The sequence below is a fragment of the Hoplias malabaricus genome, chromosome 4 (genome assembly GCF_029633855.1).
Source record: "Hoplias malabaricus isolate fHopMal1 chromosome 4, fHopMal1.hap1, whole genome shotgun sequence".
NCBI lineage: Eukaryota > Metazoa > Chordata > Actinopteri > Characiformes > Erythrinidae > Hoplias > Hoplias malabaricus.
In genome coordinates this window covers 56,952,134-57,074,029 of record NC_089803.1, presented here as the reverse complement: position 1 = coordinate 57,074,029, position 121,896 = coordinate 56,952,134, and the positions used below count along the sequence as shown (strand labels likewise).

Below are 121,896 nucleotides of genomic sequence, written 5' to 3'. Positions count from 1 at the left end.
GTATGGGAGAGTAATGCAGAAGAAGCCTTTTCTGCGCACACGCCACAAACAGAGTCGTTTGAGGTATGCTAATTCATGCAGCTTCATTTTGGAATAAGGTGCTGTGGACTGAAATTAAAATTGAGTTATTTGGACATAACAAGGGGCGGTATGCATGGCGGAATAAGAACACAGCATTTCAAGACAAACACTTGCTACCCACAGTAAAATTTGGTGGTGGTTCCATCATGTTGTGGTGCCTGTGTGGTCAGTGCAGTGGTCAATCTTGTTAAAGCTGAGGGTCGCCTGTCTTCCAGTCAACATCAGCAGATTCTTGAGAACAATGTTTAAGAGTCAGTGACAAAGATGAAGTTGCGCTGGGGCTGGATACTTCAACAAGACAATGACCCTAAAGAATTCATGCAGAGGAACAAGTACGATGTTCTGGAATGGCCATCTCAGTCTACACACCTCAATATTATTGAAAATCTGAGATGTGATTTAAAGCGAGCTGTCCATGCTCAGAAACCATCAAACCTGACTGAACTGGAGATGTTTAGTAAAGAAGAATGGTCCAAAATACCTTCAACCAGAATCCAGACTCTTGTTGGAAGATATAGAAAGAGTTTAGAGGCTGTTATTGCTGTGAAAGGAGGATCTACTAAATATTGATGCAATTTTTCTGTTAGGGTGCGCAAATTTATGCACCTGCCTAACTTTGTTTAATTATTGTACACTTTCTGTAAATCCTATAACCTTCATTTCACTTCTCAGATATCACCGTGTTTGTCTGCTCTATGATATATTTAACTGAAACTGCTGATCCAAAAAAAACAATGATTTATAAAGGAAAATCATGATAAATATCTGGGGTGCCCAAACTTTTTCATACCACTGTACCATGCATCACCTCTTATCATGTGTAACTGATGTATGTGTCTGTTCTACATTTAGCATGAACTGACCAAGGGGACCATCAATCCAAAAGAAAAAAAAAACACATTTCTAAAACTCAGACATGTCAGCTTCAGTGCCAAAATATCTCTTCACAGTTTAAAAGGTCAAATGAGGCCTCATGTTCTGACCATTTTAATATGAAACATACTGGGATCAGTAATACAGCGGTTACAGACAACGAATGAATGAACATACTGGGATCAAATGTTAATAGATATGTCTGATTCTGTTTTCAAAGGAACCCAAGAGAACCACTTAATGAGAACAAAAGAAAAGGGAGGCATTAAAAGAAAAGATTTCTTTACTGTCTATGTGCTACATGTACAGTTAAAAAGTACGGTGGACTGGAGCAACCACTGAGCATTTGAGTGACACAGATTCAGTTGTTGGACTTCCTGGATCACATGGGTTTGCTGCATGTTTACCTCAGCCTGCCACCCATCTTACCCTTGCCACGGCCTTTGGCACTACAAGGCAAAAAAGAACTAATTAATTATGTAATATATTATGAGTGTAATTATCACAGAAAAAGCAAGATTAATTTTTTGAACAAGCAAGAAACATTTCTATTAACAAACAGAAAAAAAAATCAGTGGTTAAATTTTGTGAAGACAAAAAGTATAGGTTTCTGAATTCAAGTTTAAAGACTGTCCCCTGTCCTTCAGCCTGTAATGCAGAAAGGTAGTGAGAGGTAGCGAGAGCAAAGATTCACATGTGTATTATACATAGAATTACACATTTCTCAGCAACACCATTTTATTATATATTTAGACTAATTTTTCAAAGTAATTTACTGCCACCTTCATTGCCACTGCTTGGCTGTTTGGAGGAGTTTTATCTAGATTTTCTTTTACATTTACATCACAAGTGTCTGTGTTTAGGTAGTTAGTAGTAATACTGTTCAGAGAATTGGGGGTCACAGTCTCTAAAATGTAAAGGAAGGGGTTGAGTCTTTGGGATGAGCCCTACATGTATTCAGTAAATTATGCAAATCCAGTTCATCCCCTCTCTCCTCTTCAAGATCTTTATTCATATATCTACATTACCAGTCTAGATATTAGCTACCTAGTACTATGTAAAGAGTATGTGTTCTTTAAATGTAGCACATAAGCTTAAGAAAAAGCAGTATACGTAAATTCATAAACAACTCACAGGACGATGTTAAAATTAGATGACACTACACAACAAACCCCAAAACTAATTCAAATAACAGGCAGAAACAGCAGTTTTAAGCACGAATGCACTTTATTAAAAAAGTTAAAGTGCTAAATGAAATAAAATCATCTACAACCAGATATTAAAAATGAGATTGAGTGAGTACATGTTGCTCAGATTATATCTCTGGATGTAGATGATTTTATTTCACGTAATTGTTTGACCAAAAAAATAAAAAATGAAGTATATTAAAAGTCTTTTTTTTTTCAGTGCTGAAGAAAAACAACCTGTCGATAATGTCCTTAGATCATCTTTCTGAAGACAGATTAGTCATTTACTTTAAACTTACCATTACATGGCTTCCTCGTATCTGGCCAAACAAACCAGCATCTAGAATCCTAATGACTCTAATCTGGGTGTCATGTGAGATTAGAAATAGACTATTGCCTCAACTATTTAAATCTTACAAGCCTAAAAAAGGCTTAGGATATTTTAGAGAGAACAGTAGGGGAGGGAGTGAAGGAACTATAAAACCTGGTTTTATTAGAATAATATTTATAGGATCCTAAAATATCCCCTTTTAATACCAGCTGACTATTAGAGATTGAGCTGAACCACATGCTCCAGGCTCTCTTCCAGAGCATCTAATGGTGTTAAAGAGTCTGGCCCTTTAACCTTTCAGTTCAGAAATCTACTCAATGTTAGGACTGCACAATATAAACAATATCTGTTAGGCACATATTGTGATTGTATTATACCATTTAAAATGATTCCTCTGAATCAGTCCCTGGACCTGGTTAAATTGTGACCTGCATTATTTTGAACAGGAATTTGGGTTACATATTACAGACTTCTGTTATATCAGATCACTGGAAGAATGAATGATGGACAATATATTGTGCAGCACTGTTGTTCATTTTTGTTGTTCATTGTTTAATGTTTATTTTGAACTCTTGTTATTCAGACAAATCAGAACATTATTGCTGAGTAGGTCTAAAAGCCTGCCCAGACCCTTTAACTGGGGGTGGGAGTGACCAGGGTGGTTAGATGTAACTTACCTCTGGTGATCCCTGACGCGAGCCAGAAGCTGAGTGATCTGTAAGATGGAACACATAGGAAGACTTGCTAAGCACCAAAAGACAACACAATTTGGCATAAGCAGCATAGGGGGAACATGAGGAAATCTTAGGACATCCACATGAGAACCAGCACCTGACTGAACCAGTCTGAATTGCAGCCTCAAGCGAGCGAAAGCCCAGACCAGAGATAAATCTGACCACAGTTATGATAGCAGGTCACACAACAGTGATGTCACCATCCTCAAAGTCAGTTACTTACAACTTTTGCTGTTCATTAACTCTGGACTGGAGAAGACTGAGCTGTAAGCAAGTCACAATTTTAGACAGGCAGCACCAGGAATGCCTGTGTGTATAGCTAAATAATGGAAGCTGCTTTTTAGCGATTTGATTGGTAATGAATAGGGAATATTGAGAAGAATGCTTCTAATGCACATTGTTTTTCAACTCTGTACTATGTCTACTTACTGAATGTGTACATTTACTGTCACACCATTATAAATTCATATTAATTTCCACGTGTTTATAAATAATCAGAAAGACCACTGTCTCAAAACCTTCAGAGCAGTTTAATCTTTCAAGTGTTTAAGTAATTGGCAAGTTGTAGCTGAACACAAAAGGGTTAAATTCTCATGCAATCCAAATATTTTTCCTCCATGCTGTCTAGATCTATACAGCTGATCAAACTCTTGCTTTAAGTTAGGCCTTCAGGAACCACTGTCATAATTAAACACTTAATCCGTATCAGTCTGTATCCAGGCAGGATTACATTTCCATGGGGTCCTGTGGTAATTCTCTCTTTTATGGGGGCTCTTCTGTAATTTCATTTCTGTCTGAATCATCCATGTCTGTGTTTTTCCCTCCGAATGTCCTCAGAGGAAATTATAGGCTGGATCACCTACTGTTTTTTTTTTACTGAACTCAGTGTTCCTCTGATAATGTTAATCCTGTCTAGATGTAAATATCTGCATTTTAACAGGCAGATCTCACATTGTGTTGGATAAAGTAGGTGTTTGGTTATTGCTGTGCAATGTATTATAGCCTCTGAGCACACATATCAATAGATACTCCCAGGAAATATCTCCTGAGCAGCAAAACAATATGAAAATGGAAGAGGTACTGAACCAGTTACTTTGTGTAGGTGTTAAAAGTTCTCTAGACTTTACATTGAGATCAAGGTAGATCACACAGACTCATGAAAGGAGTGATTGTAATGGCAGCTGCAGTATAGAGTTACATTTACATTTAGATATGCACATTTTAACAAACTATCTACTACTCGGCTTTGACAAAATTGACACTAGCTAATTATATTTAATAATATGGATGTGAGAGTTTTATCATAGAAGAGGCATGTAAAATTATTACAGACACTCCCCTGAAAAACTAATCCAATCCAAATGGGGCTTTAGAAGCATTTAGCGTCTTTCTGTTCATTTTAAAATATGTTAAAGAAGCAGAAAACAGAGATCAGCTTGAAAGATGCTAGATGTTTTCTTTATCTCTAAATTCACCTAGACATGGCTTCTATACTCTGCAAGGACTCCACTATATTCTCAACCAAGAGATATAATGTCTAAGTTATAAGAGTTATGTAATATTCCAGTAACAAGTGTTCAAATATAATATAATACCCCAGTCTGGTCAATTATTCTTTCAGCTGTAGGCTAAACCACAAGATGCCAGTACACTTACATCATATTTCTGTCTCTTAAGCTTCTCGCTGAGGTCGAACTTCTCTGCTTCCAGCTCCATCAACCACTGCCACATCTCATTGGCTTTCTCCCTGCACAGACAAATCCACCCAGTCACTGGACATTCTCAAAACCACAATCTGATCTAAAAGCTCTCCGCCCCGGTCAGTGAGGAGGGAGATGGGTTTGTATTGTGATGAATGCTGCGGTGTCCTGTGTGTCAGAGGGCAATTGCTCACTTCAGTTTGTCCTCAGACAGATGGTCGATATTGAGTGCCTTTCTCCTCTCAGCCAGAATCTTCCTCTTTTTCTCTCTTTCAGTTTGTTTCTTTGCTCCTTTACGACCCTCCATCTGTCAAGGAGAGACCTCAGAGTTACAGATCTGGATCTGATAACTTTTCAAATAGCAGGGCTCCAAATTCACAGATTCAGGACTTGGATTGAATGACTTAATAAATATTAAAAGTCTAAATCATGAGGATTATATTCTCACTATTTATTATGATTATATTCTCAAAATTCATTAGCATCCAACAATAATCACTTTCTGATAATGCAGTCTTTTAGAATATCTAAAACAATTTATTTTCTAGAAAAACATTTCAGCAAAATTATTTTTGTACATCAGAATATGTAAATGTAATAATTTTTATACTGTTTCACAAACAGGATGTAGTTTCAGGACTAACATTTGGCACACTAAATTCTAAAGTATTAAAAAAAAAACAAAAAAAAACATGGCTGCCTCCATGTGGGGGACACCCCTCTGCAAAGGATAAACTTCCAACGCATGGTACATTCAGAAGGTACAAACAATTTGATTCTGCATCTCATGTCAGGTGTACACTATATAAAAGAATGACAATATAATACAATAAGTCATAACAACTGATTGCTGCTTTAAGAGAAAATAGTTTGCATCTTTCCCTTTGTTATATTTAATGAAAATTAAATATCTGACCTTCTGCTGGATTCCACCATACTGGTGCGTCATGTTGGTGAGGGCTTTCTTCTTCTTGGCATCTTCATCTAGCTTCTTCCTCTGCTCCTCTTGCTCTCTTCTCTCTTTCTCCTCCTGTGGACCATGAAGGCTGTACTCTTGAGCTCATGTATGTCATACACTGGTTATTAATTGGATGTATGTGAATGGCGAGGCAAGGTATTACTGACCGCTAGACGAGCTTGTCTTTCCTTTTCTTTCTCTGTACGAATTCTCTGCTGGTCGGCTCTTTCTGCACGGCGTTTCTCCTGCGCACAGTTCCAGTTGAAAAGGAGTGATCAGTTGCTCACTAGGACTTGCTTACACTAGTACACTAGTGTCCAAAATTAGAGCACCCTTCATTTATTTAATACGATGTTACAACAGGTAATACATGATAGGCCACCAAAACAGTGACCATAAGATAAACAGCACCCAGTTTTATTTTTAAGACAGAGAAAGGTGAATTTCTACTCTCTCTTCTGTGCTATGGGTCCGAAAAAAAAATAAGAACGGTCAAGAAGTCGTTACTGAGAAAAGGAAATAAATCAAAAATAAGAAAGTTTATACCTCAAACAGAGAAACTTCTACAGTTCTCAACTGGAACAGTAACCCCAGAGCCCAGACCTAAACATTACTGAATATGTCTGGGGTGACTTGGTTGGTGAGTAGCGAAAAATGCAACAAAATTCTAAGACTAAACTGTTATGAAATGTGCTGAAAATAACATTAGATTTCTATGAAAAAATGAAAGCAAGTTACTTGAAAAGATCAGAACCTGTAGTAAATGGAAAATGTGGACTATAAAATACTTTGAATGTGTATATTCACTGCCCCTAATCACTAGTGTGAGCATGTATGTGTTCACAGCCACAGATGGGTTAATGCAGAAGTTAAATGTTATTGTACGGTTGTACAACGATCATAAAGCTTGTCAGTAATTCACTAAACAGCACTTACAATCCGGTTGACTAGCGCTATAAGCTCCTCCTCATCCTTCTTCCTCTGGATGAAGTGAGCTTCAATCAAGGACTGTAGTTCAGACAAATCCTTCTCCTGACGTTTCCTGTGGATGTCCTGTAACACACACAATTGCATTTGTTGTATTCGAGAGTATTATCCTTTTCTCTCTATAAGTCCTATTAACCTAACCTTAACCCTAACACATCTTCCCCTTAAATGTAATGATCAGTGTTATGTGGACATATTTGTCTCCATAAGAAGTCATGTCCCTACAATATGATTGTATCTGGACCATAAACAGATCTTAAAATAGCCACCAATTATATTTAAAAATCAAACTGGCACTGAAAAAGAGCAGCTAATACCAATAGTGATAACCAGTGATTCCAAACCACCTTAATAGTGGTGTATGAGACTTCACTCTTCCTCATTAAATGTAGTAAATACAAGTACAGACATATACATGTAGGCATTCAGAATCAAATTTCAATAGGCTTTGTGTTTAAGAATGGAAGGCAAAAACAACTCACGTCAAAATCCACTTTTTCTCCCTCAGGAATCTTTGGAGGGGCAATGTTCTGCATGAACAGCCTGAAAAATAATTTCGCTTCATTATTTTTTAAAATTTATTGATGAGAGTATACTCGTGTGTGAAATGAGAAGAAACTGAAATGCTTACTTTGGTTTTGGCTTCATCTCATCTAAAGCAACAGGTGGGAATTAGCATTAGCATTAAATACACAGATTACAAACTGAAACAGTGATACATATACTGTTTTGTAGTTAGAATTTAACTGGCATTACCTTCAATGGGCTCTGTAGTGAAAAGAAAAATGAAAACAATACTGAACTGTGGCAAAAACCAGGTTTGTTCTTATATTACAGTATTTGTGACCCTGAGAGTCAAAACATGATTAAGGAAGCAAGCAAAAAATTACAACACAAGATGAAACCAGAACAAAACAATACAATAATATATATGTCTCACTATTAGGTCTTCTCCTTCACCTTTATTATGTAAGTACGTGTCTATGAATATGCAATTAGCCAACTCTGTATTCACCCACATTTCCAACACTTGCTGCAGCTTGAAAGCCCCATCTTTAATGTTGTTGTGTTCTGTGGCAATAATGATGTGCTGTTTTGTTTGCTTCCTAAATACTGTTGTGTCTTGACTGGGCCAGTAGAAATAAAATAAGTAGGAAGAAAAAATAAAAAATTACCTGTAGCTTCCTCCTCAGCAGGTTCTGGTGTTTAAAAACATAAGATTCATTTTGACAAAGAGAAGAGAAAGGATTCATTCAGAAATATAACCGGTGCAGACTGATAAATCAACCTAAACCTGAGACAATATTAACACACTTCAGGAGAGAGACCTAATCACGCCCTCTCCCCAGACCATACATCTACTGCCATAATGTGTGCAGTTTTTTTTGTTTGTTTGACCAATGATGACCCAATGTTCTGACTGGTGATGACATTCTCCAACAACTCCGGTGTTGATGATGCTGAGAATTTTAAGATGCAGGAAATACGGCCCAACTTTTAAGGTGCATCTCTGGCCTACATGCAGCAGCTGAGCATGCTTAAAATGCCAGTGAGCTCTGTTTAAACTCTATATTTACTAGTTTTGCTCGAATATATACAACGTTTTCAGGTTAATATCCGCTTTTCATTTTTCTATTTATATTAAAAAAAAGAAAATGCAAAAGAAACCTTATGGTCAATGTAGTGTGAACATTAGAATTTGAAAGATTAGAGTGAGGTTTACCTTCTACATCAACTTCTGTTTCTGATACAGAAATGTGAAAGAATGGAAAAAGAAAAAGACCATAGATAAAATAGGTGAAAATGTATTTTTAAAAAGTGTTCTCCATAAGAAACACAAATGAAAAGGGTGAAAAGGCAGAGCCATGAATAGAGTGGAATTAAAAGGATAGAAATGAGAAAAATAGTGAGGTTACCTTCTTCAGCTTCTGGTTCTATATAAAAAATATATACAGATATTTTTGCTAAATTACTTAGAGTATGGCATAGAGATGACTGTAACATTACAACATAAAAATAAACATACTGAATATATTTGAAAGAAATATTATTATTATTATTATTATTACTATTATTTCAAAATATAGTTCTAAGCGGTTTAGTGTAGGTAAAACATAATAGATGAGTATAAATTAATATAAACATAAGCAGAAGATGGCTAATAACAGAGTGCTATATTAATTACCCAAATTCACTTAATTCGTTAATGAATTAATGAGTGAATGGACTAACTGATGGTTGAATTAGCTGATGAACGGGTTAACAAATGCATAAATTTTGTATTTATTAATAAATGGGAATTAAAAAAATGATTGATTAACGAATAAATAAGTGAATAATGGAATGAATGAATAAATGAATGAATGAATGGATAATACATGCTTTAAAAAACTTAAGTTTTACCTTGCACTTCAGGAGGAGGCACTATCATAAGAAAATAAGATTGATAAATCTATTAATCAGTATAGATGACAGTGAAGAAAAATAGTTTGAGACAATGAAGTGGTTTCCTTAAAGCTAGACTCAGAAAACTCTACAGTAAAAAAAATGTAGAACTAAAAAGAGCTGATTAAATGGATGAGTGTAGAAACTAGAATTGAAACAAGAAACACATTTTAATGGTATGTCTGCCTGTTGTGTATGCATGGAAATAATTATATTACAAATGGACCAAATATTCATTAAGATGGTACGGATCTGTCACAAAAAATGTCACTGTCTTCTAAATGAAAGTAAAGACCAATTTCCTGCATAAATGTTGAGATATTTTACAGTTGCAAATCAGTTTGTAATTGCATCATGTGCAATTCACAGTCATGACATTTGTATTGTGCAACAGTTAGCAAAATTGAACATAGTAGTGATGGAATAATGTGTGGATATTAGTAAACTGCACAATAGCACTCTTATGGCACTTACCAGTGTTTGTGCTAATATATATATATATATATATATATATATATATATATATATATATATATATATATATGAGTGAGGGAACAGAAGGGAAGGGAAGAAGGGTTTTTTTTTTTGATGAGGCTGATGACCAGTTAACATTCTGAATATTAGAACTTAAAGGGCCGGTATCCTACATTATTCTTGTATTTTAAGTTTTCCCTGAGCTCTCCTTAAAAGATTACAATTTATTTTGGCAGTCATAATTCACTTTAAGATGAACATTTCCAACATCCTAACCTTTATCCTATACTGGTACATGCAAATGAGATCTGCTCTAATTGGCTGTCCTGTATGAGCAGGGCTATACATAAATAGTGTTTACAACAACATTGAACTGATTTGTACGATACAGGCACTTTAACATTCAACAGAAGATGAATAAACCATTGCTGTTAAACATGTGGATGTAAGCATGCAGTTCACAGCAGGCCAACACAGAATCCAAGCTTTACCTTCTTCTGTGATTTCCTCCTCAACTGAGTAGACATAATTGTCATTAGTAGATGAATAAAGTCAAAGGCAGAAAAAGAACATGTTCAGACTATGAAAGTAAAACTCTCAAATTAATTTTCTCATGTCAATTTACACACAATATTGCACTGTTACTTTTTACACTGTGACACAAAAAAGTATTAACACCTTCTATGGCCAGGAGAGGTGGGTCCTGACTCACTCTGGTAGCTTGCTTTAATTTACATGTCATTATCGAAACAATAATAAGCTTTAGAATGCAACAAGCTTGGGGAATAAAGGGGTTAAATTAGAGGATTATTTCATATTTTCAGAAGTGTGCATGTTCAGTTAACACCTTTGTCAGAACATTGAGATCCACACAACAGTTGATGACTTTAGATTAGATCATACTAATTTTTATGAATAATTTGGTATGTATTATAAGTTTAAAACTTGAGACTCCTTGACCTGGAGTATACCACTGTACATAGTGAGGCAAGTATTTTCACAGAATATCTAAGAAATATCCAGCCAGCACACCATATGAGGCCTATATTGGCAGCCCTACTAGGTTTCAGCAAGTTTTGACCACAAAATAAATGAGCCCTTGCAGCGAAGGACCATATATCAGCCATTTCATTTTTTTTTCTAGTGCTGCAAGCTTGTTCAGCCTTAGCACTGGAGATAGCATTGGAGGGTTAAACATAGGCATGGAAAAATACAGTATAATAAATAGAATAAATGCCTTAGTGAATACTGTATTTTAAATAAAGGGCATCAACAATGTCATTTCAAGCACAAGATGTATTTACCAAAATAATTTAGTGGCCCCACATTTGAATGCCCTCCAGGGTCACTAAGGAGACTAGCATGGGTTAAACATAGAGTCAATCTGAATCACCCACCTAAAAAACAAAATCTCAGCCCACTATGGGCCCCATGTTTAGAGAGTTACATGGCTGCCCACATTTAAGCAACATAGGTAGCCCAACCTGGGCGCCACTAATAGTCCATGTACCAACCCCCACACCCAGAGCCCATATCAATCCTAAACACAGCTATAGCCTATATTCAACCTATGTGGGCCCCACATATGTGTGCTAGCTGGCTATATATATATATATATATATATATATATATATATATATACAGGGGTTAGACAATGAAACTGAAACACCTGTCATTTTAGTGTGGGAGGTTTCATGGATAAATTGGAGCAGCCTGGTGGACAATCTTCATTAATTGCACATTGCACCAGTAAGATCATGTGCATCCAATGGTTCAAACATTGTATCCTGAAGGCGGTGCTGTGTATCAGGACGACAATGCACCAATACACACAGCAAGACTGGTGAAAGATTGGTTTGATGAACATGAAAGTGAAGTAGAACATCTCCCATGGCCTGCACAGTCACCAGATCTAAATATTATTGAGCCACTTTGGGGTTTGTTGGAGGAGCGAGTCAGGAAACATTTTCCCCCACCAGCATCACGTAGAGACCTGGCCACTATCCTGCAAGAAGAATGGCTTAAAATCCCTCTGACCACTGTGCAGGACTTGTATATGTCATTCCCAAGACGAATTGACGCTGTATTGGCCGCAAAAGGAGGCCCTACACCATACTAATACATTATTGTGGTCTAAAACCAGGTTTCAGTTTCATTGTCCAACCCCTGTATGTATACTGAAATTTTGGGGTTTTCATTAGTTGTCAGTTATAACACAAATGAACTAATTGTCCACTAATCATGAATGGACTAGAATATGAGGCTGTGAAGCTTCAAAAAAAGCCAAACCCACTGTCCACCAACCTTACCTTCTTCTCTATGTGACCACAGTGTGAACAGAGACAGAGAGAGAAGGAAAGGGACACAGAAGGAGAGATTTTTTATTAAAAATAAAAATGATGGAAATCACTATGTAAGGAGTGATACAAAAAAGTGAAATGTGAGTCATACTTACTCCACCTCCTCTTCCACAATTTCCTCTGTATCAGACATGACTTAGCAGTTCCTGACAATGATACAGACAAAAGAGCTGTTTCATATGCATGTGCTCACTACGCATTGATGAGCTTTATTTATGTTACTTGATTATTACATTATTTTACTATTTGACATTATTTGATTTAGATTTGGGCTCCAAAAACACACGTTGGTAGGTGGTAGGTGTAATAAATACATTACGAATGCTCTGAAGAAATAACTTTGTGATTCTGATAGGCCTTAATAAGCAAAGCCCATTTTTCACTGGACATAATGGGCACGTTCAAATAAATATTTAATACGGGAGTACGATAATTAAAATATGTAATCACTCAGAAGTAATTTTACTCAAACGTCCACAGCCATGCCACGTGTCAAAACATCACTGAAATATTTCTCGAGAACCCCTGCACCCCCTCTCATCTGGAGATTCACTGTTTTTATAATTTGATTAACACTCATCAAATGGTTCCAAGATCCACGGACCTTTAAAAAAAAATCCAATCGCTATCTCCAACTTTAATGAGCCTGCAAATGGGAAATCATGCTGGTCTGAAGATTGACTTCCTGGATGACATTGCTGAAGTGATAAATCAGAGAATAAATCTGAGGGTCATAAAAAAGCAGAAGCGAGTTGTGTAGGCAGGGGAGAAGTGGTTATTTTTAAGAATAATAAACTATGGTTGGGAACAGGTGCCACATGCTCTTGCCGACAATGAACTCGGCTGATCTCATGCAGGCCTGCCACTCATTTGCACAGTAAATCAAGAATGCATGTGTCCTTGTAGGCTATTTCTGAAACACACACACACACATACATTGTTTGGCCAGGTCATTGTTCCATGCCTAGCACCTCATTGTCTCTTTGTTTTATTGTTACACTGGCTATTGCATTTTATCTATGTCTATTTATAAGTGTAGTATGGCAGGTGTATTACATTCACATCACTATCACATTAATACATGTTTTAAAAACATTTTAAAAAACATTCTACTGTTCAATCAAACACACGACACCTTATACAGAAGTAATCCATATGTTAAATCACTTTGGACACACTCCCTTTGCTCCGTAATGGAAGATAAACTTGGCTTAAAGGTTTATTCCAACGCCACTAAGCATGTTAGCGGGTGTGATGATGCAGTGGCCAGAAGTCTAATAACGCTGCCTCAGAGCCACTCTGGCCAAATCCACAGCGTCTTTGCAGTAGATTAGCTGTCTCTCAGAGGTATTACCCAAGTTTTACTTTAATAAGTGTGACTACTCTTGCCGCTTCTGGAAAGGCTGGAATAACTTAGCTCTGCCAGTAGCAGGAATGTGGTGGATGATAGTCACTGCATTAAGCAGCATTAAGTGAAAACCCCAAAGCATGCAAACCGCCAGTCCCTTTGGACTGCAGAGCATAGTCCATGTCACCGGTATCGAGGGGTTAAACCTCAGGCCTCTCACCTCACACTTTTTGGGAAAGTTCTTTGAAGGACTACATCACAAACCTTGAACACAATCCAGCGGGCATGCAGCTGAAGTGCTGTTGAAGTGAGTACCTGTTACTGTGAGAGAAACCCACTTCAGAGCACTGAGGGATCCACCCCAAAAACAGTTGAACAGAAGGATGTGCTTTGGCTCCTTACCTGAGACGACTACAAGGAGCGAGATGATCTTATTCTCGAGGGCCCAGGATGCAGACAGTTTCCTGCAAAGTCAACTACAGCTCACCTAATAGAGACCTGTGCTCCCACGTGACCACCGTGTTTCTCTCTGATTGGTTGGTGTCACTGGGTCTATTGATAGAATTGGTGGTGGTGGGGGGCCACATATGATGACAATCTAAAGTTATGGCCTCCATTTCCTGGACACAAACTGAGTCTGAGCTAAAAAGGAGTTTCATGGAGGAGCTCCTGTGACACTGTAGCTGAATTAGTTTAGTGTACTACATTTCAAAATCAGTGAGTAACAATACAAGGCAGAGATAATCTGTTTTTTGAGTTTTTATACAAGCATTCAGAGCACACCAGGTTTTTACATTGATCTCTTTATTGCAGTTGCTGAGTCAATGCTGTAACATTTAAACAGTTGTTCCATATGACAATACAGGCTACAATAAACATGGTCAAAGTTTTGTAGTAGTGTGACTTGCATAGAGTTAGCCTGATACTAAACAGAACTGTTTATATTCAATGTGGAGAAAAACAGAGGATACAACAGGTAACTTTGCCACATGAACGATTGTCAAACCTAAGACCAGAACACGGAACTGTTCACATTTTAAACATCAATCACCATCACATCATCAATGATGTTGGGAAAACAGATCGTATTTCCACAGAAAAAATCTAAAATTACACATGCTCAGTCACGCAACCTGTGTAAACTGCTAATCTCACAGGCCACTGACTATCAGCCCACCATGTCCAACTCTGTAGTTGCCAAACTTGAATAGTGTTCTACTCTAAATGAACTGGTGCAGAGTAAACAAAAACAAAAACAAAACAAACAAGCAAACAACAGAAACAATATTGGTCCTCAGTAATGGCTCTGTGCTTTTTTAATAATAATTATGGCAAACAAAGCCTAACTTGTAATAGAGTAAGCATTATATGCAAAGAAATGCTTGAGAAAGTCACAGGTCTTTTTTTTTTCCTTTTCAGTTTTTCATTTTGGTCAAGAAGTGTATGTTCCCTTTATTCAGTGCAGAGCGAAGCTTTTGCATCCATTAGAAATCAGATATATGATGGTGACTATACTGACAGAGAGTCAGTGAATGAAAGAAAAATGGAATAATAATCATGGAATGTCTATAATGAGTTTGAAATGGATTTGACATAGTATATCAGGAGCAAAAGCTAGGACATCCTCTCATATAAAGCGGCGACATATAAAATATATAGTTAATTACAAAACATACATTATGTGCTATAACATATATTATTAAGACCATAGTTTCACTATTAAAAATGTGTCATTATGACAAATGTAAAAAATACACTACTCTATGGGTGCTCAAATTCTGCCCTGGACTGGTGAACATGAATAAAATACCAATGTGTGAAGCTTTGCTTGAATTATAAATTAAAAGGTGTGAGGGGTGACTATGGGAGAAGAGCTTTAAACAAAACAACAGCAACATGTTTAACATGACATGAAATACCATGAGACGTTTAAATAGGCTGCATCTATCCTTAAAAAAAAAACCAAAACAAATATAAAAAAAAAATCCTTTGGGTTGTATGGGTCACTTTCTGTGTATGCACGTCTATCTCAGACTACTTTCTAGAATAAAAAAGGCTTTATGCTAAGCACTACACTGTAATTAGGACTATGCAACATGCAGGGGTAAAAATAAAACCCTGCTCTTTCTCTCCTCTGAGATGTGTGGGCAGTAGGAAATGCAGAAGATTATTTTTTGGTATGAGTAAATGCATATAAAAAAGGAAGACGGTGCTTTCTCTTGGTCCCTGGTGCTGTGGCTCCTTAAAAAATTAGTGGCCCATTCCTGTAAACATAAAAGAACAAATATGTTAGAAAGCAAGGATAGTATACATCACACACACTTATGATGCTGGAGTCTGAGCATGTTTCCTCAGTTGTTTCAGTTGTAGATTTTCTTTTTTTGTATATTTCTTCCCCTTCACAAAACTGTGCTCTTTTATGAGTTGTCTTTTCACAGGGGACGAATGTGGACAAAACATGCATTTATTACTGTCTCAAAGTTGAAAGCCTTAAATGATGACCGGTTTGATGCTCTACTGTGTCTGGCATGATTACAAAGAGTCACATTTTGTCCTTGTGTTTTAATGATGTTTATGAAAAAATTTGAGCAGCAGTTTAAAAAAGAGTGATTTTTTGTTAAAATGCGATAAATCTGAAAAATCTATCTCTGTTTTCTTCTGGAAAGGCCAATGTTGATTGGGTGTTAATTCTTGGTAAATCAGACAGAAGACTGGTGCTAAGTAGGCCTCTCAACCAGCGTGCTTATATATGTGTGTTAGGCAGCACTGACTGAAGAAACATGGAGTAGCTGTAGAGTGTTGAATGCTCAGCAGGTTTTGGCCTTTGCACTCCTTTAAATGACTAATGTTTGGCAGGTTTTTGTTTGCCCTTCACTCTATAAAGAACTGACCTATCCATGCTCTGCACGCAAATGTGATCTACTACTACTGTAACTACTACTGCAAGACTGAACATATGCTACAGAGCCTTGGTAAATATGTTATCTAATATAAAGGCAAACCATATCAATCCTAAAATGGTCACCTTTCACACGCAAACAAAATGAATATCGTCTGAATTATGCTCCTTAAACTATTCATATTTTGACAAACAGTCATTTGAGCAATACACATTTTCATTATTTTTTTTTGGTTCAGTGAAGCTTGACATATCTCAATGAATATTTCACAAAATAATATTTATGCGGCTGAATGACGGATAGATCATTTATAAGCTTACAATAAAATAATATTTTGTTATAAGCTTAAAATGCTAAAAATCTTACTGTGTTTGTCAGACAGCATTGGTGCATTTTATTTTATCTCACAGAGAGTCAACAGACATTACATTATATGATGCTGCATTGCTTTTAAACTCCCTGAATCTTTTTCTCATCGATCTTATCCAGAGGCAGCAGGGGCAATTGAATTCCTCCCTCAGCTGTTCCCCTATACTTGCCTATGTGACGTATTAGCATGCTAATCTTTTGCCACCTTGCTCAGTAATGTGTCAAACAGGCAGCTGCTGCCTCGGACTGAGCCTAGAATGCAGTGGGAGGAGGTGAGGAGGCAGGGCAATGTGTGTCTGTGAATGTACCAGGAATGTTTTGCGATGTGGGGACAAAAACCTCTTTATACACTCGCACTGTGGGGAATTCCCCTCCTTGTGATTACTATCAAGCAGTTCCCACAATACAGCCAGGTTAGTAGTAGGTATGGTTAAGGTTAGGGTAAGTCTTCACATTATTAATGAAAATCTATGTAATGTCCCCACAATTTACAAGAACGTGTGTGTGTACGTATGTGTGTGTTGAGAAAGGGTTTATAAGAACCCACAGCCCATTATACAACCATGTCCGGCATGCCTGAAGGCCACAGCGTCCGCTTCAAGTGGAACAAAAGGTGTGCTTTTGAAATAGAACACTATGCCACAAAGGCATGTTAAAACGCTGCGACTGATGAACGAAGCAGTGATGATTTACGACTGGCCGGGCCCCAGCAGCCAAGGTGCGGCAATGGAATTGTGGGATATGGGAGCCACAAAATGCAAAAATGTACATGGCACTAAAATTACACTGCTGCATGGCATTGTAAGAACATATACAACACAGAATAGTGTGCAACAATCAGAGATCACACTTAATTTATTCAGGCAGCTCAAGCATTTAAATAAATAATAATTATTAGATAGAGAGGGAACATGATTCCTAATAACCAAGCAAGACCAAGGAGACCACCACAGCTGTCAACATAAAACTTAAAGCTTTTGCTGTGAGACAGGAGAAAATCAAGCTCCACCCTTATATCAGATCTGAGAAAACATCTACAGGTGTTTCTGTCAACCCTTCCACTGTAAGAAGACCTCGTAATTAGTTTTCTCTGGCTGAAACATGAATCACTTGTAGTTAATGAGCTTTTTTGGCTTTTGCACATGGCTATCCATGGTTCATACCTTGAACTCTGAGGACACACAATGTTGCATGGATGTGTTCTGCATTCTGACTTACCGTTGGCAAAAGATTTACTCTCTCCTCTGCTTGTTACCTGGATGAAAAAATAGAGTAAATAAGATGAGCACAAATAGGTTAGAAAGACCCAGGGGACAGCAATGGTCCTGTAGTAAGGTGTCCTATTAGGGGTGAGAATCTGCAGTTTCTAAATGTAAAAACAACACTGTTTATGCTGCTCTAAAACTCTCTGTTACTCCCACGGTAACATTTATTTATTATTTACACTTATGTTCACGAATGCAGACACAAGTGTAAAAATAAAAGTGAGGTGGACTGGTGGCTTTGAGAAATTTTATTAAGCAAGACCACAGAGCGGGGTTCATGTACAATCTTATTTTCCATTCTCACACACTGTCCTGACTGCTTACCCCCCCCCCCATATCCATAGATGGTCTTGTTGTTTTCTACCTTAAGTGTGGCCATAACCATGGCTTTCCCTTCATTAGCCCCTCATTACATAAGCATTAACCACAGCTCAAATGGCTCTGGCCATGAGTGCAGCGTGTGGCTAACCACGGCCTTGGCCTGGCCTTAACATGGCTGCGGCATGCCAGGGCTGCTTCTCTCCAGCCTGCCAAAGATAGAGCTGTCCAGATAAATATCGCTGCTGTCTTGCACTATCCGAGCAACAGCATCCCTGAACAAACATATGGCTTCACACTGGAGACCGTGGGCTTTGGGGCTTGCCTTTTAGCTTCAGCAAAGTGGATAAAGCTTGATGATAGCTGCTGAACTGACTGCTGTTATATGTGTGAAAGTGACTGTGTGTGGTTCTGAGCACATAGACATAGATAAAATAGACTTTTAAAGAACATCCTGCAACTAATGTTGTGTGGGAAGAGAACAGCAGAAAATGTAAGAGGGCAAGAATCTCAAGTGCTTGTGATGCTTGTCTAATACCCATGATATAAATCCTACATGGCCAGTGCTGGGCGCTATTGATTTTAGAACATCCTGCAACATCCTCTTGTTTTGGTTTTAAAGAATAATGAAAATCTAAAGCAAATAAACATCAAATATATATATATATATATATATATATATATATATATATATATATATATGGATACAATAATAGATGTGTACATATTCAGTCAAAGGAGATTTACCACTGATTTCCCCAAGTACAGAGGAGCATGTCATGCATCTTAATGGTAGCTTAATGTTAGTTATTTTGTAGCATAGCCTACAGACTATATACAGGTTATGAACACCTAGCTTGCTAATTTTCCAAGTCTGTCATAACTATAAATGAGTTGTATTATCAGCTAAAATATTATCCATCTGAGGTCACATGACACAGTTGCCTGGATATTTTTGTTTGGTGAACTATTCACAACCAGGCAGTGAACATTTTAAAAACTCCAGCAGCACTGCTGTGTCGGATCCACTCATACCGGCACAACACATTAACATGCCACCACCACAGCCACAGCCAAACAGTATCTAATTCTGGTTATGACTAGTGGATTCTATATATTACACACAGAGCTTTTGAGTGTGATTGTACTGCACTCCCATCTCTGTCATTTACACAGAAATTTCTTATCCCTTGCGAATCAGATTATAAATTTACACGCAACCAGTGATAAAATGATATTACACGTCCCCATCACTAATCCTGTCTGAATAGGGCTAATAAGCCCTGAACAAACCATAACAATGGAGACAACTTCACACAAGTGTACACAAAAGAGTTGTTCCCCTTCCTTGAAAAATATTCTGCTTGACTCCTGTTGTTTTAGGGTCATTCATCATAAATTTAACAATTTTATATGAATGTAAACAAGGATTAATCATAGCTTGATTATCAAAACGCAGGTAAATGGGGGAAAATTTTTCACTTTTTTTCAATCATTTAGATGAAAACAACTACACTTAAGGAGCTTGTATAAATAATTTAACATCAAAATACATTAAATGACTTGAAAAATAAATGATACTGACTCTTAGTTTAACACAATTCATGAGACAAACTCCTTGTGTGAAATGTATATAAGGTCTCATTTGATGTTCTTGATGATCAATAAAACGATCTATAATGCAAACCTAGATATCATCTGATACAGATCTGTTGTTTATAAATAGAATTTACCAGGACATTATGCTTTATTAATACCGCCCAGCACTACACATGTTGCATTAAACAAGCAGGAGGCTTTGGAAAGTGCTTGCAGCTCCTTTCAGTGACTATCAAACAGCCAGCATCCCATAAACCTTTCTTTTCCAAGGCTGTGAGAGCAAGAGAAACACAACAAGACAAAACAGGGAAAAGTCAAAGCAATTACAGCACATAGAGAGTGAAGCTGTCTTGTGATAAGTGCATGAAGTTGACAATCATTGTGCACCCTTTTTGTGACAAAGCAACATTTACCTCCTCATGGAGCCCAAATCTGAAGACAACTAGCAGGGAGAGGGCTTTAAACAGAAACACACAGTGTTAAGTGCTCAGCTCACTGGCACTGCTCACTTGCTTATCTCTCTTTATCTTGGAATACTGCAGACATATCGACTGACATGATGGCTTTAACAAAGCGGGTAATGTCCCTTCACGGCATACCATGAGTGTTACAAAAAAGCTAGCTGTTTTCAGGATAAAGAAACACTTTAGAATATTCTGGGGGGTGAATGCATGTTCTGAGTACAAGAAAACATCTCTATGAGTGGCAACGAATGCTACTGACTTGTGGCTTGTTACCTTGGCAGCGGAGGAGCCTTTGTTTTCCCATAGACTGCGTTTGCTGGTCACGTCGCCAGGTTTCAGGTCCTGGGGAAGAGAGAAAAGGCAGAATATCAAAAGAAAATGGGGGCAAGCACTAAGCATGCACACACTGATATGCACATACATATATATGGTACACACAGTCAGAGCTACAGGAAGCATGCGGAAAGAGTGAGAGTACCATGCAGATGTTTACTCCTACCTGCCTCTCAGCACAGACAAAGAAGAAGAGACAGAAGAACAGTAGCCCAGATGAAAGCAAGGCTAAGGTGTTGCTCTACGCAACAGGAGGGAGAATTAGCTAGCACAGGAAAGAGGATAGAGAGATAGAACTCAGAACATTGTGCATTCAAGTTTATTACATCCAGTGCCTTCCTTTGAAGTTAAAGTCCTATACAGAACCTCAAAGTATAGCACATGCCTGATAGTCAGATTAAGTTACATTATGATAGCTATACACCGATCAGCCGAAACATTATAGCCACCTCCTTGATTCTAAAATCACGGTCCATTTTCACAGCATTGCTGTACCTGATCCACTCAACACAACCAACACAACACTAACACTATGTCAGTGTCACTGCAGCACTGAGAATAATCCAGCACCTGCTCTGTGGTGGTCCTGTGGGGATCCTGACTATTGGAGAGCAGTGAGAAAGGGGGCTAAAAATGTATGCAGAGCTGTAGAGGGACTGCAGTTTGTGTGGAGATGAGAGAATGGACAGTGAATTGATTGGAATATACACTCTGAGCATAAGAATTCAAAAGATGTCAATACTTTTCAAACTAACAGCCTTTACATGTAATACTCAATGCGGAAAATACCATTGCAAATAGTTCCTAAAATCTGACCATTCATTCATTCATTATCTGTAACCCTTATCTGGTTCAGGGTCGCAGTGGGTTCAGAGCCTACCTGGAATCATTGGGCGCAAGGCAGGGAAATACACCCTGGAGGGGGCGCCAATCCTTCACAGGGCAACACACACACACACACACACACACACACACACATTCACACCGACAGACACTTTGGAGTCACCAATCCACCTACCAACGTGTGTTTTTGGACCTTGGGAGGAAACTGGAGCACCCGGAGGAAACCCACATGGACACGGGGAGAAAACACCAACTCCTCACAGACAGTCACCCGGAGCGGGAATCGAACCCACAACCTCCAGGCGCTGTGTGACTGCGACACTACCTGCTGCACCACCGTGCTGCCTAAAATATCTTAATTGATTTTAATAATTTTTTCCCAAAGACCTTCAGGGTCGAAGCGAGAAAGGGTTGAATATTCTAAACTAACACAGAGAATCACGTCTTTTGGGCATTGTCTTAAAAAGTGTCTCCCGTTGCCATGCCAGCAAATTTCAAACTGTCCACTAGGGGTTGCCACTGCACCATTTTTTTTTGTATTGCAAGGTTTAGGTGTTGCATACGAATATCATAAACTGATTTTTAGTTAAAAGGCAAATTAAAAAGCCATAATATACAGCACCCACAACACTGCAACTTAACAATTACTGATCAAAGTCATATCCACTCAAGGTTTTGATTTGGCTGAACAAAGCTAAAAAGAGGGAGTTATGTATGTAAGTCAGCTCTGACACATCCAGGTACAAAAGACATTTAATCATCTTTTTTTGTGCTTTCTTCCATTTTGGCTCTAAAATGACTGCTTTTAACGATCAAACTACACCATAAGTCTACTGTGTTCTATGGCTACTGGATATGTGCTTGAACTTCAGAAGCCTCTTTGTGTCATGTGGCCCTCCTGTGGTTCTCCTGATGGAACTCAAGGGTCAGAGGTTTAAAAAAGCAGAACATTAGATATAGGGGTTTTGAGAGAGAGAGAGAGAGAGAGAGAGAGAGAGAGAGAGAGAGAGAGAGAGAGAGAGAGAGAGAGAGAGAGAGAGAGAGAAATAAGTGTACTCTTAAAGCTCTGGTCTATAAAAAGTCATTTGAAATCACTCACATTATCTATATAAAGTGTAGAAATGTACAAAATGGTGTGTCTGGAGAATGGCACATTTTGTACCAGTGCATAAGTTATTATGAAAAATATTAAGTCTCTTAAAAACGTCAGTACAGTGTGGCATCACTATACTAGCAAGGCATGGAAGACCTCCATATAATGTTGGTCAGTCTTCCCAAATGCACATGTAACTTAAATATCTGTTTTAAAAACCATCTCCCTCTCTTTGACAAACCAATGCCACTAGATGGCACCAATTCTACAGTCTGTTATAATTGTGACTGTATATAACTCTGGCCCTAATTTAACAAACAGTGTCCTGGGGCCTTGAAATGCTGAGTCATTTTGTAGTAGGTGGGGTTTGACAGTGCTTTGCGCTTACCGCAGGTCTCCCTCCTGACATTTTGCCTGGCTCTGGAGTTTTATTCAGCCAATCGTTTATACGGCCGGCCACGCCCACCTTTATCCCAGCTGCATCCTGTACAGAGGAGAAAAGAAAACTGTGTGGGTCAAAAGTCAAAGTACCAAACTGAGCAGGACATTGGTGTGAGAGGAAAAAGGGTCCATCTGTCCAGATGTGTGAATGAGTGTCACTGACCTTGTTGCTGGACGGTGTGCCGGTGCCAGAGCTGAAGACATTGCCCTTCTCCCACATGCTCTTAATGTTCCGAACACCATCAGATACCATGGGCAGGTCTAAAGCAGCCGCCCGGGGTGAGCGTGCATCCTTATTAGTCTGGAAATACGGAGAGAGAAACTATGAATGGCCAGAATTACAGCCATTAATTGTCAATATATTCAACAGACAAAGTTTTACTCTTTTATCCTAATGTAGCTCACCTCCCAAGACATGTTTGCTTTCTGAAATGAGCTCTACACAAACTGCATAGCTAAAGCATCAAAAGCTTACCTCTAGTAGCACCCTGTAACAGAACGACACTTGATGATACTCTATTATCAATATAGTTTTTCATCTGTTGCTCTTTTACAGAGAGAGAACATTAATACATTTAAATGACTCATACAGTGGTAAAAAAAATTACTTTAAAAATTTAAAAAGGACATTTATCCATTATTTTTCTTGCATTTTATATTTTCTCCTGAATTTCTCTTTTACCATGCATTGGTGTGTGTATCTAAAAAGAGCCATGATTCATTTTCACATTACCATTTAACGACTTCTCAAAGTCCCTTAAATATAATCAGGTTGTTTTATTACTGTCCCTTTTAAGAAAAAAAAAAACCCCAGAAACTTTGGTTGTAATGGGTGGGGCAAAACTGTTGTCAGCTGAATACATTCAATGATTACATCCTGTTGTATTACTGTACTTGTATCATACTGCTGTTTTCCTACTGTTTTGTCCTTCCCTGAGCCTGAAGAATGACACTTTATTCCAATGAGTATGAGCTATTGAGCAACAAAATCACAGTCCACTTAACATTAAAAAATCAGTTCCACTTGATATAGACCTTTTAAAAAGACCTTTTTCTCATTTTATTCAGCCTCCTGTAGCTCTGTATATTTTCTGAAAGGCTGTCAGTGTAGTGCTGGGTAGAACTCACCTGCACAGCAGTGGTGTACTGCTCCAATCTGTTATCAATCTTTGACACGACAGGAGAGTGAGATGCCTTCACAGCACTGACACCACAGGAAAGCAGACACACATACACGTAGATTACACCATACTGTGAATCTTTATCAGGATGTAAGTATGAACCTACCATACACCACATTATTTTAATAATAAAATAATCACACAGTAATATTATTTGAATGGAAATGTGTAATCGTTTTTCAATGCATGTGGTTTCAGTCAGAATGGACAAAAAGAACATAATGTACCTTTTCTGGGCTGACTTGTTGAGAAATTCTGCCCTTTCACCAATCTGGTAAACAGATCAGACAATACAGTCATATGTTATAGGCCTCCATGAAATTTAAAAATGTTTTGTTGAAAATGAGTGAATACATCCATGCACAAAACTATCTTATGCACATTCTAATGACAATTAAAGCTTATTTCCTGAATTTAACATTGGAGAGTAAATGCGTAAAAGCGTAAGCAAATGTTATGTCATATTTTATGTCACATTTTTTACAAAATGTTAAATCAGCAAATAAACAGAGTAGGAAAAACTAAAGGAAAAAGACAACCAACAAACAAACAAAAAACCCTAACAAACATGTAATTTGACCAAGAGTGTCCAAAGGCAGGTCACCGCACTGGTCATATGGAAAGACACACAGACACACTAGCTCGCTGTTGGATTTGGCTACTCTAAAAGACCAAGAGACTAGTCTGGTCTTTTCAAGCTGAAGTTGTCAGTGGGCCAGGAAAAGCAGGGCCCTTTTCAGGCCGAGTTCTCTGTGGGAACGCGGCCTGTGTTTATGATATACGACAACAGGGCTAAGAGGGGGGCAAGTGTTCCTGGGACGCCCAAAAAAAAAACAAAAAAAAAAAACACACACACACACACACACACAAAACTGTTCACCCACTCTTCCCCAGCCACTCTCTGTCTCTATCACCCTCTCTATCCCCCAAAGTTACTGAATGTGGGAGTTCCTAAAATACTCTCTTCAGGAAATTCCCCATTCTCTGGTATGTTTAAAACAGCTCGGTTTGAATGTGGTTACAGTAATCCTATTAGTCTAATGACCTTCCTGCATTCCCTCCGAGCCCACATTCTAAAGCAGGCAACTCCATTTTATTCCATTCTGTTGTTTTAGAATGATGGGGTCAACAAAACAGGACACAAGCAAACCATGGGCATCTTAGTCTTAACACAAGGGCAAAGTCAGAGGTCACTCGTCATTTATTATTTATTTTTTTTTTTTGTGAAAGTTCCAGTTGTGATTATGTCATAAATTACAACATGTAAATTTTTCAGGAGATATTTCTGAGTAGAATAATCATAAGAAATCTACTTCATTAAGAAAATAATGGTAATAAAATAAGGAATTAAGATTGTTTTGGCTAATGAATCTACATATATAATTAGGGAGACATTTGGAGGTGTCTAAAAATAAATTGATTGACAGATTTTAAGGTACAATTGCAAGCAAGTCTACTGACAAGAGACAAAGATGTAATGAAAGCAAAAGATGGAAAAATAAATACTGAAATAATAATACATTTAGTTGTTGAGGATATTTTTGCAATTTTCTTTTAAACATTTGCTTTCTTCTTTACTCCTGACATTGAAAAATCTAAATAACTTATACCTGTTTTGTTTTTTTCCAATGAAATAAAATGAAGAATGGTCTCTGACTTTTACATATTTTGACTCAAAATATTTTGGATCACTGGATGCCACTGATCCAAAACCAACTCATCTAAATCAAACGAAATGATATACATTTCTGAAAGGAATTGTATAAAGGTCAGGAATGGGATGAATTAGTATTATGACAGGAAATCAAATCGCACACAAGGTTCAAACAGCATGCATTACATACAGTGAACATGATGACAAAGTAAAGCTGTGGGCAGAACAGACACACGGTTAGCATTTACTGAAAACACAAACTCTCTCAGACAAAACGTGCAAGTGTCACGCCATCGAGAGTGTGGCAGATTGGAGAGGAGATGTAGTTCACTAAACACACGCTAACTGTAATTGAATTGCTCTCAGTTTGTGGAAAACCAGCACAGACTCTGACCACAACATAGACCATAACAAGATTACCACACTGGAGCAAAATGCATGTACTACAAATGGCTTCAAACAGAACACGCAAACACACACACAAACACACACACACACACAAAACACACACACACACACAAACACATACACAAACACAAACAAACACACACACACACACACAAACACACACACACACACAAACACACACACACACACACACACACACACACAAAACACACATTTTTCTTGGGAACATTATGCTAGTATGTTGACCTTCACTTCAGGAGTTCATAGACCGCAACCCAATTGATGAAGCACAGTTCAGAGGCTGTTGAAAACTTGATAGGACACCTAGCCTTCTTTCGAAATCTTGGGTATGTTTTGCTTGGTCGAGTTTGCCTGACTATAAATGTGAAAAATAAGATTGTACCATTAAGTCTGATACAAACAGTGACTTCTTTACACTTCTCTTTATTTAATGCTTTGAGCTGATATGCAAACTACGTGTTGAATGATTAGACGACGTACATCAGTTGTGTTAATTCATAATTTTGAATAACCAGTGCTCTGAATGAACCGAATAACTGCTTGGAAAAATATTACATCTAAGAATAAAGGAAGCATCTTGTGCATCTTTTAAACTATAGCAGATGTATCACACTGAAGGGTGTATCTCACGCTGTAGCAGATTTAAACAAGTGACCAGCAACAAATTCTCTGAATGGATCTCCAACTAAATTCTTGGCTTGATTAATTTAAACTAAGCAAAAGTTTGAATAAGTCTGAATAAGAGCTGATAACAAAAGGAGATAAACTGAGTATGCAGTCATTCCCAACATAGTGCTTTTGTTAATTGTATCTACATGTCTACAAAGAAATATAGCACAATGTGCACAGCTTTCATTATAATTATATTATGTTATAATTCTACGCCCAGGAGCTGACGGATTGTCCCTGAAGCCGGTCTGGTGAACTGGGAACTGACCTTCAGGGAGGATCCTCTGGGGCTCACACACACAAAGGGCTTCCTGCCGTCTCCATCCACTTCTTCCCCAACCTTCTGCCTCCGCTCTGCTGCCTCGGCTCTCCTCCTCTCTATCTCCTCCTTCATCCTCCTCTTCTCCTCCTGCAAAAACAGCAATACATACATCACCACTCACGTAAAGCTCCTTTACTGACTACTGAGTTTTGAATAAACATTCAACATTTTGGATTTCAAAAACATAAACCAGAAACGGGTATAATGCTTCTAATAAAAATGGCACTCAATAACCACATAGTTTTAAAGTAATTAGTGTGAAACTGTTATCTGTGTCTTAAATGATAGACAGAGTTGAATATAATTGCCTCATAATTCAAAAACGTGAAGAAAATCTGGAACAAACACTGAACAAATATTCAGAATGGCTCATATTTTTAAAAAAAGTAGATGATCAAAATTATTTACAAGTAGATACTTACAGAACATTACCTATATTTGAATAAATTTTTGTTAGAAATGGCATGATATCACTGTTTGTTTAGTAAAGAAGGTAATGTCAGTCAATACCAGCACTATCTATTTAAGAATGGCAAAGATGATCATTTAAACAAATCATGCAAAATCTACTGTAATAAAATGGATAGTTCTGCTCCTAAAATCTGTTTGGCTGAGCCATGTTTGAAGCCATTGTAAAATACACAATATACGCACAGATATGAACACCTCGCAACATCTGAATTCCATGTTAATGTGCTAGTGTATTAGACATAGCCAGTTTTATTCAGTTCTCCCAGAACAGTGTGTAATTGTAAATAAACATATCTATGAGCTGAACATTGATATACTTTGCAATATTTTATATTGATTACTGTTTTATGAAAGCAGTAAGACACTCAAGGCTATGTTTTACAGGTATTTTGTCTTGGTGAAGGAAGTTTTAGGCATTCTGCTTGACGTCATGCCAAAAACAACCTTCCCTCTGATATAATGGCATTAACACATGGCCTCTCGTTGGCTATTTGTAATAAAACACTCTAAATTTGGCCTGTATCTGATTCTGCACTGTCTGCAGATATTGGTAATGTACTGATACAAACCACTGATGCAAACAATACTGAAGCCATCTCTGCTCTTTCATGTTATGAGATTCCAAACTATTGAACAGTAAAAACTGGCTTGAAATCATGCGGCAGTGAATTCCATCTCAGCTGGGGAATCACAAAAATGCCTTTTCAAGCCCACAACCGCTCTTGGCAAGCCTCTCTGCCATCAGAACGAGGCCTTGTACCGTCTAATTACTCATTTTTTATTTATTTATGTCGTCTTTTAATTAGGAACAAGGAAGGAATTAACATTACAATGGTTAAACAGGACTGGACGAGGTGAGCTGACCATTGTGCATGGCCCAGGCTCAGGGAAGGCCTGCTCAGTGCTGATAGCCCGTGTACAGCAAAGGGAAATTTGCATAATGCCGCTGAGGAATACGGCCAAGCTATCGCATATGAGGCGGACATTTAAACGATGTCATTCTGTAATCTGAAGCACACACAATGAAGGCATTTGTTTGAATTTGGGCCTGGGTTCATGCAGCAGCCTACTGACAGTGACAGAATGCAATATAGCGGATTTATGACCCTGCTGTGCACAGTCATCACAGTCAGAGGACACATCCAAAAAGGAACATGTTCTCATATGCTGTCATGTTCTGCGTAAGACAGAGTCTCCTGACAAATGGAATCTTATCTACACGGTTAGGAAAACAGAGAACTTAATGACACTGAAGCTTGAGGTAATAAAATATGCAGGGAATGTCTTCCTGTCTGACAGAGGTTAAATTCTCAAACAAATATAGAAGAGTGTTTTTGATGAAAGGCCAAGAAAATAAGATACACAAATAGCGATACGCTCTAGAAAAACATTCAGGATGACTAAAGCAATAGGTCACCAGAAAATTCCCTTTACCCCAGATGTAGTCGTTCAGCCAAGATATGTTCAAGGTCCAGGCCTCAAGATGGATGCTGTTACTATTTTTAGCTGTGCAATGTCATTTTCTCCATTTATAGATAACAGCACATTGTAAAAGGCAAGCAATTATTTGCTGTAAGTGTGAGAAAAACATGACTTCGACCTTCCTCTATTTATTTGTTTCATAACAATAATTCAATATCAATATATATTGCGATATAAAATGTTTAAATAACAATGATATGATTTTTAAACCGCTTTTCAATATTTCAGTATACATTGTTGACATCTGTCACTGACCGATATTCATTACGGGGCATTGATGTCATTTCAGCACACTCAATTTAAAATATAGTATAAAAATATTAACATTTACAAAGCCGATAGGTTTATGTTTGGTGGTGGTGTCACTTTCCATTTTGTTCTTAGATGTTTTTCAGGATTTTATAATGCTCATATCGATATCGGAATTATACTGTATCAACATAAATTATATTGAAATATATTGTGATATAAATTTTGGCCAAATCGTCCTGCCTTAAGAGGCATCAAAGGTGCCCCTTTAATTAGTCAATCTGGAATCTCTAAATGTTATTCCATAATATTAAAAAAATAAGACTGTATAAATGATACTGAGTGCTTCTTTCACTGATTTTGCTGAGCTTGTGTTCACTGATGCCATCTAAAAATGTATTACTTTTTTTAGTAGTTTTAACATGTTACTAATGTACAAAATGTACATACTAAATTTTAAGTGTGCCCAACGAACCAGATATCTTATGGGGTCCACATAGTCAAGTACGATCACCAAGGACAGAAAACTTCCAGTTAAAGTACATCCAGGAAGTGAAATTTTGATATTAGGCTTAACATACCTCCTCCCTAGCCTTCCTCTCAGCCTCCTCTTGCTTCTTCTGCTTCTCCTCTTCCTCCAGCACCTTCCTTCTCTCCTCCCTCTTCCTCTTTAGCTCCTCCAACTCTACCTCAGCCTCTTGCTGCTTCTGCCTCATCCTCTCAAACTCCTCACTCTCTGTCTCGTCTCTCCTCCTTTTCAGCTCCTCCAGTTTCCTTTCCGCCTCTAGACGAGCTCCCTCTGCATCCAGATCCTCCATCGCAGGAGCCTCGGGAGAGCGCATGCTACCACGGCTGAGGTAAATACGTGCATGTACACACACGCGTACACACACACACACACAAAACATGCATATGTTAACCAAGTATATAGGGCACACAATCACGATACCCTCCATGCATGCAAGAAACATACACACATGTGAATATCACAGTTGTAAACACAGACACAGACGCTCACACATACACATGCGCACAAATACACACACACACACACACACACACACACGGAAGCAGCTCACTCTTGTCTAAGGTGACAGTCTCTAGTTACAGCTGTGCCCAGGACTCCATAGAGCTAGGTTTAAATGACTGGGGTCATGAATATCTTCATAATAGAAAAAATAACCATTGACCCACATTGTAAACTGCAGGGCCTATACATCAGGGCTTCATTATATAAAACACACATATTGGTTCTAAGTTAGTTACAAAAAATAAGATAAATAAAATAAACAATACTGATGCTTAATAAAAAAAATGAATACAAAATCATCTGTATGTATCCAAGTATCATATCCTCAGACAGATGCTGTTTACGTTCGCATTAATAAAGCTAATTAACCATCTGATCTAGTTCTAATGCTGTACTAGACCAGATTTCCAAATAAATTGTTCAAAGTAATAAAAACATTTCTGAAAAATGTTTAATATTTATTTGTTTTAATCTAGTACAAATATAATGGTCTGAAATTTTCTGACAGCTTTTGGGAAATCTGAAAATTAGTAAAGATGGGAATTTTTTATTTAGCACATGAAGAAAAAACAGGAGAAAACTGGTGAATTTGATTAAATTCAGTAACAAATCTACCTTGAAACAGCATCTTATTTGATATGATATTTTAAACTGTATTCCACTGGGAGTTGTTAGTGTTTAAGCAGTTTGAGTATTAAAGTTTAGTTTAGATGTTTACACTTTAAGTAAAGTTTTCAGTGAAAACTATTGGATTGAGACTGTTATCAGCGTCCTAATCCAGATCATAATCCATACTCCCTTCTGAAATGTGGGAAAATTACACATACATATAATTGTAACAGTATGAATCAGCTAGTTCAAATCCCTTTCTCATCATAGATCCTCCTCTATCAAATATTATTCAGTTCAAATAGCACTTAAGTCTACAGCTTAAAGGGTTAAATCACTGAGATTAAGATTTACAATGAAAAGTCATGCCTCCTCTTGTCTATTAGCTAACTGCAGGACTTATACTTAAGCTATTCCCCTTGAATGGCTTGTGATTAATTAATGGCATGTTTATAAAAATCACGAGTAGAGTTATAATTGTGCGGTGAGTGGATTATGTCACACACCTCTGGGTTCTCTCCACTTTCTTGTGCTTACTGTCCTCATACACTCCTCCATTCTGCTGCTTGCTCTTCCTTCCCATTTCCTCCTCCATCTGACAGTGGAGAGCAATTGCAATTAAAAGTAAAGAACTCTAACATTACATTCAGGAGGCACACGCAAACCACTCAAGGAGAAAATGAAGGAAAATATGTGAAACAGTGGGTAGAACTGCCCTCAGAGAGAAAGGACAGGTGAGAACATAGCCACTCCTGTCATGCAACAAACAGTGTGCGATTTCACATTTCACTGGTGAGATAACATGACCATAAGGAGAGATCATGACCTTTACTTAACATGTGGGAAATGAACAAAATTATATTTGTGGACACTTCAGTGGGGTCACTGCACTCACACTGTGCTCACACTGGTGTCAGGATAATCTTCAGGTTTGGGGACAAAGTCTTTAGCTACCATAAACATTGTATTCTCCATTACAAATATTTCTTGTAGGGCTGTACAATACATCATTATTAAAAACATTGGCCTTGGGCACTGTGCTACAGGCAGAGACCACCCCTTCATTTGTTTATTCATTTCTAGTCAAGATGTCCAACCCAAATAATTTATTTATTTTTACTTAATTTACAAAATGCGTTCTTTGTGCAGAGTGTCCCCACCATGTCCCTTATGAGATTTTGTGGGTGCTTTGATGAATCAACTCATCTACATCATCCAGTACTTGTAAATAATTTTGGTCAAATATAATGCAAGCCAGTCTTTACCCATGGCATATTAATGTCATTTAATATGTTTTTAATACGTTTTAATTTCAAGTCATGTCACACTTCCAATACGATTATGATATACTGTGCAGTCCCCCTCATATTTTAATGGTTTCTTATTCACACTGGTTTCCAAGAATTAAAATGATTTATAGCTTATTTTGAATTAAATTTGAAGTCTGAGAATTTTACCCCTAAATATTCAAGTGTGATCAGATGTTCTAAGACTAAGCCCCCAAAGCTTTAATCATCCATGAGCAGCTGGATGCTTACCAAACCTAAATCACTGTTTGCAAACGCTCTCTCTTGTTTCTCTGAGTCAGCTGTCTCCTGCATTTCATCAGCTGTATTTTGTGTGAATGCCTCTAACTCATTCCCCTCTACATCCTCTATGACATCTGTTGTGTTTTCCTCCACTTCTTGCTTTGAAATGACAGTGTCTTCATTTAAAGTGTCACATTTTTCACTCAAAGGGTCCCACTTATTATTGCCCTATGAAAGGAATTGGAAACCACATGGTTTATGATGAAAAGAATTAAACTGATGATCAAATGACACAAATTTCCCTCAAACCAAGTGTATCAGTCAATCAGTTGAAACATTTAGAGTCTAATGAATAAATTATAAACGGCGATGCTATCATGTATTTTAAGATTGTGTATACCAGTTAGCATTATGCAACTTGCAAGCCTTGCCACAAATTTACAAAATTACTGCAGACTTGCCGCAAACTGTGTGAAGCTGTTAAAGGTAAACTAGGTAGTATTTATACCTGAAGGTTACAGCTTCAAAATCATTGTGAATCTTCACTGACCTGTAGTAGGCAGAATAAACCCTCTGTTGTTGCTACTCCAGGCTCAGCACTGCAGAAACTGCACTATGTAACTTTTGGAGGAGGGTAAAGAACCACCCCCTCCCTCCTTCTCCCCCTTGATTTCAGGACATTGCTGTAAAATGAATCACACTTTGCAAATGTAGGGGGAGTCCAGGAGTGAAAATACTGAATGTTACTTAGCGTTCCTTTAGGCAATTTGATCTATTCATGTTTCTTACATTGAATTATATACAGTTATTGCTGACAAAATATGTATAGGTCATAAGACCCCAGCATTTTTAAAATGCCCACATTACTTTATGATAATATAGTCTATTTAAAATCCTTTATATATCCAAAATCATGATAAAACCATAGAGAAAAATGCCTTCAGCCACTGATAATGTTCAGTGCTGATTATTGAAACTAAATATGAATATTTGTATGTTGTTTGTGCTGAGATACAAAATCTTTAGATGAGTTCTACCTAACAGCAAGTAAATGACACAAATGTATCAATTCAGCATGATGTGGGATAAGTAATTAATAAATATGTTGTTAACCTGCTAGCTACAGTCAGTTATAGTGCCATATTTTGTCATAAGGTCTTTAAGAACAGGTTTAAGCCCAAAGAAGCAACCCCCCAACAGGCTTACAAGAGAAACCTCTTTTCTTTCCCCGAACCATTGCATTAAACAAGAAAGTTAGAGGATGTCATGGTAGCCATACCTCTTCTTCTATTTGAGGTTTTTCCTCTGTGGATTCCTAAAAGTGAATAATGTTCATCAAAACCAAAACGAACCTGTTGCATCATCACACTGCATTATACCACACAGTAGAACCCCTGACAGAATATATTATAAACAAACAAACAATAATAAATCATGCACCTGCTCCCTCAGGTAAGACCTTCGTGGCTTCTCCTCCTCCTCCTCCTCCTCCTCCTTCTGCTCTTCTTCCTCCTCTGGGGCAGCCTCCTCTTCCTCCTTTGCTTCTTCCTTCTCCTCCTCCTTACTGTTGAACGCTGGCTCCTCTTCCTGTTTGTGGAGGAGGGAGCGGCCGCTGTTAGAAGACACTTCTGACCTGTAGTCAGAGGTGTCGGTCTCCAGATCCTTCTGTCTGTCCAGAGCCTCCTTCATCCTCCTCTGTCTTCTTTCCTCGCGCTTGGCCAGACGCTCCAGCAAGGCCTGCTCCTCATCGTCTCCTTCACCAGGCTGGCTTGAGATGACCACTGAGCTGGACACTGTCTCTGTGACTGTCACACTAACAACGAGAGAGAAACGTGTCTAATATTAAAGTGGAAAATTCTAATTTCCACAAGTCACTCTTGATCAGGGAAGGCATGTTTGTGGTTTAATATTTCCTTCTGCAGTCTCCCACCGGAGGTGACACAGCTAACAATTATTACAACCTTATTTGCATGAACTAACATTGACAAAACTATGTCTAATTCACAACAAACTTGCCTCATGCTGTGTCAAGCTGTTAAGCATTTCCAGACAGACTTGACTATGGTCTTTCCATTGTAGAAAAACTTCTAGTCTGAATTACAGCACTGAAGCGCTACACAGAGTAAATGTGCTGTTTAAAATTTAGAGGCCAAACAACAAAACTGCTTAATTAGTTTGTGTTATATTACAGCAAATATGCATGCGGACACGTAACAGTAAGTTTTAAAGCACTAGATGACAAGTACCCATCTCTTCTGTCGTTTTATGCTATGTGATGCACACACACACACACACACACAGTGCAAATTCACCAGCACTATGTGTATTCAACTAACATTGTAAGTATTAGAGTTTAATACTCTACAATTCTCAGTGTTAATTTAACATTAATAGTGTTGATAATAGTGTAATAGGTGTAATAGAATAATAGTGAAATTTCTTGTTTATTTATTATTCAGTGTTAAATTATAATCAAACATTTATGTTTAACTAAAATTTTAAACTAAGGCCATTATGTGATGAAGTGTGGTTTTCAGAATATTTAATTAAATTCTATTTTATTTTTATTTATGGAGCACTTTTTGTAACCAGCTTTGTCATAAAGCAGCTTTACAGATTTCTGGGTCCTAACCCAGTGAGCAAGCTTTAGTTTCAGTGTTACAGAGTTATTATGTGTACAGTGGTCTATTATGCCATGTTCTGATTGTGTTAATAGCTGTGTTTATATAAAACAGTCTGAAGCGGGTGAAGAACAAACAGTTCTAACGGAAGCTAACTGCTCACCAGGGGCATAACTAGCAACTCCATTTGGGGTAAAGTGGAAAAAGTACTTCTGATTTTTCTGATTTCTGATTCAAACATTACATCTAATTGCTCATATATAATGGCAGAATGAACTCCCAGTACCAGGTCATTTATTCAGTGTGCTGCTGCCTACTCCACACACACAATAGCCCATTGAGTCCCTTTCTTCAGTGAAGTGTCGCTACCGATTTGGAACATGTCTGCTCTTTCCCATTACCCCTTACATATGTTAGGCTGCCTAACTGGCTTGCACTGGGCTGTCGTGGACCCAGCCTGGCTGCCACATGCATGCCCCTGTAGGTTAATGTAGTCTGAGCGCACCACTTGGCACAGGATTTTATCTGCATCAGCACAATTCACAATAGAGGCAGCTACAGCCACACACACGCAGGCGACTCTTGCAGGCTGCTGCCATAGATGGTCTTGTGTGCAAAAGCATTTGGGACTACAATGGCACAGTGTCACTGTACGTCAGCACGACCCACTGCTTCCACATCACTGACCTGCTACAGGAAGTTATTTATTACATACATGGTGCAGGGTTGTGGGTTAAACTAAGCGATGGACGAAGAGATTTTCACAGACACTTTCCAGACCTCCTGAAAATCTAATAACTTAATAGCCGATTTAAATAAATGCCTTTTGCACTATAGTTGGTGTGTGTGCGCATGTGTTTGTACTGAGTCTAATAAAGGTAACGTTTCACACATGAATTATTAAGAGTTATTCTGAAATATGCATTAGGTCCAGATTGCACCTGTTTTAGGGTAATTTCTCTCTCTCTATCTCACACACACTCTCACACAAAGCTTTAAATAATGTTTTTAAAGAAATAACTGTTTTATTTTTTATTTGTTTTAATCGTGATTCACTCTGACCCCCTAATGTTTGGAACTGCACAGTAAATTTGCCATTGGTAAATCAACAAAATTAGTGTTAAATTAACACACAGAGAACAGAGAGAACCTTAGATCCAGGTTCAAGGGTGGGATTTTAAAATGGCTGGCTGGTATGACACTAGTTGCAAAGGCTAATGCACCTGACTGGCCCTGTAAAGTGTCACACCGGCCAACCACTGTGAAATCCCGGCCTGGAACCTGGATCAAAGATCCGGACATAATGACCTCTGCCTTAGAACACACAGCACATTAAAAGGTACTAATGTTGGTGTATAACTAAAATTTGCCATCTGATGTACAGGATTTAACGGTTTCAGAGACAGAAAATCGTCAAGCTCTAAATTCAGAACTGAAATAATCCATCCATGTGGTTAAAAAAATACAAACACACCTGAAAACAAGTATCCTTAAGAGAATGGAAGATGACAAAGAGCGGCAAAGCTTGGGTGTAATAATATGATAGAACTAATGCTATATTTAGTTACTCTGTGCAGGGGAGTAGCCACCCAAACTGGACCAGGTCAAACTGCACTGTGGCCAGTCAGCCACAGCTAATTCCTAGTGTGCAAGTGCACACGCAGACCCTCTCTCTGTTCTGTGCACATTTCCACGAGTCAAATTCAGAGCTAGAGCATGAGGGGAAGCAAGGGGAGTGCAAGGCACATGACATGCTGCCACTGCTTTGTGAATTTTGTATAAATGTATTTATAAGTAAAGGCTTCTAACCTTTTGATGCAACTTTTGCACGTGATTGTGTGTGTGTGTGTGTGTGTATGATACCTGTGGCTATTGTTTAGCTCCACACTCTCGGGCGGGTTTTGTCCCTCTTCACTCTCTTTGTTACGCAGACGTTCTTGACGTGCTCTTCGTCTGCGCTCACGAGCTGCCTCTTCCTCATCCTCTTCACTGCGCCGATAAGCCATCCTGGACACAAACACACACACATACACTCAGTGACAGTGATATTACATTAGTGAGAGAGGGCAAGAGCCAGGGCTGATATCTTCCTGGCAGTGAGTGTGTTTCTCACAGCCATCACTGTTATTACTGCTGTCGCTGCTGCTGTTGGGGGTGAGTGGTTGCTGGATATCAACTTTGTGTGCCTGTTTTCTGTGTGTGTGGGTGTGTGTGCGTGTGTGTGTGTGTGTGTCGGCGAAGCTTGGCAGCTGATGAGAGGAGCTGGATACCAGTGGCTGAGAGCCCATACAACTTAGGCAGAACACATTCAGAGCATAAGGATGAAGGATTTTCTTGAGTAACCTTACAAGCATCTCTCTCTCTCTCTCTCTAATAGTTCTACATACAGTTGTCATGTTGAACATTTAACATTATCTACACAATACTAGCTAATTGTGTGTAATGTTTGTGCCTTTACCAATCACTGCTGATTTATAAGCTCTGTATGCTTAGTGAAAAAGTTCATTTCATTATTGTCAAATACATAAGGCAAACATTCAAAATGTAAGAGGAAATTAATTTGCACATTGTAAATATATCCATCGATGACCTTATTTCTTCCTTTCTGAATGTGCTGAGTCCTTTCTTACTTCAAACCGATTCATTTAGCCCATGTAACACCTGCTGCTTTGCGAAGGCTGTGTGTGCTTTGAGAGCAGAAGGCCAAATCAGGAATTCTGCTGTAACTGAACACAGCATTGTGTTAACGCCCAAGGAAGACCAGAGGGAGAGTGACATCATTAGAGAACTTGCTTCTCCCTTTGTAAAAGTATTTGTCCTACTTCCTATTCTCTCTCCTAACAGCATGTACAGTACAAGTCAAAGTGAATACAAATACAAATACTATTATCTTAAATAAATGTTAACTTAAAGACTTAGGCTTAAATGCTTAAGTTATAAATGGGGTAAACATTAAATATATAGTGGTATTTTTATGAAAAATAGTAATGAGAGGAAATTGTTGTCCTTCCAGATGGTCTTTATTAATCCTCTGAATTACAAAGGTCCTGACGATTTTAAGAAAGAAAAAAAAAATAGTGCTGTTTGGCCTTTGATATTTAGGCTATGTACTGTGTTAATAAGGCAAAAAACTTAACTGGTTTAACCGTTTCCAGTTAGATATAAATCACAGCAAGCCCATAAGAGCAAAGTATATTTCTCTAAACAACTCTGAAAGAGACTTGTGTTTGCTCATTGACGTGATTTCATTTGTGATGCAACTGGACTTGGACCAATGATTTAACAATGGAATAAACAATTGGCTCCATTCAGTAAACCAGCTAAACTAGCCATGAAAACACATCACTAAACAAGGATGTTTAAAGATTTTTACCTTAAATGCCTGTATCATTGCTGTAATCTGGGTAAACAAACCTGTCAGACACATCTATATCCACACATTTAACAACTGTCTCACAGCATAAATGAACCATCGTTCTAACTATTTGTTGCCTACAACTGGGATATTTTGTTTGAAATATAAACAATTAAACAATATGGTAATGAGAAGTACCTCCTTGGAAAAACACCATTGAATATTCCAAGCCTGTAAACGCAGTTCAAACCTAGTTATTTCAAAATTCTGTCAAACACAAAGATCATATCAGAAGGGACCAGAGCTATTCAAAGGGAACATTCCTGGCTATCACTCCACAGAGCTCCACCAAGCCCAATCTAATATCCTCTCCCCAGCACTCTGCCTGTCTCCAGGTGTCCAGCAGTGTTCGGCTCCCTCCGCTTCATGACCACAATAATAAATCTCCACCAGACAGAAACAACATCGCTTGGACGCTACAATAGCTTTCAGGTGGGTCTCTGCATTTTTCAAAGGCTGCAACATGTTCGATAGTTTGTCTAAGCCGGGTGGCCGACGCCTGTTTGGAGCTTCGCACTTCCCTGCATGTCTTCAGCACACATAGTTATTTAGGTTAGCCAAGTATGTATTCCATATGGAACAGATCATGTGGTTGAGTATAACATTAATTGTTAAGTAGCTACTGTGGTGAACGCCAAGCCATCAGAGGCTCCTTTTATTGAATTCATAAAATCTGTGACAGGAGAAATGGCTCTGGTGTGGGAGATGATGCTGATATAAAGCTGATTTTTGCTATTAAGCAACAGCATGGGGACATGAACAGAACACATATACACTTCCATACAGCCAATACATTAGTGTTCCCAAATGTTTTCCTTTCATCCAAACATTTCAGAAATGCCACTAAAAACACTTTTGGGAAAAGCTCCAGAGAATGGGGTCAGAGAGAGAAAGAGAGAGAGAGAGAGAATGCCAAAAGGCTGCCCTATTCCCACACTCACCCACCCTCCCCCATCCTTTCCTTCCTACACACCCACTGAGGTCTGTGTAACATTTCTCAGTTCAATTTTCTGTCTGTTTGAGGCTAAATCAGAACATAGAATATTGGGTGGGTTATATTTGTTTTTCCAATGTTCTAATGTTCTTTATATCACTGCTCCTAACAATTAAAAAGAATAATAATAAAAAAAACAAAAAAAAAAAAACAAAACAAAACAGGAAAACAAACAATCAAACAAACAGGACTACACAATCAGATTGGTATCAGGACGCCTGATTCTCCTTTCATCTTTAACCAGCAGTTCTCAGTGTTCCTGTCATTATTTTCCTGCCACAAACCCACCCAAATGTGATGACAAAAACATCTCATCTTCCATCTCTTCTGAGTCTTGAATTATAGAAACAATTAATGTCTTGTGCTGCACAGAACTCATAAACTGATGAAGAACTGGACCATTTTAGGGTCTATAGTACATTCTGTACCTCTCTGCACTTAACACCCGACAATCCACTAAACAAGGAAAAACGTCTTTCTACTTGTTATGAGCCAATATTAGACATGGACACAGAGCAGCAATGTCAACATGGGTGACGGAGGCCAGAGGGGCAGGGGGGGGGGGGGTTTAGGATTATATTTTATTATATAATATTATTTAATTCTCCTTGCAACGACTCACCATATCACTGGCCAATCACAGACATGCCACCTGTTGGGATAGTTGTACCACAATCTGATGTTATAGACGTACCACTTTCTTTAGAAGATGCAAAGATTAAAAAATCTGAAAATCAATTATCATATATTTTCTATTTTACAGTTAAGTGTTTGAACCAAATTTTCTACTTTTGTATTTTTAAGTGTGATTAAATATGGTGTAAACAAGAATCACAGAGCAAAGAGACCAAGGGAAAACATCTATAAACTAGAGCTTCTGCACATTTCTACCCACTAGCTCATTCTCATATAAAGGAATAGTTCCCTTTAAGGTTCTTTTAAAAAGATCCAAAATGAAACATTCAGAAAGAAAGGGCAGATTCTAAACATTACATACATCTAAATGTGATATATGGTGTCTATTCTCTGACTCTTCTCTTGTCCCTAATGACCTCTTTCCCTAACTCTCTTTCTCTCTCTCTCTCGCTTCCTGTACTCTCTCTCTCTCTGTCTTTCTCTCTCTCTCTCCATCTATAGCATGGAGAGTGCAGAGTTGGTTTGGTACGGCCCATTCGCTGAGGATGGGTGTTATTTCCTGAGCTCTTCCTGACCTCTCATGGGAACACAGCACAGATGTGTGGTGCCAAAATGGCTGCAGAATGAGAGATGGAGTTACACATGTACTACTGCAAACCTATCATCTTCACACATTGAAACCTGGTAATAGTGAGGTGATTAGTGGTAAATCCATAAAGCAATAAAATGCTCCGAACTGAAACACGTTTTCTTTTGGATGCTTTAAAATCATCCAGAACATTCCATTAGAGAAGTCAGCGGAGACGCAGAAACAGCAGTCAAAACATTCCAGAGTGTGTGTATGTGGAGTGTCGCTGACCCGAGTCCTTTCTGGAGCACAATGCTTCATCAAGAGAAAGACCACGATTCTCACAAAGCAGGGGAATGAGGGAAAGAAGGAGAAACAGAGAGGCAAAGAGAGAGGTTGGAGAGCAAAATACAGCAAAGAAGCAAATGATAGCGAGAAAAACAGGGTGAAAGGAGTGAGGAAAAGAAAGTGGAAGTAAAAGAGAGGGGGCAAGACAAAAATAAATAGATAAATAAAGAACAGAATAAGTAAAATGTGATACGAGTACCAGTATATAAAAAAGTGATGTTAGCATTTATAGTCATTCAAGTAATCAGTACATTCAGACTGCAATAAACATTCCTCGGTATCAAATCTACATTCTCAGTACTGTTATACAGTTACCCAGTCAGACTGACAGAAGACAGAGCCCAGGATCAGTCTCAGTTTCTCTCTCAGTTTCTCTCTCTCTCTCTCAAGTGAAGTTAATCTTGGCTGGCTGAGACGGAGGAGTGAAATGGCACTCGTCAAGCCTTCATCGCCTGATGGAGCTCCAGCCAGACTCGGGTGCCAAGTCTGTCCTGCAAGCACAGGCCTTATCTTTCCTCTCTCACTACCTTCTCTGCACCACTGACCAGAGCTACGCCAACATCTGCCCTCCTGCTGTTTCAGACGAAGCAGCAGTGCCAGCAAGCACTAGTAATGTAGAAGCACTTGGCCAGAACACAACACTTATTACATGCACTAAAACAAAGGTTTGAGCACCACTTTCTTTCCTCCACCGCATGTTGAACAATAGATAGACAGGGATTGAGAAGAGACATGCAGTTAGAATAGTTTGAACATGAACAACATCAGGTGAAACTGTGTCTGGGTGAAAGAAACAATTTAATATGGTTATATAAGTTTTTTTTTAAAATCAAGGAATGAAAACAGGACCAATGCAGAGTAGAATTTTCAATTTTGCTAGACAATATTTTTTTGCAAAACCATTAAATTTGGTACAAATAAAAGAAGTCCAAAATTCCTGCTAAATGTTCCTCTCTTAACAACAAGCAGTGAAGCAATATTAGGATTACGCTACATTAGCAAAATTAAATAGTGCCTGCTCTGAACACCATCCGCTCTCATCAACCATGGGCCCAGAATTACGGTAAGCGATATCATGTACTGTAAACCGACTTCTTTTCTGCATGGCACTGCTCTTTCAGGAAAAAAAGAAAATACATACCGGGCAGGAACCTGACACGCAAACCTAACAATGCACACAATTAGCCAAGGTCCAGTATTCTGGCCAATGATAACATGGGTGTTAGCTATTGAAAAGAATACGCAGCACTTATAGCAGTGAATGTGCTGGGAACAGCAGCGAGTTGGGCCTGCTTGTTCATTACCCATGATGCTTTGTGACAGCCGCATAAATCACTCCTCAGCAGCTGCCGTCCATGTTTGTGAAATGGCTTAAAAAATGCACCATTCGACAGGAATGCTGATGCATAATCGCTATTTGAGTTCCTGCCATCAGTGTTTATGGGAGTGCCTCTTTTCCTTAAATGGGCACGATGCTGAAGAAAGAGCTGGAGTTCAGAGCGCTTCCCACACACTGCCGTCTCTGAGCAGAGTAAGCTATCCCGCTGACAGACTCAATGGGATCTAAAGCCTGTCAAGAACGAGCTGAGAACAGGAGCAAAAGCAGCTGTCAACAGCAGAAGGCCACATGCTCATAAAGGCCCCTCAATATTGCACTCATATTCAAAGTGGAGCTGAAAAACCGGCTCTTAACTGTCTCTTGCTGATCAGTATGACAATATATGGTGGAGTCAGTAAGGGAGCAGAACCGTAAGGGGTGGCAAATCAAGCAGAACCGTATGGGTGGCAGTTTATGCCAATTGCAACACATTTACACAGTTTGTGTGCGAAGTTACTTTGTGAGGTAACACTACTAAAGCAGTGCATGTAAGGTGACTAATGACATCATAAGTCTTTCAAGACACCTGACAAAATATGTACCTATATAAACATAAACCTGACATAACCCCCTTTTTGTTATTCCTATAAGTGTACCTTATCCTAACACTTAATGAAGTAGAAGTGTTGGAAAGTATCCTTTATGACAACTTGTTGAAATGTGCTCTTAGAAAATGTGACTTTAAGCTAAATTTACTTGCAATTGCCTATTCAACCTACAGTAGATTAGCTCCAGCTTTTCACTCTGAAGTAATACAAAGTGTTTTTTTTTGTTAAGGTTTTACCCAAAACCATTATAATAAAATCAATTTAAATTACGTATTTAAAACTCAATCCAAATAGGCAGCATAAAGGCAAACAAGCACTTATGATTCCTCCACTTCACTGATACAACCATTTTATCAGTCTGTAATAAGAAATGAGTGCAAATGCACTTATAGGCTAAACCTATAATGAAGTATTTGTATAAGCTGATGGACAAGCAGCAAGACAATACCGCACACACTCAAGTATAACAAGCATGAAATTACTTCATAACACACAAAACATGTGCTGCATAAAGCAGAACTCACAGGGGGTGTTTTCAGTGTTTTAAGAATGGGGCTGGGTTGTAAAGGCCACCAGATGTACAGTAATTGTTATAGCTAAGGAGGCTAACATCTGTACCACTGGCCCACCCAACAAAAGAAGCCATGTAAAGATTATGTATGTGCACACAGAATTTAAATACCCTCATAACTTAAAGAAATGAGAAAATGGGGCTATTGTATAAAACATATGTTAGATCAAAGCGCTAACATGCACAGTACAAATCAAACATAAGCGTTAGCTTCCATGCCACGGACATCAATTTAAATGTCTCATCTGGCATATGGTAAAGGAGAGCTTAAAATATGTACAGGCTTCCATAGTGTGGTCTGTCAAAAGTTTGGGCACATCTTCAGCACAGAGCAGAAGTCAGGAACCATACTTTATTAAATGAACTTTAAGTCTAACTGGTCATTAAGTGAGAGTTGTTCAATCTTTTTCTTAGTTTTTTTATGGACAACTACACTTTCAGCAGACACATAGCGCTAAGCTGTCTTCTCACAGTGGAAGGATGAAGAGAAAGACACAGACTTTTTTCAGAATTGTTTTATAATAAATTAGCATTATTCTTTTTTGGTTTGCAATATCTGTCACAGTTCTCCCTTGAGAATACATCCACATACTGCATTCATTTTTTTCCTTCTTTTTATGCCATCATCCACCAGCACTCCAAACTTCCAGGTGATAAAACCAACTTAAGAGCATCCTCATGGGCTTTTAATAATAGTCTGGAGAAGAAAACTGTCAAAGCAATGTTTAGGCAAAACCTACTCTTCAAACCAAGAAAGACACTTCACTGGATGCTGTAAAATACACTCAGAGAAGTGCAGTTTCTTGCTGTATGCAGAATAAGGAGCTGCTTAGGGTCCCTGAGCTACAAGCAAGTATTTATTTTGTATGTATTTACATTGTTTGTGCCATTTTCATGAGCCATACACACCTTCCGCTTTTAATCACCCATTTTAACGGCTTTTATCACTTGTTTTATCCTACTTCATGGTACTACGTGTAGACATTTCCACTAGTTTCTCAGTGTAGGTTGCTGTACAGGCTCCCGCGTGTTCTTGACATCAAAGTACACGTCCTGTAACTGTCAGTAACGGCAAATTAACTTACTTCTACTTCTGCTGGTTAATTCAAAGCTGCACAACTCACAAGCTTTTCCAAAACTGCTCTTTCTGGTTCTAATATTGTCTAGTTTCTAGTGTGTTGACCTGGGTGAACATGACGTTACCTTTCCGCCTCCATTCGCATCTCCTCTCGTTTCTGCCTCCTCAGTTCCCTGCGCCGCTCAAAGTCATCATCCATGGTTTAGTCCTCAAGGTGCGGCCCTGTGAAAACAGCAACAGTCTGTCAGCTTATCATAGATAATAATGTAAACACGACCATGCTGTATTATGTCAAAACCACATATTATGCCATATGGTTCTGAAGAAGGCTTCTGCATTCCACTGCCTGTCTTCCAGTATACGTGTTTGCTTAACCCCTCTGACAAAGTCACACATTCGCATATGCTAGGCATTTGCAGCTGCTTTTTCTTGCTGGCTCCACATCAAACAGATCACAGAGTTTATTTTCACACCAGTACTTTAAAATGGAAAATTGGGCAGGAGGGGGAATAAAGAAGGAGAGAAAAGCAAGGGAGACAGAGCATGTGAGAGAGTGTGTGTGTGTGTGATAGAAAGAGAGACAAAGAGAGAGAGAGAGAGAGAGAGAGAGAGAGAGAGAGAGAGCAAAAGGGGATGAGGAGAGGATGTTAACACAGGATGTTCACTCAGCCAGGCAGAAAGACTCTCACTAAATATACTTCTGGGTACGTGACCAAAGGCGCCAGACCACCCAGGAGCTCCTAGAGTAGGCTTTCAGTCCTGAGGGGCTGCAGAGGGTGTACACAGAAGCTGCCATACCTTAGCAACAGCGATGAAAAAGCCTTGGAGCTGTCCGGTTTGCCTCTTTCTCACACCATTCCCCTTTCCTTTGCTTTGCCTCTGGACTATGCTTTCTGTCTCAGCACCACTCCAACACAAAGAGTTCCTCTGGCTCTGCCTTTCTCTCCAGCTGCAGCTCCACCAGAAAAGGCAAAAAAAAAAAAAAAAAAAGCCAGCCTCTTCCGTTCCCCTCTTGCTCACCCTCCCTCTCTTCCTCTCCCTCTCTCTCTTTCTATCCCTCCCTCACTGGGTGCAGACAGTACAGGCCTCCCTTCAACCCTCCCTTTCCTTCTTTTCTCGCACTCTAATTCTCAGTTCACTCCTCCCTTCCCTTCTTTTTCTCTTTCTTTTCTTTTGCTATGGCCTCTGGTTCCCTCGATTCTCCTTCCCTATGCAAACAAAGCATTATATGTTGTCAGTACATTCAAAGATATGAATAGAATAATAATAAAATGTATGTAATCCAATATTGTTTTAAATAGAACTGTAATATGTTTCTTGTATGGCTTTCTGTGTCTATGATTTTTCTATCTCTTTTTGTCTTCTCTCTTGCAATGGTTAATACTAATTTTCTTTTTCTCCCACTGTCCAAATGTTCCTTTCACTTTCTGTCTTTTCTCCCCTTACTCTTTTCTTTCCTTCTATGACCTTCTCCCACATTTCTCCCTCTCTCTATATATTTCTCTATTCTTTTCTTTCTCTCTACCAATATATTTGTTGGTGTCTCCCCCACTCTCTCTCCGTCTCTCTCTTGTTTACAGAGCTGTCTCTGGTTAGACAGGCCTCAGCCTGGAAGTTATGTATGTATGTGGGGTTCCTGTTCAACATTGTGAAGACCTGTCTGGACTGCTCTTTGTTTCAGCAGAATGTGAGTAAGGGAAAGAGAGAGAGAGAGAGAGAGAGAGAGAGAGAGAGAAACTTTCAGTTGCTTCTCCATATCGCTATGAAACTCTGGCTCATCTGCACCAGCATTCACACACCGCAGGAATTCTTGCCTATCTTTGGCCAGACTGGCTGTTTTGCAGCATGACTGCGCTTCAAACTTGGACCTTTACTGTCGCTGCTGCACAAACACTACTTACTCAGACCTATAAAATTGTCACGTTCCATAAACAGTCTAATCAAATCACTCTGTTGATGCAGGCAACAGTCATTAAATCAATACCAGAATATTGCCATGCACTGTTTAACACATTTAGTTAGTCATTTGTTATTCTGTGTCTATGGATGTCAGTGTTATAAATTATTAAATGGGCTGTTAGATGTAGGTTTGTCACACAAAACCATTTGGCTTTATTAGTGATAACATGGGTGCTATCATAACCTTTAATTCAAATGACAAAAAAACACATTTTTTATTAGATTGAAGTGCTTGAGCACTGTAAGTGTATGTAAACATATTTTCTTAAGCTTATTACATTTTTAGCTACATTGTCCTGTATGAATTTATCACTGACTGCGAACTAATGCTGGGCGGTATACTGGTTGGCATCGAAAAACATTTTTTATTTTTGTTATGATATGAATTTTTCATATACAGGCCACACCGGTTTAAAAAGCCTAACCATGACCGGAACGCAGCACAGTGGTAAATTGTTTCACAAGGGAGGTTTTTCAATGCTGCACCGCTAAACACGAATGGAACGGAGCGCAAATATTAATGTAGTTGTTGAGCACGGTGAAAATGGACAGGGGAAGTTCTGAACCAGAAGTTGTACCAGACATTAGAGTAGAAGATGATGACGCATAAGAACTTTTAACGAAAAAAGAGCCGTGTCTGTTGTCTGGAGGTACTTCCGAGTTTAAAATTTCGGATGTGGACCAAATAAACACTTACTGCAAATGTTGTCAATTTAAAGTATAAATAGTTTTTATTATTGCTGGGAGTTGCACATTGTTGTAATCTATGATTACTGTTTTTATTTATTTGTTTAAATATTGTTATTTAATGAAGATATTTGGGACTTCTTTAGTGAAATACAAGCACTGACAAGCAGCACTGGCTACTTAATATCTAAATACCTCTTATGTTTTTAAGATTGAGTGAGAGATTGATAACATTAACAGAGTGTAGCTGATTTACATAAGTTGTGAAAATTAGCCTATAGTTTTGAAGTTGTCTGAAAAATGTGTTAAATAAAATGTTCTATATTTTCACTGCAACTGTCACACCATATGATTCCTTCACTAATTTAGTGCCACCCTTTGAAAACTGATAATGACTGTGGGGCCACACAAACCTGTATTACATGTAATACTAATGTGGACATTTTTTTTGTACAATTTACAATTCTCATGACAGTGGAGGAGGCTGTTCTTAACCACTCTACTGCAGAAATTTTTCTCGCAATTATCACCTCATGCATGGGAGAAAAAAAGTCAAATACATTGAAAATGATATAATTTTGAGAAATACCGTGATTTCGAATTTTGGTCATATCGCAATACCAGCAATACTCCCAACTTTAAAAAATAAAGGTCATTTTAAACAAGAGATTTTTGTTCATTTGTTTCTCCTCACTTGCAATTAAGTTGAATGGGAATAAAATATACTGACAGTAAGTGATTCCTCAAATTAATCTTTTGTCAGTGCCTCCCAACCACAGTCCCGCCCCACGGAGCTCTATATAACCTTATTAAGAAATAACCCAGGACTGTTAGAAAATCATATTTGAAAATATGGACAAAATGTGGAAGCCATCTAGATTCAATAATAAACAAACTAAATAAATGCAAATACTGTGTGAATGCCTTTCCAAAATCCTATATATTGTTAGCTGCTAGGAGTAAATGGTAAGCATTTTCAGTGTAATCTCACAGATAGTCAGAGTCCAACATTTGCCAGATTTTGACCACTTTTAAGAAAAAAATCTTAAACTTAGTATGTGGTGCAAATGTATTGGTCTTGGAGTGTGTTGATGCATGAGAGGGTCTTGGTTTATGTGTCACTGTGTTCTCTGTATGGGGCCATGCTCTCTGTAAGAGGCCCGTCCCATTCCTCTGAGCCCAAACATTCCTTCTTCAGCCTTCAATCACAAGAGAGAGAGAGAGAGAGAGAGGAAAAAGAAAGTAGAAATAGAACTGTTGTGACTCTTCCTTTACTGGACCACCCATACAGGACTAGAGCTAGCATACATAATGCAGGATAATGGAAGGGCCTGGAATTTCCTAGAATTACGTCCCTAAGCAGTGCTCTTGAAGGGTGTTTCATAACGGGGCTCTGGGCACCTCCTACTGCTGGCCATGATGAGCCGACAGCCACCGTTCCTCCAGAGAGCGAGGATTAGAGTGGCCGTAATCACACATTTACCTAGCAAATTACTACCTCTGTCAGGAGCACCCCGTTCAACCAACCCTTAAGCCCTTTACCGCATGACTCACGGCAAGGCTATCATAAAGAATGTTTGCATTTGTCTGTGCTATTCTCTGTTGCAAATTTACACTGCAGTGGTGTGCTGTTAACCTCAGAGAACTGCACTTAACCACTACACCCTAGTTCTATTGCTAAAAATCATAAACGGTGCATCAAGGAGAAAGAAAATGGTGTGTTTGTCAAGAGTGCCTTTGAACAGCAAGGCAGTCCAAGTCTAGACAGGATTAAACTGATGGCTGTTTTAAGCTACACTTATAGTCGGGGCACTTCCTGAGCTGCAGTTTTGTCCAACACATCCAAACAAAGTATGTTCCCATAACAGTAGGCCTGCACAATAGATCATTTACTAATCATTATTGCAGTATTTTTCTGCAATGTTAATATTTCAGCTACAAATCACAATGATGGAGTTCTCCTTCCAGACCTTCACAGATTCAAAACACATTTACAAGAGACTGATAAAAGAAATAATAACATCGGTGTTTCCTTCAACTACCACTGTACACAAATTCCTGAAGAACACATCATATAACTAAAACTTTATGGAATATAATGCCTCTTATTCACCATGTGTAGAGGGACTTGTTTGGTTCACATGTATAATGTATGACTGCAGCCCTAACCCCTCAGAGATGTTAACCTTATTTTCATATTTCTGACTTCGGATCCGTTTTTAATGCATTTTCAAAAAGTAGATAAAATTGTTGCTGTCTGAAGAAAAAAACATGTATCTCTATTTTTTCTGGATTTTTAGTTTACAACATCATTTGAACACAGCAGTTGTCCTTCACATTGTGCAATAATTTCCTGATAAATGAACAAATAGAAATGTTCCAGACTTACTTCGAATAAAACATTTTTACTTCCACTGAAAGTCAGTTACTTAGTTACTATTTTGGAGATATATGTTTTCTGTGGACAGTGACTAAATTTGTATTTGTGTGTGTGTGTGTGTGTGTGTGTGTGTGTGTTATTCAAGCATGTCGGCCTATCACAGTTCCAAATATGGGTATTTTAAGAAATCAATATGCTCATGAAATCTAACAAAAGTAGGAAAATGATTAGAACAATGCACACCCTGATATAACAAAGTCATTATTCACTTCCAATATTTTACATTTTTATTTACAAATGTGCAAGTCACTCTGTAAATAATCAGCAAATATATCACTATACTAGTATTTTGTCCACATCGAGCAGCTCTACCACACTGTTAGGAAAACACATTTATCTCTAGGGCAAGCATCCACAACTATGTAGAGAATGCAGCTTCAGCCATGGTCGCAGCGCAGAGACACAGAGTGTGAGATTTCCCCGCTTCCCTGCAGAACAAAAAGCGGCCTTCGTGCGGGGAACATTTCCTCATACCCATTAGATAATTGGAAACGTTAATGTCAACAAACTCTGTCTGTGCAATTAGCCATTAGCAATTTGTCTGCAGCCTGCTGGGATAGCGAGCAAGGCAGAAGTAGTCTCCACAGACACAGCCAAGTCTGATGTGATCCACAACCCCTACCGCCAAACAGATTAAATAACTAAATGTTTGGATATACCACCCACTGCTTTCTGGAGCACGGACATTCTGGACTACTCGAGGAAGGCTAAATTTACTCCCCCTCCTCAAAAAGAAACCGCACTGCCAACACAAACCACTGCCCCTATTTGCATGTCTGTCAATAAAGGTCCATTAACACCAAGTGGCTTTACTATCAAAGTCGTGGCTAATGCTCTCTCGCAGAAGCTGCAGGATGTCTGGCATCAAGCGCATGGTTTATCTCTCGCCAAGGAGTTCATGAATGTCCATGAAACAGGGGGGTGTCGTATTTAAAAGCATTTTGCTCTAATGTGAATTTCATGGCCCTGTTACTGTGTCTTATTGAAAATTACTCAGTCTAAATGAAATGTTCACGAAAGCAGACATAAAAGAAAGTCATACATGCTACTGGGTTTATTTGACATTTAAACATTTTCACACTACCTGTCACCTCATCACAAGTGTACGATATTGTCCAGGTCAGCTGTCTACATATTTTTAGAGCTGATGCTTGTTGTGTTTGTTTTTGTTCAAAAAATCCTCATCTGCTTGAAAATCACAATCTTGAATTTGTGTAGAGTGGAGCACTGCCTTTATTGTTAGCCTAAATGTAGCCAAAAATATTATATTGGAATCTCCAAAATAAATACATACCCAATTAACAAATATCCAAATATTTGAGACCAGCCCTAATACAAATGCTAAAATCTTAAGTGAAAATTCTAAACTATTTGATAATAGTCTAATTTATCTGTAGCATTGGGTTCTGAATAAGCCAATGAGCAGAGGCTGAAGTAAGTGTCCACTGGGTTCAAATACAAGGGTGTTTTCAGTCAAGATGTTCTATTACTAAGTACAGGAAATACCTCAAAACTACTGTTTGTGTTGATGGGCCATATATCACAGATGCAACAGATATTACAACTTCATTTAGGAGTATTTGATAAATATTTAGTCTACACTGCACCATTATATAGTTATGAATGTGTGATAATGGATGGGAGCAGGGGCGGTTTGTTCCCTAGGGTGATGAGGCGACGCAATACCAAAAGTGAGAGAGGAAATTTTTATTTTTTCATTCTACTATGGTAAAAACCCATGGCTCTGTATTGACCAAGCTCTGCCAGACTGTTTGTCCCACCTCCTATTACAGTCCAATCAGTGTCAGGTCAGCGTTTTGTTCCGTACAGTGCTGCCTCTTTTTGGGCAATTTCATGATGGTGGAAAATTGCTCCAGACTCCTCTCATAAACTCTCATGTTAAGGCTATTTTTTGGAGCAGCAGAGCCTTCAGTACATTCTCAGTGGGTTCCAGAAAGGCCTCGCTCCTTTCATCCTATACATGCAATGTGGCAGTTGTCTAGAAATTTGTCCAGTGAACAAGTCACCTTAGCAGTTATCGCAACAATTGTCCCCCTGAGAGATTTGTCACAAACCCCCACTGCATGGGAGGTATAGCAAAATACATCTCGATACTCGACATGCATCCAAGTGTTATGTTTCTGAGTTTTGTGTAGTTGGTACTTCAGTACAGAAGGATTTCCTTTTTCATGTGGACCAGCTCTTGAAGTGACTGGAATTGGATTTAATCACCATGTGCATCAGAGTGAACAGATCAGGGTCTGTAGAGTGGTGTTTAATCACATTATGTTCGCAGGCAAAACTTTGCTAGCCATTTTGGGTTTTCCACACTTCTTAGCCAATAAAAACAAAGGAGATGTTTCTGTCCTACTATGAGGCAATACAGGAGTTTTACGAGGGACAAATATATGAGGTTTCTGAAGGAGGACTTAATGAGAGACAATATATTTTTTATGATAAATAAATATTCAAATTGTGTAATCTGTGTTCTGGGACATGTTCTGTACCTGAGCAAATACTCTAGTTTCTTACGGACTGCATGAGCAGGTGTGCTGCCTGCCAGGTGCGGAGAGCATCCCAACAATGTGCAGTGTCAGCGACTTAACAAGGTCTCATACATAGACATCTTACGTTGAATTTCCACTAGCAGCTATGCCAGCTATGCATTCTCTGGCTTTTCTCTGAATTTCAATCTCTCATCTTCTCCCATCTCTCAATAAGGCTGTCAGTCAAAGCTTTCATTAACCCTTAACAGGTGAAAAAGTTTCCTTTCTCCACTTCCACCAAGCAACACGCACATCCATCATGCACAAGCTCTGGAGGTGGTTACAGTAGCCTTTGCAGCTGCCCACGGTGCGAGTAGTGTATCAGTGTTCATGAATCAAGCCAATGCTGACACAGGGCCATATGGGGATGAGGAGCCAAGCCCTGAGGGAAGGAAGCGGAGGCTCGGCCTCACCTGCAGAGCAAGTCAGAGAGCACCGCAGCCTGTCAATCACCAGCAGAGCGAAGAGCATCTCAGACACGAGCTTTGCCCCCCCGAGTGCTATTCGCCCAATGAATGGCAATGAAATAAAGAGATCAAAGACTTGACGCTGGGAGTGGGGCTCCCTCAGGGCCGAGCCTGAGCCAAGCCAGTGAAATCCACTCTGCCGCACAGTCTAGTGCAGCCACCAGGTCAAAGAACCTCACAGTGTACATCACAGCCTGCTTTGGAGCAGAGACTTAGCCAGGCCCGAATATAGCCTGAGAATGTTCTCTTCCCATGTCTGACCCAGCCCACAGTACCAAATTTAGAACCAACCCCCAACTCTAGCCTGACAAAACTGTTCTGGAACCCAACATAAACTCACAGTTTTTCTCATATTTATTCTTGCACATGCTTTGGACTCAGTGCTGACAAATCCAAAAGTAACAGAATGAAAAACGTAGGTTGAAACCAAAATTTTATAAAATGACAATACATAAAATAAACTTACTAATGTTCTAACAGTAAAGCTACAGAACATAACATGACATCATATGTACTCTGTGACAGAGAACATCTGGATTTCCAATGAAAACCATTATTATTTCAGTAATAATTTACACTTTGCTGCGACAACTTGCTTTCACCATCATTTTAAAAGTTGTGGCTTCAGCTTTTTGGGTTTTGTTTTTTAAATCACTATTTGTCATCTTCATAAAATAATTACTAACATCTGGCCGGTATGGTGGCACTACAGGCACTGAAACTTCCACACAGCTCAAGGATCTTAAGGTCCTAGAAATGATCCTCACCTTAGGTCATTGTCCGTGAGGAGTTTGGTGTGTTCTAACCTGTGTTTGGGTGGGTTTCCTGACTGTGTGAATATGTAATACCTTGTGATGCACCGGCCCCTTGTTCTGGGTGACTTCCTGTCTAGCCTCAATGACTTTGCTCCGGACCCACCGTGGCCTTGATCAGTATGTAGCAGTTACAGATTAATGAATGAATGACTATAGTAACATCTACTTTCGACAAAAATATTTAGTGCTGGAAAGTGATGGTGCATCCCTAACGCTTTTAAGGGCTTAAGACTTTACTCTTAGAACAACACAACTTCCACTATTCAGTTACTGAATATTAGGTTTTAAGATAATTATTAAAAATAATATGGTCTACTAGACTAGTTTTCAATTTGTTAAAATAAAAATTGAAGGCAGAATAAATAACTTAATAGGGAGACAAGCTGAAGCAGAAACACACACAGACCAAAGGTATGAAACTGGACTATGTCCAATGAAACTGGAACCCATCCCAAGTCTGACAAATATCTGCAAAATGATGTCAGGCAAATATTTCAAGCTGTACTTCAGAGCATTGTCCCTGCTTATGTCTTATCCTGATAGGCCCCATTCACATTACAGGGACTGCACTGGCATCAATCCAGTTCTTATCCTAAACGAGACACTGATTACATTTTTTTTCCAAGCTACGTGAACACAATGACCTGACCTTTTCATATCAAGTCACTTTCGTATGTGGATCTAGATCAGACATAAAACCTTTTGACAGTAATACGAGTGGTCAAGTTCTTCCAGGGCAGCAATCGATACAAAAACATGAGTCATTTTCAATCATGTGAACACTGGGAACAGGCAGAAAGATTTGAGCAAAAAATCGGAATCAAGGCGTAAGGTTTACAACGTGCATATATCCATATGGACATAAGTGAGATGCTTTGTAAGTCATTTAGCACTCCGCTGAGGCTGAACTCAGAACAGCTGCCTTGCCGTATTTTATTTATTTTTTATTTTTTATCAGCTTGGATGAAAGATTTAAGAGGGGCAGTTACGCAGATTTCAGGCCAGTGGCGTCTCAGCAGTGGCAGTGGCTGAGCTCCAGAGCAAAAGCCTGGTCCATGCGCAGTAAAACTACACAGCGTGTGACAGGCCTACAGCCATCATTATCTCCCAGCTGTGTTTATATGCAGGACCTAATGAGACCTGCTGAGTCTCAAAGGCTTATTTGAGCCGCAGAGACATAAAAAAGTGGAGACGCTCTGCATCCACCAACACCAATGCACATTACAGCTGCTTGACTGTTTGCTGGTTAGATGGCACTAGAGTCCTTATAGTCATTATGGTAACACCCCCAGACACACTGTTTTAATCATTCCAAACCAGACTCTAGCCTACTTCCTTGAGAAGATACCTCAAACTGATAGGCAGTTAATTTTTGAGTGAGCACTGAAATCACTGCGAAACAAATATTTAGTTGTTCAAGCAAACACAAATGAATAAGCTAAATCTTCACAGGAAGTATATTTTCACATAATTAAATGACAGAATATCACAGGATTTCAGAATCTACAAATTGATAATTGATAGGATTTGCTTTTTCTTGGCTCTTTACTAACATGGAAATAGACTAAATAAGTGCAAGAGATTCATGTGATATTTTATTAAATTTCTTAAAAATTGCAAGCTTTGTCATCCATATTTCAGCAAAGTCTTGTCACATTTCAGATAATGTCGCTGATGGCTCCCCTTTATCAGGTCACCATCAAGCCTGTTGATAACATAGGGAGGGCTCCACCATCTGCTAGTCAGGAAGGAGATTTCTTTTGGGTGGTGGTCGTTGGGCTGGTGACTCCACATAAGAAGTGGCACACGTTACTCCCTCTGAAGATGCATCAGCACTTTTACAGCCCTGCGCCATCTGAGCAAAGCAAGCGAGTGAGTGAGAGAGCAAAAAAGAGAGAGAGAGAGAGAGAGAGAGAGAGAGAGAGAGAGAGAGAAACAGAGCATGATGTACAGCCATAAATCCTGTGGAGTTCTTGGCATGCAGAATGATGACTGCTTTCCACTGGTGTCACTGAGCAAATTGGCTCCACAAAGCAGCAACACTGGAGAGGAGAGATGTGCAGAGCAGAATAAAAAAAGAAGAGAAAAGTCATGGAGCAAAAAGCAGAAAAGAATTAATGAAGATAAGTGAAGGAACTGCTAAATATCATTGCTTTGTTTTCCTAACCACTAAATCTGACTGGCCACTCTACTAATTTACATTAGTTTATTTGATTGCGAAACTTCGTTAACTGAAATGTGAAACACTTATGAAAGAAGAAATCTGCACAATAGATAACTTTCGGATAGCAACGTATGATCAATCAGTCACCTTTCCTGAGACCTAAAATGACTCCAGCTGTCCAGCTTTACTTTCCAAGTATATCCACATGGAAACAAATCTCTATTTCACCATGACAGGTCTTCCGGCTCGCTGAGTGTTTTGTTATGTTATAATTGCACAATCTCTGGACAAGCACTTTTGCTTGAAATGAAAACATATAGATGCTAACGCCATCATTCATTGATGCTATTAAACTGTCTTAGGATGAGCATATCTCTCAACACAATGCTAAATCAATAGCATTAATCCGTTCACTGCCCTAATCGAAAACAGAGGTTTAATGAATGGAGGAAATTCAAAGTCGTAGCCATTGAGTTTCCATTCGAGAGGGAAAATTGAGACTCCCACATTCCCAGACAATGGATCACATTCCTCGCCACACAGGCTCGTCCAGTGAATCACTTTCGGACTCTTACCTGCTTACACATCAAATAAGACTCAGATGTTTCAACAGGCCAAATGTCCTGCAACAAAGTGGACACTGTAATAAGTAAGGAAACAGTGACTTTGCAGACCTCTGACATTCCAGAATATACACTGAACTTCAAGATGTAAAGAAGAGTAATAGCTGTAAGTTTCAATATAATTCCTTAGTAAGATTTAGGGCTGCACAAACGATCATACTTCAGCTCTTATCACAATACTGCCGTTATAATGCTGATAATGCTTCAGGCTTTAATAATTCACTATGTATTAATTCATAAAATAATGTTTGCTGTTGTGCTACACTCTTAAAAATAAAAGTGCTACAAAAGGTTCTTTGAGCGTTGCCATAGAACAACCACGTTTGCCTGGGTAATGTGGTTCTTCTATGGCATCACTCAATGAACCTTTTGTAACACATTTATTTTTAATAGTGTATGAATATCGCTGGCTATAATTTTGATACTTTTAGTATTGTTGCCAATACCAATTTTGTGATTTTAGTATCAATTCCTAAATAATGTATTTGATTGTTTTTTTTCAATAGCAAATTGACAGTGGGTGTGGGTTTGATGTGCTAAAAATTGAAGCAACTCCTCACTGACTTTGTATAAAAAATAAAGACATTGAAAGCCATATATCTAGTAATGTAATTAACAGTGATTATAAATAAAACAAGTTTTTGTGATAACTAACATCTGTACAAAATAACCGCTGTCAGTTTAAACAACTGGGATCAGATCAAATTACTAAGTGTGATTGGTCTAAAAATGATAAAATTCAGAACAATATTTACTATAACAACAAAATATACTGCAAAGCATAAAGCCCCCAGTAGCAGCAGTACACTCATAGGCTAGTTCTTTATTCATATTATCCAGCCCTAGTAAGATCTGAGGGCTGCTAATCTGGGAACCAGCACTCTAACACATCTTATTCTGAAAATCTAAGCATCTGATCTAAGCAACTGAATCTGTCACACAACAGAAAAAAAAATGATCTGAAATGACATAATTCCCTGAAGTAGCATATCGGTGAAAAAGTCACTTTTTGTGTGTCTCATATTTCCCTTCTACGTGACAAAAATAGATAAATAAGGCAGGATCTGTGAATTCCTACTGTTAATGTAAGTGCTCAGAATGCAATGAGCCTTACACTATGTGCTTTAAAAAAATAGCTTATTCTAAATGGTCCTCTCATGCGCTTCCAGAGATTGCACCTCTATCAGCCAGTACTGGCATGCAAGATCCTCAGAAAAAAAAAAAAAGAATGAGGAGAAAAAAAAAATGATGCGAGTACGGCATCAAACGTCTGCTGCCTATTGGCGTCGCTCCACATGTCCAAATATGGTAAGAAAAAAGCTCCCTTTCCCGTAAGTTCAGAAAAAAAGAGAGGGTTTATAGCATGCTGTGCAGAAAGATAGAGCCCTCACACTCAAACACTGACCACAGCAAGGGGGAGAGGGAAAGCTCGATCTGCAGCCCAATGGGCAAACGACAGCACTGTCACAGCACAATCTGTCCTAGTTGTGTAAAACTGACCAAAAATCCTTCAGCTCTTTAGCAGATAGAATATGCTCTCCACACTCAGAAATATGAGATCTAGAGGAAAAACAGAAAAAGCCACTTTCCTCCCCTCTCTACATTTTTGTTCAAGATTGAGTGGTTTTAGCTTTCAGCTACTTCTGTCCATTATGTAACTGAAAAACTCTCAAGGAAAAGAGACACTTGTCCAAATATTCAACCTGTCAAGCAGCGTGGCCTCGAGGGGTAACTAACAACTGCGCAACCTTGCAAGCACCATCTACAAGTTTCTGATCAATTGCTCCACTCAGCATGCTTTCTGGTGACATATGAGGCGAGAAGCACTGAAGCAGTAGGCTAATCATGACACAAAAACACATGTACTCACCTTTCCTGATATATTCTCTCTCATTTTAGCATTTACTGACATCTACACAAAGGAACCTAGTGCACAATGTCAGAATTGAGGTGCTGTGGTCCTGTGATCAGCAAATTCTCTATACAAGATGAATAATTCATTCATTCATTGTCTGTAACCTCTTATCCAGTTTGGGGTTGGGGTGGGTCCAGAACCTACCCGAAATCACTAGGGTGCAAGGCGGGATTACACCCTGCAGGGAGCGCCAATCCTTCGCACGGCGACACACACTCACATACTCTACAAGATGAATCATAGCCTTAAATTACAGTCACACAGCTCCAGGGGCCTGGAGGTTGTGGGTTCGATTCCCCCTCCGGGTGACTGTCTGTGAGGAGTTGGTGTGTTCTCCCCGTGTCCGCGTGGGTTTCCTTCGGGTGCTCCGGTTTCCTCCCACAGTCCAAAAACACACGTTGGTAGGTGGATTGGCGACTCGAAAGTGTCCGTAGGTGTGAGTGAATGTGTGTGTGTCTGTGTTGCCCTGTGAAGGACTGGCGTCCCCTCCAGGGTGTATTCCCGCCTTGCGCCCAATGATTCCAGCTAGGCTCTGGACCCCCCGCGACCCTAAATTGGATAAGCGGTTACAGATAATAATGGATGAAGTTAGACTAAATAATATGTAGAAAACTTTTACACTTTTATGACTATAAAACTTTTATTGCCAGGATAGGAATATACAAAAAGTGTTAATGAGAATAATGTATGCTAACCAGAATAATTATAACTTTAGCTATATTTGAGCAATAGGCAAGATGCATCTAAAAAATATTCAATTTAGACTCAGGACCTTTCTCCCAGTGTTCTCCCAGTCAGTATTCAGGACATCATTTAGGAGATGTAAATGTGGGGGAATAAAATTTAAAAGGGGACATATTATGAAAAACTCACTTTTTGCTTGCTTTTAAATTTCCACTTGGGTTTCTACTGCTCCTATAAACACTCACAAGCGTGAAAAAAAAACATCCATCTGTTTTCTGTGAGTCAGTTGATAGATTTTTGTGTCAGGAATCATATGCTCCTACGAGCCGTTTGGATCGCTCCCTTATTGTAATGTCACACTAGGGAAATGTGCATAGAACCACCCTGGCATTCGAGAAGACGTTAGAGCCAGACCTTCCTATACGCTCACTATGCATGTTGCATAGGGCCCCACAAATTAATAAAGGCCTCCTCATTTCAAGTTAGGAAGAGTTTGTGTATAATCAGAAGATGAAGAGAAACTATCCTTCAGGAAATGAAAAGAGGAAACAAAGACTCCATGAGACTGAGCTGCAGAAACGGCAGTGAGGTAAACCTGTGACTGTTCTTCTCAAGGTTGAATTGTTAATAAATAATAGTCTACGTATATAGCAGTGAGAATAAATTTAGAGGTGGCGTGTACTGTGCAGCTTCTCTCCACGACTTTAAAAGCCTCGCAGTGCTACAGTGTCATGAACCAAACTTTGAAGCTGAACATATACTGATGTTTTTATACTGTCTAGTTATTTCCAAGTGCTAAGTTGAGTTCTTGAAAATTTCGGTTCTGCCTTAAATGCTGCCGCCATATCACACTAACACTGGCATATTTGAAGTTTTCTTTAAACACCTTAAACAGTGAAGCAGTTACAGGCACATGGACAAACCTACTGCACATTTTAAGTTGACACAAAGCTGCAGGGGCACCTTTAAAAAATTGTCACATTTTGGCTGAGTTTTTACGGCATATGAAAGCAGAAAGAAAGACCATAGCTACATGATAATTCTAGCTCATTATCTTGATGACATGTGGAATCATATGAATGAGATTTTAAATATTAATAATTTCAGCTTGAAATTTTAACTGTACGTAAACATTCATTCATTCATTATCTGTAACCCTTATCCAGTTCAGGGTCACGGTGGGTCCAGAGCCTACCTGGAATCATTGGGCGCAAGGCGGGAATACACCCTGGAGGGGACGCCAGTCCTTCACAGGGCAACACAGACACACACATTCACTCACACACTCACACCTACGGAAACTTTTTGAGTCACCAATCCACCTACCAACGTGTGTTTTTGGACTGTGGGAGGAAATTTAAAGTTCATTGAAGGTTAAGTAAGTTGTTTTTATTTCAATCCAAAGGCAATGCATGCAAACACAGATACACCACAGGTGCTGCTGTAGGCAGGAGGTCAGGTGTACAGCTGCAGTGCTAAGCAAAGAAAAGAAAAATGCAGAGAAAGCTTCTAACAAAAAGACACTGGATTACCAGAGGGTAGGGCTGGGGAATTAATTGAAAATTAATTAAAATTCAGAACTTCTAATTGACATAATCTTATATATCGATTATATATATGATTTTTATTCGGTTATGTCCCCACTGTGTGTTAATGTACTGTCCCTTTAAAACCATGCTACCAAGCTGTAGCCTATCTGCCTCATGGAAGCAACCTAAACACTAAGGCTGAACGAGCGACTTGAGAAACAAGAGAGGAACAAGCTCCCAGCTTTAACAATGGAGCATATTACAGTAAAAGCCTCATCACTGAAATATGAGGGTCAAAAATACAAAGACAAAATAATCGTTCATTAATCGTTATCATGGTAAAATGTACAATTAATCGTGATATTGATTTGTGCTCATATCGCCCAGCACTACCAGAGGGCTAACTAAAGGGAACACAGACATAGCTGTTAGGTGTTTTCTTACAATTGTTACAAAAAACAATTGTACAAAAAACATCTACTCCAGGTTTAACCAAATAATAGTCAACATATTAATCAATTATAGAAACAAAAGTCATACAGTTTCAGAAACCTAGCAGTACTCTAGGACTTTTATGTGATGACATGCGTCTTAAAGACTAGCATCTGAACAGAGTCTCATTCAGGTCAGACGGAGTAAGCTCAGCAGTTGCTCATTTAGTCGCTCAATTTCCCTCTCTCATAATTAACATTAGCCAGAAGCACACACCGTATTTGACATGTCCAGCTGGAACACTTAATGGCACATAAAAATGTATTCAACATCAACCTGAAAAGATCCTGATGCCTTGTAAAATCTGCCTGTCGAATAGGCATACCTCTGACTGGCATCTTTTAGCTACACTATACATACATGGTCTCCAAGCAGCAATAATGGAGTGGAGAAAGATGGAACTAAAATCAGCAGAGTGATTTAAGATTCTGCTCAGGATCACAGCAGGGTGCGCTTTTCCCGTTATGCCTTACATGGCAACACACGAGTCAGAAACATGCATGCCACATCGTGGTGTATATGGGCAGAACATGTGTGGAACATGTGCTCCGAAGCCCTAGCCCAAGGCACACGCTTCTATCACATCTTACGTTTTACGCCTCACAAAAACCCTGAGCTGTGAGAAAACATTTGCTCCCCGAAGAGAATTAATGCCATAGTTCTTGGGTGACACCTCCCCTCCCCCTTCCCTCCCAGCATGGGTATTAATCATAATCAGCATATCTATTTAACGGAGTGGAGCTGTGTAAATCAGACAATGGAATGTGTTTTTTGTTAAAGCATGTGAGATGATTTCAAGAGTATTACGTGACAAGAGATCTTTAAGAAGAGGGGGAGCACATTCCCCAGGAGAGACAGGCAAGAGGAGATTAGGCCTCAGGCTTGATGACCTCAGTGCGTGGACTTTGTAAAGGGTGGAGAGGAATGGACCAAAGCTTGGCGACCGAATTTTAGAACTCTTCAGAGAACAAGCCGTGTCATTATTGTCAAAGCAAACACAAAGACCACAGTCAGTAAGAAATGAGGGGCATGTATCTAGCTTCCATTAGAACATTTTTCATGGCCAAGTCCCATTGATAACTTGAGGATAATTCATTCAGTTTGCATTTTAGTCAGTGTAATTGATACAAAAAGATTACTGGTTGATGTTGCTGCACCCTTAAACATTATATTTTGTATTATTATTTATTATACCTTAATAACCAGCTCCTGGCTTTCATTCACACTTGCATTTTTAAAGGAACACTAGGTAAGATTTAGTATTATAAACTCCTGGGCGTCCCCTACTGTTGCAGAGTGCAATCCACTGTCCTAAAATCAAGGGCGAGAGGGTATCCTACATTCAAAAGTTACATAGTTCAGTTTCTGCAGTGGTGATCCCAGAGTAGCAATGACAGTCTCTATTCACTTCTTTGCAGGTCTGTGGAGTGTCACAATGATTCTGAAGTAATTATAAGGTAAAAATTCGACCTAGTGTTCATATAACAATGCTTATACCGCTAATGAAAATTAAAAAGATGCTAGCTCTAAAGCTTTGCGTCTTGTTTAAGGGAGACCACCACGTGTTTTTTATTGATTGACAGTGGGAAAAGTGTATACAGGAATGCAGAAAATGTACAGAGCTTCAGTCAGGGATGAGCTGGAACAACGCAAACGTATACGGCTAATGACAGCACTAGGGAGTGTGACCAGAAAGAGGCTTTTAAGAGCCCCATCCTCCTACGAGCCCACTTCCTACCATTATTTCTTCCACTTCCAGCATGAAGTGGACAAAGCACAGCTATGGAGGACCACAAAAGAAGCACTCCAGTTTTCTGTCCTCTAGTCTAAAACAAACACCGCTAACATGCCTCACATTAATCATGTCTCCGAGGCATGTACACAATGTAGGTAGACCCTCACAAGTTCAGGAATGCTTGCGTGAAACCTCTGCAAGAAATGTGTGTGTGCAGCCGCAGAGGATATGCAGCACTGCTGTGTTGTGTGGCCCTTCAGACCACACATTCCTGTGTGAGTGGAGAACCCTTTCTCGTGCCTCTCTCTGCAGTCCTCCCGGTACGCTACCATAGCCCTGCTTTTTGCACATATTCATGCTGACATTATTATTAGCAAGGCGGAAGGCCGGTGTTTATGAGCACTGTTCACAGTGCGACCCCCCTCTGACACACAAAGGGAACTGCTGTCATGCCATAAATCCATTTTAAGTGTGTTTATCACAAGCAAATGTACATAATACAGTTTCGATAACTGGTGAGAAATCATCACAGAGGTTTTAGATTAGCATCTGACTGATATTCAGCATGTTGAATTGTATGTCATTGTTCTGAACCTCAGGCTATGAACACATCGCCTTCTTCAAGCAGTGATTAAACTTCAGAAAAGATAAACTACAAAGTGATTCTGATGTTTATTTTCACAGGGAAACTGTTGAGTGATCTGTTATCAGCCACCTATTACGTCTAAATGGAATAAACTCTCTTACCAAACACAGTTCCAGTTTTAAGATCTGTTTGGCTGACTGTTTGAAGCTGCTGTATAATCCTCCATGTAAATACATTCATATATATGTGTGTGTGTGTGTGTGTGTGTGTGTGTGTTTGTATTACACTACGTATATTGCTGTCTGTGTCTGTTGGGTTGGTTGTTGACTATAGCATAATGGTAATGAGTAGTGATGCCCCGATCAAGTATGTTTGCCCCACTCCCAATCCGAGTATTTTAATATTAAGTATCTCGATTTGATACTTATTGTACTGTTACACAGTGCACACTTCAAGCATATTACAGTTATTAAAATCAGCCCATTGTATCTGCTTGAGACTGAATTTCTTGCATTAAGAAAAAAATAGCCTGCACCCAAGATGCTGCTTAATTTTTATTTTATATCATAACAACGTAAACCAAAGATGTCTTCACAAACAGCTAAATATTAATTGCACTTAGTGCAGCATTGTCGCAGTAAAAATAGAACATTCCACAATGAGTAATATAATTTCAATACCACGTTTAAGCACCCGAGTAGCTTAATATTCACAGTCACAACAAATAAAAACCGAATCACTGCTGCTGCTTCAGACTTTTATAAAAACTCTGCAGAGGACTTTTAATGTGAAATGGCGGCCAGCTAGAGGAAATGGAGGAGCTCCATAAAGCAGATATAGATCTGTAAAATAATGCCATGATTGGCCCCGATACGATCCTTGAGATTAGATCAGGACATCCCTGTTAATTAGCCATATGTATATTATTTGCCTTTTTGTTGTGCTATAATAACTAATAAACATAACTAGAGCGGCCAGAAAAATGTATGTAATACTTCAGGACAATCAGTTTTTGATCAGAACTGACCTGAACAAAAATACATCTAAATTTAAATAATTAAATATTCAATAAAAGTAATAATAATAATGATACATTTTATTAATAGAGCACTTTTTATGTACAAACATCTCTTACAATTGAGGAATAATATTAAGACATAAAAGCATATAGATATGAATTAGAATCAATGTATTACTTAAACCTGCACATTACATCAGGAACATTACAATAAGGTAAATTCAGTGGCCAACATATATTAAGAACAGTGTCTGCATGTGTTATCAGCTCCATTATAGCAGCCACTAAAATAAACATGTACAGAACACAGAACATTGTGTCCTTTTTTTTTTTTTGAGAGGAACTAGATTTTTCCATTTAGCTACTGCCTTTATTATTTTTCTGGATGGTGAATGATCTATAGTTCTCTTGTGTTTGAGATATGTTAATTTCAACAGCACTAATCATTAGTAATGGTCAATAAATGGTAAATATTTAAAGGTCTTAATGCCTTAAATATCCCTGGATGAAACTGAATTATTTAAAAGGGGACAGACAGAAGGGGAAAAAAATGACATTCCTAGTGCATCTGCACATTAATTTGCAGATCTGGAGTCCCAACCAACCCACGCTCTTTGAAATAAAACAACACTTCTTTGTGATATGCTTGCAAATACGGACTAAAACAAGTCATTCTGATTTTGTGATGTGTCTTATGTAGAAGGGACTTCTGAATAGTACCCCCTCCTCATGTGAGTCTGCCCTGGAGTTTATGTGAGAGTGTTACCTGGAGCAAAGAAAATAACACAAGTGCAGAGAAATAAGTGTATTTATTATATAAAGCTCAAACAAAAACAGGGAAACACAAAAAAATCTAAAGTTTTGCTCCATGCCCCTCACTGCTGGGCGGCTCAGGTTTGGTTTAAACAGAGGCTCATTCTCAACAGCGGCTGACACTGGTCCTTCTGAACTGTGCTGTTTAGTAAGGTAAGGTAAGAAAAGTGCTGTGTTTTTTGGTCCTTTTGATATTTTGACTAAAGCATGTCCTTGATATTTCAATAAGACCCCAGGAGCTGTGTTAACTGGAAAAAGGGAAATAATTATAGCCTTTTTGTGGAAGAAAGCATATCATTTGTGCTGTGTCTCTTAGCTTTTGGCTTTTCACATTCCTTATTTGTTACATACTGATATACGAAATAGTCCGGATGTTTTATATCAGGGAATTCCTATCCGTTGACAGTGACTGACAGGTAACAAGGTTACTCAATAAACCTTGTTGTCCTTCTTGGAATTGAGCTGTGACTGCCTGCGGTTCCTTAAAAAAATTGTGTCCTTCTCTCCATCTCCCTCCCTCTCACACACACACACACACACACACTCTTATTACTCACAGAATGTGGATCCTATGACAGATTCATTATTGGCCTAATGCTATTCACTTGAACAGTTTTTCTATGCAATTCTTTAAATCTAGTCATTCCACGTTCATTCAAGCAATACAATCTCATATGACAAACATAAGAGCCTAATATCATATAAGGGCCTAAAATTGTGTAATCTTTACATTTACTATAATAACATAATCCTTCAACAGGCATGACATTGTAAATTAATTCAATATTACTCCAGTTTCAGACTGCTGAGTGTGTGCATTTCTCTAGTTATAGCTAATGGCAAAACTGGAACAGAAAAAAGTATTAAACCCACTGCCAGGGGAGCACCATGAAAACCATACTGCTTTCTGCTGCCTGCCATCTTCGTTCCAGTTTTACACCTGTGCCACACACACACACAACACACACAACACACACACAACACACACACGCACTCACAATCAGCCATTTAAAGTGCTGTGTGTGGCTATGTTGACAGAGAGCTTGACTGACTGACTATTGCATTTCAGGCAGGTCTGGGCGGCTGGGACGCTATTACTGATCATTAAGTTGAACCTGAACTAATGGAGGGCTATTATTATCCAAGGTGGTCTCGCAGACATGTGTCATAGAATTGAGTGGCACCGCATGTAGTCTCTCTCTCTCTCTCTAAAGCGCACACACACACACACACACAGAGCAGATAGCAGATGTTACTGTAACAAAAGTCCATTGTTCTCTATGGCGCTGCTATATTCATTAAATCAGACTTTAATGAGGCCAGCCAGCTTGCGCGACATAGCCCCCTTTCTCTCTCTCTCTCTCTCTCTCTCTCTCTCTCTCTCTCTCTCTCTCTCTCTCTCTCTCTGTTTCAGGACTTAATACAATAATACACATGTCCCATATGTTTTATGTACTTTATATGTGAGTACTTAAAAAGAGCAGCAGCAGCAACAACAACAACAAAAATATAATAAGTCCCATGTAGATAAAAATACAGAATAATGGCCAAACCTTTGTTTACACAACACACACACAACTTTATAAAAGGCAGGAGGTAAGATTCTGGTCAAACCTAATGTCTACCCAGGTCAACTATGGGCACTCCGATATATACACATAATATATGCATAAAATATGAGTAAATTAAAATGTATGGCAGTAAATGTCATTCGTATTCTCAACTCCAATTGTAAGTGCAATAAAGAGGTGTATCATGTAGTATTATGAATGTAATCTGAGGACTCTAACTGAATGTGGAGAGCTTGCCTAGGCAGGGAATTAAAATTAAACATTTACTTTGTTTATCTCTGGTTCTCCAAGAAAAATCTCCTTAAAATGAATGAAAATTCCCACACACACACACACACACACATTCACACCACTTCCAGCACCCTTGTTCCTCATAAAGTTACAAATTCTACTCATCTGGGGCATCTGTCATCTCTCAATGGCATGCGAGTGTTTCTGTCGTTAATAAGAACATGGCTCCAATAAGAGTGAACTCCTCCTCCATTAGCCAAATTGCTGTTTTACAGCGCCAAGCCCAGGATAAACAAACAAGAGGCCATGATGACCTCTCTATTGTTTTGATCCATGCCTCGCCAAAACGGCTTCTGCTCAGCCGTTGACACAGTTCCAGTGCCTGCATGTTTGTGATATAATCTTGTATCTGGCTGAAAAGGCTGAAAATCTGCTGTCTGATTATCCTCATTCTGTCAGCTTAAGAATGACTGAGGAGCTCATTCAGTTTAGCACATGAATGTCTGCACTGACTGATGGCACCAGTAGCAAATAAATACCCTGAATTGCTGCTTGTGAGCTCCTGTGCCTGGGATGTGCAGTGAGCAGCCTGTGTTTGAACTGCAGCTGAAGGCCAATAAAATCCCCTTTAGGAAAGCCAGACCTGAGCTGTTTAATAACAGCCTGAGTGATTGTAACAGAGTCATTTCTAGCGCGTTTCTTATGAGGTAAGAGGCTCTCAAATGCCAGTCTGTCTCCCAGCAGAGCACTCCTGATTACACAGTGCTCTCAGAGAATTCTACCACTGATTCTCTGCCAGCTGCCTGGTATTTTGCACAGGGAAACAAGTCTGATGAGTTACAGTAGCTTCACATACAAATGGACAACTGTGCCTAGAGTGGATAATTGACCTATTCATGTTCTGTAGAAAAACTCAACCAAACTGAGGTATTCACTACATAATGCTGAGGTGAGTGTAGGCGTGGGTGATATGGCCCTAAAATAATATCACACTAATTCTGGTTATTTTTTGATAACGATATACTTGGCAATATGACAAATGATTGAAAAATATTGTAGTAATTTCAAGAGCATACTACTGTTGCAACATAATAAACGTCAAACGTTTCAAACATTCAGTACAAACAACAACTACAAAAAATGTCTGTAAATACTGGTGATATTTTGTAGTAACTTACCAAGATTCTAATTTTGTATAATATAAATAATTTAAAAATACATCTACCACAAAAGTTGAATGCATGCACATAAACAACCAAAATTAACCTTTTACCCAATCCAAACTTTCCTAATAATTAACTATATATATATTGGAGAATTATATAATAAGGTACAGCCCTGGTTTCCAATTTAAGATTCCATGATATCTATATATCAAGGAGGCACTACCATAGCGCTATAGTTTGTGTCATAAACATCACAGACCTTCACAGTGTGGTAAAATGAAATTACACCACCTCCCTATGTACAATTAATCCCATCTCGAAGTGCCTTATACTTAACTTTACGCTTTCTGTCACGCTGTTTGTATGCAGCTTCTTGTGGGGCAATAAATTACGTTGTATCCTCTGCCAATAACACTAGCATGACACACATATGAAGTGCCAGATTTACTATGTTTACAGATCACAAACTATAAAAGCAATGTCAAATGTCAGTTATATAAGGGTGTCAAGACATATTTCACACATAACAGACACAGGTTACAGAGGGAATCCTGTGTGACATGCCATGTTAGACTTTCATCTTCAGCTTTGATCAAATTTAATTGCCTTATTCCGAATGGAGCAATGACATGTGAAGTGGAATGAGAATGTTGGGCAAGGGGAGTGGGGGGGCATGGGTGCACGTGTGTTCTGCCTACAGCACATTTCTGAGGAGTCCTCCGAGGCTCATATATTAATGCTTAAATATGCTTCTGATTAAGAGGAGCGAGTTCACTCCATAAAGTCACTCCTAAACAATTACTACTGCTCCCCATTAGCAGACGGCAGGCAGCCTGAGCCAGCCTGGCTCTATTAAAGCAATTGCACACACACAGCAGAAGAGCTAGAGTTACATGCCAAACAATGTGGCATAATAACACTTCAAATTAAAACACTCACCAGACTCACATATACACAGAAACACACACTTAGCTAAATGGTCCCTGCACTGCGGCTCCATCAAAATTAGGCCTTATTTCTCCTATTTGTGTCTTGCTTCTTCTCATGTCTTTATCTAGCGTGAACAATATGAATATTCATTCATTCATTATCTGTAACCACTTATCCAATCCAGGGTCCAGAGCCTACCTGGAATCATTGGGCGCAAGGCGGGAATACACACTGGAGGGGGCGCCAGTCCTTCACAGGGCAACACAGACACACACACACACATTCACGAGTCGCCAGGAAACCGGAGCACCCGGAGGAAACCCACGCGGACACGGGGAGAACACACCAACTCTTCACCCGGAGCAGGAATCGAACCCACAACCTCCAGGTCCCTGGAGCAGTGTGACTGCGACACTACCTGCTGCGCCACCGTGCCGCCCCAATATGAATATGTTTTTTTTAATTATGAGAAATTACACCACAGAATTTTAAATGTATTATTTCTGTGTCACTACACAAGCTCTTTTTATTTCCTCTGTTCCAACAACCCACAGAAAAATATAATATTGTCATTTATGTCCAAAAGATCTCTAAGTTTACTCTTAATACATCCTGTATTCTTACTTTATATTTTTTATCTGATCAAAAATCACTGTAATGCTTCACTGACTTCTAATAGGGAGAATAGTACTGCAGAAACTGCACTATGGAACTTCAGAAAGAGGGTAGGAAACCAGACCCCTTCACCCCCTCCCCATTTTAGTACAATACAGTGAAATTGAAGTAGGGAGAGCTCCAGGAGCTAAAAGAAAATAAAAACAACTAGTGTCCCTTTAAATGGTTTGGCTATACATTTCTAGGTAAAAGCTTTAATGGTCACAGAACCTCTATATAATGTGGCACTTCTTTAAACATTTAACAGATATTTTGCAAAAGAAACCCATAGACTGAAATGTCCACAAAAGACTTGAAAGAGGGTCTTCCATAGGACTGCTCCAAGAACATGTTTGGCACCTTCATTTTTAAGATTATATGCTAGGAGGTTTGGCCACACAATTGTACAAATCTTCTCTGTGACATTACCTTTTGTAAAAAGAGCTCTATAAAAAGAACACAGCTCTGTGTCCTGGGATTTTGGGTTCAATCCCCACCTTGGGTCACTGAGGAGTGTGTGTTCTCCCTGTGTCTGCATGGATTTCCTCTCACAGTCCAAAACACATGTTGGTAGGTGAATTGGCTGTGCAAAAATTATTCACAAGTGAGTGTGTGATGCTCTGTTATGGACTGGAACTACATGCAAGGTGTGTTCCTGCCTTGTGCTAATGATTCTGAGAAGGCTCCGGAACAAGTGGGACCCTGATCAAGATAAAAAGGTTACAGAAAATGAAAAATATTGATGAATTAAAGGAAATGCAATGACCTCAAACAGGAGTTTATTATGTCTTTCATACATTTTATTCGTCTTGCATCAGAACACATACATGTCCCTTAATTCCTCAAAATGCGCTCCTAAAATGTGATATTTTAATGTGATTTTCACTGGGCAGGCAAATTGTACATGTTGGCCATGCCTTGATTAGGTGTGTTTGTTTACTTTGGGCTTGGAGAGGGCTGGTGTGTGAAGTAGAGAGCCTTTGGGCTGAGCATGTGATCCCTAAGGGGAATAAGCTGGGAGACCAAGGAATTGGACTCAACTCAGATATTTCCTGTGCTTGTTTTATCAGATGAGAAGAAGCCAAAGGAGTGGAAAAAAGGCCCATTCGTCAGTGGTATGTTCAGTTATTGGTCCGTCATTTTGGGAACCTGACATGAAGCATCTCTTGGTAGTGACATATTTTAAGTTTCTGCACCTAGAAATCTTAGAAAGGCATCCATTATACCGGCTTATAAAAGTTAACACAATGGTCAAAAAAAAAAAAGAATTGTGTCAGGTTCAGCTGTATGAGTCTCTGGGGAAAGAGGGGAATCCATCAAAGTAATCCAACTATATTTTTTTTAACTAACATTCTGAGGCTATGAACCATGCCAGTGCACAGATGACCAGGATGGCCATATAAGTTAAAACTTGAGCCTCGATGATTCATCCTCTGCGGAGAGGATTTATTTCAGTAGTTGATCTAACATGCCTGTGCCCTTGGGCAATGGAGCGAGGAGAACGCATCCGTCAGCGTTATCCATCACCCCAGAGAAATCCTCACACATCAGCAGCCCCGGCCTTCTGCAAGCATCTCCACATAGGAGCTATGCACATGGTTCCAACTCTGGCTTTGCTGTTCCAGAATCCAACTTTCCACTGAAATCTGCCACCACGATGAAGAACAACAAACAGACCGCAACATCAAATTTCGGAAAAAAAAGAAGAGAGAGAGAGAGAGAGAGAGAGAGAGAGAAAGAGAGAGAGAGAGAGAGAGAGAGAGAGAAAGAGAAAGAGAGAGAGAGAGAGAGAGAGAGAGAGAGAAAGAGAAAGAGAGAAAGAGAGAGAAAGAGAAAGAGAGAGAGAAAGAGAAAGAGAGAGAGAGAGAGAGAGAGAGAGAGAGAAGAGAAAGAGAGAGAGAGAGAGAGAGAGAAAGAGAAAGAGAGAGAGAGAGAGAGAGAGAGAGAGAAAGAGAAAGAGAGAGAGAGAGAGAGAGAGAGAGAGAGAGAGAGAGAGAGAAAGAGAAAGAGAAAGAGAGGCCTGCCTCTGTGAAGAACGAAATGGGGAGAGTAGGAAGATTTTCAGATTTATATATTACTACCAAAACATCTGCACAGCACTTATTGCACATTTTCAGGGACCTAAATAAACAGTTGCTAAAGTTACAGCCGGCTCTGACCTCACAAGCGAAGAATGTCTGCGTTTTGACGCTTTTTCCTCTAATCGTCACAACTACTTAGCATTTAAACGTATCTCAAAGTATTATAAGTGGCCGAAAATTCACCAGGTTACACAACCGGCCATGTGGTTCTGGACCTAGTGCATTCAAATTACATGCTATCAGATTCAAAGCAGAGGAGGGCTGGTTTGGAACATGATGTGGTTCTGAGTCGCAGGGACACATCTCTTGAGGTTTCTCCCCTCTGTCAATCATCGTAACTGAAAGTTAATTGAACATTTTGCAACAGTTGTCCAAAGTAAACATTTTTTCAGTCTTATTTTACAAGGATATATCTGAAACTGCTGTCTTAGGCTAAGGCAATTTAAGCCAATAATATGCAGAAGTAGCTCTGTTTGTGCATTCGGGCTTTTCTCATATGCATACATCTGCATCTCCCTTTCAAGGGCATTTCAAAGATAACCATGCAGACAGTTTCCAGTTCTGTGCAAGAGCCTGAAATTAGGAAAAGTGTTTTGCACATTTAATAAGAACCTATCTAATACGAACTCGCTTATTACACTGTCATTGACCGACACTGTAATTACATGTTTGTGAGATATTTACAGAATCAAAATGGAGTTGTGGCAAACATAACACTCCAGTAGATGCTGCACAATTGGAAAGATTTGTTACAGCATACCAAACCAGATCAGGGAAAAAGGCTGGATCTGGGACTGGCTCAGCTGTCAGGCGAACAATCTATCCATCAGCGTGGTGCAGTCCACCCCTCTGCTCTGCTCCTAGGTCAACCTCAATGTTGCAATCATGTTTTCCAGCCTGGGCACAGGGGCCAACGCACTCCGGAAACACAGGGCAGTGTTCTCTACATCCTGCTCTGGTCAGGCCCATGCCAAAGCCTTGTTATCACTGTACAGAATTACCTCCAGATTCCTCTGGGCTCCACTCGCCCTCACATTACAGCAAGTGACCGAGGAAGAGCAGGAGAGAGAGGGGGGGGTCAAAGAGAAAGAAAATGGTGCTGTTATGCATTCCAGAGGCTATTCCAATCGTCTATCACCAAGTTCAATCTGTTCCTTATAAGGCGAGGGCATTCCCCTCATATTTTCCAAACACCACACTGTTATCAGATCCAGTTTCGTGGCCAATTACCGGCCTGCCTCGCTGCTCAAAGCTCCAAAGCCTGTACAGCTACCTCCATACTACATCAACATGTTCGGAGGCCAGCTGAGACTGGCCAGGCCAGGGGCAAAATCCATGGGAGAAAAAAGCAAAACAACTCTTAAGATCAAAAACTGAAGACTATCATAAACATTATAATGATCTGAATGATTTGATGAATGTGTTTACATTTATTTAAACTGATGTATTTAAATTGATTTGTTTGAAATTGATAAATGTGTTTGGGTACAAGCCGATATTCTGGGTATTTCTGTCGAGTTTCTGGGATGGCAGTTTTTCCCACAAACAGGGGATAATTGGTTGTTACCCACAAAGGGTATTAATGGCCAGCAACATACATTTTGACTCATATTAACAATCAACATCCATTTTGTCCCTTTTTAAAAAGAGAATATTTTCAGGAATAAACAATGGCACACGGTTTCACTGATACAGTATGACAAAGCTTCCCTCGTTTTATTTCTGACATGATTTCAATAACAAAGACCATTGCTTCACATCTATAAAAGTTTAACATTCAAATATTTGATGTCTGATTCAAATACCAGAAAACAAATGCTCTGAATTCAGACTTGTGGTTCATCATCTTGAAATCCAATGGCTCCTCAAACCCACACTGTTCAGAAGGGAGAATTCACTTAGCAAAGCAAACCCCTCTGTCCTCCACCCCTTGCTTATCCACAAACCCACAACAGAAACAGATGAAACAATGCAACAATGCTAATGACGGGCAATAGAACACCACAAATATTTTGGGAAGAGTAAGTGGAGAGACAGCCAGGCAGAAAAAAAATACACAGTGATACTGGGAATCTCAGCGAGTGTTAAGGCAACTTTGGGGATACGGGTAGAGCATGGAGAAAAACAAAGGCTATTTATATCCTACACAACATGGCATTTTAGCTAGATTGTCTATAACACAGAAGGGAACTGACATGAGGGCAATGGGGCTGAGTATTCATTGAACATACTGCATTTCAATTGGTGTTTATTGTATTAATGAAATAGGGCACATAGACTTATGCGCTGGGACAAAAATCCAATTTACTGCAACTTTGAGAGGGTTTTAAAAAGCTTCATTTTCATATATGCTAATATGCTAAGAGGTGAAATTCATAACAGGTCTATTCACTAACTGGGAACTTCAGAGTGCCTAGGGTGAAAGATGGAAAGAAAGGAAAGATATTTTGAATCAAACGCAATACAAAATCAGTAGCTAGTCTTGCTGAAAACTCCCCACTTGGGAATTAAAAAAGAAGGAGGGATTGGCTCTGATTACAAAATACATTTAAGCACATTGTCAAGCCAGTTGTCAGTGAGTTTATAAAAGAACCATTAAAGGCTATGTTTTGGGCCACCTTTTCAGATAATGTCATCTCAGATGATTTTGAGATGTTTAAATTTCAAACATGACTTTTTGTCTTAAAAAGAACAAAAAGGAATAAAGAAAACAATTACAAGAAAGGGTTTTTGGAAAAGGGGGTTTTGAAAGGGGGATTTTGCTCAAAACAAACCCAAAAATACAAAAAGCAACACAGCTACCCACTCCAGCATCAGAAACACAGGACAGGCTTTTGATCTGAATAAAGGACATTTGAAATGATTTTATGTATGCAAATGAGCCCGTTTTGGGCTGGAATGGAAGTCATGTTTAGATGAGCTTCTTCTGGAAGCCTCTCGTTCATAAACAGGCCAGCAGCTCAACAGAAATCTGCTCATTCAGCTCTCAAAAACACAGCAGCACCTCAAGCCCATAAAACTCACCGTAACGTAAACACTCTCATTAACAGCCTGCGACATAAGGAGCCGTTCAGAAAGGCGGAGGAGGAAAGTTCAGCAAACTAAACGAAGGCAGGTCTGCACGCCGAGGCGAAACCTGTAAAGCTGCTCACACGTTAGGATGTACACTTACCTGCACTGTGTGTGGAAGTGTGGACGGGCTGAAAATCGCCAGACTTTCCTAGTCACACTTGGACTTAGACTGGACCCTTCGCGGGCGAGGAGTCTCCACTCTTCAGTCTTCAACACAAACTCCTCCCACTCTCCTGCTCCTTCATCGCTAGGGTTTACAGCGCTGCTGCCTTCACAACAAAGATACGGTGCTCTCGCCTTTTTCTTGCACATAATTAAAAACAGGCCACGATTTTTTTTTGAGCAGATGAAGTACCTGTCTATTTGGCACTGAAATGTTCAAATACCAATAGCGAAAGCTCAGCCAGGGTTCACTTGCCCACTGCCCTTTTTTGGTTATCCTTCATGAGGCCTCTGAAATAGTAAGCCACTGTCAGTAGTGATCATAGAAATTGTTAGTTTTGGAGAGAACAGCTGTATGGGGTCTGGTTAAGCTCTTTAAACAAAATCTTCTGGGAAATTAATGAAACTCTGCACCTCTTTTTCATGATGGATTTAGAAATCACACAAGGTGCCCCCAAAATACCCTGGCACTGGAAGCCACAATATTCAAAGTTGGGAACCCAACAGCAGGATTTCTCAACCTCTTGGCTGCAGACCATGAGTTGGCCACAAAGTACACTGTGGTGGTCCTTGAGGGACCTCTGAGGGGAGCAAGTGTCTTGTATTAGGTTGTCGATTGAACATTTGTATTGAAAATCAAGGACTAGGACTTAAATAGAAAATATTTTCAAAAGCTGTAAACAAAAATAAATGATGTCCAGTTGTGAGTGACTGTTATAAAATATATAATGTAAAGTTAGCGTGTGTGTATCTGTACATTAAACTTCTACATAAAACAGCAACTTAAAATGTCTGATGATATGTGTATACCGCCACAATGCAGTATGTTTTATGCTAGAAAGCAAGCTAAGTTTAGCCCATATGTCTATCTATTTATATCTCGTGTTTAGTAGTAATTCTCGTTGCATACTTCACAGGTTATCCCACAACCATTTCTGTGTTAAAACTTAGTTAGAAATGACATTTCTAAGCAGCAGTATTGAGTTTTGGAGTTCCTTTATGATTTTAAGTGATAATCACATGGGTCCTGAAGTCCCAGTCCCAAACTGCATCCTAATTTTTGTGTTCCTAAAATTCCAAAAGGTGATATCATCAGATCTATAGGTGGAGAGATCTTGAGGGTGCTTGCTTAAAACTTGTGCATTTGGCTCTGCAAATGTATTAGTTGTGTGTGTTTTTGCATATAAGGAAATCAATTTATTTGCTTATACATAGTGTCTCAATTCAGATTAAAGGTGTGATGCAAGTCAACATAAAAGTGCACTCATTCTCAGACAGCTGTAATCTAAAGAGGTAGTTGGTCCTCATCTGTATCTTGAGGAATTTTGAACACCACTATATTGTAGACTTTGGTGACATGCAGTTATCAAGCATGAGACACTTTAAATATTCACACTGAGCCTGGGTTTTGAAGTAACCCATTAAATTTAATCACCAGTTTATCTTAAAAGCAGCTCTTCCTCAGAGACCAACGTGGTTATGTAATTATAAACTGAAAATACATGCTCATTATTTGCCTTTTCCTGATTCTGGCATGCTGCTGGTTTGGCTTGACAATAGTTACATGAATGCTCAAGGTTTTAAAGCTTGAACAATTTAAAATAATGATTAGTGGCATTTAGCTACTTGGCACAATAACTCCTGGTCCCATATGTTAAGAGGTCTGCAGTGACCAGGGCCCCTAAATTCTTTTCCTGAATTTGATACTGATTGACACAGTTGTGCACACAGAAACATCCCATTTTAACACATTACACTATTTAGCCTTTATTCTTTCAGCACTTCAGACAACTCTGATATGTATTTCTTAATTTCTTCCCATCCAAACTAAATAGATAATAAAAAGCTTAAAGTTATGTGTGGATGGCACGGTGGTGCAGCAGGTGGAATCGCAGTCACACAGCGCCCGGGACCTGGAGGTTATGTGTTCAAGGCCCGCTCCGGGTGGCTGTCTGTGAGGAGTTTGTTGTGTTCTTCCTGTGTCTGTGTGGGTTTCCTCCGGGTGCTCTGGTTTCCTCCCACAGTCCAAACACCTACCAACACATGTTGGTAGGTGGATTGGCGAATCAAAAGTGTCCGTAAGTGTGAGTGTGTGTCACCCTGTGAAGGACTGGTGCCCCTTCCAGGGTGTGTTCCTGCCTTGCGCCCAGTGATTCTGGGTAGGCTCCGGCCCCACTGCGACCCTGAACTGGATAAGCGCTTACAGACAATGATTGAATGAATGAAAAGTTATGTGCTTGTGAGTGGATGGTCCTGCCTTGTGATCAACAACCTGTTTGAGACATAATAGCAAATTACAAGTACGTTTTGTTTAACTGGACCCCCTAGGAAACCAATTGATAAAGATCATGTCAGCAAAGGTTTTGAACAAACCACATATTTTAAAGAATTCAATCTCTCCATCTTCACTGACCAAAATATCCAGCATACTTTTGTCAAGAGATAAGGGCATGTTCAGGGGTTAGTGGGGTTGAAACCACCCTAGCATGCATGGATATTTGAGCGTTAATAATATGGACTTGTCCTCTCACACTGTGTGTGTGTGTTAGTGTGGGAATGTGTGTGTCTTGGCAGCATGAGAAAGAATGGAGAAACACCCAATATTCAAACTATTGCAAATAAATCAAGTGAACGCCACAGAAGGGAAATCATAATTTATTTGCTTTGCACAAACGCCTTTGATGAAATAGGAGCCATGCAACTGTTTATCAGAAAGTACAGATTAAAATGGAAATTTTCCCACACTTTGGAAGCAGAAAACTGTTAAATGTCGGTCTGCTTATACATAATTTTGTAACAATTGAAAGGCTGCCTAGTTTTTTACAGTGCCTTGAACTAAGAGCTTTGGCCTACTCTGTCATGACTTCACGTGTTTACCTCAGCAATAAGCAGGTGTTTATTGCAGCAACACTATTTAGCTATTACCTCATCTGTGTTCAGTGATCAATACGGGCTTTTGGACATATTTGGCCATTGGCTGTGCCTCAAAGGTTGTTATTCTTGCGTGCTCTGCACGCTTACGAGAATGCTTCTATCCATGTCTGTATATGAGCTTGTACTTAATATACACCATTTGAACCATGAGCAGTTCAACTTTGACGAGATTAACAGCAAAGGCTGTGGTACGTGTGCCAGCATCTCTCTTTGCCCTAAGCACAAGGCCTTATTTTATTTCTTGCCAGTCGAGTTTTCACATGATAGTCAATCACGAATGGCTTTGTGATGGCAGGCATTTTTAAACAATGCCATGCTGAACACATAATACACAAAAGCTGTAAACTGAGCCCAATTACTTTGTTGGAACTGTTCAATTCCCTGCATCCATCTATGTTTCTTGACAGGCTGGAGTGTTCGAGAGAAATGGAAAATAACACCTGTCACCATTCTCTATTTGTAAAAGCTTCGTTTATGTATCAACTGGAAGAACCCATTAAAAGCTGTCTTTTATTAATGCCACATATTTCCTTTGAATCGGAGTAAACCTATCACTATGAGCTTGTTTACTTTAATAAAAAGTACTTTGCAAAACCAGAGGCCACCTTCTATTTCTTTCTTTTTTTTAGTTAAAATGGACATTGAATCCAAGTTATTCACTTTGTAGCTGAACACACATCTAACAGAAAAGTATACAAAGTCAATACAATCAATAAACATCATTTATGTTTTCAGAGTGTGTCTAGGTGTGGCACACTGTGTGGAGTTTGGCATGTTCTCCCTATGTCTGTGTGTATTCTGTGTGTGAATATGTGAGTGTGTGAAGCCTTGTGATGGACTGGTGCACCGTCCAGTGTGTGTTCCTGCCTGTCACTGGCCATGGACCCTTTGTGATGCTGAACATGATAAAGCATTTAAAAAATACTTTCTGCTGCTGATTTCTATGTAATGCGATGAGGTTGAGGTCAGTGAGGTGTCCATTGTGCAAGATGGGCTGAAACAATTTTGTTCAGATTTGTAGCATAGCTTGGTCTCCTTGCCTGTGCTATTCACCTAATGGGGAGGGTTTTAGTGGTCTACCAGGTCATGCCTGGCTGTTATTTTTCCCATTTTTCAGTTTTGAAATACTGTCAAGAAAATTGTACATGTAGTGATTGTTTTGCCTGATTAATATTTTATGTAATCAATGTATTTGCCCTTCTTTGATTTGTTTTTGAGTTCCTAATACCAGGGGCTTCTCCTGCTTTTGGTCAGATTGAGCTGCTTGTTGGCCCTTTCTCCAACACACTGAAGCACACAGTAGCAATACTGAGCCCCAGCCAGAAGGAAAGCAGTTCCTCCAGTTAGCACCGAACATCAAAGGGCTCTCCTTTCTCATTGTAGCATGTAGGGGTCACAGAGCCAGCTGTAAGCCCCGTTCAGGCCAGCAGCCCAGCTGCCTGGACATGGTCCACTCAACACTGACCTCAAACTTGTGGACACTAAAAGATTACAGCAGGCACTGTTTCAAAGACCTGTCTTTTTCCAGCTTAACACCAGCAGGAGTGTAGTAAAATCACAACAGGATTTAGCTGAGGTGGAACCAAGTGGTATTACTATAAATCACTGAGGTTCACTCTCAAAGTTGGCTAAACACAGTGATATAAATAAAATCATCATTACTACAGATGATTCAAACATTTAAAAGAAAATGTTTTATCATACTTGCTCAGACGCACTTTATTTTAACCTAGAATTCAAATGTTTTTGCAGAAAAACATTCATTCATTCATTGTAACTTCACATCCAGTTCCAGGTTGCTGGGGGTCTGGAGCCTACCCAGAATCTTTGGGTGAAACATGCCCTGGAGGGGGTGCCAGTCGCTCACAAGGCAACACACACACATTCACTCACACACTCACACCTATGGACATTTTTGAGTAGCCAGTCCACCTACCAATGTGTGTTTTCGGACCGTGGGAGGAAACCACAGAACCTAGAGGAAACCCACGCAGACACAGGGAAAACACCAGAGAATCATTATTTCAAATAATAAATCTGATGTTTAAAAACAGAATTCCTTAACTTTTTGAAGTACAGCTACACTCCTGTTCAATCATTAATTGAATGAATGATTTAATTCATTGTCTATAACAGCTTATCCAGGGTTGTGGAGGCTACCCAGAATTCACTGGGCGCAAGGCGGAAACACACCCTGGAGGGGGCGATACACACTCACACATTAACTCACACCTAGGGACACTTTTGAGTAGCCAATCCACCTGCCATGGTGAGAACACACCAAACTCCTCACAGACAGTCACCAGGAGTGGGACTTCAACCCACAACCTACAGGTCCCTGGAGCTGTGTGACAGCAACTATACAATAGCCTATGAATTGTTAATACACTTGAACGTTAATTAAACCTGTCTGACAAACAGTTCAGTACAGTCAGGAAAAGTGCTTAATGTACCTGAATGCTGTGAAGCTGGAACATATTCTGTCATTTAAGGATATGGAAAATTACTGTTATAATTCATTTTACTTGAGACTTTGTCAGCTGACCTTATTTCTCTTGCAGCTGGTCCAAAAAGCAGTGGCTAACCTTATGACCGATATCAGGAAATAAGAAAATGTTTCTCCTGTTCTAGCCTCTTTGTCATCCATGAGGTACCAAATAAATTAAAGGTTTTATTTATTGTATTTAAATCTCTTCATGGCAAGATGGAAAATTTCAGACATCCTTTGCTAACTCTCCATCCTAGACTGATGTCATCATCAAATCAGCTTCTTTTAACTATTCCATGCTCAATGGGCTGGACTTAAAAAGTGATCAGCTCTTTTCTGTTGCAGACTCCATATTATAGATAGCTTATTTTTTAAATATTATTTTTGAATAAGATCATCACCTTTGCAGATTGTTGTGATGTCATAGTTTATTTGTTTGTTTGTCATTTCCTGGAAATCATATTTTATTATACAGCACTTTGATTAACACTTGTGGTGTATAAATGTGCTATATAAATTAAGGCCACTTTACTCGGCAAAGAAAACAATGTTTTCACTCATCACTTTGATTCATTCATTCATTCATTGTCTGTAACTGCTTATCCAGTTCAGGTTCGCTGTTGATCCGGAGCCTACCCGGAATTTACTGGGCGCAAGTCGGGAACACTTCCTGGAGGGTTGCCACTCCTTTGCAGAGCGACATACACTCACACATATGGACAATTTTGTGTTGCCAATCCACCTACCAACATTTGTTTTTGGACTATGGGAGGAAACCAGAGCACCTGGAAGAATCCAAACAGACACGAGGAGAACACACAAAACTCCTCACAGACAGTCACCTGGAGCGGTGCTCAAACCCACAACACCAGGACCCTGAAGCTGCATGAATGCGACACTACCGGTTGCCCAATTTTGCTTTGTACAAGACTTGGTGGATGTTGTCTGATTCTTCTCATCATGATGCGATATAGGAGACAGATCTGGCCTACAGACAGGCCTGTCTATTCACACACACACACAAACACACACACACACACACACACACACACACGCACACACACACACACACACACAGTATGTCTACAAAGCCATGTAGTAGAAGACATACATTTTACAAGATTTCTTTATTACCTTAATCTTTATTTAATAAGACTTTGGAAGTGGAAATAAAATAATTACTGCACTGATCCATGAGTAAGCTACACAATGAATTACATTTACATTTCATTTATGTATCATTTATGAGTCAGGACTTGTAAATGTAAATGTTTTTTTCAAATTTTAAATTACATTTTTTCTCCTTAACAGCATAGCTGCGATATTGAAGCTTTAATTTTCATGCTCCAAAGATTTAGGAGAAATAAATCATATCAAATCACACCCTGCACTTCATATCACCGCTGATAACCTCAGCTTCTAAGGGTTAAAGTGCCGATCACAGTCATGCTGTAGACAAAAATACCATTAACACTGAGGATGTGAGTTCATGCTCAGCTGAGGGAATAAATTCAGCTGTATTTGAACACTGTGTGAATGAGCTGCGATGCTAATATTGGGGAGCATGTCACAGTCTGACTCGATGATAAAGCAAACAGAGCAGATGCTCATGTCTATGGGCTACCAGCGAGCTCTCTGTTGTAAGACAGAGGCCAGAATGGGAGCTGGCAGTAAAAGGGAGCACCATGCCATGTGGTTATTTCATTTCTGCATGGCCTGCCTTAGAGGCTGGAATAAATCTTGCCGTGCTGAAACACTACACTCTTGTGTGGAAACTTGGGTTTTGAAGCTCCATGAGAGATGACTACGTACCTGAACTTTCCCCAGCGCTTGTCACTTACCAGTCTCTCCATGCCTAATTTCCTTCAGCCATTATGGAACATGATTTATAATGATCAGTCATATAATGCACTACGAAGGCCACTGCCAGAGCCCAGCAGGGTTGAGTTTTGTCATTTTATGTGTCATGGGACACTGAGGCCTATACTCTAGGGATTTTATCATTACTAAGCACAGGTCTGACACCAAAAACGCAGTCACCAAGCTGCACTAGATAAATGCAAGCTCCTGCCAATAATCAAAAGGTAGCTATTACAGCGTCTGTTGTGAACATGCCTATTCATCTCCTAAAAGTGCACCACAGGAATGTCTAGAATTTGAATGGCCAATTTAAATATTTGGAAACACTGCTTCTGATGATATGTCTTGAGCACAAATGGAAGATATCATTACTGCTAGGAAGCCAAATATCAGATCTAAATTTATAAGCTTAGCAGGTACTATATCGTAACAGGCTTATTCCCAGTGGTCAACTGATATATTGGTCAATACACAGTGGTTATTGTTGAGAGAGAATACTGCAGGAGACATTTTTGTGATAAATGCACTATGGTAGTTGTTCCCATCCCAAGCTAAATACAAAAGTTCACTTTCTTATTGAACAAAACAAAATAAAGTCACAAATCGTGACAAGTGATATTCATCAATTATCGCACACATTTTTCCTTGCTGCCCCACCCCTCCCTGCTTGCCATTGCTACCCTGACATTGGTAACCACTTCACTATGGCATACTGCTAATAAGACAAAGGATCTGATTTAATTCAGGACAGCATATTGTCACTTTGCTATTGTAGTTTTATTATCAGGCTTCCTGTCTGTGAGGTGTTTGGGATTTTTTCCCCATGTTTCATGCTTTCCTCCAGATGCTCTGGTTTCCTCCCACAATCCAAAACTGTGTGAGTGTGTGATGCCTTGTGATGAAATGGTACCTTTTTACCTATATATATATATATATATATATATATATATATATTAATTAATATATATATATAATAATTAATTAATGAATATAGAATTAATAATAATAATAACAACAATAATAATAATATGCACTGTGGCGCAGCAGGTAGTGTCACAGTCACACAGCTCCAGGGACCAGGAGGTTGTGGGTTCAATTCGCGCTCTGGGTGACTGCCTGTGAGGAGTTTGGTGTGTTCTCCTCGTGTCCATGCGGGTTTCCTCCGGGTGACTGTCTGTGAGGAGTGTGGTGAGTTCTCCCTGTTTCTGCGTGGGTTTCCTCCAGGTGCTCCGGTTTCCTCCTACAGTCCAAAAACACATGTTGGTAGGTGGATTGGCGACTCAAAAGTGTCCATAGGTGTGAATGCGTGAGTGAATGAGTGAGTGTGTGCCACTCTGCGAAGGACTGGCGCCACCTCCAGGGTGTGCTGTTCGTTTAACAAATCCAAATGATCAAGGAGAATATCTGGAAACAAACATTGTTCTTCACACTCCCTCACAACACATCTACAAATTTTTAGGGAATTTTTTTTATGTTTTTGTATTAATTGTAATAATATATACATTTGTAGAAGCACCACACTAATTGAGAATATAAATAATTTTAAATAATAATAATAATCTTGCACAGTACTTCATGGGATATTAATATAATTGATTATATTTGATTCCAACAATCATCTCCTTCAGATCAATTCATTGTGTTGTATACTTTTTTACTCATATTTACTCAAAATCCTAAATGCTAAATCTTGAAGGGGCCCATGGAGGACAAGAGGAGATTGGTCATTTAACTGTGGGAAACAGGCAGATATAATTCAAGAAAGAACCCTAAGTAAGTTTTAGGACATAACTGAAACACCTACTGAGCTTCCGCAATTATCCACTGTGATTTTGCAGACTCAGCAGAATAGTGAATGCCATGTTGAAGCTCCACGGCTGTTCCCACTGAACATAGAAATGCAACAGCAATACCGTACGAACCTTATTGTCTCTGAGAGTTCCTGCTGACCGTGAGGCAGTCTGCTTATAATTTGAGATCCCCACTTTGTTTCATGAACCCCCTTCATCTAAACTGCTCTGACATGCAGAACAGTTCAGCAAGAGACAATAAACCTTTGGAAGCAATTTCTCAGCAAAGGTCACCCAGAACAATGTGTGGGATGTTTAACATTAGCACAGAGACTGCATCTGCGTCCAATCAAAACCTGACCATCTGCTCATCATAAAAATGCAAAAGCTGGATTAAAAGGACAGTCTTTGAGAGAAAAAAAAGAGGGCCACAATAAGATGCGCCACATGTAGGAGACCAAATACCAGGATAATGAGGACTTATCCGGTAATACTGGCCATGACTGGTCAAGGTAATAACAGGCACAAGCCAAATGTGGGTCATATGTATGTAATCATGTACATATTTCTTGATGTAGGCCCTGCTCTGTTGATTTGCCCAGACTGTGTGCTTGGTTGCTATGTTAAATTCACCTTTCTGATCCACCCAGGCCTTGGCACATGTCTGTGATGATGATACCCATCTGTGGGTTCACAGGGTCATTTGTAGGCGTATTTTCACAGACCATACAACACTACTTAGATAGACCCTGTCACTTCAGTACACCTTGTCACCTCATGGGACTAGCATCTGGATTGTACCCTGATAAGATTTAAACCCATGCATTTATCCTTGGTCGTCAATGTGTCTCCAGTTAAATCTGATTGATGTGTCGGATGAAATATGCAAATATGGCTGTCATGCAGCAATTGGTTGTTTATACATTCAGCCACTCACTGTGCTGTGATAAAAATGTTTGCTGCCATTTAATTCATAGTAGTGTCTGCCTATATTGGTATTAAACATTTTGTTTTGTTTGGTTTCTAACCACGGGTGTCCCCCATGATTGTCATCCCCACAGATACGGTCCTAAACGTGTCCTAAACGACCTGAATGCCCTTTACAAAGGCAGTATTCTGAGGGAGGAAGGTGCCAATTTGTGTCTAAAATGAATGCTTGTATAAATGTTGCCTCTTTTCTGCTACAATATTTTCAAAGTTGTAATTATTTTGGTGAGCACTGTAGGTGTACCAGTGTTGAAATATTTCTGATTTTAAAGGGAACATCTGCGATTGTGGGGAAAACACTGTTCTCTGGTTTGTTTACATTCAGAAGCTCTGCTGAAGTTTTATTTGTCTGTAAGTTTTTATTCACTGCTTGAATTACCACATAAACTCATTTATAACTCGAGCTGTTAGTTGTTTTGTTAGTATTTCAGGTCTGTGATTACTTTTGTGCAGTTAGTGCTCTCGGGAATAGAGTCAGTTCCATCCACAGCAAACATAAGTCAATATTACCCACCCATGGAGCAGGAATAGAGCAATATTCTTATCTCAGATAATGGTTTTGAACTTTAGGTGGTCTAAGTTAAAAATCCTCCAAAATTCCGGTTTTCTGCCATGAACAGGAAGAGAAAGCCTAGCATACCAGAAAAAGACATTTTGTTTTTAAAAACATTTACAGACACTTTTTTTTTACATTTATTTATTTGTTTATTTATTTATTTATAAAATCATGAATATCACATTTAAAGACTCTTTAGTCTCTAATGCGACATCAATTACAAATTTCAAAATATTGGCTTCTAAGGCACTGACATGTGAGGCAGCAGTTTGGTTAGAATTATTATTCTTTCTCCATATATTTAATTAATGTTTTAAATTCCAGTTTTAGAAACTCCCAAAAAAGAAAGGAAGCTTTACTAAGGGCAACGTGTGGGCAACTAAATACTGAGAAAGTAGTTTATGCTTCTTAGTAATATTCAGTTACTGCTGTTACTTGATGAAGTCACAGGTTTTAATCCAGCTAAGCATGGTTACATCACACATAACTAACACAGAGACCAAAGAGTAGAAACAAACCTGCATTGGCTTAAATGCACTGAAATCATACGGACACACTGGGACATAACTGGTTACCTTGCTTTAGGAAAACTACCTGCAACCTTTTCATGTAAAACAGTGGATAGACGAGAACAGTGATGTAACAGAAGTATCTACAGGATACTCTCTTTAGATTTCTTTTCTTTTCTTTTCTTGTAATATGGAGTTGAGCACAGGGCATGACTTGAGAGAAAGCAAAGCATTGTCGCCTCCTACTGGCAAAGAACAACAACACAGGCACAGCTAGAGCACCATCTGCAGATGAATAAAAAACCTGAATCAAACTATTACTTAAAAGTCTTTTATACCAACTATAAAATGACATTGTTATATATATATATATATATATATGCTAAAAATATACAATAAAAAATATATTTGCATCATACTAAAGACAAAAACGTGGGTTCAGTGGGTTTATGCCATGTCACTGGGGTCAAGTACATTTTGAAATGTTTTGGAATGTGTTTGACAGTGCTATAATGCAATCATCAGAAGAGGTTACGCTGCCCCTGAACTTTTAAAAAATATTTGTCCCTGGGAAGTTTTGATGAGCCTTTTTATTGGAAGCAGAGAAGTGCTGATTTATTCCATTTTCTTTAGTGCTTTTTGGCACTTGGGAGTCGGTTGTACTCAATTAAATGGGTGAAGAACTCCAAATTATGCAAATAAGCTGATGAACTGAGGTGTGATTGTGACTGTGAGCATCAGAAGAGATTTGCACCACAAAAACGATTAAATATATTATGTGAGAAATATTATCCTGGAGGCTTCTTTTTGTTGAGACTGTTAAAGCATCAGCTATATTTGGGGATGCTTTTAGTAGTAGTGCAGTACTATATAGAATTGAAGCTGCAATAGGGTACATTTATACAGTTCTTTATCATGGAACAAAAACAGGTTCCATAAACAACTATAGTTATAACAATAATAATATGCCTGGCCAAAAGTAGTGGTAAATTCTTATATTCTACAATCAATTTGCATTTTGCCAGTTCCAAAAATTACACAGGGGGACATTTTTAGACTAAAATTACAGACTGTAGTCCACCCGTTGCTCTGCATACTTTGTTAACCCTGTTTGTCAGTGGTAAAGGCCCCCATATTACCAACACAGAGCAGGCATGATATGGTGGATCATTCTCAGAGCTGCAGTGACAGACGTGGTAGCGGTGGTTTGATAGTGTGTGTTGCTCTGGTCCAAGTGGATCAGACACAGCAGTGCTACTAGAGTTTTTAAACACTGTGCTAACTCTTTGGCCTTTGTATTATATGCACTGATATTATTGGTTCACCCTGATGCAAAGTCACAGACAGTAGCTTATCTGTAGCTGCACAGTCTGTGTTAGTCATCTAGTCCTTCATCAGTGGACACAGGATGCTGCCCACAGGATGCTGTTGGATGGATATTTTTGTTTCATGCAGCTATGAAACTGATGTCTGGTGTTTAACAATTCTAGAAGCACTGCTGTCTCTGGTCCATTAGTAACAGCTCAACATATTGTCATTGTTGAAACAAAACCTTTACTCTCCAGAAACGTATGGAAAACCGTTCTTAACTTTATTGTAATGTATACTAGATCTATTTTTACTGGTATGACTGTCATGAAATTCTGACATGAAGCACACTACAGCCAACACTTTCAACTCAAATAAAAAGCGACAAATTTAGCAATATAATGTTTTGCTCAAAGTGATGATATACTCATAGGCAGAAGCAAATTAACTTGCTGAATTTGCCTCAGGCATAAATGAACACTGCAGAGTAATGAGTTTTGTTGTATTCACCCCTGAATAAATCCTTGGAGACTGCAGGGAAATGTAGAAGGAACCTGAAGTGGGGTCAACTTGACTCCAACGGTGGAAATTTGAGCTGGAGCTATAAATTAGATATGTCCTCTACAGCTATTCAGTAATTTTTTTTGAATAAGGGAGTAATCTTGCTTGGAATGTCATATCTGAAAGGAAGATGATACTGCTACGAAATTGGCTAAATATAGAGGCTACAGGGTCAGGGTGACCTCAGTTCAACATCAGAGAGTTGAATCAAGCTTTAAATGCTGAAGAACTCAGGTTTCTCTGCATTATTTTTTAATAAAGTAACCATGTTTGAAAAGATGCAGGTGGATGATCATATCAGCCCCCGTTTGGTGTCAGAATACAGAGCAAATTTATTCATCTTAATCACACAGAATATGATTTAAATATTTACACAGTTGGCATGATAGGAATATTAGGCTGTTCCGCTGTCTAATCCCTCTCTCCTGACAGAACAGGCACATATTTTAGCAGCAAAATCATGAGTCAATATTCCATGGCAGTTAGAGTTGTGTTGGAAAATATGAACAGCTGATCTGTTAAAAAACCCTCTCCAGTGAAAATCAAATTTTGAAACTTGCTTACATATATTTGTGGGGATTGTTTTATACCCTAGACCATATATCATGTGTAAAATAAGCAGAGTACCAAAAAATCTCGAAAAAATCTCGGGTTTCATAGGCCACAAACCTAAGGATGCAATCCTGTCAACTTCTAGGTTGGAACTTTCCATATATGTTCAAGCTGCAACTGAGCGAGGGAGGAGAGAGGTGGGGATTAACCAAAAACGGCTCCTCTATTATTACAACTTGACATTTACTAAAAATTTAGAAATAGAGCTACGGAACATTCCACATTAATCTGAATTAATCACTTTCATGATGTAAAGAACCCTTTAATCATGCTAAAGTTTCTTCAAATATTCAGGGTTCTTTATACACCCATTTCCTTTAATAAAGAACCCTTATAGAACCATCATTTTGAAGTGAGTACTGAAAGAAGGCGAAGGTGTAGAGTTACATCTAAACTGCTTTTAAAGTACAAAGGAATTTTGTTCTAGGAATTTACTAGCAAAAATGTGTGATTCTGTTGAACACACATTTTTTTTAAGGATTGAATTCATGGCTGGAATTGTGCTTATTGTTACTGTAAAGTTCAAACAAACACACAACAAAAATAAACTCAAACACAAACCAAAACAAACCCAAAATCCTTTTAATTAGCACAATAGGCTAATTTAAGGTGCTTCAACTACTGACACAGATGTTTAATTGTGCTCTCAGTGCTTGTATAAGCTGTATAGGAAAGTTTGAAATGAGTTTGGGTTATCTGGAGCAGCTGCACATGGTCACCATGGTCAAGAACTAAGGTCACCATGCTCAAAGCCAAATGTAGAGGAGAATAAAACCCTAAGCATTGGGTTGCGGTTCACTGGCGCTCCATTCAATACAAATATTCACCTAGCAATCAAATCCTCACAGAAGCTTTCCAAAATCTAGTCTAAAGTTTTCTTTGAATTGTAGGTGCTTGCTATTGCAGAAAATGGGGAAAATGACTTATTAATATTTTGATTTCATAAAACAATAGTCTAAAAAACACCCATATACGGTACCCCAGTTTTGACCTTTATTAGTCCTCTCTACAGAAAGAACTAAGCAGTCAAATCATTTTTGCAAAGCATTTTTTTTGTCTTATGATTCTTCGATAAAAGCCTGCAAATTGCTGTGACTGTGCTTCATTGGCCAGCGTTAAATATCTTCTTTCTGCCCTCCATTCCAGACATGGCTTCCACGTTCTTCCTCCAGTCTGTCACCTCCTCTTTCTGAAGACAGACAGACAGACAGACAGACCCACTTTCAGTGAGACTAAAAGAGACTGTGGGAGAGCAGTAATAATAGAGCGATAGACTGAGTATACAATTATCCCTAATGGCAGTGGATTGTTTGTGTGAATATGTCACAGATGGACAGCATGGAAACCAACTTTCAAGAGTTTACATTTTGAAATTCTCTGCTACAAAGCTGAACTACACTATAATCCATACAAATTATTGACTTGGACATACAGAACTGTGTATGCATTTTCTCAATATATTATTCTATTGTTTTAAAAATACAAACAAAACAAACAAACCCCAACCCCCACAACCCCCAACCCCCACAAAACTATAGACCACCTCTGGGGTGGTCTATAGTTTTGAATATACCAGAACCTTCTTTTAAATTGTGCTTAATTTGATCTTCTTAATAGTGTAATTACAGTCATATCTTGATAAAGAATTTATTCCCCAACAAATGGAATAATAAAAATGAGTAAAAATGTGCGTTAAAATGTTTTTTGTATGTGTAAGAAGATTAACAATGGTCTGCTTGCACTATTAAAAATCCAAACACCCATCAGAAAAAACCTGGTGAGGGGGAACACTCGTACTCTGTGGAACGAGAACAAACAATCTCTAGAGGAATCTATTAAGTTGTCAGAGGTGGTATATAAACTGTATTTGCCTGCCATTAGGAGCCAGTGCTCTACCAGCTGAACAGACTTGTTTCAAAATCAACTCACCAGAGGTGGTACACGAGTTTGCTCAGTTGGTAGAGTACTGGTTCAAAATACTGAGTAAATTTTGTTTTTACTGATGGTTGGTTTGTGTTAATGAATATTAGATTGCTTAAGTTCTGATGCTACCTGCTGACCTGACCCAAATGTAACTTAGGGACATAGTAGTTTTCTTAGTCAACACTTCATCTCTCAGTGACAGGTTGGTCATCATGACTTAAACTTGTTCAAATTTAGTTGCTATGAAAATTTGTGGCAGATAAGGGCAGGTCAAAGTGGTTTAGAACTATTATATAATGTGATATAGAGATTTTTAAAACTTTAACAATGTTCTTCCCACTTGCTGACTTATTCCTTAAAGAGAGCTGTCCATTAAATGGTTCATTATACAATCAAAAGATATTTTTTTTGCATTACTCCAAACTCCTTTTGGCACCTCTTTTTTTGAGAGTGCACTTATGAACAAAAACAACCCATTCTACAGTGGTGTTAATAAAGTAACTACAGGTTTGATAAGAGACTCCACAGGAGCCAATAAAGCTTCAGAAGCAAAGAGATGAAGCAGTGCTTTGCAGGCATTAGCGTCACCTTTTCTTCTTCCTTTTTGACAGTCTTGAGGTTGGCTTTGAAGTCAGCCTTCATGAGTTTGTTGTCCGTCAGAGCTCCTAACACATCGTCCGCCGACTTCTTCACTCTCTTTAATTTGGGTCTCTTCATTTTTCCTTTCAACTCATAGATTTTCTGTTGCAGTGACTGAATCTAAAGAAAAAAATGTGCTCAGCTTTAGACCATATGCTCCCGTATGCGTGAAACAAATCTAACAATTATGAGGCAATTATAGACTGTTATAGTTGGATGCAACATGACAAGATTCCTCAAGATTTATGCGACAGAAACACTATCAAATTTGTTGCATTTGTTTGAATTTACTTTGAGAGTCAGCACATTATGTTTAATGGGATATTCTGGGAGCTGCAGAAATGTGCATAAATAAAACTAGACACAAGTGTGTTCAGTTATTTTAAGGTGCACCCATATTGAACACATATATTCAGTTTTGTGCATATAGATTGTATAATTTACAAAGAAATGTATGCAATGACATGCAATGTTCTGAGAGCAGTTGCATATGCAGCTAAGGTTACAGTACACAATGGCAGGAATCAGTTAGACAGGTATTAGGCCCAATCAAGAAATCAATACCTCTGTCTCATTTCTGGCCACTTTTATTGAAAGGTCATAACGGGCCTCGTCCACTACGTCAATCTTGTGATGCAAATCTTTACAAAGTTCCTGCGACAGACATGTAAAACATTTGCGTTACATGTAAGCATATTATGTGCACTACACACTGATCAGCTAAAACGACAAAAACAAAAAACACTATTACAGACTGTAGTCCACATGCTGCGCTGCATACTTTGTTAACCCAGTAAGAGACAACACTGCCACCGCAGCGATAGGAATGATATATTATCCAAATTATACCTGGTCTGTGGTGGTCCTGTGCAGTTCATTGTCATGTGTTGCTCTGCATTTCCTGTTAGTCCCCCTTTACCTTGTTCTTCTGTGGTTCTGTGGGATTCCTGACTACTGAAGGACAGGGTGAAAGGGTGGCTAACAAGATATGCAGAGCAATACATGGACTACAGTCTATAACTATAACTAGAATGTGCACAACTAAGGTAGGTGGAGTTGAAAAAGGACAATGATTGTTTTAAAACAAGCATATTACATCTAAGCAAAGGCTTGCACTTCTCTGATATCCAGAATAATATAGAAACTCATACTGATAATGCAAGTTATAATGGAGGAATATACCATTCTGCAATTTTGTGTACACCATGTTATATAATAAAATGTGAAAATGGCACTGTGCTAAAAAGATGCTAACAAAAATGCTAATCAGCAATACCTGTAGCTCCTGTGTTGAGAGGCCTGAGAGCTTCAGAGGAGGAGCTCTCTCATTTAAAACGCTGTCTCGTTCTATTCTCTTCTGCTCTTTCTCTTTCTCCAGCAAGTTTTCTGCTTTCCTTAGAAGTTTGGTCTGTGAAAGCAATTGTGGATGACACTGCTAACTATAATATTTCATAGTGACGTAGCTTCTCTGGGATTTGGAAACAGGTTGGAATGGATGAACTGCCCCAGTAACAAAAAAAAAAAAACACAACTATAAAAATATTTTACAGATGAGCTAGGTTTAAATTAATTTTCTTAGCTAGTTTTAGTTTTTCAGTTAGTGCTAATTTTAGCTCATCTGCAGCTATTTGCTCAAATCCCTTAGTTTTTATCTGTTAACATGAAAGGTTTCAGTGTTTTGCTCGATGTAAACATGGTTTCCTGAAACTGTGATTGTCCTTGAAACAAACCTATGTTTATAGTTTTCATGTTTCTGTTCCCTAACCTAATATCTGCACTAAATGTCTTAGACAGTATTCATTTATTAGCTCAATACTCAATACAATACAATACTCAATACAAATGCTGGGTTTCCTGAGATGTACATTTCATATGGTAATGATATTGTATATAAACATATATGGAATAGTTGAAATACACAAAATGCACAAAAAAAAAAAATCATGATAATATATTGCCACATTGCCCACAACTATGTGACAGAAGCTAGACCACAGAGACTCTCACAGCACATCAATAACACTGTACCTTTAGGAAATGATACATGCGCTATAAAACTGATAAAAGGCCTAAATAGCCCAACTAATCAAAGCTATAAGTATTACAGAATGATAGGATAACGGATATATGTGGTGATCTGTCTGCTGAAGATATTGACTCAGTGTTCCTACCTACCTTCAGCATCAGCCTGCGTGTTGCAGAGTAATTGGACTTGGGCTTAGACCTGGATCTGGATTTTCTCTGTGAGAAAAGAGTCAAGTCATTCTCAGTCCAATCTGCAGTCACATTAGGACATGAACGCCGCCTAATCTGCAAACGCCACGAAGCATGCATTAACTGCCTGAGCTGATTAGTGCCACAATTTCCAGCATGAAGACTCAACACTGGTCTACGTGAAGCACAGCAAACCTACAGTGGAGACTTCTTTACAGCATGCTGCTCCACAGCCCCACACCAAATGCTCAAAGACAAGACCATTTACTGCTGGATTAGGCCCAGTGATTCAATTCAGCTCACTGGGTTCTCATGACATTCTTGCTAATTGCTCACTGTCAAATATGAGAGCCCACTAAATGTCAGCCAAATTCCAATCAATGGGTTTTGCATGCAAACAATTTATAGCATCATTACAGAGTGGAAAAGCTTCTTTGAAGGAGTATATTATACATTACTGCTTTAGGTCAATATAAAATGAATTTTTGTAGACAAAGTGTTATCCCTGCTCTAACAGTGTATAGAATAAAAAGAAATGCTCATAAGGCCCATATCCTATGCAGTTTATCTACTTTTATCTTCAGTGCCCACATGATATTTTGTGAAATTATTAACCAAAACTTTTGGATGATTATATGTGGGCTACCTGGAGTTGTGCATCTTTTAGGAAGCAGTCAAGGCTGAAACATTCCTTTAGGCTGAACTCAGTTATTGCATTCTGAATCCTCTGCTATAAGTAAATAGTTTGTATTTTATGTAATTTAATGAATTTTAAATGGGCTTAGTTTCCAAATATGACTAAGTCACCAAGAGAAGTAAAAATATGTCACCATAAAACACTAAGGGCAGAAATAAAGATTTATTTCTTTGCTGTTATATAGCCATTGGAGTTAGGAGGCTCGGTTATGACAGCAGTGTAAGACTTACCGGGCTGTTGACGGATGAGGTCACATGTAAAAATGGTGATGAACATAATGAACAAACATGTTATTGCACCATTCATCATGACTGGCTGTAAATCATATGTGTTGAGTGAATGTGGTGTTGATAGAGTCTGATGCCAGGTGAGATGACACTTACCCCTCAGACATGGTCACTCTGTGCTACGTGTCCTGAAAAAAGCCAGAGAATTTGAGGTCAGGTTTCAGCAGTGTACAAGGTGGTGCATTCATTTCATGCAACATCACCATGCCAGCCTTTTCTGCTATGGATTATCTGAAGACGCCATGGAAAGAGACATCATGCCGATGAAAGCACCACAATACATTAAACAAAGCTCTGCCTCATAAAGGATCAAAAGAAAACACATGCTAATACAGGTCCAATAAACGTGAGACAGGTGTGCTCTGCTGGACCCAGAGGACAGAAGGCATGTGTCCCTTTTAGACTAGGCCTCGCCATGACTCAGTCACAGACCTTTAAAAATAAAATTAGTAATGCTGCCTGGCCTGGACACATAGTTCTAAGAAAACCTTTAGGTGACCCATTCGTGCACTAGTGATAAATGCGTTCATTTTGTAACAATTGTTGAAGGGTTATACAATCTTTTTACTTTTTTACGGTAAACAAAAAAAAAATCTGAGATCAGACTTCATTTGTTTAGGCTGCAGAAAAAACAGCCATTGGGTTACTATGTAAATTACATTAGTTTTAATGGCGTTATGAAATAACTAAAGTTTGGGAGAAGGACCATGCCCAGACTCGTCCCCTTCACCATTATGCACCTTATAAAACTACTCTTCTTCCCTTGTGTTCTCATAATAAAATTCACATATAAACAGTTTGGCCAAGTAAGTAGGATATGTAAATTAATGTGTAGCTGAAATGGATCAGTCCATCACTGGCCACCACACACCAGCTTTCATAGACATTTTTACATAGCCAGTCAACCTACCAGCATGTGCTTTTGGATATCAACTGGAGGAAACCCAAACAGACACGGGGAGAACACACCACACTCCTCACAGACAGTGACCAAATGCATGGTTAGAACCCAGAACCCTCTAGAAACTGCATGGGCCTTATTGCTATGCTGAATTTTCTTTGCTGAAACACACCTTATAAATTCAGCATGAATGAGTGGGGTATAAGTGCTGTAAACTGAAAAGGTGGATAGGCAGATGTTGTTTTCCATGACTTTACAAAACAGATCAATTCAAATGGACTTAATTTGCATTGAATACATAATAATCTTATGTATCTATGTGTGTAAATGACCATTTGTTTGTTAAAAAAATATATACATTACAATAAATATATAATGTAATTCCATATACAAATATGGTAGGGAAAGGGGGAAGCCATGGCATAACATGCTTTGACCTTTGCTGTCTTCATGGGTGTTTTCTTGCTTTTCTATTTCCTTACTTTAGAGACCCTCTATGTGTCTATATATTTAAAATATGGGAAGAGAACTGGAAATATTGAAACAATTCAAGAATCACATTACTCAATGTAAAATAAAAACAAAACAAAACTGAAGATTCCTTCAACTACAGTAGAGTATATTATTTAAAGCTTCAGAGAATCCAGAGAATGCTCTCCAAGCAAGGAACAAGGCCTAAAACCAATATTTGCTGCCTGGATCTTTGGGCCCTCAGGTGGCACAGAATTAAAATCAGACAGTTCTATAGTGGGAATCACTGCATGGGACCAGAGACACATCCAAAACTTTTCATCAAAGGCATATATCACATTTGCAAAAGCGATTCCATAAGAAATCCATTGTGAGGTTCTTCAGTGCATCAAAAACAGTTTATCTGTGGCGATCCTTGAAAAGAAGAAGAGTGTGGCCTTCAGTTTTAAGAGTATAGATGAGCATTGACATCTCTTCTGTCTGCATCACACACACCCTGCTGTGTTCTCTTGGAATCCAAAAGATATGATCCATTACATTGAGTGGTGTAGAGGTCACAGTTTTGGCACTGTGGCCCAGACAGCAAGAACTGACCCCTTCTTCTCTTCAGAGCAGAGGGGACTTCTGTCTCACAGCAGGGGTTAATGGGGTCTTTGGCTGAAATGAGGCGAAGAAATACAAGAGGACAGAGAAATCGAGAGAAAAAGTGCCCATGCAACTCAGGGCGTCACAGTGTGAGGTCAATCGTGCAGTGGGAGTTAGTGAGATAGGCCACTGTCACATTGGGTTATATGAAAGAACTGGCGTCCAAGCTGCTGGAGTGTTTTGGTGAAAGGCTGGTAAAGTCAACGCCACCCAGTTCTCTCTGTGTGAAAATGGTCTATACGTTTTAAAATCCCATCCATAAATTTACCTCAGCTTTCTTCCTGAATTTCAGCTCATGACATAAATATTATTTGCTAATGCCAAACAAAAATGTGTGGAGATATTTTCAAAAGCAGCAGGTTCTATAAGCCACTCAATTTACTAAGTTTTAAGCAACTCACTGTGGATTTGCCAGCTGGATATCTAGTCACCCAAGTCTTATATAACAATTAGCTGTTTTTAATATATCCTATACTTATCACTGTCATTAGCTAGGCAGTTTACAGCTGAACACTAAAATTCCAAAGTAAACTAAAACCAAGGGGAACATTTCCACAGTAATAAAACATTTCCACACAATAAGTAAGAGCAAACTGAGGGTAAAAATCCAAAACTAGCCCAACATTTCATGAAGGCCATGTGCAAAGTACAGGTGCACCTGAAGTATAAGTCTTTTGTTCATTCATAAATGTAACCTATGTATCAGCATACCTGAAAACTCCTTTAAAATGTCCATTTAAGTTTATAGAGATGTGTCATGGTTTTAGAGAACACATTGCATTGAGTTTTTAAAATGCCGTTACCTATAGCAAGGGCAAACGTTTCAGTTAGCTAACCCTTCGCAAGGCTAGCTTTTTTATTTGTGTCATGTGTTAGCCTAGATTTTAAACGAGGTGTACCATTTAACAGGTTGTCCCCAGACATGTTTTCTTGTTATGAGGTCATATCAGCACACATGAGACTGGTCCCCAGTAATCTAATGAGTTTCACTGAATGCAGTACTGCAGGATTGAATTCTTTTCTGCAGTTTGACATCTAAGTCCCCTTTGGAGGGAAAAATAACTTGCATCAATATGTGTTCAGAGTCACATGAACACTTGTCTATCATGCCTTTTCACATATCTTTTTTAGTCCTCTTCTCTCATTCTCATTGCCTCTCTCTGTCTCTCTACCTCCTCTCTCTCCCTCCCTCACCCTTTCTCTCTTGCCAGGAAACACCAGTGAGTGAAGGCCAAGTGCTGCCCTGCTTTATGACACAGTTCAACAACAGCAATAAAACACCCAGTGCCTTTTATTGCAGGGAATCCACTTTGTAAATAAGCACGATACAGAATGTGCTTAGCATTAAACAACAGGGTCTTTCAAGATGGAGACAGAATGATGAACTGCCTTCACTGGAAATATCCTACCACTGTTGTCCTATTAAGTCCTTGTAATTTTGCAGCAAAAGAACCAATAGAATGTATTACCAATTGAAAAACTTGGAAAAAAAAATGGCATTACATTAACTGCTCATTAAAAATGACCAACATATTTGTCCAGGAATATCAGGTTCTGTTACAATAGCCACAGTATGTTTTCTGAGAAGAATTTCATTCCTTTCATGTCATTAAAAAAAGATCTTCCCTTAAAAATACCACAGTTCAGGTTTTACCTGACCTTTTGTCCTTAATACCATTACAGATTGGGTAACACATTCTAATGTGAAGTAAATTAAAAAGACCCTTTAATAATATATAAGGGGAAAAAATAATCCATCTACTCCAGACACACTCAAGAGAAGATTCCACACATAATCCACACCTCTAGATTAGCTAGATTAAAGAGGCATTGATATAGTGCTCTTACCTGTACAGATAAGTAGGAGACTGATCAGGCAAAGTATAGGGTAAAAGACAGTGTAGTGGATTTTTGATGACCGATTTATGGACTCTCCTCCTACTTGTGAATGGCTCACTAAAATAGCTCCCATGCTACGCCTCCTGCTGTGCAGTCCAGCACCTAGCTGACCTCCTTTGTCCTCAACCTGCTACACACACACACACACACACACACACACACACTACCCCAGGGGACAGTCACAAGTTATTTCCCCACACTAGTGCATGTCTGACAATCACACACGACTCTATATTCCATTTCGTTTGTATTACATGAGTTGTTTCCATTCACATGTATTAAACAAATAGCCAAATCTGTGCTAATATGGCTAACAGTCAATGGAAGATTAGTAGCCAGTGCCCCTATAGGATTATGTAGCCATTTGCAAACTTCTAATCACATTTCAAAAAATTTATTCAGATTATTTTTAATTTTAACTTCCTGCAAAAAACTGCACTGATTATTTTACCTTTACATTACTTTCTAATATTAGCATACAGATGGACATTACAAAGGAAAACCTAATAGACCATTTCAGCACTTTATTTAGGAGGAAGTCAGTCACAGTCAACAGCAGTAATAATAAAAAAAAACCTGTCAGTACCACTTGCTTTTAACTTGACACAAGCGAATGCTGTTTAAAATCTGAGAAAATATTCTATAGAAATAGCCCATAATATGCTGCTTCAAATAAAATATTCAAGTAGTGAATGTAAAGTTTATGAACACAGAGACCTTTACCCTCAGTTCCATATCCACATGATTTGAAGTGTTGACACATTTTTCGCACTGTTTAAGGCATTTCCCACCGTAGCACTTCTCACATTTAGTCACACTGTCAGGAGATGCAGGTAGCACCTTCATGCACAAAATACATACAAGGACACATATAATTTACACAGAGTAAATCATGATTTACACTGATTACCATAACATTAAACTGACCTCCTTGACATACATTTTCCATTATATAAGCTCCACTAGTATGTGCTGAGGTGATATGAAGGGAAAAGTGTGTTTGAACACGTTAGCTACTCACTGGCCAACATATTAAAATCACCTGTCTTGTTTGTGTACCTTGTAGATGTAAAGTCAGAGATAGTATAGCTCACCTATAAAATAATGAAATAAAATTCCTTTGATGCTAATGCTTTATTTTTCTTAACATATCCAAATTCCTGTGTTTTTTCTTTTTATATATAAAGCAAACCCTTTTATCGGAATTATCCAGCAAGAAATGTGTGAGGGGGCGTATATTTAGGCTATGTCTAGAATTATGGCCGCCATCTTGAAAGCTGCCATATTGGATCAAGGGCAATTATTCTAATGGGAAGGTGGTCATATAGCATATCAAAGAAGTGAAAGTGTGTCCTTCAGTCAGAAAAGTATTCTTGGGTGTAACGGATGTAAGATGCAATTAATTTCAACTTATATTCATGCCTTATATTTCCCATAGCCATGTCAAATTTTCAATAAAGCATCAGACTCAATGGCAGCTAGGAGCTGCAGACCTATACCCATGCACATAATTGTTTAATAGGGCATTTTATAGCGCAGTGTGACATCATAATTCAGCAGCACTCAGGAGCCTGCTTTCAAAAGGAGAACCTAGAATTCCCCTGAGCAAGGCTTTAATTACAGGTGAATATCAGCCACGCTGCTCTTAGCTACATTTCATGTTGAAGTGGGGGCAGCTTGGAGAACATGTGTCTCCATTTTACCTTGACATAGAAATTTATCCTAGAACTAACAAATATTTTACCCACAGAGAAGAGTTACAGTAAAAGGATGGCTCTGTTTCACTAAATCCCAGAAAAGTCGTTTTTGTTTGCTGAATTAACAAGCAGCTTATCCAGCAAACAGAAGTAGGCTACAATGAGGCTAGCTCAGTAATCTGTTCCACAGTCTTATGTACCAAATACTTTTAGTTCTTTTGGCTGCCTGAATACTGGAACATTTTACTTTGGGCTCAATATAGTGTTAGATATATTGTCCATTCACAAACATCCGTTATATCTGATCTATACACAAACAAGTAGTAAGCTTGGAGTAGGCTTGCCCCACAATCTCTGCCATAGGCTCACACATGATCCCAGTTCTTTTTGGATGTCAGGACACTGGAAAATTTTGCTTTGGAATGAACATGTGATATCTGATTGAAGTTAACTGCTTTCATCAAACCACTGGGGTGAGCGAGCTTAGCAGTCCTCATAAACCTAAGTAAGCAATTCAAATGCATATTTCTTGATGATGATAGTTAATAAAATTTGATTTCAAGGCTATCAATTTTGAAGTCTGTCAGATTAATAAAGCTGACTCAATAAAAACCCCACCCAGTCTTTACAGTTGTCCATAAATAAGCCCATTAACATGCTACCTAAGCAGTTAACAGACACAACCGAATGAAAGCAGTAATTCTAATATATTTTGTAATTATGTTAGGTATTAAAATACTACTTTATAACTGACCCTTTCAAAGCAAGTCTAATTGAATAGCCTCTGCCTTTTTTGGCTGCTGATTGCCAAACTAGCTGTAATGACAAAAGCTTGATCTATTAGGCATGGCCCATCCTGTGGTGGTGTCAGGACCATTCCGTGAACACACAAATGCCTGCCTCTTTTAGCACTATGCGACTGTGATGTACTACAAGAAAATGACTGATGTCCTTAAAGAATAAAAAAATATTGCACAAACCTGGATCTACTCTGCTGATATAATCCAGTTGCCTGGTAAAAACACACTATATGTCCAAATGAGTGAATTTTTTTTGTAATTTTGCTATATGCAGTAGTGCTGGAAGAAAAGGAAATAGCTGAAATTAGGGCTCAGTCTGGGATATGGAAACCAGCTCATGCCATTACTCTGCCTCCACCAAACTTTAAAACTGGCACTATGCATTTGGGTAGACATGCATTTGTTTTCCTGGCATCTGCCAAATCCGCATTACTGTCACTTGGTAAAGTTTGGCAACCCACTCCATAAAGTTGCTGAAAAAAGTTCTTACTTCTTCTAGAGAAGCTTTAATTGTTTTACGTTTTTCTAGTGGTGAGAGATAAAAAGTAATAGAAAGACAGAAGAACTTTAGCTAATCTGGTTTTCACACCTAGATGTTGATAGCAGAAACAAATATTCATAACACATATTTCATCATTCATTCATTTAGGATGCGTTTATCTTACTGAGAAACTGGTGGACTGGCAGGTTTACATTAGCAAGTGTTCTTCCTGGAGTGTACCTTAGCGTGTACTGTGCAAGTATGCCTGTCAGAACACTGCCATTGTATGGAGTGGAATTCAAGGCTCTCTCTCCGGCACAAACGGAGATTCAGCCCCACGCAGAGCACCAAAATGAACGCGGCAGCTGTCAGCAGCTCCAGTGATGTAGAGTAATTGAAGCCACCCCAGGATGCATTCTCACTGAGTTCAGCAGGCATCCGGGTGAAGGTGGAAACCTCTGTGTGTGCCCTGGATCACATGCCTCTTTCTAGAGGTCACTCTCTATTAATGGCGGAGCAAGCTGTCATAGCCTCCAGTGTTATTAGTGTAAACTCACACTGAGCACTGCAGGTACACCATACGGCCGACACTTTTCAGACGGGACAGAAACGGTGACCCCATCTTTCTTGAGGGCCTTTCTGTATGGTTAAAGGTCATTAATTAAACCCTTGAATTTCATTACCTGATATTCTCATGCTTTTTCACACTCTTCCAGCTTGAGAAGAATGGCTTCTTAGGGTCTTCTGGATTCATTAAAAACAAGAATGTTTAGTAAATAATATACATTAAATCCTCTAAACCTAATAATCACAATATAGACTTGTTTGCAATATAGTTGGCTAACAGTAATCTATGTTTACTGAACAATAGTGGTGTCACAATATACATTGTAAAATGTCTTTTTACGATACGAATCGAATACATTAACATTTTATTTTAAAAACCATTCTGAGCCGTTTGTTAACCCACGTTAATGAGTTGCAGCCATCTGCAGAACATGACATAGTTATGAGGCGTGCTGTAGTTTCATGTGACCTCTAGTGGCACAGTGTGTAATAGGAATGCTGTGTTACTATGACGACGACGGAGAAGAGCTATTGGGGAAACAACGGCATGCTATAGTTTTGGTTAGCCTGTTGGACGATTAGCTGGATGCGAAATGGCTAGCAGAGAGAGCAAGGCTGGGCTGGAACTAGTGTTGCCATGTATCCCGTAAAATATAGAATAGTCCCGCATTTGAACGCCAAAAATGCGTTCGGTTTTGAACCGCTAACCGTCTGGGCACGTTTTGTTCCATATTCTTGACCGTCATCTTTATTTAGCCAATCAGCAGCCAATGGAGTCACAGTCCCTCCTATAGGGGGTTGTTTTGCTGCGGCGCTGAGAGCAGAAGGGCAGTGCTGAAAAACTGGGAATTTAAAGCTCTGCATTTAGATAGAACTTATGTAAGCACCATGTCCCTATTTTTTAAATATATTTTTATTTTCCTATATCAAATATACTGTTTGTTTGTATTGGCCTCTCTAATCTCTACATCATACAAAAAATAAAAGAAAAATTAAAATCATGTTCTTTCTCCATGTTGTATCAAAAATGTATCATATAGTGGAGCAAAAACAGCAATATATATTGTATTGTGAAGTTTGTGTATCGTTGCACCCCTACTGAACAATATAACATTCAGTCCATTTTTTTTTTACTGTTTTTGCATTTCATTGTATTTCTAATAATGATTGTGCAGGTTAATATTTCATTTTTCAAATTCAATCAAGCTTTTATAAATGAACAGGCTGCCAACGTGATGGTTTCTTGCTCCCAAAGGGAGTTGGTTTATGCAGCTTTAGCGCCCTCCTGCCTCTACCCCCTTGATAGTGATTCTTAGTTGTAGCTGTTCAAAGACTCCTTATCTTGGCTTCATTATTCCCTGTGTTTGTAAACACCTTTCTTTGTACCTTACAATAGTTCTGACTGTTGTTTTTCCTGATATTTCTATTGCTTACTTTCCATTGTTTCAGAGTTTTTGCGATTAAGATTTGTCCTAATTGTCAGGCCTATCCCGAATATGATTTGAAGCTTAACCCCAGTAAATCACAGTCAAATGTGCACATGCACCTCCTTCATTGCATAATGTTGTGTGATGCTGGTAAATGACCTTGCCTCTGATTGGGTGTCTTGTATTCTGTCAGGATTTCTGACTCCATATATTCGGTTTAATTAACATATTTGGACAGTATGGATAATTGAATGAACGATACATTCTTATACTATAGTAGACATTATTTTATACTCTTCAAAATTAACTCTTGCTTTTTTAATATAAATATTTATTTACAGTTGATGCATATTGTCATATATGTTTGTCAACTGATTATAATTTATAATAGCTTTAGGACGATTAACTTTTAGAATGCTTCTTTAAAATATCACAGTGAACAAAGCCATGCTCCAGAGTCCCTTTGTACAACACTCCAAGGCAATTTAATATGCTTTTACAACACGATGACAATAATGGTCCTGCTGTTTTAAGCAGTTTAGGGAATGCCACTAATGATGTGCCAGGGCCATGTGTGGATAGTTAAACACAAGCCAAACTACTGAGCACTGAAACTTCTCTCCTAAATGTATTGGAATTTTCATTGCTTTTCTCCAGCCCCTTATTTCACGTAATACAACACTAAAACACTAATCAACTGCTAATAATAGCCACTGCTAATTTGCAGACCTAATGATGTACATTAACACACCCAGATCCAGGCACACATACCCGGGATTGGAGTTGTTTGGCTCTAATTCTAATTACGCTGGATTTGCATAACGATTTCCCATTAAGTGGGTCCCAGAAGTCACCGACCAGATAGAGGGAATTGGTCTCCTATGCCCAGCTCATTAGTGATGGGCTTGACGTCACTTTCTGTAAAGTACAACATAGCCGTGGGCAACACAGCCACACACTGAGCCAAGGCTCTCTGAGAATGACACAGGGCCCATGAGTACTGCAAACTTTAATCACTAGCATTTTGGATTAGATTAGCAACTGTGGGGACCTGGGAGCTGTTTTAAAAGCTAGAACTTCTAAGTAAGCTGGATAACTTAGGGACAAATTCCAGTCTGTCCAATAGAAAAAGAGATGAGATACAATATACAGCGCTCCTTTTTGCCTCAACGCTTTTTCCAACTGAAAACCTGCTGCATCTATATGTAACAGATAACAATCATTTTCACATTCATACATAATAAACAAAATACCTCTTTAAGGCTCTGTACAATCAAACAAAATGTATTTTTCAGCATTAAAATGTTATCATATATATATGATATTATCACCCGGGTGGCTGTCTGTGAGGAGTTGGTGTATTCTCCCCGTGTCCGCGTGGGTTTCCTCCCACAGTCCAAAAACTCATGTTGGTAGGTGGATTGGTGACTCAAAATTGTCCGTAGGTGTGAGTGTGTGAGTGAATGTGTGTGTGTGTGTGTCTGTGTTGCCCTGTGAGGGACTGGTGTATTCCCGCCTTGCGCCCAATGATTCTGGACCCACCGCGACCCTGAACTGGATAAGCGGTTACAGATAATATATATATATATATATTTATATATATAGCAAAGCACACTTAGCTCAGCTCATGTTGTGTGAGTGAGTGAATTCTCCATCTGTGTGATGTGTATAGCTGGCAGGTAATGGTTCTTAGTCCTTTTCTCTGTTCCCTATGTTCCCTATGCCTTGTTAAGGCATAATAAAGAGCTTCTTTGAGCTGCAATGGATTTGCTCCCAGTCTCTCTTCTTAGACGCTTGCTACAGTATATGTTTGACACTGTGTTCAGTGTCAGAGTCTATCCTTCATCCTTTAGTACAGTTTCTGAAATGTTGCAGCTTTCTGCTTTCTTTTTCTTTTTCTCAGTAATGGTTAATCGACAGCTTCTGACCCTCCATCCAAAAACTTAATGTACTTGCCTTGTATTTAATTGCTGATTTGCCTGAAAATTTTGTAAATAAAAAATGTTCTCTGATTTTGGCACAGTACATTATACTTGCATACATTAATCAGCCACAAGATTAAAGCCACTGACAGGTGAAGTGAACAAAATGATCTCATCCCAATGGCACCTGTCAAGGGGTGGGACACTGTAGGGTCTTGTGTGGCATTCAGTAGTTTGTATGTAATAAAAAATGGTCCAAGGAATCTAATGTACTATTAAAAGCTAAAAATGTTAATAGAAGCTATGACAGATGTCAGAACACACAATGTATCCCAGCTAGCTATGTATGAAACTGCATAGTCCTAGACTAGTAGGAAAGCTTATGCTGACCCCTGTCCACTGCTAGAAGCACATACAATGGGCTTATGCATAGTAAGCAACATTAAAAAATCAAATTTAAAATAATCTCAAGTAGGAAAAAACATTCTAGTAATATATTACTTGAAATGAAAGTAAAATCTTTGGTCTAATTAATCATTTTCTTTATATCATGTGGATGGCAGCGTGTGTGTGAGGGAGAGAGAGGCACTTACCTGGAGAGGAGATGGCACCAGAATGCACTGTGGGCATTCATTTGAATGTTACTTTGACAGGTAAAAAGTATTCCTAATGTCAGTGGCTTTTCTCCCCAGGAAAAATACGCCCTGCCACACTGCAGACATTGTTGACAGGGTTTGAGGAAGATGATAAAGAGTTCCAGGTGTTGACTTATCCTCCAAAATCCCCAGGTCTCGATCTATAAGGTGCTTGTAGAAAAACAAATCCGATCCAAGGCCCCAACTCACAATCTACAGGACTTCTACAGGAATCTCCTGCTTACCATTTTGATGCAGTGCACCACAGGAGACCTTCAGAGGCCTAGAGGAGCCCACGCCTTGAGTGATCAGAGCTATTTAGGCAGCAGGTGAAGGACTTCCACAAAATTAAGCAGGTGGTTTTAATGTTATGGCGGAACAGTTTATAATAGATGTCAAGGGGCAGTTGCTGCAGCAGAGCAGATTAAGGTGACAAATGCTGAGTTCAAATAGAAAAATGGTAAGTTATCCACAGAAATCCTGCAAAAGCCCCCGGCTGTATGGGCTACATTATTTTGATTCCCAGAATTGCTCTGCAGAATAATAGAGGTTCTCTGCTGAAACCCAGAGGAATTAACAAGTAAAATATGTGTTGTGACAAATCACCGCAATGTCATGAATAGCTCATAAGTCATGCAAGGTGAGATGCTCCGTCAGCTATGATTCAGTCAGCAGCCTTGCATATCAAGCCCCCTGACTGGGCGCAGAGCCAAGGAGGTGCCACCCTGCACTATCGTTCAAAAAACTGGACTGTTTACTCTGCACAGCACTGAGCAGGGCTCTGTTGTGAATGTTGTAAATACGCTACACTTTTAGATGATACACTGTGGATATGTAAGCTACAGTTCAGAAGCGTAGAATCACTTGTCACGGCAACAAGTTAATCATGGCTGCTCCCCACAGATTGCTAATACTTGGATAATAATATATATTTTAGCAAGCCTTAAATTAATGTTGTTTTCCTGGTTGTTACTAAATAATTATTCTATAAATGCACTTGTAATTTATTTATGTTAATAGGGTTATTATCCCACAAACAGTGCAGTACTTCTGCTAAATTGATGTGGTAATGATGTAAAATACTCATTCTACTTTACAGCAAAACTATAGGGTGTTACAGTTCAGAATAATGTGGGTGGTTGCTCTGTGAGTGTAGTGGATGTAGTGGGTTACAGCCATTGCCTTACACAGAAAGGTTCAAATCCTGGTTCAGATGAACACGGATCAGTAAGATTTCAATCAATAGGGTTAGATGCCTGGCTTGGGAAGAGCACAGATCAGAACTGATAAAAAGATTCCAATTCCCTTCTCGAGCAAAGCACAGATCAGTAAGAACTTACGAGAAAGGTTCTACACCCTGCTTGGGTAAAGCACCTATCAGAACTGATGATTCCATTAGTCTCACACTGCCAGACAGTCTAGGATAAGTGGCCACTTAATGTGGCCAGGAACCGCCTACCACTTCATGGAAAATTTATTTGAATGACACACACAAGGGCCCATCACAAGTCTGCTATTGTTGAATGAAGCGTAGAAGGCAGTTTTGAGGAGCAGTACCAGAGCCAGTACAAAACTATACACGTACATCAGTATGCAACTGGCAAAATTCTGAGAGTGAAGCCAGATTAATGCACTGTAAGTATCATCCATCCATCCATTATCTGTAACCGCTTATCCAATTTAGGGTTGCGGGGGGGGTCCTACCTGGAATCACTGGGCGCAAGGCGGGAATACACCCTGGAGGGGACGCCAGTCTTTTACAGGGCAACACAGACACACACACATTCACTCACAACTACAGACACTTTTGAGTCGCCAATCCACCTGCAACGTGTGTTTTTGGACTGTGGGAGGAAACCGGAGCACCCGGAGGAAACCCACGCGGACACGGGGAGAACACACCAACTCCTCACAGACAGTCACCCGGAGCGGGAATCGAACCAACAACCTCCAGGTTCCTGGAGCTGTGTGACTGCGACACTACCTGCTGTCTATTTGTGGGTAGAGCATCTGTGGCTAGGGTTCCATCCCCAGCTCAGGTAACGCACAGGTCAGTAAGAACTGAGGAGGTTTCAATTCACTGCTTGGGTAAAGCACAGATTACTACGAGCTAATGACAACGGTTCTAACACTTATACTACATCATTTCTGTACTGTGTTTTTAGGGTTAAAACACAAATATTACCAAATTAGCTACAAGTACAATAATGCATTATTTGTAAACTGTTATATTTAAAGGAACTGATATTTAATAAAAGGGTAATCAATTATTTGATTTATATATGAAATAAATCATAGTTTAGATGTTCAGCATCTGAAGCACTTTTCATTTTTAGAAGTTTAAACATCATATACTCATTGGGTTTTCACCCTTAATGACATGAGGCATCTAGGTTATTAATATTATTATACTTGGTGCTACAAGATATTAGGGGTGCAACGATACACAAACTTAACAATATATATTGCTGTTTTTGCTCCACAATTTGATACATTTTCATTACAACATGGAGAGACATGATTATAATATTTCTTTTATTTTTTGATCTAGAGATCAAAGAGGCCAATACAAACAAACAGTATTTTGGTATAGGAAAATAAAATACATATATAAAATGGGGACATGGTATTTACATAAGTTCTATCTAAAAGCAGAGCTTTAAATTCCCAGTTTTTCAGCACTGTACCAACCAGCTGTAGGAGGGACTGTGACTCCATTGGCTGGTGATTGGCTAAATAAAGGTGACAACCAATGAGAAGTGCGTTCTCTGTTTAGGAGCCATGGAGTATCTGCCCTTCGGTCCGCTAGCTATTTCACATCCATCTAATCGTCCAACAGGCTAACCAAAACAATAGGATGGCGTTGTTTCCCCAGTAGCTCTAAACACTTCTCCAGCATCGTCATAGTAACACAGCATTCCTATTACACCCCGTGCCACTGTCTCATGAAACTACAGCACGCCTCAGAACTATGTCCTGCTCTGCAGATGGCTGCAACTCATTAACGCGGGTTGACGAACGGCTCAGAATAGTTTCTAAAATAAAATATTAATGTATTCGATTGCCCTGTGAAGGACTGGCGCCCCCTCCAGGGTGTATTCCCACCTTGCACCCAATAATTCCAGGTAGGCTCTGGACCCACTGTGACCCTGAACTGGATAAGCAGTTACAGATAATGAATGAATGAATGTCTTCGATTCACAGCTTGTATCATATCAAAAACCCCGTATCGAAAAAAAGAATATTACTATGTGCATTGTGACACCCCTAAAAGATATGCTCTATTTTGTTGTCCACATATTAATCTTTGGGGACATTGTTACAGAAATATATTTTTTTAAAGAATTGTCCGTCAAATATTATGTGGAACTCAAGGCTAGTGATTTTTCTCTATCATCGCTCCAGAGAACCTCCTATGGCACCTTGATGTTTTGGAGTGCAGCCTCACTGCTCACAGCCACTGTGTGACAGGGGCACTGGGCTGTGTGTCTTGTGTGGTACAGTTGGTACAGCGTACTGTACTTTTTAGAGTGTGGTGTGTACAAAGCCGTCAGCCCGTAGGATGCATTTTCTCTCTCTCTGTCCACTGCACACCCAGGAGGAGGCCCACTGTTTAACACGGATGAGAGAGCAGAATAGAGATAGAGGCAAAGGGCTTGTTATGCTTTTATTTTTTTCACATGCTTTTTTTTATGTCCTTCTCCCTCCTTGGCTTACAGACAGTGTTCCTCTGATCTAGGGCAATTTCAAGCAATCTCATAACCTATCATGTCTGCCACTGAACGATGTTTTTACAAACAGCATTGTTTTTTTTTTCTTTCCCCTTTGGAACAGGAGCAGTCTCCGTCTGACCTAAAAAAACAACTTCACTACAGGATGACAAACACATCAAATCTACACACATGTGCATGTAGGCATGCATTCAAAAGGTCTGGCTATCAAATATTTAACAAAAAATGCACTTCATCATTACACTAAGGGAATGTTTGGCAGAAAAGAAGAAGGCAGAACGGAACGGTATCCAGAAAGCCATCTGTGGTCCATCCACGGCAGTCCTTAGGAAACTCTGATGGGAGAAAATGGCATCCTCTCATTGACACCAGTGTGTATTTGAAAACTTCTGAAAGACATAGAAAGCCTTGGCTTACTCTTACAGAAATAATGAAATCCCTCTGACACCCCAGTTGCTGTCTGCCCACACACCTAGGAGCGAAGAGCACAGGAGGAGTGGGTGGTTAAAAAGAAAGAAATAAAACAAATAAGCCCACACCCTGAGCAGCCACAGCACGAGACATTCCTCCAATGAGAGCACACTGAGTGAACAGAAAACACTGCATAAAAAAGGGAATTGTATACAAACAATATAAAATGCACCCTCAGCGGTACAACAGATGTCTTATGATTAATTTCCTTATCTTAAATTAGTTTTAAATGGTCACTCTTCTCACTAACCCCAGGAAAATTAGGGCATATTCATCAGTTAACAAAAAGACTAGGGGCCACATTTACAAAGTCTACCTGAATTTCATCCTAACTTTGTGCTGGAAATCCTCAGCATTTGCATGCAAATGATTAATAAAAATTCAGTGCTGGTTAATTGTGCTCTGTAAAGCCCATCGCACACTCTGCAGCTGTGTCTGTGTCAGACTGAAAACTTGTTTCCACCTTCCTAGAATTTTCATCCAATTCACATAAGCCCCTATTTAACCCTGGGTATAAATATATTGCATTTTATGATGCATTAAAGAACAAAGCTGTGTCTACCAATGTCAAGACAGAAAAATGTAGTCGATGCAACTTAAACATATATTTTTAAATATTGTATTCCCTAACTAAAAGTACCTGAGATGTAAAAGGGTAGCATTCCAGTAACAGTAAACTGCTATGGTCTGAAAGAAAAGGCCAGAAAGCTCTATCGTAGAGATAAATCGACACACTATTGTCCTGAGTGCAGCCACAGATGTTGTACTGGTTGACCCTCATGACCTTATCTCATGTACAGATATGAATGTGTTTCTCTGGCCACTATTTATTTTCTTCTGGAGACGGAAAGAACACTTTGGCTTTTGTCCACTAGGGGGCAGAGCCTAATATATTTACCCAGTAGTTTGGACAGCAGCAAATATGGGATACGTCACTGGTGCAATGATTAGCGCTGAGTGTTGTGCCTGTAAAACATTTCTAGGTAGGCCCAGAAAGATGACACAAATGTTCAAGATGTCCCTGCTACATTTGCAAAGAGATCACAGAAAAAAAACAGATTTGGACAGTGATAGGTGGCAGCTGACTCGCACGTCCTGTTAAAAATAGTTTCACGGACTGAAAAGGATTTTTTTTAATCCCTAGTGCTGTTTGGCCCTCCAATGTATCCAGTCTGTTAGCATGAATTTCTATGGCAACAGAAAGAGCTCGTTGCCTTGTCACAGTGCCACTTTTCACAGGCTTAAGCCAGACACTGTGGGTGGATTGACACCTGTTTTCTGCAGCACTAAGCGGGTGAGGGAGGTTTTACTGACATGAATGGTGGGGGCTGACACTTGCACAATTCTGATGGGATGCCTCTTTCTCAGCCCCAATGTTTAAAATAAACAATGAGTGTCACAGGAAATACCTGAGTTTTACAAAGCATTTTGTGGGCTATATGCTAAGAGCTAATCTGCATGTACCATGGCACACAAACTCCTAACACCCATGCAAGACCTGGACTTGGTAGCTCACAAAAACCATCCATCCATCCATCCATTATCTGTAACCACTTATCCAATTCAGGGTCACGGTGGGTCCAGAGCCTACCTGGAATCATTGGGCGCAAGGCAGGATTACACCCTGGAGGGGGCGCCAGTTCTTCACAGGGCAACACACACTCTCACACATACATTCACACCTACGGTTACTTTTAGGTCGCCAATCAACCTACCAAGATGTGTTTTTGGACTGTGGGAGGAAACCGGAGCACCCGGAGGAAACCCACGCAGACACAGGGAGAACACACCAACTCCTCACAGACAGTCACCCGGAGCAGGAATCGAACTCACAACCTCCAGGTCCATGGAGCTGTGTGACTGCGACACTGGTCACAAAAACCATCACATTGAAATAAAGAAATAGCTTTTTAGGACAGTTTAAGATACAGGACAAAAATCAAGGTCCACTCTTGCTTCATATCTGAAAAATATACACAGGTGTTTGTCCATCTTTTCACTGTGAAAATACAGCTATGGATCTAAAAAGAGAAGTGGAAATAGACTGAATGAATGAATAAATAAATAAATAAATAAATAAAAATAGTAATTGCAACTCAAATAACAACGCGCCTGTTGATATTGTTACAGTGGAGTGTCCATCCCAGAGCCCAGACCTCAGTATCAAGGCACATGTTTGGGTTTATTTAGATTGTAAAAAGCAGGAAATGCAACCAGTTTCTAAGCCTGGAATTTTGAGGTGTGGAAAAATACCCCTTTAAATTTCTTTGGAAAACTTGTATGTCTCAAAAAAGGAATGGAATCTGCAAAACAGGGTTGGCACTAGACCGCTAATTTTGTCTGTGTGGGTTTTCTCCAGTTGCTACAGTTTCGTCCTATAATCTAAAAACCCATGTTGTGGAATATATAATTCATTTTTGCACTCAAACATATTCATTAATTCATTGTCTGTTATTGCTTATCCTGTTTAGGGTCATGGTGGGTCCGGACCCAGAATAACTGGTGCAAGGCATGAACACACCCTGGACGGGTTGCCAGTCCTTCACAGGGTGACACACACACTCCTGCCTATGGGTACATTGTTTTAGTTTTTTTTTGCCAATCCACCTTCCAATGTGTGTTTGGATTGTGGGAGGAAACAGGAGCATCTGGAGGAAACCCACACAGACATGGGGAGAACACATCACTCCCCACAGTCACCCAGAGCAGGGACCCTGGAGCTCTGTGACAGTGACACTACTTGCTGCGCCACTGTGCCGCCCCTCAATGTATTTATCCTTTGTAAATATGTTGTTTTACAATTTTAAACACACCCCTGAAATAAGCAATTTCGAGCAGCAAGAAAATGGGAATTGAGAAAACAGTTTTCTGTTGTTTTCCTTTTTCACAGTTTTGATCTCTTCCCCTTGTCTTTTTAGGTTTTCATCTTTAAACTTTTTCAGGTCCTATAGAGACCCCAGAAGCGAGACTCTGGCTCTGTGTGATCTTTGTCCTGACCCTGAAGTGACTCCTTGGAGGTGAGTTCATCCAGATAAACTGACCCAGAGCTGCCCCCTGGGACCTAGAGCTCCTGCTGTACCCCTGTGTCCTGTCATTGGGACTGATGGAGCGTGAGACGGACTGGAGATGCTCTGCTGAGCTGCAGACGCCTCGGCGTGGAAGAGGTCAGCAAGGGGCAGCCACTCTTCAGACGGCCCATCACATTCCACCTGACTTCCAAAACACACACACCACCTCCCACATAACACACACTGCATGCCACACCAACCAAAAAGCAGCAGAAGGAATCTATTTTTGCTGTCCAATGAAAAATATAAATCTCCAAATAGTAACCTTGTTAAATTTCAATAGAAGTCCATGTAAAAATATTGTATTAAGTAATTTTGAAATGTTTGTATTGGTCCATTCGTTATGAAATTTTCATACAATGTGAAGGACAGCTGCTGTGTTCAAATGATGTAGGAAACAAAAAATTTACAAAAATAAAGTTACATGTTTTTCTACTGGAGAGCAATGATATGCTGAATGTGGTTGAGGCTGAGGAGAGGAGTTGTTACAAATATATACATCTAAACCCTTTGCACATAAATAAAGTATATTACTTCAGTGATTTTCTCTTTAAGCTACTTGAGACAATTTTATATCTAATGATAAATAAATTATATTTATAATTTTATATTTAAACCACAGTTACGTTATTGCAGGTTGCATTTGCATGACTGCACTTGAACGAAAAAATAAATTAATAAAACTAAATAAATAAATAAACAGTGAAAGAATCTATGTCATTCATTTTTTTAATGTGTGGAGCTATAAGCTGAAGCAAAGCCTCCAACTCCTTCACACAGCACAGATACAGCTTGCTGTTGGTGGCAGAATGTGCTTTTATTCAGAGTCTGTGTCTTAGCATCACATAAGCTTAAGTACCACCTCTGACCTGCTTTTGAACAAATCCACATTGGACTGTGGAAGGAAACCGCAGCACCTGGAGAAAACCCACGCGGACACGGGGAGAACACAGCAACTTCTCACAGACAGTCACCTGGAGTGGGAATCAAACCCACAATCTCCAGGTCCCTGGAGCTGTGTGACTGCGACACTACCTGCTGTCCCACCGTACAACTTGAGCAATTTTGACCATGAATGCCAGTCAGACAGTTTGTGTCTCTTTATGAACAGAAAACTAACACTGAAATCATATCAAATGTAAATATTAATTTTATTCTCACAACAATAATAACAATAATAGTAATGATGAAAATGATATGCACGATTATAATTATTATTAATAATAATAATTATAAAAGGTGTAATTATACTGACATATGAACATCAAGAATGTTAATATCTTGTTTTTAAAAAATAACCTAATTATTTTTTAAGCAATAATTAATTGTTATTAATTAATTGTTAAAAAAACTACTATTAACAGGACCAAATCTAATTATGGCATTTGACTACTATTATAATAACTATTATTGATGGTGTTGTTTATTGTGATGCAATTTTATACTTTTTAAAAGTACATAACTGGGATATGAGTAATTTCCTGTACACTCATTTCCATGAAGAAACTGACACTCTACCGTGTCTCTGGCTCATGTCCAGCTTTTAAAAGGAATGTGAGGAGTTAATATGACTGAATATTGCAGAGGCATGCCTAACCATGGCCGTTGTAGTTGAAGTATTCAGTCTAAACCAACCTCTTAATTGCACCACTCTGTGCCAGACGGGTGCCTTTGTGCCTGTTATGAAAATAGCAAACAAAACCTATGTGGTCCAATGGTGTCCACAAATACTGTAAAATGCTTACAATGTGTTTAAAAATCTTTTTTTTTCTTTTAAATGTTATGACAAAACATGTATCATTAAGATAAAACTAAGCATAAAAAATGCTGTATCTGCCAATTTTAGATAATGAATCAGAGCGCAGGATAGGCATGCATTCAAAATGGAAAAAGTCGCTAAATTGCACTAGCGTTATCTTGACCTACTGATACTCATCCATTTGCTCTTATATATTTTTACATCATTTCAAATTCTCTTTTACATTGTATGAAAGTTTAAAAAAGTCAATACTTTGAAATAAATCTTCATTACATTAAATACTTTCTCATTCTTCTATAATTATAGCCTTTCAGAAATAAGAGGTTTGTTATGGTATATTTCTTGTGTGGAAATAATATACTTAGAAGCAAGTAAATGCGTTTTTTCAGTGTGTGATTCAGCAAATTTATCTCATCCTGAAGCTCTAACTCTTAATATTTTATGTCTGAGCTTGGGCTTACCTAAAGGTAGTTTATGCTTAATTCAGCCAATATGGATATGAAGTGAAATGAAGCAGTACATTGCTCTAAAAAAGGTTTATTGTTATTAAATGAGATTATGTTTTGAGGGTATGTCATGACAAGATTCATTATTCAAACTCACAGTGTATAAGACCTTGTATACAAATGCTAAAAATTACAATGCCAAAATTATTTCCATAAGAGAGGGAACAAAATGCATGGGGTAATTAACTTTTAACCCAGAACAAATTGCCTTTGTCCACACTGATCAGGCGGATAACACGAAAAGCCAAATGCATTTAGTATAAAGATGGTAAAATGCAACATGGCACAACAACAGCTAGCAGGGAGCTTATAAGGCCAAAGGCAAAGTGGCGTTTGCCAGAAATGGGGCTGTTCGAAGGTTATTCTGCATAATGCCAGGTATATTGAGCAAGTATATTTGCAGTCATGTGCAGAAGTTTGGGCACACCCCGTCAAATAACATGCTTTGTTTATCTTCCAGGTGAAAATAGATATATAGACAGATGGCTTATAGACACTATAGCACAGGCTCAGTCTGGAGCAGTGGGCTTTTCTCTGTGGGCTCCAGCTCATGATGATATACTAATAAAGAGCTTGGTGGCAGATGCCAGTCATGGAGGAGTGTGATCATTAGCAGGAGGCTTCAGTGCTAGCCTGCCTACTTAGCTGACACCCTCCTGGGCTTCAGTAGAGTCAGGAGACTCCTCATTTGTCAGCCTGAAAGTGTCAGAGCATATGCTTCAAACTCAGCTTTATTACAGAGTAAGGAGGCCTCATGTACCCACCATTCAAAGCAAAGCATTGACATCACACTGGACACAAGGTGCTGGCTTTTCCTTTACCCGGAGTATAAAATTCTCAGAAAGGTTAGATTATTGTAGATAATAGGCTGTTTCTTATAATTGGTGTGACAACCCAGGGTCTAACACAAGGCTGAAGCCCTACTTTTTTTGCTTGATGCACTGATAAGAGATGGCAGTGTAAAGTTTATATTGGACCTGCTTTCTCTTCTCGAGAGGCTTAGTGAGATGAACAGACCACTCTGGCAAATCTGGAAACTTGATGGTTCATGGCTTGTTTTGGGCAAAAACAAAGATGAATAAGCCTCTTTATCCTGAAATGTACACAGTCAGACTAAAAATCTGCTGCACACTAATATTCTACACAAACAGTCCATTTAATAATCTCCACTTCCCATTTTGGTGTGCTTTGCATTTTTACAATTACAGAACGTAGTTTATCTGATTCTCTGCAAATGTTTTTAACCTCTTTCACCCTATTCATCAATGGTCAGGATCACAACAGGACTTCAAATATAGGTATGATTTGGTTGTTGGGTCCTTCTCAGTGCTGCAGTGACACCCCTACCTTGTTGGTCCACCTTGTAGATGTAGTCAGAGACAGTAGTACTCTTTGCTGGATATTTCTGGCTGCAGACAACTCTCAGTCCAGCAGTGAAAATGAGGAGTTTTAAATTCCAGCAGCACTGCGGTGTCTGGTCCACTTTGACCAGCACAACACACAATAACCTGCCACTGCCGCATCAGTGTTGCTGTAGTATTTCTTATGATCCACCACCCATATAGTACTGACTCTGACCATCTTTGCCTACTGTAATAATCTTAATTCTATTTTTAACATTTTGAACAACTGTCAACTTATTGGTCTTATTAATGGGAGAGTTTGATCCCACAGGAGTACACAAGCACAGGGGACATCCAATGGCATATTTCTACTCCATGGGACCTACTCAACTTAGCTCAGATATTTTGCTTTTCCACTAACCAAATCTGGTATCTGTTCCCTGGAACTGGGTACATTTTTTAGTCCCTGCTCAAGCTTGGTATGAAGCAAGCCAAGTAGGTACTAAATGTGAGGTGTCAACCTTGCAGAGAACTAACTGGCCAGAGAGACCGGTCAATCACCATGGAAGGCAAACCTCCAGCACAGACTAGCTGCTTGTGGTCACATTTGTTTTTATTTGGAATAAGCAAATTTATTTGGAGTGAAAAACTGTGGACAACCCAAAAAAAAATTCCATCATGAGATAAATGTACCTTTATTTCCACAGCAATTCTGAAAACGTTGATACAATTTTAGCGCAATCTGAAAACTAGAAGCTAAAATACGAATGAGACTGACTTACAAATAAAAATAAAAACTGCAGTCCTAGCTAGTCTATCTCAGTTGGGAATTTGCTGTGGCTAAAATGGTCTAACACATGGTTCAAACAGAAAAATCCTTTTCCATCTCCATTGATGCTGCTTTTAAGCTATTTTCTATACATGGAACCATTAAAGGGAGAGTATCCAGCTACTGAAAAGGTAAAAGCACTGTTTCTAATGCGTCATCAAATCAACATGTTCTCAGAGCAAATTGGTAAGTAGGAAAAACATCTTTAGCTGAGTGCTTCATCGTGGGGGCCATCTTGAGGCTCATAAAGCAGCTTTGAGTATCAGTGCTCAATAATACTGAGCTTTGGAAATGTGAATCCATCTGGTTTAAACAAATCTAAAGTCTGTTCTCAAACACATAAGGACGTTTACTTTTATAGAGCAAAAAAGCTGTGTAATTGCTCTCTCTCATACCCTTGTTGTCTTATAATAAAATATGTACAAGTTCATCTTGACTCAGTTTTATTTATTTATTTATTTATTACAACTTTATGCAGACAAGTCGTCCCCTCTAGTGGCACGTTGCTAGTAATAAAATGTATTACTTGATAGCATTAAAAGGTTTTATCATACAGTGTTCAGCACCAACTATGTTTCAGTAAATCGATATCCAACTGTTCACTCAACCATTCTCAAGAATAAAAGAGCACAAAGAGTACACCCTGCTCGGTACTGATTGTTTACCATTTAGGTAACCAGGACACCATTTAAAACTCGACCTATTAAACCATAAGAAATATTCAATATCACATCAGATTTTGGCTTTAAAATCACTTAATGTTACAGGAAATTTGCTGTACCTGTGAAAAGCTTCTGAAACTATAATAAAACTCAATCCGTTGCTGACCACACCACAGTAAACGTACCTAAAATCTCGAAATAATTCTGAGAAAAAAAATCTCGGAATAATTCTGAGAAAAAATCTTGGAATAATTGAGTAAAAAAGGTCTGTATAATTTTGAGAATATAATCAGAATATGTAGAGAAACACTGTTTTGGTTATTATTTATTATATGTAGACAGGATAGGTGTTCCACTCGCTCTGGATCTATCATTTTCATGATCATTAGTTGTATCCTGTGAAACTACATGCCATGGGTTCGTGCACCGATTCAGGGTTTAAACACTAATCACACTGTGGTCCTGATGTGGAAGAGAACTGAGTGTTTATTCATGAAAACTATACCATAGCATGACTTAAGCAACACACTGCATTGAGATTTTTTCCTCTGAATTATTCCAAGATTTTTGTCTCAGAATTATTCTGAGAATATTCTCAGAATTCTGACTTTAAACTCTAAATCTTGTTCTTTTTTCAACACCGCGGCCCTAAAACTCTGTTGTATAAAACTCTGTCGTAGTGGGCGGATCTTCAGCCAAGCACCCAAACAGAGTGAAGTCATATTTATTACTTAACCACCTGGTATATGCAACATTCTGATGAGCACCCAAATGCAGATTTACTGTCTACTTTCATTCTCATTTGATTGCCAGTCATGGAGCTGCATCTCTTTTTAAAAATGTTCCCAAAACTTCATGGTGATGTGGTCACTATCTGTTTTTTTTTTTTTACCCAGTTTCCTCATCTTTCATCTTTCAGTTATTGTCAGTTCCACCCACTAGCTACCAACAACACAATACTATCAAGCTGAGAGAGTTGAGCCAGGAACCTATTTTCAAACTGCAGTTAAAACAATGACAACGGACCGCTGAGCATACAGAGATCAAGAAATGCCCGATTATTCTATGCTTGGAAACAGACATTTTTGTTGGATTGCATCATGCTCAATTAGGGGAGAGAGGGAGGGTCTTTGAACCCAAACAGAGAAAGTTAGAATCCTGGCTATAGATGAGGCATTACCTGGGTTCAAATGCTTAGAGAGTTGTACCACTTGGGAGCTTCTTATTTTTTTATTTAAAAAAAATTTGAAAAAAGAAGTCTTCTATGCACTTCTTTTAGCTCAGAAGTAATACGCCTCAGCAGAGACAGAGTGTGACATACTAGCACCTACCAGCAGGTCCTATAAAGACATAGCGCTGAGTCGGGACAATTTTTCATCCAGAATGACTGGGTTGGCTCCACATCTGAGGCCACGGTGCCAAAAGAAACGTGTCTGAGGAACATAAGCTTTAACTTTTTTATCACACAGATGTTTATCTTTATCAGTCCTTTCATCTGGTTTTGGTCTCTCTTCATCAGATGCCCACCACATCTGTTCTCAGAGGAGAGCAAACGAGTGCCAAGATTCCAGGTTCATTCTTCGTTCTTCATTAGAATAATGATTAAGATTCTACTCAAGTCTCATAAAATTGCAACTACACCTCAAAACCTTTTTCTTTAACAGCAACTTTGTATTGTTTTCTATTAATAAAATATACTTTACTTTGTGCAGTCCTAAAATTAAAATAATATTTGAAACTTAAAATTTGAAAATGTAGAGTATTTCCAGATTGTTGTGGTCAGTGCTAACTCTGAGGTGATCCTCTGTTTCAACTTTGCTATAGTTGCACCTCACATTGCTCTGTACCAAAGCACAAGGCATAGTCACAACATGCAAAATAGTGAGCTAATGATCATTGGACGTCACTGTAAAAAGCTTTAATTCAAAGTAATTTTGGATTATCTCTGTTGGTCCATTCATCATCACATTTTCACACAATGTGAAGAACAGTTGCTATGTTCAAATGCTAAACTAAAAAATCAACAAAAATGGAAATCAGTGTTTTTCTTTTGACAGAGATGATCATGCTGTTATTGAAGCAAAACACACAATGCAACAGAGCCCTAGCCCAATCTCCTCACTACAACCCATCCCACTACATTGTTTACTTAAAGTCCAACTAGACATAGGATAATCTGAGGTTAAGAGGTGTATTTACACTTTAACAGTATCACTGAAACAGGTTATTGTGCCAAGAATATGGCATTTTAATGACTTCTTCATGGAGCATGGACATTAAATAAGCTGAATTATATTTATAATACACTAAATATATCACTTATTTAAAAAAGAAAAGGCTGCACATTAATTTGCCATTCACAGCTCCTTCAAGAATTAGAAAGCATTAACCAATACATCAGTCCATATAACCTTGTCCTGTCAGAGTGTAGCAAGACTTTATAACAATTTTGTTGTGAAAAGCTCTACTGTGAATTAAGCTGAGCATAGAATCCAGCTAAAAGATGTTAAGAAAAGCCCACTTGCTATTTATTTTTTATATCTTCCATAAAGAAACAGAGGCTTTAATCTTACAGTTCTTCTAAATGTTTAATGGAAGTGATGTTTGCTTGCAGTGTTGGTGTAGTCTTCAAAAATTCATCTATTACAAATAACTAATTCCTCTCCACTCTCCTTCAACTGTAATGGGATTACTTTACTTATTGCATCCTGGAAAAAAGTAATCCCATTACTAATTAACTTTCCTTCAATTTCCTCTCTAAAACCCTGTACAAATTGTATTTCTATACCAACAGTATAGAGCAAAGGAAAATCCAATTGTGGGTCCTGGGTCTTGCCGCTGTGGGTTCAAATCCCACCTCAGGTTACTGTCTTTGAAAAGTGGGTGAATTTTCCCTGTGTCTGTGTAGGTTTCCTCTGGATGCTACAGAGTGTTTCCCAATACCAAGAATACAAAGAATGTCAAGTCATGAACCGGGCAGAGTGAGAACAACATGCAGGTACCATTTTGGGCTTTGTGTTTTTGAGAATTGGAAGGAAATTCTGCTGTGGAACATGACGTCAAGCAAGAACAGGAGGATGTAAGAACACATGCTGAGAAACAGTCCAGCTTTCCTCCCCTAATCTAAAAAACCATGTTGGTCAATAAAGTGTTAATACTGTAGGTGTGAGTTTATGAGTTCCTTGTGATGCCCCGTCCTTGCGGCCAGCGATTCTGGGTAGGTTACAGACACACCATGATCCTAAATAGAATGAAGCTTTCATTCATTCATTCATTCATTCATTTTTTTGTATGTAATCGTTTTTCCTGTTAAGAGTTGAGGTCAGAATTCAGCAGTTTGAATGAAGCAAATGAATGAATGGATGAATGAAAATATAGTAGTGCTAAATAATTAAGGGCTTTCATTAATTAAAAAATTAAAAATAGCCAGTTATAGTAAATATAATTTCAAAGTCCTAACCCTATCCCGGCCTCAGAAGGTAGTGTCACATT

At 39.0% G+C, this 121,896-nt stretch overlaps 3 protein-coding genes across 6 annotated transcripts; all 3 read right to left on the bottom strand.

The window, feature by feature from the left end:
• Positions 1-1,144: 1,144 nt before the first annotated feature.
• tnnt2e (troponin T2e, cardiac) lies at positions 1,145-13,950 on the bottom strand. The gene is made up of 18 exons (XM_066669489.1): positions 13,881-13,950; positions 13,743-13,799; positions 12,226-12,276; positions 12,080-12,087; positions 10,262-10,285; positions 9,255-9,275; positions 8,768-8,785; positions 8,575-8,595; positions 8,027-8,050; positions 7,483-7,504; positions 7,334-7,394; positions 6,801-6,917; positions 6,032-6,109; positions 5,823-5,936; positions 5,101-5,213; positions 4,863-4,953; positions 3,150-3,187; positions 1,145-1,403 (listed from the first exon to the last, which is right to left on the bottom strand). Exons 3-18 carry the CDS (start codon positions 12,261-12,263, stop codon positions 1,358-1,360), a joined length of 834 nt encoding a protein of 277 aa, XP_066525586.1. The 5' UTR covers positions 12,264-12,276; positions 13,743-13,799; positions 13,881-13,950; the 3' UTR covers positions 1,145-1,357.
• Positions 13,951-14,566: 616 nt separating this feature from the next.
• Positions 14,567-75,303, bottom strand: cald1a (caldesmon 1a). 4 transcript variants are annotated; one of them, XR_010802202.1, is made up of 16 exons: positions 75,164-75,303; positions 45,011-45,107; positions 37,213-37,356; positions 34,169-34,541; positions 34,008-34,043; positions 31,706-31,794; positions 30,142-30,412; positions 27,305-27,445; positions 24,512-24,555; positions 24,232-24,307; positions 23,267-23,404; positions 23,051-23,146; positions 20,667-20,735; positions 20,343-20,386; positions 17,966-18,002; positions 14,567-15,742 (listed from the first exon to the last, which is right to left on the bottom strand). XR_010802202.1 is itself a non-coding variant. In XM_066667971.1 (15 exons), exons 2-15 carry the CDS (start codon positions 45,082-45,084, stop codon positions 15,729-15,731), a joined length of 1,602 nt encoding a protein of 533 aa, XP_066524068.1. In that variant the 5' UTR covers positions 45,085-45,107; positions 75,164-75,303; the 3' UTR covers positions 14,567-15,728. The 4 variants fall into 4 exon arrangements, 3 of the variants coding, with proteins under 3 accessions (XP_066524068.1, XP_066524069.1, XP_066524070.1); XM_066667971.1 differs by lacking the exon at positions 20,343-20,386; XM_066667972.1 differs by lacking the exons at positions 20,343-20,386; positions 75,164-75,303 and adding an exon at positions 45,684-45,817.
• Positions 75,304-89,247: 13,944 nt separating this feature from the next.
• Positions 89,248-98,498, bottom strand: tnni4a (troponin I4a). Its single transcript, XM_066668695.1, has 7 exons — positions 98,456-98,498; positions 94,687-94,718; positions 93,568-93,633; positions 92,669-92,800; positions 91,957-92,046; positions 91,342-91,512; positions 89,248-90,019 (listed from the first exon to the last, which is right to left on the bottom strand). Exons 3-7 carry the CDS (start codon positions 93,574-93,576, stop codon positions 89,933-89,935), a joined length of 489 nt encoding a protein of 162 aa, XP_066524792.1. The 5' UTR covers positions 93,577-93,633; positions 94,687-94,718; positions 98,456-98,498; the 3' UTR covers positions 89,248-89,932.
• Positions 98,499-121,896: the final 23,398 nt, after the last annotated feature.

What these genes read in the sequence shown, in the direction of transcription:
- tnni4a (XM_066668695.1), bottom strand. An exon ending in TCTCAACACAGGAGCTACAG is followed by an intron (nt 92,047 to 92,668) that starts GTATTGCTGATT and finishes TGTCTGTCGCAG; the next exon opens with GAACTTTGTAAAGATTTGCA. An exon ending in TGGCCAGAAATGAGACAGAG is followed by an intron (nt 91,513 to 91,956) that starts GTATTGATTTCT and finishes TTTTTTCTTTAG; the next exon opens with ATTCAGTCACTGCAACAGAA.
- tnnt2e (XM_066669489.1), bottom strand. Translation starts at nt 12,263, where the DNA reads ATGTCTGATACAGAGGAAATTGTGGAAGAGGAGGTGGA. An exon ending in TGCTGAGGAGGAAGCTACAG is followed by an intron (nt 7,505 to 8,026) that starts GTAATTTTTTAT and finishes CTGTTGCTTTAG; the next exon opens with ATGAGATGAAGCCAAAACCA. An exon ending in GAGATGAAGCCAAAACCAAA is followed by an intron (nt 7,395 to 7,482) that starts GTAAGCATTTCA and finishes ATTATTTTTCAG; the next exon opens with GCTGTTCATGCAGAACATTG.
- cald1a (XM_066667971.1), bottom strand. Translation starts at nt 45,084, where the DNA reads ATGGATGATGACTTTGAGCGGCGCAGGGAACTGAGGAGGCAGAAACGA. An exon ending in CCAGAGGATCCTCCCTGAAG is followed by an intron (nt 24,556 to 27,304) that starts GTCAGTTCCCAG and finishes TCTGTTTACCAG; the next exon opens with ATTGGTGAAAGGGCAGAATT. An exon ending in TGTCAGGAGGGAGACCTGCG is followed by an intron (nt 20,736 to 23,050) that starts GTAAGCGCAAAG and finishes TCTCTTCCCCAG; the next exon opens with GACCTGAAACCTGGCGACGT.